General features: G+C 41.5%; 1 protein-coding gene and 1 pseudogene across 9 annotated transcripts; one reads left to right on the top strand and one right to left on the bottom strand.

Moving 5' to 3' along the window:
• Positions 1-53394: 53394 nt before the first annotated feature.
• Positions 53395-130928, bottom strand: LOC111170797 (uncharacterized). Of its 9 annotated transcripts, XM_089917950.1 has the most exons (7): positions 130027-130109; positions 123390-123480; positions 84018-84269; positions 83664-83838; positions 83018-83142; positions 73453-73657; positions 53395-71254 (listed from the first exon to the last, which is right to left on the bottom strand). In XM_089917950.1, exon 7 carries the CDS (start codon positions 54799-54801, stop codon positions 54352-54354), a length of 450 nt encoding a protein of 149 aa, XP_089774076.1. In that variant the 5' UTR covers positions 54802-71254; positions 73453-73657; positions 83018-83142; positions 83664-83838; positions 84018-84269; positions 123390-123480; positions 130027-130109; the 3' UTR covers positions 53395-54351. The 9 variants fall into 9 exon arrangements, with proteins under 9 accessions (XP_089774076.1, XP_089774075.1, XP_089774074.1 ...); XM_089917949.1 differs by lacking the exon at positions 130027-130109 and adding an exon at positions 130116-130927 and having other exon boundaries at positions 53395-73657; XM_089917948.1 differs by having other exon boundaries at positions 53395-73657.
• Positions 84017-90549, top strand: LOC149748478 (centrosomal protein of 78 kDa pseudogene; annotated as a pseudogene).
• Positions 130929-144179: the final 13251 nt, after the last annotated feature.

Here is a 144179-nt window from a genome sequence, read left to right as displayed (position 1 = left end):
TTTCATCAACCAAGAGGAAACCTACACCCATTTTAAGGAGTCATTCCCTATCTCCCTCTCTTCCAAACCCCTGGCAACCACTAATGTAGAATCTTTTCTGTGTGTATGGATTTGCCACTGCTGGACATTTCATATAAATGGAACCATACAATATGTAGCCTTTCATGCCTGACTTCTTTCACTTAGTTGCACCCATCATGTAGCATGTATCAGAAATCCACTCACTCTTATGGCTGAATCCTTCATACTGTTTGAATACAAAATTAAAAATACGTTGAGAGTGAAGCTCTGTTTTAATGGCACATCTATTAGGCCAATTCATTGAAAGAAGCTGAAGATGGAGATATTGTGAAATGATAATCGTTGAGAAGCCTCAGCCAATTGGATAATGAAAAGTTTGGGAAATGTTGCAAAAAATTATGTGCTTTATATTAAAAGCCTATTAAACAAGGATTCAGGAGATTGTCTTTTTCTTGCAGGTAACTTAAATGAGGCAGAAAGACATAACTGCCCTTTAAAACACATTTTGAAGGGATTCTATTTATCCTTAATAGACGAATGGGAGTACAGGAAGTTCACATCCAATATGGACTCCCTGTCCAAACACTGTTTATCGTTCTAGCCACCACTATCGAATTATATTTCTTGAGAGTAAGGCAGCTCAATTCCTGCATATTACTTTCTAAACTTCATCCATCAAATCCATTAATACAGTATAAACAAGAGTTGTTCATGTTTAAGTGCAGTTCAAATATCAGGTATAAAGAACCCCCAGTAAGAAAAAGAATCCTATATCTCTTGCCAGAATGTGGTCAGCTCTGGGGTGCTCTGCTAGCTGAAAGACACATTCATTATTAAGAGGATAGAGGCTGTTTAAGAGGGAGGAGAGCCAAAAAATTTTAACTACATATATGTGTTAAGAACAGTGCTAGGTTATCTCATGTTCTATATCAGTCAAGGCTCACCATTTTACATACGTGGAAAGCAAAGTTAAAAGTGTATTCGTAGGGCTTCCCTGTTGGCGCAGTGGTTAAGGATCCACCTGCCAGTGCAGGGGACACGCGTTTGAGCCCTGGTCCGGGAAGATCCCACATGCCACGGAGCAACTAAGACCATGTGCCACAACTACTGAGCCTGCGTGCTAGAGCCCGTGAACCACAACTACTGAAGCCCACGCACCTAGACCCCGTGCTCAGCAACAACGAGAAGCCACCACAATGAGAAGCCCGCGTACTGCAACAAAGAGTAGCCCCCGCTCACCGCAACTAGAGAAAGCCCGCGCACAGCAACGAAGAGCCTAGGCAGCCAAAGATAAATAAATAAATACGTCTATTTAAAAAAAAAAGTGTTTTAGTAACTTACTAAAAGGCACGCAATCAGTAAACGTGAGCAAGGATTCAATCCCAAATCTGTCACACTGAAGTTTAAGCTAATACTTGAAATTAATAAAAAGAGCACTAAATTAAAAGTTCAGAGATATTTTTTATTTCATACTTTCACTAATGCTCTTTGGAGATAAATCATTTCATTTATATGGGCCTTAGTTTTCACAACTATAAGAGTTGGAAGCTTGACTAGATGATCTGTATGTAGTCTTCCAATTCTAAAATGTTCCACTAATTTGGATTCCTACAATAATTGCCCTTGCAATACACGCATGCTGCCACCAAGTAGCAGTAGAGACTACTAGTTCCTTTTTTATCCCCAGTGGGGGTGCATTTTGACAGCACACTTATCCGTCAATAGTACAACCTGTTAGTATAACTATAAGATAACAAAATAATCTGGTATTCTTTCCTGTAAAAGAGAAGCTTTACATTGTGTCTGTGAATCGTACCAGAATCACCTGTAGGTTTATAAATATAGAGGAAATCCTGAACCCATTGAATGAGAATCTTCAGAGACAGGACTCGGGCATCTGGAATTTGGGGCTCCCATCATTTGTATATTTTATTTCATTTTATTTTTGCCTATGTACAATATTTGTCACATCCTTTTGAATCTTTAAAAGGTTCTTTCTGTTTTAAATTTTAGAATATCCCATAATCTTCACCTACTTTTCATAAGGTGTTATCTGTTATGTTTATTCGATCTTGTGCTTCTCCTGGTTAAGGCTTCTTTCTTTCCTTTTTTTTTTTTCGTGGCCCTGCCTCATGTCTTGCAGGATCTTAGTTCCCTGACCTGGGATTGGACCCCAGGGCCCCAGCAGTGAAAGCGCCATGTTCTAAACACTGGACCACCAGGGAAGTCCCAAGATTTCAGTTTTAAATGACTTTCTTCCCACTCTAATTCATTCCTGGGATCAGTTTCATGTTTGGACATTAAAGCAACCTTGCATTGCCAGAATAAAGCTACTTTGATTCTGATATATGATTGTTTTACATACCATGGATATAGGTTGTGCTTCTCTTTACACATTGTGCATGCATGTTCAAAGGAGAAACTGGCCTGTGATTCTATTCTTGTAATATTCTTTATAGATTTGTTTTAAGAGTCTATACTTTATATTTTATTTATTTATTTTTGGCTGCATTGGGTCTTCATTGCTGCATGCGAGCTTTCTCCAGTTTCGGCGAGCGGGGGTCTATTCTTCGTTGCGGCGAGTAGGCTTCTCATTGCAGCCTTCTGACCCCATGGGCTTCTGACCCCATTCGTCGGTGCTACTTCAGTTCCTTACCCCTTCCCTTCTGACCCTGGGCGGTGAAATCCTCTTTCTGCGGCTGGCCTGCGGCAGAAAGTCAATGAGGCAAGAGTAGGCTTGGAGTATCCAAGGAGCAGAAAGGATGTCAGCGTGTGGAAAACAGAGCGAGCAAATTGGAGAGGAGAAGGAAACAGTCAGAGAGGAAACAGAGGCCCAGATTTCTAGGTCTGTGGAGGCACTCTGAGGACTTTGCATTTTCTGTGAAGAAGCCACCGAAGAAATTTGAGTGACATGATCTGACTTATGTTTTAACAAGATCTCTCTGGATGCCACGTTGATTAGAGACTGTAGGAGAGCAAGGACAAGCCCCAGAAGACCAACAGCTGATTCAGAGAAGTGATTACTCAAACACGGTCCCCCTCCTCAGTGAAGACGCAGAGCAGGAATTGGCAAATAATGGCCACAAATCAAATCAGGCTCTCAGCCTGGATCTGTGGGACTGTGAGCTAATAATGGTTCTCACGTTCAGAAAGCTTGTTGAAGAAGAAAGAGGAGGAGAAGCTACAGAAACTGTATATGGCCCACAAAGCCTAAGATATTTAAAATCCAGAAGATGCTTTCCAACACCTGATGTAAAGCATGTGGCTGGTAGGAGGTCCTCAACAAAATTTGGAAGAGGAATACATGAGTCAGTTCGTTCCTGAAAACACTGTAAAGTGATAGGGGTCAAGAAACATTTACCCCTTCACCCTTAACCTTCACAAATGATGCCAGTTCCATTGAGCTATGGAAAAATACTTTCTGGCTTTCAAAAGAATAACCCAGAGGGCATTTTCTCACATAGGCAAGGTCATAAACAACTGTCAAGTGAAGTTGAAATAGCAACAAATCAAATAATAACAGAAAACATTTTTACAGATTTTTAAATCTTACAAAGCATTTTCATGTTCATTATCTAATTTAATCCTCAAATCAACGTCATGAGATAGTTAGTATTTCCCCATTAGAAATGACCACATATTAAATCCTTAGTGATTGCTCAAGAAAAGCTGAAATCTTGAGTATTACATCTATTAATGCCATGGTTGGGTGTTTTCCCATGGGAACACTGGATGCTAAAATCCACAGGGATTTTCAGCTCAAGATGGCAGACTAGGAAATATATTTACTTTCTGTTCCTCCTGAAACCATATCTAAATAAAACTGCAGAAATACCAAAATTAATCAACCAATAAAAGCCAAGATATTTTGCAAGTCATCAACCACAGAAAGATTTCAACACATTTCGAGAAGGCAAACAATGAAATGGAGGAGCCGTGAATAAAAGAATGAAGAAAAAAAGGCTGACCCTAAGTAAGGTCTGCACAAAGCCACTCAGCTTTTGCTGAGCTCTGGTTACAGTAAAGGCCACAGGAAAGAAGAGGGGCTGAAAACAAGGAGGCAAACGTCATTTAAGGAAAAACAGTTCATTTAATGAGCTCCACGGAACACTCAGCCTGCTGCCATACTAACTCATGAATTACAATGGATAGTTGGTAAGCAAGACAAGAAAACAGGGAAGAAACAAAAGAAACAAAAATCAAGACACTGTTTCTAACTGAACTCTTCTCAAATGAGATCGAGGAATTCTGGTTCAATGCCACAGCTGTAAATCATTTCTGCTCTTGGAGAGGTTACGAAGGGCTTATAATATTTCCCTTATTTTCAGACAGAATTTAGGTCTGAGCAAAAGCTTTTGTGTCCTCCAACCCCAAAATTTATTGGGGATGGAAGCCCAGATTTGCTGGGACATACCATAAAAAGAATCTCATGAGCAGAGGGTCAAACTGATTTTGGAATATATGAATTATGCCCAGTGTGAGTTTCAATCGGTATATATATATATATATATATATATATATATATATATACACATTTGTACTGATCTATATGATTTTGGGTTCTGAAACTTCTACATGTCACATGCGTGATACATAACAGACAATGTCAGCCCCAGGAGGGAGAAAACACTCCAATGAAGCAAGCCAAAGAAACAAGTTTTGAGCAAGGTCAAGTGATGAGTAGACCAGGATTGTTCAATTCCTACCTGTCATGCTGAAGCTTCCAGCTCCTGAATAACAACACATGCTTCCCTTGTCCTACACACCCAAGAGTACGTCTCCTCTCTTGGCCATAAGAATCTCTAGAGTTACATATGAGTAGTAAAGAGTGGACCCGGCTGGCATACTCACAATGACCAAATTGTGTTGATCCTACTTTATACCAATACATCGCTCCACGCTGAAGTTGCAATAAATGATATATTTGCTTTCTAGACATGAATGAGACGCCTTACTGGATATAATCCAGGAAGGCCAGAGAAGCTGGCTTCTAATCCATACGGAACAATTCACTGCTGAATTTCTTTCAGGATAGCCCATGATTTATCTAGAATATCATCTTTACATATCTGGATCCTTCAAACTAGGCAAAGGGAAAATACGGGCTTAAGCCTCGATTAGAAATATGGAATGGTGCCATGCTGACAACTGGTGGTCCCTGACCAGTATCTTCTGAGATTAGAACACAGTGTGGTGGATGACCAATTCATGCGTTGAACAAAAGAAGACCTCCTACAGGGCAGTGTAGCTGTTCGTTACAGGTATGGCACTTAGGGCTAAGTACCATAAGGACTACAAGGAAAAACGAAAAACAAGTAACACATGAAGCATATACGATAAGGAGGCGCCACAGTCCAGAGCACGAGCTCTGGAATCACACAGGCTTGGATCGAATCCCGGCTAAGCCACTACCGTCTATATACCCTGAAGGACAGGCCAAGGTTTGAATGTTGTTTTACCACATTTCAAAAAAGAAGTGAAGAAAGAACCTATCTGCCAGGAAGGGACATCGTGGGGTGCAGCATCCAGTCGGAACAGGGCCCTGCATCTCCTGCTCAGAAACCTTGGCCACCTGGCTCGTGGTGATGCTGGCAGCTGAGCAGCCCTGGAGAAGGCGATCCTGTCTCCAGGTCTCGCAGAGAAGCTGGGGAGGTCTCTGGACGAGGTGGCCCACACCCTGGTAAGCTCTGGCTGCCTCCTGCCCTCAGGTCTCAGCAGGCTCTGGCCTCTGGGCCCCGTGGTGGGGAAGGCCTGGCCGATACATACGCAGGGCTGAGGGGCCTGCAGAGCCAGTCCCCAGGCAGGGTGAGCTCTGGAGGAGGCTTCCACAGTCCCCAACAGTCTCCGCATGGTGGCCCATCTGGTGCCAAACACCTGCCACCCACAGCGAGAAGTCCCAGCCACTAGAAAGTCCAGAAGGGGCCCCGCCCTTTGCCTTTGGGCCGGGGTTAAGCCACCAGCTGGGCTTGCATGTGACCCCTGCCACGCCCCCTGCCCCGCCCGCCCTTTCTCTGTGACACGTACAATGGATATGTCATAAAGCCAGGCTGAGCCAGTGCTATAAATTCGGAGGAGTTAGAATCTAGGAAGAAGCTCTCCCACTTTCACTCTCTGCTCTCAGATCAGGCAGGCAGTACCTCTAATATGGAAGCTATGGACACCACACCTCCCTCCCAGGCTGTCCTCTTCCATTCTGCTCATGTTTTCCCCAGCACCCCACTGACGGCTTTGGCGGGTATCGGTGCTTCAGCAGGCAGCACGTCTCACCCCGAACCTATGGACACCACACCTCCTTCTCACGCTGCCATCTTCCATTCTGCTCCTGTTTTCCCCAGCACCCAATCTATGGCTTTGGCGGGCATTGGTGCTTCAGCAGGCAGCACCTCAGACCCCGAACCTATGGACACCACACCTCCTTCACACGCTGTCATCTTCCATTCTGCTCCTGTTTTCCCCAGCACCCCACTGACGGCTTTGGCGGGCATCGGTGCTTCAGCAGGAAGCACGTCAGACCCCGAACCTATGGACACCACACCTCCTTCACATGCTGTTATCTTCCATTCTGCTCCTGTTTTGCCCAGCACCCCATTGACGGCTTTGGCGGGCATCGGTGCTTCAGCAGGAAGCACGTCAGACCCCGAACCTATGGACACCACACCTCCTTCACACGCTGTCATCTTCCATTCTGCTCCTGTTTTCCCCAGCACCCCATTGACGGCTTTGGCGGGCATCGGTGCTTCAGCAGGAAGCACGTCAGACCCCGAACCTATGGACACCACACCTCCTTCACACGCTGTCATCTTCCATTCTGCTCCTGTTTTCCCCAGCACCCCATTGACGGCTTTGGCGGGCATCGGTGCTTCAGCAGGAAGCACGTCAGGCCCCGAACCTATGGACACCACACCTCCTTCACACGCTGTCATCTTCCATTCTGCTCCCGTTTTCCCCAACTCCAGCCTCAGAATGCGCTGAGGCCTGTAGCCTAGTTACGCCAGCTCAGAACAATGATGAGCACACCTTTTTCCAATCACCTTTCCTCATGCTCCCCATGCCTCATACTGCCCTGCTTCTTTATTCTTTATGCCACAGATACCCAAAGCCCCTTGCATTTGGGGAGGCGGATTTGAGACCTATTGTCAGGTCACGTCCTCGCTTGGCTGCCCTGTGAATAAACCTCCTCTTTGCTGCAAACCTCAGCATTTCAGTGTTTTGGCTTGCTGCGCCTCAGACAGAATGGTTGGGAGCAGTGGTACAGGTCCCTTGCCTGTGAGGGAAGCTGCTTCCTAGTGGTCACGTTGTGGATGTTTTCTCCTCTCGGGGTGGGGGCGGGGCAGACATCCTGCTCTTCAGGAAAGGGAGAAACGCAGGTGCCAAACCCTTGCCCTCAGCGTCACCGTCACCTAGGAACTTGTTAGAAGCACAGAATCCAGGCCCCACCCAGAACTACTGAATACCAGCCTGCATTTAACAAGATCCACAAGAGAGGCATACCCATATTAAAGTTGGAGAGGCACCAAGCTCTCATCGTCTTCTCCATGGCTAATGAAAACGAAGCAAAGATTCATCCCGAGCCGACTCTGCCTCAGTCACCTGGATATCACATGAGCTCATTTCATCCTCTCCAGAACCTGCAAATGAGACTGAGGGTCAGAGTGCTCTAGCACCCAAGGTTCCATAAAAGAACATGACCAAGGCTCACTGGAGCCCAGACTTCCAAAAAAGAAGGCCCCTGAGCACAGCATGGCACCACCGCAGCCCAAACCGTGGGCCTGGAGGGTAGGCCAGGCTCCCCACGCAGAGTTCACACCATTCGACAGATGCCCACAGCAGACCGCAAGGCGATATGAGAAGTAAGTTCTGATTGTGGAATCTCTGAATTTTGAGATTTAAAGAAAAGAATCTGTTTTCGGGGGATGGTTAAAACAGTTCTACCAAGGAGCAAAGAGAGGGCATCTCAAGGCCCCTTCTGGACTTAGAATTTAATGCCTACTTATTGAGAAATGCTCCGTGCATTTGCTCAGCCCTACGTCGAGATGAAGTTCTCTCTCTGTGCCGTAGAAGCTTAGGTTCTAAAAAGGCCACAGAAATGGGTGAGACCTAAAAAATGCCAGAACAATGCAACGGCCTTAATCAGACTGTCTTTGCTTTGCCTTGCTTACAAGTCACTGACTTTAAACTGAATATGGTGTCATGTCTTTATGTTTCTTGAAGCTTTTTTTACAAAAGATCATATAAAGATTTTCTTCCATGGTAAGACTTTTATATTGTATTTTTCTTAAACTGGAGTGTGGTACATTTACCCTCCATCAGATGATTGCTTATAGCTCACCTTGCTTTATTAAGGATACCGCTAGAGGCTTCTATGTCCCTACTAACAAGAATACATTTTCAGGCCCATGCAAACCAATGAAAATCCAAGATTTCAGAGCACAAGATAATGAAAATTCTCTCTATCCGCATCTTTTACTACTTTTAATCTGGTAACAGTCCCTAAGTGTGTCAGATGAAAGGTACTGTCGTGGGAATTGACGTCGTTAACAGCATTGCATACAGGTAAGTCTTGATTGTTCCAATTTCTCAAAAAGTTGGACACATTTACTGCCTCTATGACATCTCTAGGGTGTGTGGAAGAAATAAAAAAGAGGCCTGTACAATGTATTTCTCAAAATATACACACATAGAGTTTGCACATACAAACAGGGAAACCTTATAAATAATGTATGGGGAGCAAAGCATTGTCGGTAAGGGAACTAATCATTTCGAAAGCCAACACTGTCACCAAGTGTCCACGCACCAAAACTGACTGGGAATTTTCACGGGCCACCAAACCAGAGGTGGAGATTTTTAGGCACATTCTTGCCAGAAAAGAGAGCCTAGGGCATAAACCACTCAACTGGTTGGCACGAATGCCAGGGCAACCCAAGCAAGTGGATATACAAGCCTACGTAACGCTTGGAAGTAGGAAGCTTTGGGGAACTACACCTGGGCTGGTACTGGCCTCCCTCCCCAAAGGGACAAGGAGAGCAGATACCTGGATGGAGTCAAGAGAGAGAAAAAAGAAAGGCAAGGCTGGGTGTGGAGCAACGTGTGGATCCAGGAGCATGTGTCTCAGAACTGCCGGGGCTCTGCAGACCAGCTGCATCCCCATTCTCCTTGACCCTCATTGGTATAATGAACTCAGGGTGGGCGCATCCCGGCTGCCAAGTCACTTCCACCTGTCCATAGAGTTGACAGTTACTTGCTCACAGTGAACCAGCCTCTCTGGACCTAACAGCTACTGCAGGAGGCGGTAGTGGAGATCAAGCTGAAGACAACGACCAGATGCGAAGGAGGAAGGGACGTTCAGCGGACCGACTGGGTGGACTGATGGTGTGGGGTTAAGTCTGCAGAGCTAAAGGGGCCAGATGTAGAAAAGGGAAGGGGAACCATGAGGATATGGTCAAGCCCCATCGTATGGATATTTCATCCATATGTTGTATACAAATTCCATTCAATTTGCTCTGAGTGAAAAAGAGAGAACAAAATTATCCTTTCAACCATGTCAGTGACTTTATTTACCATCTCATTTGATGAGCTCATAGCCCAGGGTCAGAGGGAAATGGGAGCTGTGAGCCTGCCATCTCTCAGGAAGTCTCAGGCCTCAGAGGCCCCTCATAGCCAAACTACCTCACCTTTTGCACTTTTCAAGCAACGTTATTCCTAAGTGCGAGTCACCCTCTTCATCAGGTTCGCCAAGAAACAGCAATCTCTCCCAATGAGAGAGGAAAGATGGGCTACTTTGGCTTTCTGAGGCACAATATGTAGTTCTCCAAAATGGTACCTGCCTGGGGGATTTTTCAAGAAAATTAAGCATCAGTGGTGATCTGTTTGTCTTCACATAACCTATGACCCAGATGTGCTGAGAAATAAGAAAAGGACGAACGAATCAAGGGCAGCTGATCCAAGGAGGCAAGGGGCAACTTCCACAGCCTACGTGGAAAGCTAGAGGAAGGGAACATCTAGCTGGTGGGAGCTAAAGACAGGGGCCAGTCCTCCTTGGGCTCGGGATGCCACCCCCTCTTCCTACATCTTCACGCTCCCCTTCTCTGTTGGCCCCTCCCAGCCATATTAAAGAGTCACAAGGAAATGCTCTCCTCCACTCCATTCTCCTGTCCTCCTATCCATCCCTCCCTTCTTTCCCTTTGCCATCAATTTCTTCACTTGCGCCCCAGTTCTCCCCTCCCATCTCCACTGCGATCTGGTTTCTGCCCCACTACTCTCGGAAACTGATCTCCTCGAAGCCCCCAATGATTTCTCCGTTGACAAGTCCAGGGGACTACTTCTCAATCCTTCTCTTTGTGACCGCCAAGCCGAGTTAGATCTTAAACAACGTCTCCGTCTTGAAAATCTCTTCCCTTGACTTCTGCGCCACCTTTCCTTTTCTTTTCATGAGACTGATCACAACCAGTGCTGCAGATTCCATCGAATCAAGGAATGCTGTTGCCTACACGTGTGAATGAGCTGTGAGTAAAGTACTGAAGTAGAGGACACCAGAAGTGAAACGTCTTCATGAATGTCCACGTGGCTGAGCAGCAAGTTAACTTTCATACGTGTGCTAGAGAAGAAGAGTTGGGTTTTATTTTATTTACTTTTCCCTGGACGGTGTTGAATGACTACCATGTACAAGTTCAGGCTACCTTTTGCTGAGGAGAGCTGAGAGAAAACTGAACAATAGAGCTGTCTTTTTCTTGACCAGTTCACCTTAGTTTCCCAAACTCTAAGTCTTTCCCTAATTCTTTCTCCTTTTTATGCTAGTAAAATGAACATAACACAAAATTCACCATTTGGATCACCTTACAATTCACTGTACCATTCAGTGGAATTTACTGCTGTCAAAATGTTGTGCAACTATCGCCACTGCCTAGCTGCAAAACATTTTCATCAACCAAGAGGAAACCTACACCCATTTTAAGGAGTCATTCCCTATCTCCCTCTCTTCCAAACCCCTGGCAACCACTAATGTAGAATCTTTTCTGTGTGTATGGATTTGCCACTGCTGGACATTTCATATAAATGGAACCATACAATATGTAGCCTTTCATGCCTGACTTCTTTCACTTAGTTGCATCCATCATGTAGCATGTATCAGAAATCCACTCACTCTTATGGCTGAATCCTTCATACTGTTTGAATACAAAATTAAAAATACGTTGAGAGTGAAGCTCTGTTTTAATGGCACATCTATTAGGCCAATTCATTGAAAGAAGCTGAAGATGGAGATATTGTGAAATGATAATCGTTGAGAAGCCTCAGCCAATTGGATAATGAAAAGTTTGGGAAATGTTGCAAAAAATTATGTGCTTTATATTAAAAGCCTATTAAACAAGGATTCAGGAGATTGTCTTTTTCTTGCAGGTAACTTAAATGAGGCAGAAAGACATAACTGCCCTTTAAAACACATTTTGAAGGGATTCTATTTATCCTTAATAGACGAATGGGAGTACAGGAAGTTCACATCCAATATGGACTCCCTGTCCAAACACTGTTTATCGTTCTAGCCACCACTATCGAATTATATTTCTTGAGAGTAAGGCAGCTCAATTCCTGCATATTACTTTCTAAACTTCATCCATCAAATCCATTAATACAGTATAAACAAGAGTTGTTCATGTTTAAGTGCAGTTCAAATATCAGGTATAAAGAACCCCCAGTAAGAAAAAGAATCCTATATCTCTTGCCAGAATGTGGTCAGCTCTGGGGTGCTCTGCTAGCTGAAAGACACATTCATTATTAAGAGGATAGAGGCTGTTTAAGAGGGAGGAGAGCCAAAAAATTTTAACTACATATATGTGTTAAGAACAGTGCTAGGTTATCTCATGTTCTATATCAGTCAAGGCTCACCATTTTACATACGTGGAAAGCAAAGTTAAAAGTGTATTCGTAGGGCTTCCCTGTTGGCGCAGTGGTTAAGGATCCACCTGCCAGTGCAGGGGACACGCGTTTGAGCCCTGGTCCGGGAAGATCCCACATGCCACGGAGCAACTAAGACCATGTGCCACAACTACTGAGCCTGCGTGCTAGAGCCCGTGAACCACAACTACTGAAGCCCACGCACCTAGACCCCGTGCTCAGCAACAACGAGAAGCCACCACAATGAGAAGCCCGCGTACTGCAACAAAGAGTAGCCCCCGCTCACCGCAACTAGAGAAAGCCCGCGCACAGCAACGAAGAGCCTAGGCAGCCAAAGATAAATAAATAAATACGTCTATTTAAAAAAAAAAGTGTTTTAGTAACTTACTAAAAGGCACGCAATCAGTAAACGTGAGCAAGGATTCAATCCCAAATCTGTCACACTGAAGTTTAAGCTAATACTTGAAATTAATAAAAAGAGCACTAAATTAAAAGTTCAGAGATATTTTTTATTTCATACTTTCACTAATGCTCTTTGGAGATAAATCATTTCATTTATATGGGCCTTAGTTTTCACAACTATAAGAGTTGGAAGCTTGACTAGATGATCTGTATGTAGTCTTCCAATTCTAAAATGTTCCACTAATTTGGATTCCTACAATAATTGCCCTTGCAATACACGCATGCTGCCACCAAGTAGCAGTAGAGACTACTAGTTCCTTTTTTATCCCCAGTGGGGGTGCATTTTGACAGCAGACTTATCCGTCAATAGTACAACCTGTTAGTATAACTATAAGATAACAAAATAATCTGGTATTCTTTCCTGTAAAAGAGAAGCTTTACATTGTGTCTGTGAATCGTACCAGAATCACCTGTAGGTTTATAAATATAGAGGAAATCCTGAACCCATTGAATGAGAATCTTCAGAGACAGGACTCGGGCATCTGGAATTTGGGGCTCCCATCATTTGTATATTTTATTTCATTTTATTTTTGCCTATGTACAATATTTGTCACATCCTTTTGAATCTTTAAAAGGTTCTTTCTGTTTTAAATTTTAGAATATCCCATAATCTTCACCTACTTTTCATAAGGTGTTATCTGTTATGTTTATTCGATCTTGTGCTTCTCCTGGTTAAGGCTTCTTTCTTTCCTTTTTTTTTTTTCGTGGCCCTGCCTCATGTCTTGCAGGATCTTAGTTCCCTGACCTGGGATTGGACCCCAGGGCCCCAGCAGTGAAAGCGCCATGTTCTAAACACTGGACCACCAGGGAAGTCCCAAGATTTCAGTTTTAAATGACTTTCTTCCCACTCTAATTCATTCCTGGGATCAGTTTCATGTTTGGACATTAAAGCAACCTTGCATTGCCAGAATAAAGCTACTTTGATTCTGATATATGATTGTTTTACATACCATGGATATAGGTTGTGCTTCTCTTTACACATTGTGCATGCATGTTCAAAGGAGAAACTGGCCTGTGATTCTATTCTTGTAATATTCTTTATAGATTTGTTTTAAGAGTCTATACTTTATATTTTATTTATTTATTTTTGGCTGCATTGGGTCTTCATTGCTGCATGCGAGCTTTCTCCAGTTTCGGCGAGCGGGGGTCTATTCTTCGTTGCGGCGAGTAGGCTTCTCATTGCAGCCTTCTGACCCCATGGGCTTCTGACCCCATTCGTCGGTGCTACTTCAGTTCCTTACCCCTTCCCTTCTGACCCTGGGCGGTGAAATCCTCTTTCTGCGGCTGGCCTGCGGCAGAAAGTCAATGAGGCAAGAGTAGGCTTGGAGTATCCAAGGAGCAGAAAGGATGTCAGCGTGTGGAAAACAGAGCGAGCAAATTGGAGAGGAGAAGGAAACAGTCAGAGAGGAAACAGAGGCCCAGATTTCTAGGTCTGTGGAGGCACTCTGAGGACTTTGCATTTTCTGTGAAGAAGCCACCGAAGAAATTTGAGTGACATGATCTGACTTATGTTTTAACAAGATCTCTCTGGATGCCACGTTGATTAGAGACTGTAGGAGAGCAAGGACAAGCCCCAGAAGACCAACAGCTGATTCAGAGAAGTGATTACTCAAACACGGTCCCCCTCCTCAGTGAAGACGCAGAGCAGGAATTGGCAAATAATGGCCACAAATCAAATCAGGCTCTCAGCCTGGATCTGTGGGACTGTGAGCTAATAATGGTTCTCACGTTCAGAAAGCTTGTTGAAGAAGAAAGAGGAGGAGAAGCTACAGAAACTGTATATGGCCCACAAAGCCTAAGATATTTAAAATCCAGAAGATGCTTTCCAACACCTGATGTAAAGCATGTGGCTGGTAGGAGGTCCTCAACAAAATTTGGAAGAGGAATACATGAGTCAGTTCGTTCCTGAAAACACTGTAAAGTGATAGGGGTCAAGAAACATTTACCCCTTCACCCTTAACCTTCACAAATGATGCCAGTTCCATTGAGCTATGGAAAAATACTTTCTGGCTTTCAAAAGAATAACCCAGAGGGCATTTTCTCACATAGGCAAGGTCATAAACAACTGTCAAGTGAAGTTGAAATAGCAACAAATCAAATAATAACAGAAAACATTTTTACAGATTTTTAAATCTTACAAAGCATTTTCATGTTCATTATCTAATTTAATCCTCAAATCAACGTCATGAGATAGTTAGTATTTCCCCATTAGAAATGACCACATATTAAATCCTTAGTGATTGCTCAAGAAAAGCTGAAATCTTGAGTATTACATCTATTAATGCCATGGTTGGGTGTTTTCCCATGGGAACACTGGATGCTAAAATCCACAGGGATTTTCAGCTCAAGATGGCAGACTAGGAAATATATTTACTTTCTGTTCCTCCTGAAACCATATCTAAATAAAACTGCAGAAATACCAAAATTAATCAACCAATAAAAGCCAAGATATTTTGCAAGTCATCAACCACAGAAAGATTTCAACACATTTCGAGAAGGCAAACAATGAAATGGAGGAGCCGTGAATAAAAGAATGAAGAAAAAAAGGCTGACCCTAAGTAAGGTCTGCACAAAGCCACTCAGCTTTTGCTGAGCTCTGGTTACAGTAAAGGCCACAGGAAAGAAGAGGGGCTGAAAACAAGGAGGCAAACGTCATTTAAGGAAAAACAGTTCATTTAATGAGCTCCACGGAACACTCAGCCTGCTGCCATACTAACTCATGAATTACAATGGATAGTTGGTAAGCAAGACAAGAAAACAGGGAAGAAACAAAAGAAACAAAAATCAAGACACTGTTTCTAACTGAACTCTTCTCAAATGAGATCGAGGAATTCTGGTTCAATGCCACAGCTGTAAATCATTTCTGCTCTTGGAGAGGTTACGAAGGGCTTATAATATTTCCCTTATTTTCAGACAGAATTTAGGTCTGAGCAAAAGCTTTTGTGTCCTCCAACCCCAAAATTTATTGGGGATGGAAGCCCAGATTTGCTGGGACATACCATAAAAAGAATCTCATGAGCAGAGGGTCAAACTGATTTTGGAATATATGAATTATGCCCAGTGTGAGTTTCAATCGGTATATATATATATATATATATATATATATATATATATACACATTTGTACTGATCTATATGATTTTGGGTTCTGAAACTTCTACATGTCACATGCGTGATACATAACAGACAATGTCAGCCCCAGGAGGGAGAAAACACTCCAATGAAGCAAGCCAAAGAAACAAGTTTTGAGCAAGGTCAAGTGATGAGTAGACCAGGATTGTTCAATTCCTACCTGTCATGCTGAAGCTTCCAGCTCCTGAATAACAACACATGCTTCCCTTGTCCTACACACCCAAGAGTACGTCTCCTCTCTTGGCCATAAGAATCTCTAGAGTTACATATGAGTAGTAAAGAGTGGACCCGGCTGGCATACTCACAATGACCAAATTGTGTTGATCCTACTTTATACCAATACATCGCTCCACGCTGAAGTTGCAATAAATGATATATTTGCTTTCTAGACATGAATGAGACGCCTTACTGGATATAATCCAGGAAGGCCAGAGAAGCTGGCTTCTAATCCATACGGAACAATTCACTGCTGAATTTCTTTCAGGATAGCCCATGATTTATCTAGAATATCATCTTTACATATCTGGATCCTTCAAACTAGGCAAAGGGAAAATACGGGCTTAAGCCTCGATTAGAAATATGGAATGGTGCCATGCTGACAACTGGTGGTCCCTGACCAGTATCTTCTGAGATTAGAACACAGTGTGGTGGATGACCAATTCATGCGTTGAACAAAAGAAGACCTCCTACAGGGCAGTGTAGCTGTTCGTTACAGGTATGGCACTTAGGGCTAAGTACCATAAGGACTACAAGGAAAAACGAAAAACAAGTAACACATGAAGCATATACGATAAGGAGGCGCCACAGTCCAGAGCACGAGCTCTGGAATCACACAGGCTTGGATCGAATCCCGGCTAAGCCACTACCGTCTATATACCCTGAAGGACAGGCCAAGGTTTGAATGTTGTTTTACCACATTTCAAAAAAGAAGTGAAGAAAGAACCTATCTGCCAGGAAGGGACATCGTGGGGTGCAGCATCCAGTCGGAACAGGGCCCTGCATCTCCTGCTCAGAAACCTTGGCCACCTGGCTCGTGGTGATGCTGGCAGCTGAGCAGCCCTGGAGAAGGCGATCCTGTCTCCAGGTCTCGCAGAGAAGCTGGGGAGGTCTCCGGACGAGGTGGCCCACACCCTGGTAAGCTCTGGCTGCCTCCTGCCCTCAGGTCTCAGCAGGCTCTGGCCTCTGGGCCCCGTGGTGGGGAAGGCCTGGCCGATACATACGCAGGGCTGAGGGGCCTGCAGAGCCAGTCCCCAGGCAGGGTGAGCTCTGGAGGAGGCTTCCACAGTCCCCAACAGTCTCCGCATGGTGGCCCATCTGGTGCCAAACACCTGCCACCCACAGCGAGAAGTCCCAGCCACTAGAAAGTCCAGAAGGGGCCCCGCCCTTTGCCTTTGGGCCGGGGTTAAGCCACCAGCTGGGCTTGCATGTGACCCCTGCCACGCCCCCTGCCCCGCCCGCCCTTTCTCTGTGACACGTACAATGGATATGTCATAAAGCCAGGCTGAGCCAGTGCTATAAATTCGGAGGAGTTAGAATCTAGGAAGAAGCTCTCCCACTTTCACTCTCTGCTCTCAGATCAGGCAGGCAGTACCTCTAATATGGAAGCTATGGACACCACACCTCCCTCCCAGGCTGTCCTCTTCCATTCTGCTCATGTTTTCCCCAGCACCCCACTGACGGCTTTGGCGGGTATCGGTGCTTCAGCAGGCAGCACGTCTCACCCCGAACCTATGGACACCACACCTCCTTCTCACGCTGCCATCTTCCATTCTGCTCCTGTTTTCCCCAGCACCCAATCTATGGCTTTGGCGGGCATTGGTGCTTCAGCAGGCAGCACCTCAGACCCCGAACCTATGGACACCACACCTCCTTCACACGCTGTCATCTTCCATTCTGCTCCTGTTTTCCCCAGCACCCCACTGACGGCTTTGGCGGGCATCGGTGCTTCAGCAGGAAGCACGTCAGACCCCGAACCTATGGACACCACACCTCCTTCACATGCTGTTATCTTCCATTCTGCTCCTGTTTTCCCCAGCACCCCATTGACGGCTTTGGCGGGCATCGGTGCTTCAGCAGGAAGCACGTCAGACCCCGAACCTATGGACACCACACCTCCTTCACACGCTGTCATCTTCCATTCTGCTCCTGTTTTCCCCAGCACCCCATTGACGGCTTTGGCGGGCATCGGTGCTTCAGCAGGAAGCACGTCAGACCCCGAACCTATGGACACCACACCTCCTTCACACGCTGTCATCTTCCATTCTGCTCCTGTTTTCCCCAGCACCCCATTGACGGCTTTGGCGGGCATCGGTGCTTCAGCAGGAAGCACGTCAGGCCCCGAACCTATGGACACCACACCTCCTTCACACGCTGTCATCTTCCATTCTGCTCCCGTTTTCCCCAACTCCAGCCTCAGAATGCGCTGAGGCCTGTAGCCTAGTTACGCCAGCTCAGAACAATGATGAGCACACCTTTTTCCAATCACCTTTCCTCATGCTCCCCATGCCTCATACTGCCCTGCTTCTTTATTCTTTATGCCACAGATACCCAAAGCCCCTTGCATTTGGGGAGGCGGATTTGAGACCTATTGTCAGGTCACGTCCTCGCTTGGCTGCCCTGTGAATAAACCTCCTCTTTGCTGCAAACCTCAGCATTTCAGTGTTTTGGCTTGCTGCGCCTCAGACAGAATGGTTGGGAGCAGTGGTACAGGTCCCTTGCCTGTGAGGGAAGCTGCTTCCTAGTGGTCACGTTGTGGATGTTTTCTCCTCTCGGGGTGGGGGCGGGGCAGACATCCTGCTCTTCAGGAAAGGGAGAAACGCAGGTGCCAAACCCTTGCCCTCAGCGTCACCGTCACCTAGGAACTTGTTAGAAGCACAGAATCCAGGCCCCACCCAGAACTACTGAATACCAGCCTGCATTTAACAAGATCCACAAGAGAGGCATACCCATATTAAAGTTGGAGAGGCACCAAGCTCTCATCGTCTTCTCCATGGCTAATGAAAACGAAGCAAAGATTCATCCCGAGCCGACTCTGCCTCAGTCACCTGGATATCACATGAGCTCATTTCATCCTCTCCAGAACCTGCAAATGAGACTGAGGGTCAGAGTGCTCTAGCACCCAAGGTTCCATAAAAGAACATGACCAAGGCTCACTGGAGCCCAGACTTCCAAAAAAGAAGGCCCCTGAGCACAGCATGGCACCACCGCAGCCCAAACCGTGGGCCTGGAGGGTAGGCCAGGCTCCCCACGCAGAGTTCACACCATTCGACAGATGCCCACAGCAGACCGCAAGGCGATATGAGAAGTAAGTTCTGATTGTGGAATCTCTGAATTTTGAGATTTAAAGAAAAGAATCTGTTTTCGGGGGATGGTTAAAACAGTTCTACCAAGGAGCAAAGAGAGGGCATCTCAAGGCCCCTTCTGGACTTAGAATTTAATGCCTACTTATTGAGAAATGCTCCGTGCATTTGCTCAGCCCTACGTCGAGATGAAGTTCTCTCTCTGTGCCGTAGAAGCTTAGGTTCTAAAAAGGCCACAGAAATGGGTGAGACCTAAAAAATGCCAGAACAATGCAACGGCCTTAATCAGACTGTCTTTGCTTTGCCTTGCTTACAAGTCACTGACTTTAAACTGAATATGGTGTCATGTCTTTATGTTTCTTGAAGCTTTTTTTACAAAAGATCATATAAAGATTTTCTTCCATGGTAAGACTTTTATATTGTATTTTTCTTAAACTGGAGTGTGGTACATTTACCCTCCATCAGATGATTGCTTATAGCTCACCTTGCTTTATTAAGGATACCGCTAGAGGCTTCTATGTCCCTACTAACAAGAATACATTTTCAGGCCCATGCAAACCAATGAAAATCCAAGATTTCAGAGCACAAGATAATGAAAATTCTCTCTATCCGCATCTTTTACTACTTTTAATCTGGTAACAGTCCCTAAGTGTGTCAGATGAAAGGTACTGTCGTGGGAATTGACGTCGTTAACAGCATTGCATACAGGTAAGTCTTGATTGTTCCAATTTCTCAAAAAGTTGGACACATTTACTGCCTCTATGACATCTCTAGGGTGTGTGGAAGAAATAAAAAAGAGGCCTGTACAATGTATTTCTCAAAATATACACACATAGAGTTTGCACATACAAACAGGGAAACCTTATAAATAATGTATGGGGAGCAAAGCATTGTCGGTAAGGGAACTAATCATTTCGAAAGCCAACACTGTCACCAAGTGTCCACGCACCAAAACTGACTGGGAATTTTCACGGGCCACCAAACCAGAGGTGGAGATTTTTAGGCACATTCTTGCCAGAAAAGAGAGCCTAGGGCATAAACCACTCAACTGGTTGGCACGAATGCCAGGGCAACCCAAGCAAGTGGATATACAAGCCTACGTAACGCTTGGAAGTAGGAAGCTTTGGGGAACTACACCTGGGCTGGTACTGGCCTCCCTCCCCAAAGGGACAAGGAGAGCAGATACCTGGATGGAGTCAAGAGAGAGAAAAAAGAAAGGCAAGGCTGGGTGTGGAGCAACGTGTGGATCCAGGAGCATGTGTCTCAGAACTGCCGGGGCTCTGCAGACCAGCTGCATCCCCATTCTCCTTGACCCTCATTGGTATAATGAACTCAGGGTGGGCGCATCCCGGCTGCCAAGTCACTTCCACCTGTCCATAGAGTTGACAGTTACTTGCTCACAGTGAACCAGCCTCTCTGGACCTAACAGCTACTGCAGGAGGCGGTAGTGGAGATCAAGCTGAAGACAACGACCAGATGCGAAGGAGGAAGGGACGTTCAGCGGACCGACTGGGTGGACTGATGGTGTGGGGTTAAGTCTGCAGAGCTAAAGGGGCCAGATGTAGAAAAGGGAAGGGGAACCATGAGGATATGGTCAAGCCCCATCGTATGGATATTTCATCCATATGTTGTATACAAATTCCATTCAATTTGCTCTGAGTGAAAAAGAGAGAACAAAATTATCCTTTCAACCATGTCAGTGACTTTATTTACCATCTCATTTGATGAGCTCATAGCCCAGGGTCAGAGGGAAATGGGAGCTGTGAGCCTGCCATCTCTCAGGAAGTCTCAGGCCTCAGAGGCCCCTCATAGCCAAACTACCTCACCTTTTGCACTTTTCAAGCAACGTTATTCCTAAGTGCGAGTCACCCTCTTCATCAGGTTCGCCAAGAAACAGCAATCTCTCCCAATGAGAGAGGAAAGATGGGCTACTTTGGCTTTCTGAGGCACAATATGTAGTTCTCCAAAATGGTACCTGCCTGGGGGATTTTTCAAGAAAATTAAGCATCAGTGGTGATCTGTTTGTCTTCACATAACCTATGACCCAGATGTGCTGAGAAATAAGAAAAGGACGAACGAATCAAGGGCAGCTGATCCAAGGAGGCAAGGGGCAACTTCCACAGCCTACGTGGAAAGCTAGAGGAAGGGAACATCTAGCTGGTGGGAGCTAAAGACAGGGGCCAGTCCTCCTTGGGCTCGGGATGCCACCCCCTCTTCCTACATCTTCATGCTCCCCTTCTCTGTTGGCCCCTCCCAGCCATATTAAAGAGTCACAAGGAAATGCTCTCCTCCACTCCATTCTCCTGTCCTCCTATCCATCCCTCCCTTCTTTCCCTTTGCCATCAATTTCTTCACTTGCGCCCCAGTTCTCCCCTCCCATCTCCACTGCGATCTGGTTTCTGCCCCACTACTCTCGGAAACTGATCTCCTCGAAGCCCCCAATGATTTCTCCGTTGACAAGTCCAGGGGACTACTTCTCAATCCTTCTCTTTGTGACCGCCAAGCCGAGTTAGATCTTAAACAACGTCTCCGTCTTGAAAATCTCTTCCCTTGACTTCTGCGCCACCTTTCCTTTTCTTTTCATGAGACTGATCACAACCAGTGCTGCAGATTCCATCGAATCAAGGAATGCTGTTGCCTACACGTGTGAATGAGCTGTGAGTAAAGTACTGAAGTAGAGGACACCAGAAGTGAAACGTCTTCATGAATGTCCACGTGGCTGAGCAGCAAGTTAACTTTCATACGTGTGCTAGAGAAGAAGAGTTGGGTTTTATTTTATTTACTTTTCCCTGGACGGTGTTGAATGACTACCATGTACAAGTTCAGGCTACCTTTTGCTGAGGAGAGCTGAGAGAAAACTGAACAATAGAGCTGTCTTTTTCTTGACCAGTTCACCTTAGTTTCCCAAACTCTAAGTCTTTCCCTAATTCTTTCTCCTTTTTATGCTAGTAAAATGAACATAACACAAAATTCACCATTTGGATCACCTTACAATTCACTGTACCATTCAGTGGAATTTACTGCTGTCAAAATGTTGTGCAACTATCGCCACTGCCTAGCTGCAAAACATTTTCATCAACCAAGAGGAAACCTACAGCCATTTTAAGGAGTCATTCCCTATCTCCCTCTCTTCCAAACCCCTGGCAACCACTAATGTAGAATCTTTTCTGTGTGTATGGATTTGCCACTGCTGGACATTTCATATAAATGGAACCATACAATATGTAGCCTTTCATGCCTGACTTCTTTCACTTAGTTGCATCCATCATGTAGCATGTATCAGAAATCCACTCACTCTTATGGCTGAATCCTTCATACTGTTTGAATACAAAATTAAAAATACGTTGAGAGTGAAGCTCTGTTTTAATGGCACATCTATTAGGCCAATTCATTGAAAGAAGCTGAAGATGGAGATATTGTGAAATGATAATCGTTGAGAAGCCTCAGCCAATTGGATAATGAAAAGTTTGGGAAATGTTGCAAAAAATTATGTGCTTTATATTAAAAGCCTATTAAACAAGGATTCAGGAGATTGTCTTTTTCTTGCAGGTAACTTAAATGAGGCAGAAAGACATAACTGCCCTTTAAAACACATTTTGAAGGGATTCTATTTATCCTTAATAGACGAATGGGAGTACAGGAAGTTCACATCCAATATGGACTCCCTGTCCAAACACTGTTTATCGTTCTAGCCACCACTATCGAATTATATTTCTTGAGAGTAAGGCAGCTCAATTCCTGCATATTACTTTCTAAACTTCATCCATCAAATCCATTAATACAGTATAAACAAGAGTTGTTCATGTTTAAGTGCAGTTCAAATATCAGGTATAAAGAACCCCCAGTAAGAAAAAGAATCCTATATCTCTTGCCAGAATGTGGTCAGCTCTGGGGTGCTCTGCTAGCTGAAAGACACATTCATTATTAAGAGGATAGAGGCTGTTTAAGAGGGAGGAGAGCCAAAAAATTTTAACTACATATATGTGTTAAGAACAGTGCTAGGTTATCTCATGTTCTATATCAGTCAAGGCTCACCATTTTACATACGTGGAAAGCAAAGTTAAAAGTGTATTCGTAGGGCTTCCCTGTTGGCGCAGTGGTTAAGGATCCACCTGCCAGTGCAGGGGACACGCGTTTGAGCCCTGGTCCGGGAAGATCCCACATGCCACGGAGCAACTAAGACCATGTGCCACAACTACTGAGCCTGCGTGCTAGAGCCCGTGAACCACAACTACTGAAGCCCACGCACCTAGACCCCGTGCTCAGCAACAACGAGAAGCCACCACAATGAGAAGCCCGCGTACTGCAACAAAGAGTAGCCCCCGCTCACCGCAACTAGAGAAAGCCCGCGCACAGCAACGAAGAGCCTAGGCAGCCAAAGATAAATAAATAAATACGTCTATTTAAAAAAAAAAGTGTTTTAGTAACTTACTAAAAGGCACGCAATCAGTAAACGTGAGCAAGGATTCAATCCCAAATCTGTCACACTGAAGTTTAAGCTAATACTTGAAATTAATAAAAAGAGCACTAAATTAAAAGTTCAGAGATATTTTTTATTTCATACTTTCACTAATGCTCTTTGGAGATAAATCATTTCATTTATATGGGCCTTAGTTTGCACAACTATAAGAGTTGGAAGCTTGACTAGATGATCTGTATGTAGTCTTCCAATTCTAAAATGTTCCACTAATTTGGATTCCTACAATAATTGCCCTTGCAATACACGCATGCTGCCACCAAGTAGCAGTAGAGACTACTAGTTCCTTTTTTATCCCCAGTGGGGGTGCATTTTGACAGCAGACTTATCCGTCAATAGTACAACCTGTTAGTATAACTATAAGATAACAAAATAATCTGGTATTCTTTCCTGTAAAAGAGAAGCTTTACATTGTGTCTGTGAATCGTACCAGAATCACCTGTAGGTTTATAAATATAGAGGAAATCCTGAACCCATTGAATGAGAATCTTCAGAGACAGGACTCGGGCATCTGGAATTTGGGGCTCCCATCATTTGTATATTTTATTTCATTTTATTTTTGCCTATGTACAATATTTGTCACATCCTTTTGAATCTTTAAAAGGTTCTTTCTGTTTTAAATTTTAGAATATCCCATAATCTTCACCTACTTTTCATAAGGTGTTATCTGTTATGTTTATTCGATCTTGTGCTTCTCCTGGTTAAGGCTTCTTTCTTTCCTTTTTTTTTTTTCGTGGCCCTGCCTCATGTCTTGCAGGATCTTAGTTCCCTGACCTGGGATTGGACCCCAGGGCCCCAGCAGTGAAAGCGCCATGTTCTAAACACTGGACCACCAGGGAAGTCCCAAGATTTCAGTTTTAAATGACTTTCTTCCCACTCTAATTCATTCCTGGGATCAGTTTCATGTTTGGACATTAAAGCAACCTTGCATTGCCAGAATAAAGCTACTTTGATTCTGATATATGATTGTTTTACATACCATGGATATAGGTTGTGCTTCTCTTTACACATTGTGCATGCATGTTCAAAGGAGAAACTGGCCTGTGATTCTATTCTTGTAATATTCTTTATAGATTTGTTTTAAGAGTCTATACTTTATATTTTATTTATTTATTTTTGGCTGCATTGGGTCTTCATTGCTGCATGCGAGCTTTCTCCAGTTTCGGCGAGCGGGGGTCTATTCTTCGTTGCGGCGAGTAGGCTTCTCATTGCAGCCTTCTGACCCCATGGGCTTCTGACCCCATTCGTCGGTGCTACTTCAGTTCCTTACCCCTTCCCTTCTGACCCTGGGCGGTGAAATCCTCTTTCTGCGGCTGGCCTGCGGCAGAAAGTCAATGAGGCAAGAGTAGGCTTGGAGTATCCAAGGAGCAGAAAGGATGTCAGCGTGTGGAAAACAGAGCGAGCAAATTGGAGAGGAGAAGGAAACAGTCAGAGAGGAAACAGAGGCCCAGATTTCTAGGTCTGTGGAGGCACTCTGAGGACTTTGCATTTTCTGTGAAGAAGCCACCGAAGAAATTTGAGTGACATGATCTGACTTATGTTTTAACAAGATCTCTCTGGATGCCACGTTGATTAGAGACTGTAGGAGAGCAAGGACAAGCCCCAGAAGACCAACAGCTGATTCAGAGAAGTGATTACTCAAACACGGTCCCCCTCCTCAGTGAAGACGCAGAGCAGGAATTGGCAAATAATGGCCACAAATCAAATCAGGCTCTCAGCCTGGATCTGTGGGACTGTGAGCTAATAATGGTTCTCACGTTCAGAAAGCTTGTTGAAGAAGAAAGAGGAGGAGAAGCTACAGAAACTGTATATGGCCCACAAAGCCTAAGATATTTAAAATCCAGAAGATGCTTTCCAACACCTGATGTAAAGCATGTGGCTGGTAGGAGGTCCTCAACAAAATTTGGAAGAGGAATACATGAGTCAGTTCGTTCCTGAAAACACTGTAAAGTGATAGGGGTCAAGAAACATTTACCCCTTCACCCTTAACCTTCACAAATGATGCCAGTTCCATTGAGCTATGGAAAAATACTTTCTGGCTTTCAAAAGAATAACCCAGAGGGCATTTTCTCACATAGGCAAGGTCATAAACAACTGTCAAGTGAAGTTGAAATAGCAACAAATCAAATAATAACAGAAAACATTTTTACAGATTTTTAAATCTTACAAAGCATTTTCATGTTCATTATCTAATTTAATCCTCAAATCAACGTCATGAGATAGTTAGTATTTCCCCATTAGAAATGACCACATATTAAATCCTTAGTGATTGCTCAAGAAAAGCTGAAATCTTGAGTATTACATCTATTAATGCCATGGTTGGGTGTTTTCCCATGGGAACACTGGATGCTAAAATCCACAGGGATTTTCAGCTCAAGATGGCAGACTAGGAAATATATTTACTTTCTGTTCCTCCTGAAACCATATCTAAATAAAACTGCAGAAATACCAAAATTAATCAACCAATAAAAGCCAAGATATTTTGCAAGTCATCAACCACAGAAAGATTTCAACACATTTCGAGAAGGCAAACAATGAAATGGAGGAGCCGTGAATAAAAGAATGAAGAAAAAAAGGCTGACCCTAAGTAAGGTCTGCACAAAGCCACTCAGCTTTTGCTGAGCTCTGGTTACAGTAAAGGCCACAGGAAAGAAGAGGGGCTGAAAACAAGGAGGCAAACGTCATTTAAGGAAAAACAGTTCATTTAATGAGCTCCACGGAACACTCAGCCTGCTGCCATACTAACTCATGAATTACAATGGATAGTTGGTAAGCAAGACAAGAAAACAGGGAAGAAACAAAAGAAACAAAAATCAAGACACTGTTTCTAACTGAACTCTTCTCAAATGAGATCGAGGAATTCTGGTTCAATGCCACAGCTGTAAATCATTTCTGCTCTTGGAGAGGTTACGAAGGGCTTATAATATTTCCCTTATTTTCAGACAGAATTTAGGTCTGAGCAAAAGCTTTTGTGTCCTCCAACCCCAAAATTTATTGGGGATGGAAGCCCAGATTTGCTGGGACATACCATAAAAAGAATCTCATGAGCAGAGGGTCAAACTGATTTTGGAATATATGAATTATGCCCAGTGTGAGTTTCAATCGGTATATATATATATATATATATATATATATATATATATACACATTTGTACTGATCTATATGATTTTGGGTTCTGAAACTTCTACATGTCACATGCGTGATACATAACAGACAATGTCAGCCCCAGGAGGGAGAAAACACTCCAATGAAGCAAGCCAAAGAAACAAGTTTTGAGCAAGGTCAAGTGATGAGTAGACCAGGATTGTTCAATTCCTACCTGTCATGCTGAAGCTTCCAGCTCCTGAATAACAACACATGCTTCCCTTGTCCTACACACCCAAGAGTACGTCTCCTCTCTTGGCCATAAGAATCTCTAGAGTTACATATGAGTAGTAAAGAGTGGACCCGGCTGGCATACTCACAATGACCAAATTGTGTTGATCCTACTTTATACCAATACATCGCTCCACGCTGAAGTTGCAATAAATGATATATTTGCTTTCTAGACATGAATGAGACGCCTTACTGGATATAATCCAGGAAGGCCAGAGAAGCTGGCTTCTAATCCATACGGAACAATTCACTGCTGAATTTCTTTCAGGATAGCCCATGATTTATCTAGAATATCATCTTTACATATCTGGATCCTTCAAACTAGGCAAAGGGAAAATACGGGCTTAAGCCTCGATTAGAAATATGGAATGGTGCCATGCTGACAACTGGTGGTCCCTGACCAGTATCTTCTGAGATTAGAACACAGTGTGGTGGATGACCAATTCATGCGTTGAACAAAAGAAGACCTCCTACAGGGCAGTGTAGCTGTTCGTTACAGGTATGGCACTTAGGGCTAAGTACCATAAGGACTACAAGGAAAAACGAAAAACAAGTAACACATGAAGCATATACGATAAGGAGGCGCCACAGTCCAGAGCACGAGCTCTGGAATCACACAGGCTTGGATCGAATCCCGGCTAAGCCACTACCGTCTATATACCCTGAAGGACAGGCCAAGGTTTGAATGTTGTTTTACCACATTTCAAAAAAGAAGTGAAGAAAGAACCTATCTGCCAGGAAGGGACATCGTGGGGTGCAGCATCCAGTCGGAACAGGGCCCTGCATCTCCTGCTCAGAAACCTTGGCCACCTGGCTCGTGGTGATGCTGGCAGCTGAGCAGCCCTGGAGAAGGCGATCCTGTCTCCAGGTCTCGCAGAGAAGCTGGGGAGGTCTCCGGACGAGGTGGCCCACACCCTGGTAAGCTCTGGCTGCCTCCTGCCCTCAGGTCTCAGCAGGCTCTGGCCTCTGGGCCCCGTGGTGGGGAAGGCCTGGCCGATACATACGCAGGGCTGAGGGGCCTGCAGAGCCAGTCCCCAGGCAGGGTGAGCTCTGGAGGAGGCTTCCACAGTCCCCAACAGTCTCCGCATGGTGGCCCATCTGGTGCCAAACACCTGCCACCCACAGCGAGAAGTCCCAGCCACTAGAAAGTCCAGAAGGGGCCCCGCCCTTTGCCTTTGGGCCGGGGTTAAGCCACCAGCTGGGCTTGCATGTGACCCCTGCCACGCCCCCTGCCCCGCCCGCCCTTTCTCTGTGACACGTACAATGGATATGTCATAAAGCCAGGCTGAGCCAGTGCTATAAATTCGGAGGAGTTAGAATCTAGGAAGAAGCTCTCCCACTTTCACTCTCTGCTCTCAGATCAGGCAGGCAGTACCTCTAATATGGAAGCTATGGACACCACACCTCCCTCCCAGGCTGTCCTCTTCCATTCTGCTCATGTTTTCCCCAGCACCCCACTGACGGCTTTGGCGGGTATCGGTGCTTCAGCAGGCAGCACGTCTCACCCCGAACCTATGGACACCACACCTCCTTCTCACGCTGCCATCTTCCATTCTGCTCCTGTTTTCCCCAGCACCCAATCTATGGCTTTGGCGGGCATTGGTGCTTCAGCAGGCAGCACCTCAGACCCCGAACCTATGGACACCACACCTCCTTCACACGCTGTCATCTTCCATTCTGCTCCTGTTTTCCCCAGCACCCCACTGACGGCTTTGGCGGGCATCGGTGCTTCAGCAGGAAGCACGTCAGACCCCGAACCTATGGACACCACACCTCCTTCACATGCTGTTATCTTCCATTCTGCTCCTGTTTTGCCCAGCACCCCATTGACGGCTTTGGCGGGCATCGGTGCTTCAGCAGGAAGCACGTCAGACCCCGAACCTATGGACACCACACCTCCTTCACACGCTGTCATCTTCCATTCTGCTCCTGTTTTCCCCAGCACCCCATTGACGGCTTTGGCGGGCATCGGTGCTTCAGCAGGAAGCACGTCAGACCCCGAACCTATGGACACCACACCTCCTTCACACGCTGTCATCTTCCATTCTGCTCCTGTTTTCCCCAGCACCCCATTGACGGCTTTGGCGGGCATCGGTGCTTCAGCAGGAAGCACGTCAGGCCCCGAACCTATGGACACCACACCTCCTTCACACGCTGTCATCTTCCATTCTGCTCCCGTTTTCCCCAACTCCAGCCTCAGAATGCGCTGAGGCCTGTAGCCTAGTTACGCCAGCTCAGAACAATGATGAGCACACCTTTTTCCAATCACCTTTCCTCATGCTCCCCATGCCTCATACTGCCCTGCTTCTTTATTCTTTATGCCACAGATACCCAAAGCCCCTTGCATTTGGGGAGGCGGATTTGAGACCTATTGTCAGGTCACGTCCTCGCTTGGCTGCCCTGTGAATAAACCTCCTCTTTGCTGCAAACCTCAGCATTTCAGTGTTTTGGCTTGCTGCGCCTCAGACAGAATGGTTGGGAGCAGTGGTACAGGTCCCTTGCCTGTGAGGGAAGCTGCTTCCTAGTGGTCACGTTGTGGATGTTTTCTCCTCTCGGGGTGGGGGCGGGGCAGACATCCTGCTCTTCAGGAAAGGGAGAAACGCAGGTGCCAAACCCTTGCCCTCAGCGTCACCGTCACCTAGGAACTTGTTAGAAGCACAGAATCCAGGCCCCACCCAGAACTACTGAATACCAGCCTGCATTTAACAAGATCCACAAGAGAGGCATACCCATATTAAAGTTGGAGAGGCACCAAGCTCTCATCGTCTTCTCCATGGCTAATGAAAACGAAGCAAAGATTCATCCCGAGCCGACTCTGCCTCAGTCACCTGGATATCACATGAGCTCATTTCATCCTCTCCAGAACCTGCAAATGAGACTGAGGGTCAGAGTGCTCTAGCACCCAAGGTTCCATAAAAGAACATGACCAAGGCTCACTGGAGCCCAGACTTCCAAAAAAGAAGGCCCCTGAGCACAGCATGGCACCACCGCAGCCCAAACCGTGGGCCTGGAGGGTAGGCCAGGCTCCCCACGCAGAGTTCACACCATTCGACAGATGCCCACAGCAGACCGCAAGGCGATATGAGAAGTAAGTTCTGATTGTGGAATCTCTGAATTTTGAGATTTAAAGAAAAGAATCTGTTTTCGGGGGATGGTTAAAACAGTTCTACCAAGGAGCAAAGAGAGGGCATCTCAAGGCCCCTTCTGGACTTAGAATTTAATGCCTACTTATTGAGAAATGCTCCGTGCATTTGCTCAGCCCTACGTCGAGATGAAGTTCTCTCTCTGTGCCGTAGAAGCTTAGGTTCTAAAAAGGCCACAGAAATGGGTGAGACCTAAAAAATGCCAGAACAATGCAACGGCCTTAATCAGACTGTCTTTGCTTTGCCTTGCTTACAAGTCACTGACTTTAAACTGAATATGGTGTCATGTCTTTATGTTTCTTGAAGCTTTTTTTACAAAAGATCATATAAAGATTTTCTTCCATGGTAAGACTTTTATATTGTATTTTTCTTAAACTGGAGTGTGGTACATTTACCCTCCATCAGATGATTGCTTATAGCTCACCTTGCTTTATTAAGGATACCGCTAGAGGCTTCTATGTCCCTACTAACAAGAATACATTTTCAGGCCCATGCAAACCAATGAAAATCCAAGATTTCAGAGCACAAGATAATGAAAATTCTCTCTATCCGCATCTTTTACTACTTTTAATCTGGTAACAGTCCCTAAGTGTGTCAGATGAAAGGTACTGTCGTGGGAATTGACGTCGTTAACAGCATTGCATACAGGTAAGTCTTGATTGTTCCAATTTCTCAAAAAGTTGGACACATTTACTGCCTCTATGACATCTCTAGGGTGTGTGGAAGAAATAAAAAAGAGGCCTGTACAATGTATTTCTCAAAATATACACACATAGAGTTTGCACATACAAACAGGGAAACCTTATAAATAATGTATGGGGAGCAAAGCATTGTCGGTAAGGGAACTAATCATTTCGAAAGCCAACACTGTCACCAAGTGTCCACGCACCAAAACTGACTGGGAATTTTCACGGGCCACCAAACCAGAGGTGGAGATTTTTAGGCACATTCTTGCCAGAAAAGAGAGCCTAGGGCATAAACCACTCAACTGGTTGGCACGAATGCCAGGGCAACCCAAGCAAGTGGATATACAAGCCTACGTAACGCTTGGAAGTAGGAAGCTTTGGGGAACTACACCTGGGCTGGTACTGGCCTCCCTCCCCAAAGGGACAAGGAGAGCAGATACCTGGATGGAGTCAAGAGAGAGAAAAAAGAAAGGCAAGGCTGGGTGTGGAGCAACGTGTGGATCCAGGAGCATGTGTCTCAGAACTGCCGGGGCTCTGCAGACCAGCTGCATCCCCATTCTCCTTGACCCTCATTGGTATAATGAACTCAGGGTGGGCGCATCCCGGCTGCCAAGTCACTTCCACCTGTCCATAGAGTTGACAGTTACTTGCTCACAGTGAACCAGCCTCTCTGGACCTAACAGCTACTGCAGGAGGCGGTAGTGGAGATCAAGCTGAAGACAACGACCAGATGCGAAGGAGGAAGGGACGTTCAGCGGACCGACTGGGTGGACTGATGGTGTGGGGTTAAGTCTGCAGAGCTAAAGGGGCCAGATGTAGAAAAGGGAAGGGGAACCATGAGGATATGGTCAAGCCCCATCGTATGGATATTTCATCCATATGTTGTATACAAATTCCATTCAATTTGCTCTGAGTGAAAAAGAGAGAACAAAATTATCCTTTCAACCATGTCAGTGACTTTATTTACCATCTCATTTGATGAGCTCATAGCCCAGGGTCAGAGGGAAATGGGAGCTGTGAGCCTGCCATCTCTCAGGAAGTCTCAGGCCTCAGAGGCCCCTCATAGCCAAACTACCTCACCTTTTGCACTTTTCAAGCAACGTTATTCCTAAGTGCGAGTCACCCTCTTCATCAGGTTCGCCAAGAAACAGCAATCTCTCCCAATGAGAGAGGAAAGATGGGCTACTTTGGCTTTCTGAGGCACAATATGTAGTTCTCCAAAATGGTACCTGCCTGGGGGATTTTTCAAGAAAATTAAGCATCAGTGGTGATCTGTTTGTCTTCACATAACCTATGACCCAGATGTGCTGAGAAATAAGAAAAGGACGAACGAATCAAGGGCAGCTGATCCAAGGAGGCAAGGGGCAACTTCCACAGCCTACGTGGAAAGCTAGAGGAAGGGAACATCTAGCTGGTGGGAGCTAAAGACAGGGGCCAGTCCTCCTTGGGCTCGGGATGCCACCCCCTCTTCCTACATCTTCACGCTCCCCTTCTCTGTTGGCCCCTCCCAGCCATATTAAAGAGTCACAAGGAAATGCTCTCCTCCACTCCATTCTCCTGTCCTCCTATCCATCCCTCCCTTCTTTCCCTTTGCCATCAATTTCTTCACTTGCGCCCCAGTTCTCCCCTCCCATCTCCACTGCGATCTGGTTTCTGCCCCACTACTCTCGGAAACTGATCTCCTCGAAGCCCCCAATGATTTCTCCGTTGACAAGTCCAGGGGACTACTTCTCAATCCTTCTCTTTGTGACCGCCAAGCCGAGTTAGATCTTAAACAACGTCTCCGTCTTGAAAATCTCTTCCCTTGACTTCTGCGCCACCTTTCCTTTTCTTTTCATGAGACTGATCACAACCAGTGCTGCAGATTCCATCGAATCAAGGAATGCTGTTGCCTACACGTGTGAATGAGCTGTGAGTAAAGTACTGAAGTAGAGGACACCAGAAGTGAAACGTCTTCATGAATGTCCACGTGGCTGAGCAGCAAGTTAACTTTCATACGTGTGCTAGAGAAGAAGAGTTGGGTTTTATTTTATTTACTTTTCCCTGGACGGTGTTGAATGACTACCATGTACAAGTTCAGGCTACCTTTTGCTGAGGAGAGCTGAGAGAAAACTGAACAATAGAGCTGTCTTTTTCTTGACCAGTTCACCTTAGTTTCCCAAACTCTAAGTCTTTCCCTAATTCTTTCTCCTTTTTATGCTAGTAAAATGAACATAACACAAAATTCACCATTTGGATCACCTTACAATTCACTGTACCATTCAGTGGAATTTACTGCTGTCAAAATGTTGTGCAACTATCGCCACTGCCTAGCTGCAAAACATTTTCATCAACCAAGAGGAAACCTACAGCCATTTTAAGGAGTCATTCCCTATCTCCCTCTCTTCCAAACCCCTGGCAACCACTAATGTAGAATCTTTTCTGTGTGTATGGATTTGCCACTGCTGGACATTTCATATAAATGGAACCATACAATATGTAGCCTTTCATGCCTGACTTCTTTCACTTAGTTGCATCCATCATGTAGCATGTATCAGAAATCCACTCACTCTTATGGCTGAATCCTTCATACTGTTTGAATACAAAATTAAAAATACGTTGAGAGTGAAGCTCTGTTTTAATGGCACATCTATTAGGCCAATTCATTGAAAGAAGCTGAAGATGGAGATATTGTGAAATGATAATCGTTGAGAAGCCTCAGCCAATTGGATAATGAAAAGTTTGGGAAATGTTGCAAAAAATTATGTGCTTTATATTAAAAGCCTATTAAACAAGGATTCAGGAGATTGTCTTTTTCTTGCAGGTAACTTAAATGAGGCAGAAAGACATAACTGCCCTTTAAAACACATTTTGAAGGGATTCTATTTATCCTTAATAGACGAATGGGAGTACAGGAAGTTCACATCCAATATGGACTCCCTGTCCAAACACTGTTTATCGTTCTAGCCACCACTATCGAATTATATTTCTTGAGAGTAAGGCAGCTCAATTCCTGCATATTACTTTCTAAACTTCATCCATCAAATCCATTAATACAGTATAAACAAGAGTTGTTCATGTTTAAGTGCAGTTCAAATATCAGGTATAAAGAACCCCCAGTAAGAAAAAGAATCCTATATCTCTTGCCAGAATGTGGTCAGCTCTGGGGTGCTCTGCTAGCTGAAAGACACATTCATTATTAAGAGGATAGAGGCTGTTTAAGAGGGAGGAGAGCCAAAAAATTTTAACTACATATATGTGTTAAGAACAGTGCTAGGTTATCTCATGTTCTATATCAGTCAAGGCTCACCATTTTACATACGTGGAAAGCAAAGTTAAAAGTGTATTCGTAGGGCTTCCCTGTTGGCGCAGTGGTTAAGGATCCACCTGCCAGTGCAGGGGACACGCGTTTGAGCCCTGGTCCGGGAAGATCCCACATGCCACGGAGCAACTAAGACCATGTGCCACAACTACTGAGCCTGCGTGCTAGAGCCCGTGAACCACAACTACTGAAGCCCACGCACCTAGACCCCGTGCTCAGCAACAACGAGAAGCCACCACAATGAGAAGCCCGCGTACTGCAACAAAGAGTAGCCCCCGCTCACCGCAACTAGAGAAAGCCCGCGCACAGCAACGAAGAGCCTAGGCAGCCAAAGATAAATAAATAAATACGTCTATTTAAAAAAAAAAGTGTTTTAGTAACTTACTAAAAGGCACGCAATCAGTAAACGTGAGCAAGGATTCAATCCCAAATCTGTCACACTGAAGTTTAAGCTAATACTTGAAATTAATAAAAAGAGCACTAAATTAAAAGTTCAGAGATATTTTTTATTTCATACTTTCACTAATGCTCTTTGGAGATAAATCATTTCATTTATATGGGCCTTAGTTTGCACAACTATAAGAGTTGGAAGCTTGACTAGATGATCTGTATGTAGTCTTCCAATTCTAAAATGTTCCACTAATTTGGATTCCTACAATAATTGCCCTTGCAATACACGCATGCTGCCACCAAGTAGCAGTAGAGACTACTAGTTCCTTTTTTATCCCCAGTGGGGGTGCATTTTGACAGCAGACTTATCCGTCAATAGTACAACCTGTTAGTATAACTATAAGATAACAAAATAATCTGGTATTCTTTCCTGTAAAAGAGAAGCTTTACATTGTGTCTGTGAATCGTACCAGAATCACCTGTAGGTTTATAAATATAGAGGAAATCCTGAACCCATTGAATGAGAATCTTCAGAGACAGGACTCGGGCATCTGGAATTTGGGGCTCCCATCATTTGTATATTTTATTTCATTTTATTTTTGCCTATGTACAATATTTGTCACATCCTTTTGAATCTTTAAAAGGTTCTTTCTGTTTTAAATTTTAGAATATCCCATAATCTTCACCTACTTTTCATAAGGTGTTATCTGTTATGTTTATTCGATCTTGTGCTTCTCCTGGTTAAGGCTTCTTTCTTTCCTTTTTTTTTTTTCGTGGCCCTGCCTCATGTCTTGCAGGATCTTAGTTCCCTGACCTGGGATTGGACCCCAGGGCCCCAGCAGTGAAAGCGCCATGTTCTAAACACTGGACCACCAGGGAAGTCCCAAGATTTCAGTTTTAAATGACTTTCTTCCCACTCTAATTCATTCCTGGGATCAGTTTCATGTTTGGACATTAAAGCAACCTTGCATTGCCAGAATAAAGCTACTTTGATTCTGATATATGATTGTTTTACATACCATGGATATAGGTTGTGCTTCTCTTTACACATTGTGCATGCATGTTCAAAGGAGAAACTGGCCTGTGATTCTATTCTTGTAATATTCTTTATAGATTTGTTTTAAGAGTCTATACTTTATATTTTATTTATTTATTTTTGGCTGCATTGGGTCTTCATTGCTGCATGCGAGCTTTCTCCAGTTTCGGCGAGCGGGGGTCTATTCTTCGTTGCGGCGAGTAGGCTTCTCATTGCAGCCTTCTGACCCCATGGGCTTCTGACCCCATTCGTCGGTGCTACTTCAGTTCCTTACCCCTTCCCTTCTGACCCTGGGCGGTGAAATCCTCTTTCTGCGGCTGGCCTGCGGCAGAAAGTCAATGAGGCAAGAGTAGGCTTGGAGTATCCAAGGAGCAGAAAGGATGTCAGCGTGTGGAAAACAGAGCGAGCAAATTGGAGAGGAGAAGGAAACAGTCAGAGAGGAAACAGAGGCCCAGATTTCTAGGTCTGTGGAGGCACTCTGAGGACTTTGCATTTTCTGTGAAGAAGCCACCGAAGAAATTTGAGTGACATGATCTGACTTATGTTTTAACAAGATCTCTCTGGATGCCACGTTGATTAGAGACTGTAGGAGAGCAAGGACAAGCCCCAGAAGACCAACAGCTGATTCAGAGAAGTGATTACTCAAACACGGTCCCCCTCCTCAGTGAAGACGCAGAGCAGGAATTGGCAAATAATGGCCACAAATCAAATCAGGCTCTCAGCCTGGATCTGTGGGACTGTGAGCTAATAATGGTTCTCACGTTCAGAAAGCTTGTTGAAGAAGAAAGAGGAGGAGAAGCTACAGAAACTGTATATGGCCCACAAAGCCTAAGATATTTAAAATCCAGAAGATGCTTTCCAACACCTGATGTAAAGCATGTGGCTGGTAGGAGGTCCTCAACAAAATTTGGAAGAGGAATACATGAGTCAGTTCGTTCCTGAAAACACTGTAAAGTGATAGGGGTCAAGAAACATTTACCCCTTCACCCTTAACCTTCACAAATGATGCCAGTTCCATTGAGCTATGGAAAAATACTTTCTGGCTTTCAAAAGAATAACCCAGAGGGCATTTTCTCACATAGGCAAGGTCATAAACAACTGTCAAGTGAAGTTGAAATAGCAACAAATCAAATAATAACAGAAAACATTTTTACAGATTTTTAAATCTTACAAAGCATTTTCATGTTCATTATCTAATTTAATCCTCAAATCAACGTCATGAGATAGTTAGTATTTCCCCATTAGAAATGACCACATATTAAATCCTTAGTGATTGCTCAAGAAAAGCTGAAATCTTGAGTATTACATCTATTAATGCCATGGTTGGGTGTTTTCCCATGGGAACACTGGATGCTAAAATCCACAGGGATTTTCAGCTCAAGATGGCAGACTAGGAAATATATTTACTTTCTGTTCCTCCTGAAACCATATCTAAATAAAACTGCAGAAATACCAAAATTAATCAACCAATAAAAGCCAAGATATTTTGCAAGTCATCAACCACAGAAAGATTTCAACACATTTCGAGAAGGCAAACAATGAAATGGAGGAGCCGTGAATAAAAGAATGAAGAAAAAAAGGCTGACCCTAAGTAAGGTCTGCACAAAGCCACTCAGCTTTTGCTGAGCTCTGGTTACAGTAAAGGCCACAGGAAAGAAGAGGGGCTGAAAACAAGGAGGCAAACGTCATTTAAGGAAAAACAGTTCATTTAATGAGCTCCACGGAACACTCAGCCTGCTGCCATACTAACTCATGAATTACAATGGATAGTTGGTAAGCAAGACAAGAAAACAGGGAAGAAACAAAAGAAACAAAAATCAAGACACTGTTTCTAACTGAACTCTTCTCAAATGAGATCGAGGAATTCTGGTTCAATGCCACAGCTGTAAATCATTTCTGCTCTTGGAGAGGTTACGAAGGGCTTATAATATTTCCCTTATTTTCAGACAGAATTTAGGTCTGAGCAAAAGCTTTTGTGTCCTCCAACCCCAAAATTTATTGGGGATGGAAGCCCAGATTTGCTGGGACATACCATAAAAAGAATCTCATGAGCAGAGGGTCAAACTGATTTTGGAATATATGAATTATGCCCAGTGTGAGTTTCAATCGGTATATATATATATATATATATATATATATATATATATACACATTTGTACTGATCTATATGATTTTGGGTTCTGAAACTTCTACATGTCACATGCGTGATACATAACAGACAATGTCAGCCCCAGGAGGGAGAAAACACTCCAATGAAGCAAGCCAAAGAAACAAGTTTTGAGCAAGGTCAAGTGATGAGTAGACCAGGATTGTTCAATTCCTACCTGTCATGCTGAAGCTTCCAGCTCCTGAATAACAACACATGCTTCCCTTGTCCTACACACCCAAGAGTACGTCTCCTCTCTTGGCCATAAGAATCTCTAGAGTTACATATGAGTAGTAAAGAGTGGACCCGGCTGGCATACTCACAATGACCAAATTGTGTTGATCCTACTTTATACCAATACATCGCTCCACGCTGAAGTTGCAATAAATGATATATTTGCTTTCTAGACATGAATGAGACGCCTTACTGGATATAATCCAGGAAGGCCAGAGAAGCTGGCTTCTAATCCATACGGAACAATTCACTGCTGAATTTCTTTCAGGATAGCCCATGATTTATCTAGAATATCATCTTTACATATCTGGATCCTTCAAACTAGGCAAAGGGAAAATACGGGCTTAAGCCTCGATTAGAAATATGGAATGGTGCCATGCTGACAACTGGTGGTCCCTGACCAGTATCTTCTGAGATTAGAACACAGTGTGGTGGATGACCAATTCATGCGTTGAACAAAAGAAGACCTCCTACAGGGCAGTGTAGCTGTTCGTTACAGGTATGGCACTTAGGGCTAAGTACCATAAGGACTACAAGGAAAAACGAAAAACAAGTAACACATGAAGCATATACGATAAGGAGGCGCCACAGTCCAGAGCACGAGCTCTGGAATCACACAGGCTTGGATCGAATCCCGGCTAAGCCACTACCGTCTATATACCCTGAAGGACAGGCCAAGGTTTGAATGTTGTTTTACCACATTTCAAAAAAGAAGTGAAGAAAGAACCTATCTGCCAGGAAGGGACATCGTGGGGTGCAGCATCCAGTCGGAACAGGGCCCTGCATCTCCTGCTCAGAAACCTTGGCCACCTGGCTCGTGGTGATGCTGGCAGCTGAGCAGCCCTGGAGAAGGCGATCCTGTCTCCAGGTCTCGCAGAGAAGCTGGGGAGGTCTCCGGACGAGGTGGCCCACACCCTGGTAAGCTCTGGCTGCCTCCTGCCCTCAGGTCTCAGCAGGCTCTGGCCTCTGGGCCCCGTGGTGGGGAAGGCCTGGCCGATACATACGCAGGGCTGAGGGGCCTGCAGAGCCAGTCCCCAGGCAGGGTGAGCTCTGGAGGAGGCTTCCACAGTCCCCAACAGTCTCCGCATGGTGGCCCATCTGGTGCCAAACACCTGCCACCCACAGCGAGAAGTCCCAGCCACTAGAAAGTCCAGAAGGGGCCCCGCCCTTTGCCTTTGGGCCGGGGTTAAGCCACCAGCTGGGCTTGCATGTGACCCCTGCCACGCCCCCTGCCCCGCCCGCCCTTTCTCTGTGACACGTACAATGGATATGTCATAAAGCCAGGCTGAGCCAGTGCTATAAATTCGGAGGAGTTAGAATCTAGGAAGAAGCTCTCCCACTTTCACTCTCTGCTCTCAGATCAGGCAGGCAGTACCTCTAATATGGAAGCTATGGACACCACACCTCCCTCCCAGGCTGTCCTCTTCCATTCTGCTCATGTTTTCCCCAGCACCCCACTGACGGCTTTGGCGGGTATCGGTGCTTCAGCAGGCAGCACGTCTCACCCCGAACCTATGGACACCACACCTCCTTCTCACGCTGCCATCTTCCATTCTGCTCCTGTTTTCCCCAGCACCCAATCTATGGCTTTGGCGGGCATTGGTGCTTCAGCAGGCAGCACCTCAGACCCCGAACCTATGGACACCACACCTCCTTCACACGCTGTCATCTTCCATTCTGCTCCTGTTTTCCCCAGCACCCCACTGACGGCTTTGGCGGGCATCGGTGCTTCAGCAGGAAGCACGTCAGACCCCGAACCTATGGACACCACACCTCCTTCACATGCTGTTATCTTCCATTCTGCTCCTGTTTTGCCCAGCACCCCATTGACGGCTTTGGCGGGCATCGGTGCTTCAGCAGGAAGCACGTCAGACCCCGAACCTATGGACACCACACCTCCTTCACACGCTGTCATCTTCCATTCTGCTCCTGTTTTCCCCAGCACCCCATTGACGGCTTTGGCGGGCATCGGTGCTTCAGCAGGAAGCACGTCAGACCCCGAACCTATGGACACCACACCTCCTTCACACGCTGTCATCTTCCATTCTGCTCCTGTTTTCCCCAGCACCCCATTGACGGCTTTGGCGGGCATCGGTGCTTCAGCAGGAAGCACGTCAGGCCCCGAACCTATGGACACCACACCTCCTTCACACGCTGTCATCTTCCATTCTGCTCCCGTTTTCCCCAACTCCAGCCTCAGAATGCGCTGAGGCCTGTAGCCTAGTTACGCCAGCTCAGAACAATGATGAGCACACCTTTTTCCAATCACCTTTCCTCATGCTCCCCATGCCTCATACTGCCCTGCTTCTTTATTCTTTATGCCACAGATACCCAAAGCCCCTTGCATTTGGGGAGGCGGATTTGAGACCTATTGTCAGGTCACGTCCTCGCTTGGCTGCCCTGTGAATAAACCTCCTCTTTGCTGCAAACCTCAGCATTTCAGTGTTTTGGCTTGCTGCGCCTCAGACAGAATGGTTGGGAGCAGTGGTACAGGTCCCTTGCCTGTGAGGGAAGCTGCTTCCTAGTGGTCACGTTGTGGATGTTTTCTCCTCTCGGGGTGGGGGCGGGGCAGACATCCTGCTCTTCAGGAAAGGGAGAAACGCAGGTGCCAAACCCTTGCCCTCAGCGTCACCGTCACCTAGGAACTTGTTAGAAGCACAGAATCCAGGCCCCACCCAGAACTACTGAATACCAGCCTGCATTTAACAAGATCCACAAGAGAGGCATACCCATATTAAAGTTGGAGAGGCACCAAGCTCTCATCGTCTTCTCCATGGCTAATGAAAACGAAGCAAAGATTCATCCCGAGCCGACTCTGCCTCAGTCACCTGGATATCACATGAGCTCATTTCATCCTCTCCAGAACCTGCAAATGAGACTGAGGGTCAGAGTGCTCTAGCACCCAAGGTTCCATAAAAGAACATGACCAAGGCTCACTGGAGCCCAGACTTCCAAAAAAGAAGGCCCCTGAGCACAGCATGGCACCACCGCAGCCCAAACCGTGGGCCTGGAGGGTAGGCCAGGCTCCCCACGCAGAGTTCACACCATTCGACAGATGCCCACAGCAGACCGCAAGGCGATATGAGAAGTAAGTTCTGATTGTGGAATCTCTGAATTTTGAGATTTAAAGAAAAGAATCTGTTTTCGGGAGATGGTTAAAACAGTTCTACCAAGGAGCAAAGAGAGGGCATCTCAAGGCCCCTTCTGGACTTAGAATTTAATGCCTACTTATTGAGAAATGCTCCGTGCATTTGCTCAGCCCTACGTCGAGATGAAGTTCTCTCTCTGTGCCGTAGAAGCTTAGGTTCTAAAAAGGCCACAGAAATGGGTGAGACCTAAAAAATGCCAGAACAATGCAACGGCCTTAATCAGACTGTCTTTGCTTTGCCTTGCTTACAAGTCACTGACTTTAAACTGAATATGGTGTCATGTCTTTATGTTTCGTGAAGCTTTTTTTACAAAAGATCATATAAAGATTTTCTTCCATGGTAAGACTTTTATATTGTATTTTTCTTAAACTGGAGTGTGGTACATTTACCCTCCATCAGATGATTGCTTATAGCTCACCTTGCTTTATTAAGGATACCGCTAGAGGCTTCTATGTCCCTACTAACAAGAATACATTTTCAGGCCCATGCAAACCAATGAAAATCCAAGATTTCAGAGCACAAGATAATGAAAATTCTCTCTATCCGCATCTTTTACTACTTTTAATCTGGTAACAGTCCCTAAGTGTGTCAGATGAAAGGTACTGTCGTGGGAATTGACGTCGTTAACAGCATTGCATACAGGTAAGTCTTGATTGTTCCAATTTCTCAAAAAGTTGGACACATTTACTGCCTCTATGACATCTCTAGGGTGTGTGGAAGAAATAAAAAAGAGGCCTGTACAATGTATTTCTCAAAATATACACACATAGAGTTTGCACATACAAACAGGGAAACCTTATAAATAATGTATGGGGAGCAAAGCATTGTCGGTAAGGGAACTAATCATTTCGAAAGCCAACACTGTCACCAAGTGTCCACGCACCAAAACTGACTGGGAATTTTCACGGGCCACCAAACCAGAGGTGGAGATTTTTAGGCACATTCTTGCCAGAAAAGAGAGCCTAGGGCATAAACCACTCAACTGGTTGGCACGAATGCCAGGGCAACCCAAGCAAGTGGATATACAAGCCTACGTAACGCTTGGAAGTAGGAAGCTTTGGGGAACTACACCTGGGCTGGTACTGGCCTCCCTCCCCAAAGGGACAAGGAGAGCAGATACCTGGATGGAGTCAAGAGAGAGAAAAAAGAAAGGCAAGGCTGGGTGTGGAGCAACGTGTGGATCCAGGAGCATGTGTCTCAGAACTGCCGGGGCTCTGCAGACCAGCTGCATCCCCATTCTCCTTGACCCTCATTGGTATAATGAACTCAGGGTGGGCGCATCCCGGCTGCCAAGTCACTTCCACCTGTCCATAGAGTTGACAGTTACTTGCTCACAGTGAACCAGCCTCTCTGGACCTAACAGCTACTGCAGGAGGCGGTAGTGGAGATCAAGCTGAAGACAACGACCAGATGCGAAGGAGGAAGGGACGTTCAGCGGACCGACTGGGTGGACTGATGGTGTGGGGTTAAGTCTGCAGAGCTAAAGGGGCCAGATGTAGAAAAGGGAAGGGGAACCATGAGGATATGGTCAAGCCCCATCGTATGGATATTTCATCCATATGTTGTATACAAATTCCATTCAATTTGCTCTGAGTGAAAAAGAGAGAACAAAATTATCCTTTCAACCATGTCAGTGACTTTATTTACCATCTCATTTGATGAGCTCATAGCCCAGGGTCAGAGGGAAATGGGAGCTGTGAGCCTGCCATCTCTCAGGAAGTCTCAGGCCTCAGAGGCCCCTCATAGCCAAACTACCTCACCTTTTGCACTTTTCAAGCAACGTTATTCCTAAGTGCGAGTCACCCTCTTCATCAGGTTCGCCAAGAAACAGCAATCTCTCCCAATGAGAGAGGAAAGATGGGCTACTTTGGCTTTCTGAGGCACAATATGTAGTTCTCCAAAATGGTACCTGCCTGGGGGATTTTTCAAGAAAATTAAGCATCAGTGGTGATCTGTTTGTCTTCACATAACCTATGACCCAGATGTGCTGAGAAATAAGAAAAGGACGAACGAATCAAGGGCAGCTGATCCAAGGAGGCAAGGGGCAACTTCCACAGCCTACGTGGAAAGCTAGAGGAAGGGAACATCTAGCTGGTGGGAGCTAAAGACAGGGGCCAGTCCTCCTTGGGCTCGGGATGCCACCCCCTCTTCCTACATCTTCACGCTCCCCTTCTCTGTTGGCCCCTCCCAGCCATATTAAAGAGTCACAAGGAAATGCTCTCCTCCACTCCATTCTCCTGTCCTCCTATCCATCCCTCCCTTCTTTCCCTTTGCCATCAATTTCTTCACTTGCGCCCCAGTTCTCCCCTCCCATCTCCACTGCGATCTGGTTTCTGCCCCACTACTCTCGGAAACTGATCTCCTCGAAGCCCCCAATGATTTCTCCGTTGACAAGTCCAGGGGACTACTTCTCAATCCTTCTCTTTGTGACCGCCAAGCCGAGTTAGATCTTAAACAACGTCTCCGTCTTGAAAATCTCTTCCCTTGACTTCTGCGCCACCTTTCCTTTTCTTTTCATGAGACTGATCACAACCAGTGCTGCAGATTCCATCGAATCAAGGAATGCTGTTGCCTACACGTGTGAATGAGCTGTGAGTAAAGTACTGAAGTAGAGGACACCAGAAGTGAAACGTCTTCATGAATGTCCACGTGGCTGAGCAGCAAGTTAACTTTCATACGTGTGCTAGAGAAGAAGAGTTGGGTTTTATTTTATTTACTTTTCCCTGGACGGTGTTGAATGACTACCATGTACAAGTTCAGGCTACCTTTTGCTGAGGAGAGCTGAGAGAAAACTGAACAATAGAGCTGTCTTTTTCTTGACCAGTTCACCTTAGTTTCCCAAACTCTAAGTCTTTCCCTAATTCTTTCTCCTTTTTATGCTAGTAAAATGAACATAACACAAAATTCACCATTTGGATCACCTTACAATTCACTGTACCATTCAGTGGAATTTACTGCTGTCAAAATGTTGTGCAACTATCGCCACTGCCTAGCTGCAAAACATTTTCATCAACCAAGAGGAAACCTACAGCCATTTTAAGGAGTCATTCCCTATCTCCCTCTCTTCCAAACCCCTGGCAACCACTAATGTAGAATCTTTTCTGTGTGTATGGATTTGCCACTGCTGGACATTTCATATAAATGGAACCATACAATATGTAGCCTTTCATGCCTGACTTCTTTCACTTAGTTGCATCCATCATGTAGCATGTATCAGAAATCCACTCACTCTTATGGCTGAATCCTTCATACTGTTTGAATACAAAATTAAAAATACGTTGAGAGTGAAGCTCTGTTTTAATGGCACATCTATTAGGCCAATTCATTGAAAGAAGCTGAAGATGGAGATATTGTGAAATGATAATCGTTGAGAAGCCTCAGCCAATTGGATAATGAAAAGTTTGGGAAATGTTGCAAAAAATTATGTGCTTTATATTAAAAGCCTATTAAACAAGGATTCAGGAGATTGTCTTTTTCTTGCAGGTAACTTAAATGAGGCAGAAAGACATAACTGCCCTTTAAAACACATTTTGAAGGGATTCTATTTATCCTTAATAGACGAATGGGAGTACAGGAAGTTCACATCCAATATGGACTCCCTGTCCAAACACTGTTTATCGTTCTAGCCACCACTATCGAATTATATTTCTTGAGAGTAAGGCAGCTCAATTCCTGCATATTACTTTCTAAACTTCATCCATCAAATCCATTAATACAGTATAAACAAGAGTTGTTCATGTTTAAGTGCAGTTCAAATATCAGGTATAAAGAACCCCCAGTAAGAAAAAGAATCCTATATCTCTTGCCAGAATGTGGTCAGCTCTGGGGTGCTCTGCTAGCTGAAAGACACATTCATTATTAAGAGGATAGAGGCTGTTTAAGAGGGAGGAGAGCCAAAAAATTTTAACTACATATATGTGTTAAGAACAGTGCTAGGTTATCTCATGTTCTATATCAGTCAAGGCTCACCATTTTACATACGTGGAAAGCAAAGTTAAAAGTGTATTCGTAGGGCTTCCCTGTTGGCGCAGTGGTTAAGGATCCACCTGCCAGTGCAGGGGACACGCGTTTGAGCCCTGGTCCGGGAAGATCCCACATGCCACGGAGCAACTAAGACCATGTGCCACAACTACTGAGCCTGCGTGCTAGAGCCCGTGAACCACAACTACTGAAGCCCACGCACCTAGACCCCGTGCTCAGCAACAACGAGAAGCCACCACAATGAGAAGCCCGCGTACTGCAACAAAGAGTAGCCCCCGCTCACCGCAACTAGAGAAAGCCCGCGCACAGCAACGAAGAGCCTAGGCAGCCAAAGATAAATAAATAAATACGTCTATTTAAAAAAAAAAGTGTTTTAGTAACTTACTAAAAGGCACGCAATCAGTAAACGTGAGCAAGGATTCAATCCCAAATCTGTCACACTGAAGTTTAAGCTAATACTTGAAATTAATAAAAAGAGCACTAAATTAAAAGTTCAGAGATATTTTTTATTTCATACTTTCACTAATGCTCTTTGGAGATAAATCATTTCATTTATATGGGCCTTAGTTTGCACAACTATAAGAGTTGGAAGCTTGACTAGATGATCTGTATGTAGTCTTCCAATTCTAAAATGTTCCACTAATTTGGATTCCTACAATAATTGCCCTTGCAATACACGCATGCTGCCACCAAGTAGCAGTAGAGACTACTAGTTCCTTTTTTATCCCCAGTGGGGGTGCATTTTGACAGCAGACTTATCCGTCAATAGTACAACCTGTTAGTATAACTATAAGATAACAAAATAATCTGGTATTCTTTCCTGTAAAAGAGAAGCTTTACATTGTGTCTGTGAATCGTACCAGAATCACCTGTAGGTTTATAAATATAGAGGAAATCCTGAACCCATTGAATGAGAATCTTCAGAGACAGGACTCGGGCATCTGGAATTTGGGGCTCCCATCATTTGTATATTTTATTTCATTTTATTTTTGCCTATGTACAATATTTGTCACATCCTTTTGAATCTTTAAAAGGTTCTTTCTGTTTTAAATTTTAGAATATCCCATAATCTTCACCTACTTTTCATAAGGTGTTATCTGTTATGTTTATTCGATCTTGTGCTTCTCCTGGTTAAGGCTTCTTTCTTTCCTTTTTTTTTTTTCGTGGCCCTGCCTCATGTCTTGCAGGATCTTAGTTCCCTGACCTGGGATTGGACCCCAGGGCCCCAGCAGTGAAAGCGCCATGTTCTAAACACTGGACCACCAGGGAAGTCCCAAGATTTCAGTTTTAAATGACTTTCTTCCCACTCTAATTCATTCCTGGGATCAGTTTCATGTTTGGACATTAAAGCAACCTTGCATTGCCAGAATAAAGCTACTTTGATTCTGATATATGATTGTTTTACATACCATGGATATAGGTTGTGCTTCTCTTTACACATTGTGCATGCATGTTCAAAGGAGAAACTGGCCTGTGATTCTATTCTTGTAATATTCTTTATAGATTTGTTTTAAGAGTCTATACTTTATATTTTATTTATTTATTTTTGGCTGCATTGGGTCTTCATTGCTGCATGCGAGCTTTCTCCAGTTTCGGCGAGCGGGGGTCTATTCTTCGTTGCGGCGAGTAGGCTTCTCATTGCAGCCTTCTGACCCCATGGGCTTCTGACCCCATTCGTCGGTGCTACTTCAGTTCCTTACCCCTTCCCTTCTGACCCTGGGCGGTGAAATCCTCTTTCTGCGGCTGGCCTGCGGCAGAAAGTCAATGAGGCAAGAGTAGGCTTGGAGTATCCAAGGAGCAGAAAGGATGTCAGCGTGTGGAAAACAGAGCGAGCAAATTGGAGAGGAGAAGGAAACAGTCAGAGAGGAAACAGAGGCCCAGATTTCTAGGTCTGTGGAGGCACTCTGAGGACTTTGCATTTTCTGTGAAGAAGCCACCGAAGAAATTTGAGTGACATGATCTGACTTATGTTTTAACAAGATCTCTCTGGATGCCACGTTGATTAGAGACTGTAGGAGAGCAAGGACAAGCCCCAGAAGACCAACAGTTGATTCAAAGAAGTGATTACTCAAACACGGTCCCCCTCCTCAGTGAAGACGCAGAGCAGGAATTGGCAAATAATGGCCACAAATCAAATCAGGCTCTCAGCCTGGATCTGTGGGACTGTGAGCTAATAATGGTTCTCACGTTCAGAAAGCTTGTTGAAGAAGAAAGAGGAGGAGAAGCTACAGAAACTGTATATGGCCCACAAAGCCTAAGATATTTAAAATCCAGAAGATGCTTTCCAACACCTGATGTAAAGCATGTGGCTGGTAGGAGGTCCTCAACAAAATTTGGAAGAGGAATACATGAGTCAGTTCGTTCCTGAAAACACTGTAAAGTGATAGGGGTCAAGAAACATTTACCCCTTCACCCTTAACCTTCACAAATGATGCCAGTTCCATTGAGCTATGGAAAAATACTTTCTGGCTTTCAAAAGAATAACCCAGAGGGCATTTTCTCACATAGGCAAGGTCATAAACAACTGTCAAGTGAAGTTGAAATAGCAACAAATCAAATAATAACAGAAAACATTTTTACAGATTTTTAAATCTTACAAAGCATTTTCATGTTCATTATCTAATTTAATCCTCAAATCAACGTCATGAGATAGTTAGTATTTCCCCATTAGAAATGACCACATATTAAATCCTTAGTGATTGCTCAAGAAAAGCTGAAATCTTGAGTATTACATCTATTAATGCCATGGTTGGGTGTTTTCCCATGGGAACACTGGATGCTAAAATCCACAGGGATTTTCAGCTCAAGATGGCAGACTAGGAAATATATTTACTTTCTGTTCCTCCTGAAACCATATCTAAATAAAACTGCAGAAATACCAAAATTAATCAACCAATAAAAGCCAAGATATTTTGCAAGTCATCAACCACAGAAAGATTTCAACACATTTCGAGAAGGCAAACAATGAAATGGAGGAGCCGTGAATAAAAGAATGAAGAAAAAAAGGCTGACCCTAAGTAAGGTCTGCACAAAGCCACTCAGCTTTTGCTGAGCTCTGGTTACAGTAAAGGCCACAGGAAAGAAGAGGGGCTGAAAACAAGGAGGCAAACGTCATTTAAGGAAAAACAGTTCATTTAATGAGCTCCACGGAACACTCAGCCTGCTGCCATACTAACTCATGAATTACAATGGATAGTTGGTAAGCAAGACAAGAAAACAGGGAAGAAACAAAAGAAACAAAAATCAAGACACTGTTTCTAACTGAACTCTTCTCAAATGAGATCGAGGAATTCTGGTTCAATGCCACAGCTGTAAATCATTTCTGCTCTTGGAGAGGTTACGAAGGGCTTATAATATTTCCCTTATTTTCAGACAGAATTTAGGTCTGAGCAAAAGCTTTTGTGTCCTCCAACCCCAAAATTTATTGGGGATGGAAGCCCAGATTTGCTGGGACATACCATAAAAAGAATCTCATGAGCAGAGGGTCAAACTGATTTTGGAATATATGAATTATGCCCAGTGTGAGTTTCAATCGGTATATATATATATATATATATATATATATATATATATATACACATTTGTACTGATCTATATGATTTTGGGTTCTGAAACTCCTACATGTCACATGCGTGATACATAACAGACAATGTCAGCCCCAGGAGGGAGAAAACACTCCAATGAAGCAAGCCAAAGAAACAAGTTTTGAGCAAGGTCAAGTGATGAGTAGACCAGGATTGTTCAATTCCTACCTGTCATGCTGAAGCTTCCAGCTCCTGAATAACAACACATGCTTCCCTTGTCCTACACACCCAAGAGTACGTCTCCTCTCTTGGCCATAAGAATCTCTAGAGTTACATATGTGTAGTAAAGAGTGGACCCGGCTGGCATACTCACAATGACCAAATTGTGTTGATCCTACTTTATACCAATACATCGCTCCACGCTGAAGTTGCAATAAATGATATATTTGCTTTCTAGACATGAATGAGACGCCTTACTGGATATAATCCAGGAAGGCCAGAGAAGCTGGCTTCTAATCCATACGGAACAATTCACTGCTGAATTTCTTTCAGGATAGCCCATGATTTATCTAGAATATCATCTTTACATATCTGGATCCTTCAAACTAGACAAAGGGAAAATACGGGCTTAAGCCTCGATTAGAAATATGGAATGGTGCCATGCTGACAACTGGTGGCCCCTGACCAGTATCTTCTGAGATTAGAACACAGTGTGGTGGATGACCAATTCATGCGTTGAACAAAAGAAGACCTCCTACAGGGCAGTGTAGCTGTTCGTTACAGGTATGGCACTTAGGGCTAAGTACCATAAGGACTACAAGGAAAAACGAAAAACAAGTAACACATGAAGCATATACGATAAGGAGGCGCCACAGTCCAGAGCACGAGCTCTGGAATCACACAGGCTTGGATCGAATCCCGGCTAAGCCACTACCGTCTATATACCCTGAAGGACAGGCCAAGGTTTAAATGTTGTTTTACCACATTTCAAAAAAGAAGTGAAGAAAGAACCTATCTGCCAGGAAGGGACATCGTGGGGTGCAGCATCCAGTCGGATCAGGGCCCTGCATCTCCTGCTCAGAAACCTTGGCCACCTGGCTCGTGGTGATGCTGGCAGCTGAGCAGCCCTGGAGAAGGCGATCCTGTCTCCAGGTCTCGCAGAGAAGCTGGGGAGGTCTCCGGACGAGGTGGCCCACACCCTGGTAAGCTCTGGCTGCCTCCTGCCCTCAGGTCTCAGCAGGCTCTGGCCTCTGGGCCCCGTGGTGGGGAAGGCCTGGCCGATACATACGCAGGGCTGAGGGGCCTGCAGAGCCAGTCCCCAGGCAGGGTGAGCTCTGGAGGAGGCTTCCACAGTCCCCAACAGTCTCCGCATGGTGGCCCATCTGGTGCCAAACACCTGCCACCCACAGCGAGAAGTCCCAGCCACTAGAAAGTCCAGAAGGGGCCCCGCCCTTTGCCTTTGGGCCGGGGTTAAGCCACCAGCTGGGCTTGCATGTGACCCCTGCCACGCCCCCTGCCCCGCCCGCCCTTTCTCTGTGACACGTACAATGGATATGTCATAAAGCCAGGCTGAGCCAGTGCTATAAATTCGGAGGAGTTAGAATCTAGGAAGAAGCTCTCCCACTTTCACTCTCTGCTCTCAGATCAGGCAGGCAGTACCTCTAATATGGAAGCTATGGACACCACACCTCCCTCCCAGGCTGTCCTCTTCCATTCTGCTCATGTTTTCCCCAGCACCCCACTGACGGCTTTGGCGGGTATCGGTGCTTCAGCAGGCAGCACGTCTCACCCCGAACCTATGGACACCACACCTCCTTCTCACACTGCCATCTTCCATTCTGCTCCTGTTTTCCCCAGCACCCAATCTATGGCTTTGGCGGGCATTGGTGCTTCAGCAGGCAGCACCTCAGACCCCGAACCTATGGACACCACACCTCCTTCACACGCTGTCATCTTCCATTCTGCTCCTGTTTTCCCCAGCACCCCACTGACGGCTTTGGCGGGCATCGGTGCTTCAGCAGGAAGCACGTCAGTCCCCGAACCTATGGACACCACACCTCCTTCACACGCTGTTATCTTCCATTCTGCTCCTGTTTTCCCCAGCACCCCATTGACGGCTTTGGCGGGCATCGGTGCTTCAGCAGGAAGCACGTCAGACCCCGAACCTATGGACACCACACCTCCTTCACACGCTGTCATCTTCCATTCTGCTCCTGTTTTCCCCAGCACCCCATTGACGGCTTTGGCGGGCATCGGTGCTTCAGCAGGAAGCACGTCAGACCCCGAACCTATGGACACCACACCTCCTTCACACGCTGTCATCTTCCATTCTGCTCCTGTTTTCCCCAGCACCCCATTGACGGCTTTGGCGGGCATCGGTGCTTCAGCAGGAAGCACGTCAGGCCCCGAACCTATGGACACCACACCTCCTTCACACGCTGTCATCTTCCATTCTGCTCCCGTTTTCCCCAACTCCAGCCTCAGAATGCGCTGAGGCCTGTAGCCTAGTTACGCCAGCTCAGAACAATGATGAGCACACCTTTTTCCAATCACCTTTCCTCATGCTCCCCATGCCTCATACTGCCCTGCTTCTTTATTCTTTATGCCACAGATACCCAAAGCCCCTTGCATTTGGGGAGGCGGATTTGAGACCTATTGTCAGGTCACGTCCTCGCTTGGCTGCCCTGTGAATAAACCTCCTCTTTGCTGCAAACCTCAGCATTTCAGTGTTTTGGCTTGCTGCGCCTCAGACAGAATGGTTGGGAGCAGTGGTACAGGTCCCTTGCCTGTGAGGGAAGCTGCTTCCTAGTGGTCACGTTGTGGATGTTTTCTCCTCTCGGGGTGGGGGCGGGGCAGACATCCTGCTCTTCAGGAAAGGGAGAAACGCAGGTGCCAAACCCTTGCCCTCAGCATCACCGTCACCTAGGAACTTGTTAGAAGCACAGAATCCAGGCCCCACCCAGAACTACTGAATACCAGCCTGCATTTAACAAGATCCACAAGAGAGGCATACCCATATTAAAGTTGGAGAGGCACCAAGCTGTCATCGTCTTCTCCACGGCTAATGAAAACGAAGCAAAGGTTCATCCCGAGCCGACTCTGCCTCAGTCACCTGGATATCACATGAGCTCATTTCATCCTCTCCAGAACCTGCAAATGACACTGAGGGTCAGAGTGGTCTAGCACCCAAGGATCCATAAAAGAACATGACCAATGCTCACTGGAGCCCAGACTTCCAAAAAAGAAGGCCCCTGAGCACAGCATGGCACCACTGCAGCCCAAACCGTGGGCCTGGAGGGTAGGCCAGGCTCCCCACGCAGAGTTCACACCATCCAACAGATGCCCACAGCAGACCGCAAGGCGATATGAGAAGTAAGTTCTGATTGTGGAATCTCTGAATTTTGAGATTTGAAGAAAAAAATCTGTTTTCGGGGGATGGTTAAAACAGTTCTACCAAGGAGTAAAGAGAGGGCATCTCAAGGCCCCTTCTGGACTTAGAATTTAATGCCTACTTATTGAGAAATGCTCCGTGCATTTGCTCAGCCCTACGTCGAGATGAAGTTCTCTCTCTGTGCCGTAGAAGCTTAGGTTCTAAAAAGGCCACAGAAATGGGTGAGACCTAAAAAATGCCAGAACAATGCAACGGCCTTAATCAGACTGTCTTTGCTTTGCCTTGCTTACAAGTCACTGACTTTAAACTGAATATGGTGTCATGTCTTTATGTTTCTTGAAGCTTTTTTTACAAAAGATCATATAAAGATATTCTTCCATGGTAAGACTTTTATAATGTATTTTTTTCTTAAACTGGAGTGTGGTACATTTACCCTCCATCGGATGATTGATTATAGCTCACCTTGCTTTATTAAGGATACCACTAGAGGCTTCTATGTCCCTACTAAAAAAAATACATTTTCAGGCCCATTCAAACCAATGAAAATCCAAGATTTCAGAGCACAAGATAATGAAAATTCTCTCTATCCGCGTCTTTTACTACTTTTAACCTGTTAACAGTCCCTACGTGTGTCAGATGAAAGGTACTGTCGCAGGAATTGACATCGTTAACAGCATTCCATACAGGTAAGTCTTGCTTGCTCCAATTTCTCAAAAAGTTGGACACATTTACTGCCTCTATGACATCTCTAGGGTGTGTGGAAGAAATAAAAAAGAGGCCTGTGCAATGTATTTCTCAAAATATACACACAAAGAATTTGCACATACAAACAGGGAAACCTTATAAATAATGTATGGGGAGCAACGTAATGTCAGTAACGGAACTACTCATTTCGAAAGACAACACGGTCACCAAGTGTCCCCTCACCAAAACTGACTGGGAATTTTTAGGGGTCGCCAAACCAGAGGTGGAGATTTATAGGAACCTGAGATGTTTGAAAAATGGTTTTGGACGTCCTCCTCGAGGAAGGCAACAAGCGCCATCCCAAATTGCAAAAATGGCTCCATGTTGACTCCTTGTGTCCTCACTCTTTGTAGTGTAACATTCCAACTTCTCCCATCAAGAGGCAGAGTTGATTTCCCCACTCTTGAAGTTAGGTGACTTGCCACGGCCAATAGAAGGCAGCAGAAACGATGGTGTGCCAGCTCAGAGCTAGGTCCCACAATGCTTCTACTCTCCCTCTCGGAGCCCTGCCACCCCCATGAGCACAAGCCCCAGTTACTAGCTGGGGCATAAGAGGCATGTGGCCCAGTCAGTCCCCCGGCCCGGCTACAGCCAGCCCACAGCTGACCCCACAGGGGTAGCAGCAATTCCAGCCATGATAAGCAGGGTTGTGAGGAAGAATTAAGAGCATAAGCGTATGCTATTATTTATAAACCACTTGGTCAACCTATGACATTATTTTTCAAAAGCATTTTTGTTATTTTGAATCCCTGCGTGGACATATTGAAAACAGCACTCCAATGATTGCTGGAGAGCAAAGGATGCAACCTGAAATTGAGAGTAAAATATATTAGTTTATCCAGATTCACATATTTGTATAAATTACTAGAAAATCATCTGAAGAAAAACAGACCCGAATGAAAAAAATGTCCAGGGTCAGCTGGGGAGTGGCTGTGTTTGGGAAAGTGGTCACACCAGGGACTCTTCAACAGGAATGGTAATGTTTCACTTCACACAGTAGCTGGAAGACACAGGAGTGGCTGCGATGTTATAATGTGAGCACGTTGCATGTAAAAGCCATTGCTGACCTCATCTAGGGGATCTGATGCGCGGGAGCTGGTAGTGGGTGGAGGCATCCAGAAGGTGGTGGTAGAAGAGGAACGTTGTACACGTAACGCCTAAGGCCTGACCAGAGGACGACCACTGTTCTAGAAACTGGACACAAATCCAACTTCTACGGCCAATCTTAGAAGACAAACTGAGGCATATTTAAAGTTTTAACACTTTATGTGAGCAAAAATAGATTCAATTCAGGCACCACAAAGCAGAAGAGGTGAGGAGCACTCCAGCCACAGGAGCTGCAGAGATGTTTATTTTAAAAGGGCAGAAGCAAAGCAAGGAAATGACTGATTTACTATGGCTTTAACGCCTAGTTGGTCGTTTGTGACTGGTTGTCCTCAGCGGTTTTCGTCACCCTGAGGCGTTGACAGGCTTAGATTTTGGTTGGTTTACGTAGGCAGCCGCATCACTAGAGCCACTGCAGTCTAACGGCCTCCTTGCAGGGTTAATTTACTGACACCAATCGTCTGAGTCCTTCCTCTCACTCAGTCACTTCACTTCCTACGCCTCAGTTTCTCCTCTGTAAAGTGGATATTCAGTAGTAAATTCTCGGAGTTGTCAGTACAAATAAATAAAGAAAGTGATTATTAGTAACCACAATCATGTCCTGAATGCACGGAACACGTCACCGTTTGCCAACCACCGTGTCAAGTCAGCAGAAACTACAGAAATTCTCTCCGCAGAAATGAAGGGCTCTCCGCAGAAATTCACACACCCGCGCACCAGGTAACGGACCACAGGCAAACGTTCGCTCAGCCTCTCCTGTGTCCCTCGCGAAGTGCACACTCCTGGGCGGCGCGAGCACAGACACTTAGCGGGAGTTTACTTTTAAAATGCGCTGATACCATCATGTCTCACTTTTGTTTGGATCAGTCAGCAAACGCATTTTCGAAACCCCAAATTCTCCACATCTCCTACCTTTCGCGCCGTCCTAGTCTCGAAGCTTCCACCACTGCTCCTCAAGCCGGGTCCCCGTGGGAGGCGGGGCTGCGTGCTGGCGCACAGGGCGTGCACTGACGTCCTCGAGCCCCGCCCCCACGGCCCCGCCCGGAAGTTTAAACCGCCGCGCCGCGTCTCGCGGGGCTTTGAGGCCGGCGCCAACAGCCGGCGATGCGGGGGCGCGGGGTCGTGGCATGGAGGGGGCCGGCGTAGCTGGGGCCCGTGGCCCTGCGTCTTCCGCCTGCTACGCGGGTCCTGCCCACGCTGCGGCGCCGCAGCCGCCGGGCGGTGGGCGCCCGAGGGGCCGGGAGGCGAGCAGGGACCGCCAGGCGGCTGTGGGCATCGTGTCCGCAGCCAGCGTCCCCGAGGCCACGCTCTGGTCATGATCACTCGGTGAAGCTGCGCCGCGACAGCGTGGCCGACTTCTGGCGCTGTGAGGACCTGTGTGCGCTGCAGGACTCACTGCCTCTGCCCGCCGTTCGCGCTTCCCTGCGGGAGGGCTGCTGACTTCAACACCGACCGCCTCGTGGGATAGACTGGACGCCGCTCTTGAGCACCCTCTGCCCGTGATCTGTATCCAGAGTTTCTTCCAGCCACGGCTTGGCGAGACAGGTTTGTAGTTCCCGCTTCCAGGGGCCCTCATGTGGGCGCTGAGAAGCGAGGTTTTAGATGGTGCAAGGTGGAGGGTGGGCACTAGAACCGGTGCCCAGTGCCCGGGTGTGCGTGCACTAGACGGGGCGTGCGGCTTAGGACCCCTGCCAGCTCGGTGACCCCGGCCGAGTGCTTTAAGGCTTCAAGGTCTCAGTGTTCTCATCTGAAGCATGGGCTTAACAGGACCCACTCTCTGTGGGGGTTACAAGGGTGCACTCTGTTAATGCTTGTAGACTCTACAATGTAGAACACTTAGCACAGTTTGGAGCGTCGTTAATAGTTGCACAGATGTTACCTGGTGTGTTGAATGACTTTGCCTGGTACAGACCAAAGCGATTAGGAAATTGATATATCCCAGCTTCATTTCCTTTCCATTCAAACAGGGCTCAGGAAAAAGAAATTTTTTTTCAATAGTATCCTATAGTGGAAAGAGCACCAGTGTGAAGGCAGCTTAGGGTTCGAATTCCAGGCCTTATGCTCACTGTGGCCTGGGCAGGTTTCTTTTCGCTACAATCCCCACACTTGTAAAATGACATTAAAAACCACTCTTTCTGTGGGTTCTTAGAATTAATTAAGCAGGTTATGTGTGTAAAGTATCCTGGCACTTGAATGAGTTGTCAGAACCAAGGGCTGCTGGAGATGACGCTTCTGCCCTAGGTAAGCTCCCCTTCTACTGGGTGGCAAGTAAACACAAGCACAGTAGTCAGTGTTCTGGAAGAAGTGAGTTCTGGTGCTACAGAACATAGAATCTCTTTTTTCTTTAATTTAATTTTTATTTTATATTGGAGTATAGTTGATTTACAATATTGTGTTAGTTTCAGGTGTACAGCAAAGTGATTCAGTTATACATATATCCATTCCTTTTCAGATTCTTTTCCCGTACAGTTTGTTACAGGATACGGAGTAGAATTCCCTGTGCTATGCAGTAGGTCCCTGTTGACTATATATTTTATATATAGTCGTGTGTACATGTTAATCCCAAACTCCTAATGTATCCCTCCCCACCATCTTTCCCCTTTGCAGAGCACAGAATCTTGGAAGGGAAAGTTCAGGGTAGGCTCCTTGGAGGAGGTGCCATCCTTTCTAAGGATATGTAGAAGCTCCTGGGGTGGCAGGAGGGAGCAGTGTGTGTCAAAGTTTGAGAAATATAAAAAAATATGGCAAAACTCAGGCACAGGACTGGAACTCAGGGTTTGGGAAAGCAATGAGAGTTGATACTGGAAACCTAGTGGGGCCCCACAGAAAGGGGCCTTGTTTGTCATGTCAGAAGTTTGGATGTTTATCCTGAAGGCTGTGGGAAACACCAAAGAACAGTGAAATGGAATTCTGGTTTAGAGGCTCCCTGGGACTTCCATGTGGAAGGCAGTTGTTTAGGTGCAGTGTGAATTGTAATCAAAGGGTCCCACTTAAGTTATAAAAGGTGGGACTGGATTTTGCAGATCTGAGAGAGAATGGGTGAGGCCTGGTGACCAGTTAGAAAAGGGAGGGCAGCAAGTGTGGGTGACAGTTTACAGCTGCATCTTTTTGTGAGATACAGAGCATAGTAGAGGGGGATTGGGGGTGGCGAGAGGACCTTACTTGATCTTCAGTGCTTTAGAGGGACCTGGTAGAGGGGCCAGGTCTGGGCCCAAGATACAGATCTGGGCTTTCTGGAAGGACAGGTGTTTGAAGGCATGGGAGAGACTTAGGTTATCCACAAGAATATCCAAAGAATTATAGGTCTGAGAGTTTTTTAAGTGGGTATATTTGAGGATGTTTATAAGCTGAGAGAAAGTAGCCAGCAGAGGAAGGGTGTGAAGATCTAGGAAAGGAAATGATTGTTCGTTTGTTTTCGAAAAGCTGAATACTTATCGTGTGCCTGGCCCTTTACTAGGATCTGGGGTTCACACCATCTGTTATCTCTCCTGCAAGGACAGTTCAATTCATCCCCTGGTGAACAGAAGTCAGATTATTCTTTGCATCCCATTCAGGTGTAAGAACTGTTCTGTACCTCTGAAGGGACTTTACTTAAGCAGAGTAATAAGTTAGAAATCAAAAGAAATTAGAGCTGGAAGGGACCTTAAAGGCCACTGTACTTAATTTTGCCACATATTTTACATTGAATGTAACAAAAATTTATTGTTGAGCCCATTCTCTTCAGAGTTCCTTCACTGAACTTCCTTTATGTCTTGCATCCAGTGGGGCTAGCTTGTAGATTTTGGCCTCCTCTTAAATTTGCTTCTTCATCCATATTACATTTTGCCCAGACTATGGCAGAAACTCCTGGGTGGTTTCGCAGCTCCTGGGCTCAGCTCCTCTAAGTTCATCTGCCTACTCGGGTTGAGTGATCTTGTAACATAAAAAGCTATGCTTAAAATAATGCTGCTAATGGCTTGCCCACACAGAGTTAGTGCATACTAGCCACCCAGCATTTGCCCTGCCTAGAGAGGCGTGTAGTCTGAACTGTGCTGGGCCAAGCCTCATGGGGCTCTTTTTTTTTTTTTTTTTTTTTTTTTGCGGTACGCGGGCCTCTCACTGTTGTGGCCTCTCCCGTTGCAGAGCATAGGCTCCGCACGCGCAGGCTCAGCAGCCATGGCTCACGGACCTAGCCGCTCCGTGGCATGTGGGATCTTCCCGGACCGGGGCATGAACCCGTGTCCCCTGCATCGGCAGGCGGACTCTCAACCACTGCGCCACCAGGGAAGCCCCGTCATGGGGCTCTTTGGCCCTGAGGAAGGGGAACTTTTGGGGATCACTCCCTTTATCTAATTGGTCCTTCAGCAGCGGGGCACCTTTTTCTAATCAGCGGAGGCACCCTTACTCAGCCAGTGGTAGTCCCAGGCCTCATCACCTGTGGGATAAAAGCCATGCTCGCTCCCAGGCTTGCTTCTGCCAGCATCTCTATTTTCCTTTGTGTCTCTTCTCACACTTGGACCCCTGGCCTTTAGTCGTCCCCACCTGAAGTATTTACAGTGCCCAGCAGGAGTCAGGCTTGAGTGTCTTTTCACAGATGTTCCCTCTGCAGTTAATGCACCTCCTACTCCAACTCTGCATAGCCTCATCTTTCTAGATTCTACTTCAGGGTTCTCATGAAGCTGTCACTTAGATATAACTTTTTGCCTCCATAGGCACCTCTATGCATAAAGGTTATGTTTATTTATCTCATGTGATTGAAATTTTGAGTTTATACATCTTCCTCCTTAACGAAGGCTTTAAGGGCAGGAGTCGTTTCTAATCCTTAGCACAGAGCAGATGCTTTTTTTCTTTTTATTTAGGTGCTTTTTAATGATGATAAAATGTATGGTTTAAACCACTCATTTTACAATATTTTTGCTTTAGGTTGTGACAGAAATGAAGTTTACATAAGTCGTGCTCCTGAGATAAGAAATAAAGATGTGACCTTCCAGTTGTGTAAAGCTTATGAAGGCTATAAGTGCATCGGGTGCGCTAAGGAACCTGGAGCTAAGTGGGCTAGTTCTGAGAGAGAGAGACTTAACTATGTTAACAAAGGTAAGCCTTCATTGTGTCCTGCCAACCTTTGATAGTTGCTTTTGGGGCAAACTAAAGCAATAAAATTTTAAACTGTTCCTCCCTATTAAAGGGATTGAATATTTGGCCACTTTGTTGCACCTGTGTCTTGCGAATTGTCCAGTTGGAGACGGAGGTTTCGAAAGTGAGTTTCAGTCTTGTTTAAGTCTCTTCCCATCGGACTGGTCTCGTGATTTCCTACACACCATGTCTGTCTACCTTTTCCTGTCTACCTTTTCTTGGTGTTGTGCATGCGTGGATTGTCTCCTGTACCTGCTCAAACCTTGGTCCATTTTCATTTGTATCATGGAAGGTTGTCATGCTGGATACTGTCAGAATTAATCTTACTTAAGTTTGTGTTAAGCCACAAACCACACGTTTTGTATATTTCCTGTTTTTTGTGTTTGTCTATATTTTTATGGTTTCTCTTCAAGAAATATTATGGGAAGGGAAATAGCAAGATGTAAAGAGCAAAAAAGTCATCATTCTCTTTAAATTGTTAGAACATCTATCTGCAATCATAATTGTAATGCACTGTGGTATGTGTTCAAATAGGAAATATATGTAACGTCCCATAGGAGCAGCAAACTCAGTGGTGTTGGTGAGGGTGTATGATGGACCTAATCACAAAGCAGGTGATTCTTGATTGGGGTCCTGAAACATTAGTGTACGTTCCCTGTGTCCATTAGTGGTCTGAAGGGGTAAGGAAGCCTGCCTTTCAATTTGAGGGAACAGAGGGTTTGAGGTCCTCCCTCTTCTATTGCTCTAGCAGCTAATAAAATACTGGGTTTATAGTTGACATTTAAATCGCTGATTGATCATCAAGATTGGCATGTATCATTGGAACTGAAAATCGGAAGAGTCTTAGGCTCTTTAGGTTTTTCTTTTTTTTTCCTTTGTCTCAAAAGTATGTAGTACTTTACTGAGTGGTTGGGAAGAAAGTTTGCAGTATCCAGTGTATTCAGTTTTAGTACTAAATAGAATTAAACTGTTGCTGTAAACTGGAATAACTTTGTTACTGACAAGCTTTAGAATGCATCAGTTCATCAGTTACCTGTTTGGGAAGATTGTAGTTAATGATTTTAAGAATGTGGCTGTAAACCTCCAATTGACTCAAGAAAAGCAAATAAGTCAAGATTGACAAATGTATAGGCTCTTCATCTTACTGTGTGTGTGGGTTGTTTTTTTTTCCTTTTAGTTATTTGGCAAGGTGTAAAGAACTCTATCACTCTTAAGACAGTAAACTTCACGGGGTATAATCTGACATGGCAGGGAGCAGATTACATGGCCAAGATCTTAAAGGTGATTTTATGTTTAAACTTTCATGAAAACATATGTGATTGAAGCACATTAATACATTGACACAGATGGCAGTTAATTTTTGTCTTTTGATACCTGTGAGTGCATCTTTCATTTTGTTGAAAGAATAAGACCAGTTTTCAGTTTGGGATTCTACCACTTAGTAAAGATAGTCCACTTAATTTTAGAAATAGGAGATTTAATATATAATACATAATAATACTTCTATGTATTTTTAGTTACTGAAAACATTGATTGTGATGCTGTGAAGAAACTATGCCATTATAGTCTTCAAGATTTTAATGAATCAAGTGTCTATTAGCTGCTGTAGTTTATAAACTAATAAACATCACTACATCGGCAACTTGTAAATACAGTTTTTAAACTAATGCCTTAACAACTTTACAGTGGTTATAATTACTGTATTTAGACCTAAATTATTTAATAATTTGACATGAAGTCTTTTTAATAGTTTGATGGTGCAGATCAGGGATAGGTAAACTATGGCTGGTGGGCAGATCCAGCCCGTCGCCTGATTTTGTAAAGAAAGTTTTTTGGAACATAGTGGAACCCATTGTTTACATGGTAGCTATGGCTACTTTCAGCCTACGCCAGGGGGGTTGAGTAGTTGCAACAGAAACTGTATAGCCCACAAAGCTGGAAATGTTTAAATTTAGATTTTAGAAATTGAAAAATTCTTTGAGCCTATACAGGGCAAGTCCATTGACCCCTCGGGTAGAGAACAGTCAAGAACCTGGGTGCCGAAGCCAAATGGCCTAGGTTCAAATTCCCTTTCTCCCTTTTCATAGCTAGTGACCATGGACAAATCACTTAACGTCTATGCCTCATTGTGAGGTTTAAATGAACTCATTTGTATAAATAGTGCTTGGCACATACTAAGCACTGTGTAAGTGATTGCTGTTATTTCTGCTTGGAGCTTTTATAAGCCATTGTTAATAGGAAAATGACACTAATGATTTTGCTTTTAGAGTGTCAAAGGCACTTTGAGTCTTTTATGTTTTCAAGAATGTAACAAGACTTTTTTGATTTAAAGTCAGTGTTCCCTGTTACCAAAATTGATTTTATGAATATAAAGAATTGAATGTCTTTAAGACAAGACTTGTGGTTAAATGTCAAACCATTATCTTCCCAAGGCACATCAAACTGCTGTGCATAGTCCAGGCCTCTGAAGTTTGTGTCCACATGCTAGGTAGCATGTAAGATCCATTTTGTAAATATAGTTTTAAAAATAATGCCTGGGACTTCCCTAGCGGTCCAGCAGTTAACACTCTGCCCTCCCAATGCAGGGGGCCTGTGTTCGATCCCTGCTCAAGGAACTAGATCCCACATGCAATAAGTAAAAGATCTGGCAGGCTTCAACTAAAGACCCGGCACAGCCAAACAAAGAAACAAATAAATAAATAAATACTTTTTAAAAATAAATAAAATTCAATAATGCCTTAGGAGTTAGGAAAAGAAAATATTAGAACCTATTTAGCTTTGTATCATTTAAAAAATATCTGTGTAGTTTATAATGTACCTAAATTATATGTATAGAACTTTGTGTATATAATTTGTTAAAAAATAAGATGCATATTAAAAAGTTTTCTTATGGGTTGCCCAGTCAGGTGTTTGGAGACCATTGGAGGACAGAATGATGAAATTTAGAGCCTCAGCAATGATAGAATTTAGAATCAATTCCCTGACTTAGATGATAAGGAAAATAATTCTTAGACTGTAATTGAGTTATACAACTTTACATAACTGTTCAAAAACAGGTCATCCAGTGGCTGGAATCTAATCACTGACCGACTAGAATGTGGGTCACTGGACTCGTAAAGCAGAACTGTTTAATTTCTCAGCTTGATTCTTCTGGCATATATGCGTGATATGTGTGTGTGTAAATCTCTGACATAATAAGCCATACTCAGTAGGCACATCCTGTTTCCTTATTGAAACATCTTAATTTTGTCCCATTAAATCTTTGAAGTATCAGACTATCAGAAGGCATGAAGAAACCTGGGCTGAGAGTCTTCGTTACAGGAGACCTGATCTTGACTGTATGCCTGGTTTGAGGCGCATCGCTCTGAACTGCAACAAGCTCATTGGTGACCTGGGTGCTCGTGCTTTTGCAGAATCTCTTAGTGAGGATTTATGGCTTGGAGGTAAATTCTTAAATTGAAAATACTGAATTTTTAATATAATATATGCTTAGCTTTTGGCATGATACTGTTGTGATAGGACTTTTTTTAAGGCCTCATTTTTCTGATAGCTTTTATGTTGCTTTTAAACTTTCTCTAAGAGTTACATATATTCTTTACAGAAAATACAGAGTAACAAGAGAACAATTACCTATAAATTTAATACCCAGACATAATCACTGTTCATTTTGGTGTATATATTCTCAGTCTTTTTATTGTTTTCTATAAATATATTTGTACACTTAGGGATTACAAAAATAGAATTGTAGTATACTTGCTATTTCATATTCCTGCTTTTTTCACTTAATGAGGTATCATGTAGTGTTCCATCATATTGATGTCCCATAGTTTAATCAATTCTTTGCAATTAGATTGAGACAGTTTGCTTTTCCCTGTCAGAAACAACGTGAATACGTTGTATATACATCTCTGTGTCCATCGGGCTTACTTCTGTAGAATAAGGTACTACAAGTGGAATGACTAAGTGTGACATATTTTTAAGACTTTTCATACACATTGCCAAATTACCACCCAGAAAGGCTATGCCAATTTGTAGTCCACCCCAAGAGTGGATGTGAATGAAGCCTGCCTCTCACAAACACTGGCTGGTAGCACTTTTAAAAAACCGTAAGACTACAAAAATGAGTACCTCTCCCTTTTTTATGCAAGTGGGATTACTCCAAATTTTATAACTTTTTTCAGTTAATTCAGTATGACCATCTTAGCAAGTCAGTAAATTTGCATCTTTTTTTTTTTTTTTTTTTTTTGCGGTACGCGAGCCTCTCACTGTTGTGGCCTCTCCCGTTGCGGAGCACAGGCTCAGCGGGAATGGCTCACGGGCCCAGCCGCTCCGCAGCATGTGGGATCTTCCTGGACCAGGGCATGAACCCGTGTCCCCTGCATCGGCAGGCGGACTCTCAACCAGTGCGCCACCAGGGAAGCCTTACTGCATCATTTTTTTTGTGACCCTTCAGTGTTCCATTATATGAATATGCCACAGTGCACATAGCTTATCCGATCTTGTATAAAAGGTATGTCCAGTTTTTCAGTTACAGATAGTACTCTGATATATATCCTTACCTATATCTCTGACTATTTCTTTTGGATCAAAAGGGTATAGACATTTTAAAGACTTCTCTTACAGAATCTTGGCTTAATCTGATAGGAGAATAACCACATTTTGTTTTATTTTGTATTCATTTGATTTACTGGTGAGGTTTACTGGCTGTTTGTATTCATTTGGCTAGTTGGTTAATTACACCAGGTGTCCATTCTTCTGTAGTGAGAGTTTGTAAGGGTTGTATCATATGCTGTTAGTTCCATATGTCTGACTTGCTATTTCTGTATGTCATGGGGTATTGAAAGACTCCAGTTATTTTAATGTGATGGTCCACTCAACACTTAAATGACTCATGATAGTTTCTTTCATGTAATATTTTTTAATACCTGTGCTTTTGCGATGATCCCTTTTGATTAAATGAGTAGGTTGTTCAGCCCCAGAACGACTAGAATTCATGATCATTTGTTCTGGTTTTTGTCTGACCTTTTACCGTGACAGTTCTTGACCATCATACTTTCATGATAGGTTTTTAGTGTGTATTCTCTATACACACATTGTTTGAATTTGTTAATTGTTTGTATCCTAGAAAACAGTACTTTTCTAATGTTGTACTTCCCTTATGGTTTGAGCAGATAATTTACTGATTAAAGTGATTTATACTTGTAAATTGTTCTTATCTCTACTCTGAATAGAGGTGAACCTAGATACTAAGCCTGCTTCCACCAAGAGCATTATTTGCTTCTTGTGCAACCTCTGAATTCTTGCAAGGAGTACTTTATTCATTTGTCAGTTTCACAAGTAATTTTTTTAATACCTTCTGTGTGCCAGATACGGGTTTAGGCACTACGGATAAAGCAGTGAACCAGACAGACAAAAGTCTTGCCCTCATGGAGCTTACATTCTAGTGAAGGAGTTCAGATAGAAATTAGTAAAGAGATAAGTAATATCATTTTAGAGAGTAGGAAGTGCAAAAATATGTTAATGTAAGAAGAGTGAGGGGGGGCAGGTAGGACTCCATTGGACAGGTTTGTTAGGGGCCAGCTTCACTGGAGAAGTGGCATTTGAACGGAGACCTGAATGAAGAGAGGAGCAAGCCATGGAAGATCTGGGGTAAGCACATTCCAGGACAAGGGGGCAATGAATATGCAGGCATGTAGGTGGGTGGAGTATTTAAGGAAAAGCAAGAAGGCCAATCTGGGCAGAGTACTGAGTGAAGAAGAATGTGGTATGACATGAGGTCAAGGAGCTAGCCAGGGGTCTGCTCTTGTAAAGTCTTGAAGGCCAGAGTAAAGATGTGGATTATTCTAAATGAGTAGAGGGTTTCAAACTGGAAGAAGGCATGATCCAAATAGTATCTGAATAAGGTGACCTGGTATAGAGAATGGACTTGGGAGGATAAAGAAGAGAAACAGGGAGACCAGTTAGGAGACTATCACAGTGGTCCAGATAAGAGATGTTTATGGCCTAGGTTAGGTTGGAAGTTTGCAGCAAGTGAAAAGTGGTTGAATTCAGGTTGTGTTTTCAGGGTGTAGCTAACAAGACCTGCAGATAGATTAGTTGTGAGGTATGAAGGGAATAGTAACAAGGAGACAAGTCGTTGATGATTATGTGTGCAACTGGGTGGTATTACTTAGAAAAAGGGGGCTGATGGGAGGAGCAGCTTTTGAGGGAATATCAGGACTTTGATTTGTTATCTTAGATGCCCTTTAGGTATCTAAGTGTCTGGACAGTGCTCAGACTGTACTTTCTATCCAAAGGTATCCAAAGCCACTTTAGATGCAAAATGTTTGAAGTTGACCTTTGCTGCTGCCAAAATAGTAGCCACTGGGGGCAGTCTGCAAGATGGCATCTTAGGTTTCTGAGGAAGAAATTAGAATACACAAAGGGGTATTAAGTATATAATTACATAATGTAGATTTCATATTTAAATTTATGGGAAAAGCAATAATTAGTTGGCTTTTGGTTTTAAATGGAAATAGACACTCATTGGGAAATAATTACTCTAACTTCAGTTCATTTTACTTTAGATCATTCTGTGATGAAAGCAATTATCAAAAAAGTTCTCCAGATGGAAGGAGTGCCAAGTCAGACATACATAACATGTTTCAGTTCGCTCAGAAGAATTTCTCTTTAATGGCTTGTTTTTCTTTCTTTCTTAAAAGAATATTATCAAGGTACTTTCTGCCATCTTAAAACTAAGTTTTTAGTCAAATCAAATGGCTTTTCTGTTTTTGAAAATGTTGTGTGATGCTTTAATTTAGGTTCCCAGAAATGCAGATTGAAAACCTTTTAACTTTTTATTTTCTGGAACATATTATCGTTAGTCACAAATAGTCTTTTCTTTTTTTGGTGATAAGAATGAACAGCAGGAGCAGCATTTGTGAAACCAAATCTAATATGAAACTGACTCTTTCTTGTGAGTAAATTTGAATTTTGAAACAGCAAAACAATAAGGTTTGATATAAAGCAAAATAAATATTTTATGTTTATGATCTGCCAATTTCCCAGAAAGAGTTTTGTGGTGACTTTAGTTATATACCAGATACATTAAAATCACCAATGGACAACACATCTTTTATTCAGGTTCCCTCTGAAAGTTTTAAAAATGTGTTGACTTAATATCACTGAACGGTTCGCTTTAAAATGGTTAAAATGATAAACTTTCTGTTTTGTGTAGTTTACCACAATTTTTTTAAAATGTGTTGTTTGAAGATTTTTGGGTTTTATAAAGGTATTGTATTAGCATAAAAATGAAAAATTTAAAAGACCACCTCTAATTGCGTTATCCTATCTAGCAATATTTACTTTTTTATTTTCTCTTCCTGCTGTCTATAAACATAATTCCACATAACTTCAATATAATTTGCCATCCTTATCTTTTCATACTAAATTTAAATTCTGTGATTCATAGTTATACTTTTTAACATTGTATTCACAAGGTTTCATTGAGTTGGTCAGTTTTTTAAATTGGTGAACAATTGGAAATAACCTAAAATAAACTATTGGAAACATCTTCATAAATACAGCTTTTTTTTTTTTCTACTTAAAGATGTATGTTTTTGATTCTCTGTTAATCAACTTGCTTGGACAATAGTGTATTAAATAAGTTGTTAAGAGTGTTTATGAAGTCAAAAAAAAGCTTATGATTGTCTGCCAATTGTTATTTCAAGAGAGTGATATTTTAATAATCAAATAGTACATACAAAGAAGTTAAGATTTGTGGTATCACAGTAATTAGATATTATTATTAAAAATTTATATCATGTGTACAGTATTCTTAAAATAGCTAAGTTGACTTTCGCTATGATATTAGAAATGGAAATATATATATTAATAAAGCATGTATATTAGGAATTCTGTAAAATTAGTACCTGGTGGTATATAATAGGGCATCATGGAATGAGAAGAAAACAGTTAAACGTTTTTTTTTTATTTAGCATGATGAAACAAAGTGGAAATATAACTGAAATATACAAACTCATTGAGCTATTTTAAGAGTAATTTTATTTCTTGGGCTTTTTTTTTCTATTTGCCTCAGTTATTTGGAGACATAGAGGTAAGCCAGTCAGTATCTGGGTATATACCTAGATCCTGGTGAGTATAGGGTGAAATAATGGTGTGAATTGTGTCACATTTATATTGTCATTTTGTATGCCTAAAAAAAGATGGGAACTTTTATTAGAAATTTTTTTATCTCCTAACAAGAAAAGTATAATTTAAAAAACTTTTAATACAAATGTATTTGCATTCGTTTCTGAAAGTAAAGGAAGGGTATACACATACAAACCACATGCATACAAACATTTTTTTGACTGTAATTAAGTTAAAAAACACAATAAAATAGCACAAAATGAACTGAGCTCCTATATATTTTTAAGAGGCATGTAAATCACACAGGATCGTGTGGTGATTATCAATAAGCTACACTCTATGAAATATTTGTCCTATATTACCACATACACTCCATTTTACCCTGCATCCTAATGTTGCTAAACTATAGTAGAAAGCAACAGCATAGCACAGGGAGATCAGCTCGGTGCTTTGCGATGACCTAGAGGGGTGGGATAGGGAGGGTGGGAGGGAGGCTCAAGAGGGAGGGGATATGGGGACATGTGTATGCATATGGCTGATTCGCTTTGTTGTGTAACAGAAACTAACACAGAATTGTGAAGCAATTATACTCCAATAAAGATCTATTAAAATAAATAAATAAAATAACACAAAATATAGTAGCTTTGAAGGATAAATATAACCATTTTAACCTATGATGTTTGTTTTCAGTAAATTCAAATTAAATATTTAAATGTGAATTTTAATATGTGGCTTGTTGTAAATAAAATATTAACACGTAGGTCTAGTTTTTGCAACCAAATATTTCATATAAAGATACTTGCCTCTTTACTACTGAAATATAGGATAAGTCTCCACATTTCACTCTTTTATCCAGTGGGTTTCATTTGTGTTTTTGTGTGTTTTCTGTATGAAATCAAAGGAGCAGTGAAGGTTGACAGGCTTATAGGAGAGTAACATTGACTCACCTACCACCCAGCAACTTGCAGCCTTATAACTTTTATTGTTTTCACATAGAAAAATTCATCTTAAATTGAAATTTTGGTCTAATTCTGAAGATTCTGTTTGGCAGAAGTCATGGGTGTATCTGTGTTTCTGTGTCCTTGAGATTCAGAAATGCCAAAGGTGTTCTAAGATTCAGTAAACTTGAGTGTTTCTGCATGATACATAAAATGTATCATACTTCGGGAGTATTTTAAAAATTTATTTTTGCATTTCTGCACATCTCAATACTTTTGTTTTAGTTAAAATAACTTGTTACTGTAGAGAACTTATATTTTTTAAAAATGCTGGCTTATGTAAAACCTTTGTACAAAACAATCCTCTTTTTAATGGCCTTGGCATCATTGTCAAGTCCCTGTTTGATTCCTTTCAAAGTGTACACATGTGACAGTTGCTCTGTAGACCTTTGGTGCATCTTGATTCCTTCGTTTCATGCTTTGTCAAACATAGGCTTGGCCGCAAAGCAACCTGTAAGTAATGGAAGGAAACACTCTGCTGGTAAAGAATGTTATGGTCCTGAACCTCTACCACCTGGTGTGTCTGGTTTCTGGCCGTGGCGTACTGCAGAACGTGCAAAAAGCAACAGGTAACGTGTTTGCATTCCCTGTCTTTTTCAATCATTCAGAGTCCTTTATTTTGGAACTTCTGTTATGTGAGCGGTCTCTGGTGCTTTCTATAGAGGAAAAAAGATAACTCACACATGGCTTCTGCCTAATGAGCCCTCTAAGGAAGAAAAACAAAAAGTAATTGGGAGTTTCAAGTTGTTTCTCAAGTGTCACAACAGAGCTAACCCCGTGGGAGTCTTGAGGAGACTAAAATTATCACCAATTGTGCATGTGAGAAAAGTTTCATTAAAGGCAGGTGTAGTTGCGTGAAGCCCTACAGCACAGAAGTAGGAATTTGGATATGTACGAATGGGCAAAAAGACATTTTAGACATGGGAAATAGTTTAATACAGAATGGATGAAAATTATGCATTAGACCTTTTCTAAAACAACTGGCTTATTAACTCAGTAAATCAGATTTAGTGAGTCAAACTAGCTTTACCTGATTCCTTATCCAGGGGATAGCTGTTGAGAGTAATTTTTGTCACAGAACAGTAAATAAAATGGTTGAACTATAGCTTTAGGCTTGCTAAGTGAAATAGATTGCTCTAGATGATTTTCAAGTGACTGACTTGGTAGTATTCACGAAATTGGGGATTAACAATTGCTTAAGAAAACAAAGAGAATTGATTTTAAATAGTACTTGAAGTAGTTACTGTGTAAAATATCTGTTCAGTTGCTCATGTTAAATGGATGTTTATAATCCCCATTCGACAACCGACTACTTTTTTGCAAATGGTAATGTGAATTGCTGTGGCATAAACTATAGTGTTGAATCCCCAGTCTTTGCACTTGAGTTTAACAACTTTGTGGTTTCCTATCTTCTTCCTGAGACACTTAATCTCAGGTCCATCCTCCTCACACAGGGTGGTAAATTAGAGAATGATTAATATCACCATTTAAAGAAGTGAGACTGAAATCTCAAGCATCCTGAACATAGGAACTGAAGGGGTCTCTCAGCAGTTCAGAGAGTTATTACCGAGCCAGTCAGCTGAATTCTGGTCAGTTTTCTCCATAGCAGAGCCCTCCAGGTCCTTGTTTTGAGCTTATTTATTTTTATACACAATTCTGTGTGGATACTGTACATAATAATAAATAGTTGTATTAACTGGGTTTAACTGGTGATGTATTTACATGAAGATCTAACTTCGTTTTGTTGATATCTTTTTAGGGGCTTTCCATTCATCAAAGCTCGTGATGTATGTAATCCGTTGCTGGTGTTTAGCTATCATATTTATGATATATAGGGCTTGAATTGGGAAAGGTGGATGGTCATTCTCCTTGCTTTTTAAACTGACAGAGCCTTACAAGAAGCATTTCCCTCTCTGAAATAAATCCATGTAAAACATGTTTGGTCACTCTCCCAATGCAACTGTGTAGTTGTGTGGATTTGGCACACAACTGGCAGCCTTGTGGTTATGCCTGTAAACAAGGAAGCCTGTTTTCCAGTCCGCAAATCAGCTGTTACCCAGTGAAACGAACTTGAGTGCCATTTCTGACCCCTCACATGGAGCTCTCATACTGAAGAATGTTCACATGTTTTCAAGAAACGTTGTTTGCGGGCTATATGTACAAATTCCTGATCTGAAAGCCAATATAAAGCAACATCTCCCAAACCTCTGCTCTCTCACCAAGGCCACACACATTCCCTCGCTTATGGCCTCATGGCAAGCTAATACTGTCAGTATCAGATTCTCCTTCCCAGTGGTTCTGGGAGACTGCATAGTTGCTCTGTGAAAGGCACCACTGCTGAGGTTGAGAGAAGAGCATCTTGGGTGTCAGTCCTGCCCTTGCATGCCCAGAGAGAGAGGTGTGCACCTCGTTCTCCTGTTACGGTTTTCCTGTGCTGCAGGGTTTGCTGCTTGTTGTCAAAATGATGTCCTAGCGACTTGTCTTCTGCGTGGTTATATAATCCCAGCACACTTCTTTATGATCTGTAGACTTTTATGGGGTTGTGGCCAGGTCAGGTTTTAAATGTTTGGAACTGTCCTATTAAACAACATTGCAGTGGCAGTGAGTCTTGATGGGAGAATTGTATTACTGTTACCCTAGTTTTGGCTTAAGTGTGGTGAGAAGATGAAATTTTTGATGGGTTAGTTTTAGTTGTGTATGTGTATGTGATTTCTTTTTTAAAGTTCTAATGTCTGTTATTCCCAGCTTAGATATGTTGACTTTCTGATTATTCATCAGTCCCTTTACTGATGTATTTTCCTCTGAAAAACTACATTTTCTTCCAGACTGTTTGTGTCTGATGGTGAAGAATAAATTTTTCATTTGCAGTATAAAGTTGATCTGAGAAAAAATGTTTACCTTGGCTCTTCACTTGGCTTCTGTGAAAGAAACTTAATAAAATAATATGGGCAGTTCCCATTACTAATCCTAACCATGTACAACAGAGGTCTGTACAGTAACATAGCAAAAATAAGTTCCTGTAATTTTACTTAGTCATTGCCTGTTTTAGACTAAGGAGCAGTGAGAGACATTTATAAATAATGATACCTCAGATCACTTTTGTTAAATGTCCTCTAATATTTGGATATTTGGATCTGGCTTGTGTTATCTTTTTTTACAATCTTGTCTTCTTTCTTTGCACTTTAGTGTAACAACTCTGTGATTTCCTGTCTTCTTCTTCAGACACTCAGGTCCATCAGAATTTCCTGTGACTGTGACAGTAGAGAGTCCTTCCTCCTCAGAAGTCGAAGAGGCCGATGATTCCTCAGAAAGTGTTCAGGAAGAGCCAGAGAAAATCCGTTTGAAACAAGAAGCACTGCAGGTACAAAGTTATCACTTTAAAGCTATAGAGAAGATTATTTTTCAAATGGAAGCCTGATTGCAACACGGCACAGCTTGTGTGAGGGTTCTGTTTTCCCCTCCCATCTGCATTGTATCCCCTTGAATGGTTCCTTAAGCTTAGACCAAGGTGAATGGTGGACATTTGAACTCTAAGAAATAAAAATCAAAACATGTCGTTAGTAATATACTTTCCTTTCCTCAGAACCTTAGTATATTAGATTTAGGTGATGTATGTAATCAGTTGCTGGTGTTTAGCTGTCGTATTTATGATACAAATGATAGCTAAACACCTATCACTAAGGTGATAGTGACCATACGATAAAGAAATTGAGTTCTGAATGAATATAGTCAGCTGATTCAGTGTTCTTGTTTTACAGATGAGAAAATTGACAGTTCTAGTTGAACTCTGTTTTTATAAGAGGAAAATATGGCCTCATTTTAAATAAAAGTAAAAAAAAAGTTTTGATGTTGATATCCTCCTTTCCTAAAATAAAAAATATCAAGAAGCTACATTCTATTACCAACTAAACCTGACCTCTAATGTCATTCCATACTTTTGTTTGTATGGACAGAAAAGAAAAATTGATTTTCATAAGAAATTTTTGTACCTCAAAAATAATATGTTTCTTTTTTTTTCACCTTTAATGCAGAGCTGAACATTTCTAGTAAATAAAGGAACAACATTTTGGGGGACCTTGTCTTTGTGCTACAAAGTTCATGTTTAATTTTTTTAAATTATTTAATGTGATTTTCTTTTCATATGAAACATGAAACTTGACAGGTTTCAGAACTAATTATCCCATTATTGTAGGACTATGGGAATTACTCTTTGGTTTTCAAAAGAGAGTTAGATTTTTATTTTTTTAATTAAAATTAATGATAATATAGAGAAATTTTAAGAAAAGAACTTAGAAAATCATGAAATGTTAGAGTAGGAGAAATCTATAGTTCGTGTAGGGTTACCCCCTTTCGTTTTATAAATGAGCACCTACAATTTGTAGCACGTAGTGGTTTATTAGTAAATGGCAGAGTACGACAAGACCCTAGAGCATCTAACCCGCCTTCCTTGTCATTTTAGATGTGATGTATTCATTTCCTTCACGAATAGACCAGGAGATTGTATTTCTAAAAGCAATGATAGACACTGGGGAAGACCAAGAAGTTTAAACACTGGACCACAGAATAGCAGATTCAGAAGGCACTGAGAACCCTTTTAGCTCTTCTCCGTTTTCACAAGACACTACAATGATGGTATCGAAGTGTTTAAGTATATAAGCCCACAAGAATCAAGAGATTTCAACATAGTTTTGAAAGACGGAAGACAAGTGGAAGAGTGTGAAACTGAAGCAGTAGAACAGAGGAAAAGCATCACCTAGAATATGCACAGTGAACACCTGCAACTGAGGAGGATTCTGACCCCACCTGCAGAAGTAGGCCCATGCTCAGATGCGCATGTAGGAGAGAGGGTGGAGTTAGTTAAAAGTGTGACTGAAATAGGGGAGCTCATTGAAGGGTTGTGTTTGGAGGAGTGGACTCCCAGCCCCGCCCTCACACTCCTGAAATGAGATGATTTCATTTTGAAACCAGTGAAACTGGCGAGAACTAGGGCAGCTAGTGTGAGTTTTTACACCCTAGAAAATTGTGTTTGGGAGAGATCCTATTACAGTTACTCCCCGCTTTTTCCTGCATAAGAAACCAATCAATCGTTGACTTCAGGGAGCTTTCTGCACTCATTCTTAAATAGAAAGTAACTGTCATTTGCCTGATAGTTGAGTAAAGCTTCCAACATGAGAGGGGGAAAAAGAGTGAAAACGTATCCTAGTAGGACCAGGGACAATTTAGGGAACAAAATAATTTAAGAAAAAACCCTAATTAGTATCCTGAGAGAGGTTTAAAAAGAGCTAGCAACTATAATATAAGATTAGGGTGTTAATTAAAAAGAGAATGGTCAGAAAGCAAGAGAGGTCTCTTGGAAATGAAAATATGGTTGCTGAAATAAATTCAGTAGGAATTTAAAACATTTCTCAGTATATAAAAAAGAAAGACATAATGGAAAATGTGATAGAAATATGTTAGAGAGGCTGCATCTGGGAGATCCAACATGTTACTATTAGATACTCCAGACCCAGAAAAAAAATGGAAGGAAGCTGTCAAAGGGCAACAAAATTCCCCACAGCTGAAAGTAGACATCAGGCCTCAGACTGAAAATAGTTACACAAAATGAGCAAGAATAGACTCATACCTAGGCACCCTTCATTGTGAAACATTAAAATGCTGAAAAAATAAATTAAAATAGAATAAAATACTGAGAGGATACATCCATACCCGAGAGAAAAATACCGCCCACCTAAAAAAAAGAGTTAAGGGCTTCCCTGGTGGCGCAGTGGTTGAGAGTCCGCCTGCCGGTGCAGGGGACACGGGTTCGTGCCCCGGTCGGGGAAGATCCCACATGCTGCGGAGAAGCTAGGCCTGTGAGCCATGGCCGCTGAGCCTGCACGTCCGCAGCCTGTGCTCCGCAGCGGGAGAGGCCACAACAGTGAGAGGCCCACGTACTGCAAAAAAAAAAAAAAAAAAAAGAGTTAAAATCTGACCTTATCATACTTGTCATCAGCACCATGGATCCTGGAAGGCATTAGAAAGATACCTCCAAAGTTTTTCAGGCACATAATTTTCACCCTAGGGGTTTGTATCCAGCCAAACTATCAGTCATAAGTGGAGGCTGAAGAAGATATTTTGTACACAAAGAAATTTGAAAAATTGACCTCCTGTGCTACACCTTAAGCTATTTATAGAAATAATCCAGCACAATGAGGCAATAAACCAAGAAGGAAGGTAATAGGGGATTCGGTGCAGATTGCAGCTAGCCTAGAGTGGAGAGGCTTCTATTGATTGTGTGATTGAGAGCTTAGAAACACCTTGAGGCATATTGTACTTACTTGGTATTAGGCACTGTTGGAAGGGAGGAGGGAGAGGAAGAGGAGAAGGAACTTGAACTCCAGAGGAGAAAAGGCTATATGGGCATAAACATGAAGCAAACTAAACCATCATTGATTTTTAACGTACTATTGGTGAGGAAGACAAAAATCCACTTAAACTTGACACTATAGATGTCCCCCTCTTCAGTGACACACAGGGGTAATGACCACCTATCTAATTTGTTGTCCAAACCAGAACTTGTCCAAACTCCTTACACTTCAATAGTGTAAGGAGGCGCTCTAATGCTGTAACATCAGGACAACAGGTATAAACTGGAACAGCCCAAGGCGGCTTGGGGTATGTGGTCACCCTGCACAAGGGCAGTGACACTGGCACAGTATGGAACAAGGTGTAGTCTGTACACAGAGACACAGTACATCTGCAGTGGGCAATATTAATTTAATTGTAATAATGGCAATACTGTCTTGGTTTGCAGCTTTTATCGTCAACTTGCATGTAATCACTAATAACTAAAGTAAACTATACTTAGTATGTATTAGTATTAAGTTGGTATGTACTGAAATGTATTGTGTACTAGTATGTACTTAGTATATATTGGGCTCTAAGTGTTTTTGCATATATTAACTCATTTAATCCTCTGAATAGCCTTATGAGGTTGGTGCTAATATCATTCCCACTTTTTTTTTTTTTTTGCGGTACACGGGCCTCTCACTGTTATGGCTTCTCCCATTGTGGAGCACAGGCTCTGGACGCGCAGGCCCAGCGGCCATGGCTCACGGGCTCAGCCGCTCCACGGCATGTGGGATCCTCCCAGACCGGGGCACGAACCCGTGTCCCCTGCATCGGCAGGCAGACTCCGAACCACTGTGCCACCAGGGATGCCCCATTCCCACTTTTGAGAACAGGTAACTAAGACAGGGAAGGAACTTGCCCAGGCTGTACCTATTTTAAGGTTGGATCGAGGCTTTGAGTTTAGGCTCTCTGCCTGTTCTCTTAAACCTTACTCCTTACTGACTCTCGAATAACAGAAGACTTAACTGCACATAGAACAGAATATAAATTTCAACTTTGACAACGTAAAAGCTAGGTTTGGAAGGTAGACAGGAGGTAGAAAAAAGGGAAGATGGTATGAATGTCCTCATTTTACAAAGCGTGACGTTGAGAGAGTTTATAGTTGATCAACAATGTAGGTTTTTAAGTATATCACTACAAGTCAAAGAGATCATGAGCAGTGGAATAACTCATGATGACATAACTTTACAGAGCAGTGTGGACATAGGAAAGAGTGTAAAGGAACTAAACCCTTATTAGTAAGTTAGAAAGTGAACAGATAATGCCTCCAGTTTAGTGAGAAAATAGTCATGTAAGAGTATTACTTGGAAATGGAGAAGAATTCAAAATAACAATAGTTGGACCTCCCTGGTGGCGCAGTGGTTAAGAATCTGCCTGCCAAGGCAGGGGACACGGGTTCGAGCCCTGGTCCGGGAAGATCCCACATGCTGCGGAGCAGCGAAGCCCGTGCACCACAACTACGGAGCCTACGCTCTAGAGCCTGCGAACCACAACTACTGAGCCCACGTGTCACAACTACTGAAGCCCGCGTGCCTAGATCCTGTGCTCCATAACAAGAGAAGCCACCGCAATGAAGAGTAGCCCCCGCTCACCGCAACTAGAGAAAGACTGCACGCAGCAACGAAGACCCAACACAGCCAAAAATAAATAAATAGTAATAAAAAAATAAATAAAAAATAACAATATTGACGTAAACCTCATGAAAAAGGAAATCCAGACAGCCAGTAAACACAGAAAAGTGTATGACTTCATTAAGTAATAAGAGAAAAGTGAGTCAAAACCAAGGAAACTACATGGCAATCAGATTGACAAATACATAAATAAAGTCTGGTAGTATCAGGTATTGTAGACCTGAAGTACTATGAGAATCTTCTACCCTGTTTATACTGAAGTATAAATCAACACAACTACTTTGGAAAGCATTTAGCACTCTCCGTCAACTGAAGGTATATAAATAGCCTGTGAGCCAGCAGCCCTCACCCCCGCCCTGTGTAAATACACCAGAATAACCGGTACAGCAGGATTCCTGTCCATGATTTGCATTAGCACAAACTGAAAACAAACCAAATGTCCATTAAGAGTCAAAAATTAAATAAATTTTGTGTATTCGTACAGTGGGAAAACTATCCAGCAATAAAATTGAATGAACTAGAGCTACAGGCAGCAATGTGGATGAATTTTTTAAAGCAACGTTGAGAGAAAGAAATAAGATAGAAAAGACTTCATATACTATGATCCTCTACATAAAGTTAGATGTTGACAAAGCTAAACTCTTTTGTTAGGGATGCATGCAGGTTAAAGGAAATGATTGTCAAGAAGTGAGGATGGTGTTTAACCTGGAAGAGGGAAGGAGCTTGTGATGAGAAAAGGATATGGGGCGGGGTTTGAGATGCTGACGAGTATCAATACTTTCAGATTCGAGTAGTGTTTATGTAAGTATTCTCTTTTTATTTGTCACATTGACAGTTTTGTTCTGTGCACTTCTCAGTACACATATCGTATTTTACAATTAAAAACCTGCGTAAAGAATCGGTCACTTCTTGAGTGCTGGATGTGGGAGTGGGATGAGACCATTTCATTTTAAGCCCTTCACTACTGTTTGCATTCGCATGTTCATTCATTCAGCATTAATTGAACATATTCTATGTACCAAGCACTCTTCTAATTTTATATGTGTTTTAACTCATGTAATCCTCACAAGAGCTCTGTGATATGGGAGCTTATCTCCATTTTATAGATGAGGAAGTTGAGGCCTAGAGTTATAGAACTTGTCCAAGGTTATATAGCTAATGGGTAGTGCCAGGCCCATTTGCCTCAGAGAATCTGAATTTTTACAATATAACCTAAAAGAGAAATTTAATTACTAATTATAAGCAAAAATATTGCACATTAAAGAAGATGACAAGTTTTCATCTATCCAGTTAGAGAAAAACACAGTCTGTCTTTCACACACATACATCTTGTATTGGCAGGGATTTTCCTTATTAAGCAGTTATTTATTGACCGTCTACGTTGTGCTAGGCACAGGTGCTGGGGATAAACACTTAATAAAATACACCCCCTATCTTCAAATAACTTGCACTCTAAGTGAGGAAGTAAGCCAACAGTTATAGTAGAGGTTATATACCAAGTGATACATCACTGATGGCAGTGTAAAATCTCAGAAATCTTTTGGAAAGAAGTTTGGAGACAGGTACCTCAGAGCCTTAAAAATGTTCATTTGCTTTGATCTCAAACTCATTTTTATGGATTTATTGTAAGAACGTTATTCTCAATATGGAAAAAAGCTTTCATGCATAAAAACGGTTATTGTCTGATAATATTGAAAAGTTGGAAAGAATTTAAATGTGTAAAATTGTTAACCAGTAAACCCACTCAGTGGAATATTTTGTAGCCCACAAAAAAAAATCAAGGTTATGAATCCCCTGATTATATGAGAAATGATTGATTTCAATGTTAAATGGAGAAAAGTTGAACATAAAATTTGATATCCAATATGATGGAAGCTTTGTCCCAGAAAAATCACCCTAGCCGGTGTACAGAAGGGAGGAAGGAGAGCAGATGACAGGAAGGAAAATTATTCCAAAGCCTTATCAATAGTCTTACTTAAGTAATAGAATATCAAGCAAATTTACTTTCTAACTTTTTTGGTTCCATATTTCCATGTAAGGGACATGAATTATGAATACTTTGTTGGAGGAGGATACACTTTTTCACAAAAATTTAACACTTCTAACACAATTAGAAGATTGATTAAACCATCATATTAAAAGTAGAGGAATTTTGCATTTTTTTTCCTTTTTCCCCATTGAAAACTTGACTGGCTTTAGTAATGAAACATTAAAGAATTTGAAGTTCTTAGACTCTCAATTTTTTAAACATGTTCTGAATATAAAAATATATGTTCATTGAGCAAATGTTTGTAAACAATGAACAGCTTCTTGAAGGAAATAGAAGCCACCTCTGCGTGTACACACACCTAATCTGCTCTTCTGTCTTAAAAAAGTATCAAAAATATCTTGCCATGTCACTAAATACTCTTCTACATCAGAGAATTTGATTAAGCTTATGCATCATCTCCCAGGAAAAACGCACAGATATATTATGAATGTAGAACTCCTGAAGCCCATTCATTAACTCTGGTTGAGACCTCTTGTCATTCTTTTCTTAGTGGCTTCATAGCGCATTCCTTCAGACGGTGAGCTGTTTTTCTTTAAACCAGTCCCCATTTGGAGGCTCTTAGCTTTCTTCTAGGGTTTGGTTGTAAACAGTCTTATGACATCATGTTGGTAGATAAATCTTTGCCCACATCTTTGATTTCCTTAGGGTAAACTCCTGATGTAGGATTATTGTTAGGTACCAAGAGTTACTCTCCAGAAAGTGATACCAGTTCCTCTCCCAATGATGGCATATAATAGAGTTCCTCATTCTTTAAGTGATTGTTCAAAGCAGTTAAAAGGTATAAATATACCGTACTGTTTTCATAAGTATAGGAATTCTGATTGTTTATCGCTGCATAAGAAACCACCCCGAAACAGTGGCCTAAAACAATGACAGTCATTTATTTTGTTCACGAACCTGGAGGTTGAGTAGGATATTGATTCTTTTACTACACTCTCACTGACTGAAAACAATACCTATTTGACTAGCTCACAGTTCTGCAGGTCAGAAGTCCAGGCACAGCGTGACTGGGTTTCCTGCTCAGATACACACGGGAACATGTGAGTTCCCTCCTGAGAGTGTTGAAGCACGTGAAATTTAAGTGTAAGACATTGAGCCCCAAACGCTGGATGTTCACCATAGTTTGTGTGGGTCACAGAGCTGAAATCAAGATGTCAGTCTGGCTGTGTTAGCATCCAGAGGCTCTGGGAAAGAATGGCTCCAAGATTCTTCGGCTTGTTGGCATAATTCACATTCTGCAGTTGCAGGACAGAGGTCCCCATTTCCTTGCTGGCTGTCATTCGGGGGACAGTCTCAGCTCCTAGAGGCCTCTCACTTGCCTTCCCTGCAACAGCATTGGACTTATTCAGAGCCAGCAATGGAGAGTCTCCCTCTTGTCCCTTTTGTACTTCCATTCAGGAAGAGTTCAGGTCCTTTTCATGGGGTGCCTGAGTAGGTCACATCCACCTAGAATAATCTCCCTATCTTAAAAAAATCAACTGATTTTGAACCTTAATTCCGTCTGCAAAATCCCTTCACTGCAGCACCTAGATTTAGAGTTTGATTGGATAAGTGGAAGGTTTGTGTACTTCAGTAAGTAGGAGTCTTAGGGGCTCTGTTAGAATTCTGCCTATTGCAAGCAGTGTCCCCACTTCACGGACCGAAGTGTCTTATTTCCTGAAACTCCTAAGGGAGTTTATCAGTGTTCATTTTATTTCAGTGACCTTGGTGAATGGGAAGACTACCACCTCCGTGAGCAGGAATGGCACCCAGCTTCCTGAGTCCACAGTGTGGCTCTGCTACTTAGTGGTGTGACCTTGGCTGTGCTGCTCTACTTACTCTACTTCTCTGCCTCTGTTTCCCTCATCTGTAAAATAACATGGAGTTAGTGATTGTTCTTTCCTCGTACGGTTTGTTTTTTAAATAAATTTATTTTATTTATCTGTTTTTGGCTGCGCTGGGTGTTTGATACTGCTCTCGGACTTTCTCTACTTGTGTCGAGCGGGGGCTACTCTTCGTAGTGGTGTGCGGGCTTCTCATTGCGGTGGTTTCTCTTGTTGCGGAGCATGGGCTCTAGGCGCGCAGGCTTCAGTAGTTGTGGCACGCGGGCTCAGTAGTTGTGACTCGGGGGCTCTAGAGCGTAGGTTCAGTAGTCGCGGCGCACGGGCTTAGTTGCTCCGAGGCGCGTGGGTTCTCTCCAGACCAGGGCTCGAACCCGTGTCCCCTGCACTGGCAGGCAGATTCTTAACCACTGCGCCATCAGGGAAGCCCCCTCTTAGGGTTTTGATGATTAGATTTAATGCCCAGGGAACTCCAGGAACAGTGCTTGACTGTAAATTGCTTTAAAAGTGATTACTTTTGGAGCTTCCCTCCCTGGTGGTGCAGTGGTTGAGAGTCCGCCTGCCTGCCGATGCAGGGGACACGGGTTCGTGCCCGATCCGGGGAAGATCTCACTTGCCGCGGAGTGGCTGGGCCCGTCAGCCATGGCCGCTGAGCCTGCGCGTCTGGAGCCTGTGCTCCGCAATGGGAGAGGCCACAACAGTGAGAGGCCCGTGTACCGCAATAAAAAAAAATAAAGTGATTACTTTAAAAAAAAATGCTTTTGAATCTGCAGTTATGCAATTCAGGTGTGTTAAGCATGTTCATTAATAGGAGTTCCTACTATAAAGAGACCCACAAATAAAAATAGAACTTTTCTTTCTTGTTCTTAACTATTTATTTCTGACTTGCTATGTTATACGCATATGCCTTTTATGGTGGGCTGCCACAAATTTATGTTGGAAAAAGTGGAATTTAAATAAATCTTTACTATGCTAATTTGATAGATTTTGATAATTCATTTCACTAGCATGGTATGATATTACCAGTAGCAGACTAAAATCTGAGTTCACTTCTGGCTCTGCCCCTAAATCCTGATGAGTCCTATAGCTGGAAAGGCTTTTGGATATTATACTACGAATTAGTTATAACATTTACTCTGTTTGTTTAGGAAAAACTGGAGGAGTGCCTAAAGCAGTTAAAGGAGGAAAGAGTAATAAGACTTAAGGCTGATAAATGAGTCAATGAAGTAAACAATTTCTTATACTTTTGGGAGTGTTTTGGTTTTATTTCGATTTGATTTTAATCCATATACACATAGTTTGTAAACTTTAAAACTGTAATATGTTGCAAATTGGTTGTATCATACGGACTTTTGCATTTACTGGTATTTAGTGATCATATGATCTATATTCCAGAAAGCATGTTTTTAAAAATATGAAAATCTCGTTGTGTGTGTGTGTGTGTGTGTGTGTGTGTGCGCGCACGCGTGCACGTGCTTTATGACATTAGCTTATGATCTGTTCATGATTCTTTGATTCAAGAAAGCACTTTTTGTGCATATACTATATATACAGTAGCATAAAAGACATGATGAGACTCTCCTGGCAATGAATTAGGAAAGTGAATCATTTAAATAAATTTAAGATATTGGAAAACTTCTAAGAATGCAATGAAAGATAAAAATATATACTATAAGAATTACATTAGGTAATGTGCATGAAAGCAGGGCATAATCTAAAAAGTTCTAAATATACTTTATCAGAGGTTGAGCATAGGGAGGAATTTTTCAAAGTGCATATCCACTGGATTGGCGGACACTCATTCAACAAATGGTGAGCACCTGCTTATATAAGGCAAAAGGGGCATCATGAACATAACAGCCTTTCTGAGAAATACTGGAGTTGAGCTTATAGGGGGTTTTAAGTGCATAGGTGATGAGCGGAAGGGGAAGAGTGCACGGGAGTGAATATTTTGAAGGAGCCAAAGAAAACATTGGTGATCGTACATTTAAGGGTTGGGTATGATTTAGGACTTTTAAACGTAAGCATTAGATATTTTGTTCACTAAAGTTAATTCTTAACATTCAGCAGAGTTGTAATGTTTTGTTCAGATCAGATTCTATAATTCACTAATTTAAGGGAAACTTAAAGCAGGTAATTTTCTGATGTGGAATGAGGCTCCATTATGAATTGAACCAGTTAGAAATGTGATCTTTTGTGAAAGATCATTAATAAAACGATAACTTTGGTTTATTTATATACCACCTAAGCGTTATATAGGAAACTTTGTTGGGTGCCTGGGGGTTTTGGTTATTATGTGATAATGGTCTCTGTCTTTACTGGTGGAGAGTTAGGTTAATTACAGATTAATTACATTTTGAGTGTTTCAGTTTTGTTCCTTGAAACTAGGCAAGACTACTTTTGATGACAATGAGAAAAAAATCATGTCAGACATTTTCCGTCTTCTTTTATAGCTGGAACATGAAAATGCCCAGTTAAGAAATGTAAATTTCTCTTTGTCTGAAGCCCTTCATGTCCACAAGCATGATCCTGGATGATGAAGGTGTTTTGGGCAGCATTGAGAATTCTTTTCAGAAGTTCCATGCTTTCTTGGATCTCCTTAAAGATGCTGGGTTAGTTCATTTCTCTTCATGGCGTTCTTCTCTTTGCGACTATAATGGTAGTTTGCTGAGGAACTGGAGCAATTTTCATCACTTACGTGGCCGTATTTAGCCAAATTTAGTGTAATTATAGGTAATATAGTTGACGTTTTAAAAGGAGGAATTAAATTTTTTAAGAAATGCAAATAGGGGAGCCTGCTTTGGTAGAGTGGGGAGCCCATTATAAAAGAGTAACCTGTAGACAGAGTAATTAGTAGGTACAGTTTTTTGTAAAGACTAAATTGAAAGCAGTTTTCATTGAAAATATTCGGGAATGGATAAGAATTTTCCTATCTTCCATTTACTTTGCTTGTTTGATAAGTTTGAATTAAAGTTATTTTTGTCTTAGACATAAAAATTATTATTAATCTGCAGGGAAGATATAGGTCAGTGGTTCTCAACCGTGAGCAATTTTGCTGAAAGAGGGAAGTGGAGATTGATAGTTGATGGAGTGGTGTTTTGTCAGTGAATGAGTTGGTGTTGGGAAGGAAGGAACAAACACATTCTTGGAAACTGGAGGAAAGGTGGTGAAGAAGTGTGGGAATGGAGGTGTGACTGGCAGTGGACGGGGTGCATGGTACATGTTGAAGCTGCTAGTGAGACAGTGGGATGTCTCCTAGAGGATGAATCTGGAAAGGGCTGAGAATTTGGGGGAGAGAGAGGCTTGTAGTATGGAGTAGGATGTTGGCTTTTAAGATTTTAGAAGTATTTCATGATTGTAGGTCTGGGGAAATCTAAACTGCTCTTCTGTGATTGTAATAACCTTTGTCTTTTCTCCTTTCCTCCTCTGGTCCAGGCTTGGGCAGCTGGCCACAATGGCTGGTATAGATCAGTCAGATTTTCATTGACTAGGTCGTCCCCAGATGAATTCTACTGTTAGTAGTCCACCTAAAGAAGAAAAGAAGGCACTTGAAGAAGAAAAATCAGAATCAAAGCAGAGTGCCCCAGGACCAACGCAAAATCTCCAAGTAAGTGGAGAGGACAGCACTTAAGGATTCTAAGAGTGATTAGCAAAAAGGAAATGACCAAGTCAGAGAGAAAATAATGTCAGTCTCTAATAGTTCACATGCTCGGGAGCTAGAAGACTCTGGAGTCCTCTCCAAATCTGAGATTAGTGAATGTGGGCCTGTTTCATGATACTGTATTGTTGTACATAAGAAAACTGGAAGTTCTTTAGAAAATGTATGAGTTAAAGCAAACTCTCCTTAATGAAGAAAGAAAACATTACAGAAAATATTCCAAATTTAAAATTGTATAAATGTCTGTTCTATTCATATTTTATCTAGGTTTCTATTTGTATGCAGTCAGCTTAACAATGAAGGAACACTAATGGAGGTACACGTACTGATATAATTTTTAAAATAAGTAATCTTGACATAGCTGATACGTAAGATATTACAGTGACTCACCTGGTCATGGGAACGGGAGGGGAAACCTGTCAGCTTTTCCTCCAGCCTCACTTGGAGCCCCCTTCGCCCAGCTCAGCCAATCTCAGACTGGTCTTGGGAACTGACTGGTCTTGGGAACTGGTCTTGGGAACTGACAGTCTGGTCACAAACTATATTATATACTGTTTACATGTGCCTGGAGGATAGCAAAGAAATTAATTTTGTAGCAGACATAGCCTTGGATATAGCTAGGTTAAGCTGAGAATCACTTGGCAGGATATAATTAGAGAAAAACTGGCCCTGAAATCTTCTGAATAATCAATTGACTGTGTTAACAATAAGATCACAGAGTAACACTGAAGTTTTGAACTCTACTTTTGAATGGTTGGCTTTGTTCATCACTGAATTTTTGTCTTGTCTTTTGTCTTTCCCTCCAGTTTCAGAAAATTACAGGTGATGCTGGGATTCCTTTGCCTGTCGACACCTTCCATGTCCCAGTCTCTACTCAGGAGGCCTTAGAGACTTCCAAAGACAACCTGGGGGTCGCAGTCACAGAGCAGCGGCAGGAGTCTTTTGAAGATTTCATTGCTAGAACATGTTCTCCTTCAGCAGACGTCATTTCTGGAACTGGAAGTCAAAGAAAAGAAGAGGAATTACCTAGAAATACCAGGTCTTCCTCAGAGAAAATGACCAGAGCATAATATACCAAAAACTACTCTGCTAAGAAACAACCTGGGAAGGACCTGCATTCCTGCTCTGACTCACCTGTAAAGCAGAAAAGCAAAGGAATTGGGCAAAATAATTCTTTGCTTAATGAACCAATTAGAAGTGAGTCTTCGAAAAAACACATTTCTGTTAAGAAAGAGAGTACAATAGTGACTGTTTCTTCAAAGACAAATAAAAGTAAACTCAGTCTACTAGAACATTCTGAAAGTGATACTCTTGGATCTGATTGTGAATTTCCAGAAAGCATCCATATTCCATCACGCCTAACATAGGTCTAAATCTTTTAAAATCTCTTAAAATTATGTTTTTGCCTTCAAATTTTAATAAATTACTTACGTTTTTATTATAGCATATGGTGTTTTAAAATACTTGACTGGAAGCCATTAGAGAAAGATTTGTCTATACTTTTTTATTTATAATGAAAGTTTTGGTGTATTTTTCCTTGTGACAGTTTGCACCATTCATTCAGCTAGTGTTTACTGAGGGCTTCATATGTACAGTACTTTTCTGGGTGCTATTGCTTTCAGCAGTGAACAAAATAAAGCTTTTACTCTCCTGGAACTGACACTCTGTGGTGGGAGAAAACATAAACAACAAAACAGGGTAAGGGGTAAAAAGAGATGGGAATAATAAATGGAATAGTTTTACCATTTGGTTAACTGTCAAACTATTATAAATCGTATGGCCAGAAGCCATTGACATATTTTAATTCACAATAACCAAAGAGCATCAAACAATTTACCAAGGCACTTAACCGTGTTTATGGATTACAGCAACACTATGAGGTAGGGAACTATTACCATCCCCATTTATAGATGAGGAGTCTGAGGAGACATTATGTGAGTTGCCCAGAATTACACAGCTGTAAGTAAGTGGGAAGCTGGGATGTGACCAGAACCCATGCTCTTTTTTTTTAATGTATGGACTTTATTATGTTTCATTTCTTTCTGATTTATGTGATTTTTTTAAAGATTTTTTTGATGTCAACTATTTTTAAAGTCTTTATGGAATTTGTTACAGTATTGCTTCTGTTTTATGTTTTGGTTTTTTGGTCGCAAGGCACGTGGGATCTTAGCTCCCCAACCAGGGATCGAACCCTCACCCGCTCCATTGGAAGGCGAAGTCTTAACCACCGGACCACTAGGGAAGTCCCCTTCTGTGGTGATTTTTATGGCAGTTTTTTTAAATTTTATTTTTTATTGACATATAGTAGAATTACAGTGTTGTGTTAATTACTGCTGCACAGAAAAGTGACTCATTTATACATTTATATACATTCTTTTTCATATTCTTTTCCATTACGGTTTATCACAGGATATTGAATATAGTTCCCTGTGCTATACAGTAGGACCTTTTGGGGTTTTTTTAAATACATCCACTTTTTAAAAAATAAATGTATTTATTTTATTTTTGGCTGTGTTGGGTCTTCATTGCTACACACGGGCTTTCTGTAGTTACGGTGAGTGGGGGCTACTCTTCTATGCGGTGTGCAGGCTTCTCATTTTGGTGGCTTCTCTTGTTGCAAAGCATGGGCTCTAGGTGCATGGAGTTCAGTAGTTGTGGCACACAGGCTTCAGTAGTTGTGACTCGCAGGCTCTAGAGCGCAGGCTCAGTAGTTGTGGCAAAATAGTCAATAATTTAATAATGAATGGAGAATTAAGGACTCTAGAGCTAACCTTTGGAGAAAAGTAAGAACAGAAAAGATAAGATTTGGAACACTCATTATCCCTGTTTTCATATAACAGGGTTTCTTGTCATCCAACTATTCGTTATCTACATCCTAATTTTAAGGTGTCTATAGATTCCAGCCCTTCTAAGTCAGCAAACTGATCATCCTGTTTCAGCAAATTACTCACTGATGGATTCATAACATAAACATAATACCGTATAATAGAAATAAAATTCAACTTTAAAGTGAAATTCTGAATTTTAAAGATATACTATCATGAAGCCATTGTAAATAATACCAGAGATCTGCTGGGTTAAACATACAAAGCCATTGATAAATGAGGATGTGTAGTTAACAATTTAAAAAAGAGATACAATAGAATAGAAGTAAAAGAAAAAACAATTGAGTATCAAATAACTAAGAGAAGGCCTTGGAAAACTGTTGAATTTTTACCAGAATTAGCCTGTTTGAGCTGCTAACATTGAACATGCAGTGAAGGACAGTTTACTGTCCCATAAACCAGTTTTGCTGAAATAATCACTCAAAACAAAATGTAATTCTTTTTTTTTAATTGTGGCACTTGTGCTTAATTAAAATTTAACCTAAATTTTACTGGCTATAAGAGAAAATATACTGGATTCGTTTATATAATATTTTGACATAAGTTTCAAATGAAAATTATTTTCAAATGTATTTTCAATTACTCTTCAGTCACTACAGATGATTTTAAGTATATGGATTTTTTTTTTCATGTACAAATCATCCTTGAAAAATAAGGATTCTTTTACTTGAGTAGGACTTATCTTAATCCAGAGATCAGATCTAGGTCCAATAGACAAAATTTTAAAACTTAAAATTTTCTAATAGTAAAAGGCACTTAAAAGGTTAAAACCTCCTAACAGACCAGCATTCTGACTATAGAATCAGCTGATTTATGGGTAATGAGCATTTTGTTATCAAAATACTCATCCACAGCTGAGTGAGCCTATAGCATGGATACATGGCAGATTTCTGTACCAGAAATTGGATGAGCTTGTGTGTGGATCTCCTTCCAAATGCTAAGATTTCAAGGGCTTAACTGAGACCAGAACAGCATTTTCCAAAGTTGCTAGAAACAGAGTCCTTTAAAATGTTCCACTGACAAAGGGTTGTAGAGCCAAATAAAGTTTAAAAACACTTCAGACCAAACTCTACTTAACAGTGAAATTCACAGAGCACATTATAGCTCATTCCACATCTCAAAAGTCCTGCAGTCACGACACATGTTTAAATTTACTGAACCCAGGATTTCTCAAGTTTATTTTACTACAAAATCCTTTTTCTTACTTTTTTTCCCTTTTTTGTTGACTTCATTCACTAATGTCCCATGGGAGCATAGGTGATATTCAAAATATTTAACAAACTTCAAGTGAAGGCGCTAAACAATCAGGAAGCTGTCTGACTAATTAGACTGACCCTAAAACTAGTGTTCTTTGGATCACTATTTAGAGGAAAAATCTGGTTTAAAACTGAGATCTTAATTGATAATCTAATGCCATCAATCTGCAAAGTTGCCTTAATTAGTAGGGTTTTTTCTTTCTTTTTTTTTGGTTACAGTTGCTGGACTTAAAGTGTAGCTGATATAATGTAAATCATTTCAAAAAGGTCAAATGTATGATGTCACATGTTCTCTAGCATCAAATCCATTTCACTAAGTCTAAAATAATCTCTTTGAAGAGACGCAATATTTTTTTAACCCTGGAAGGTTCGGTTCTAACCTTAAAATAACTTAAAGACACTTTTCAAAACTAAACTAAAAATTGGAAAAATAAATAATAAGTAGAAAAGGGCAAGAGCTAAAGTAAGAGACATTTTCACTGGCCATTAAAAAAATTCTCTTCTTAAATCTGATTTTTAAAAATTAATAGAAAAGACTGGCAATTAACTTATTTTCCCTGGTGACTACTGCCTGTTTGGGGTGATACAAACATTTACCTAGATAACTGTGCTTTAGGAGTAATAAGAATTATATTTTTGGTCTCTGTCCCAGTTTCTGCCACAGTTTCTAAAACCCTTGGGATTTCCTAAGTGATGAGATGATAATGGTGTCTTTTGTTATGTTAACAAGGTGATCTTTGGAAAGCACCTAAGGATGGGAGCGGGCAGCCTGTGGAGCCAACCTTGTGATTAGAGGTTGGAACTTTCAGTCCCACCCCCTTGCCCTCAGGGCAGGGAAGAGCCACTCAAGACTGAGCTCAATCGCCCATGGCCAATGAGTTATTCAGTCACGCCTGTGTCCTGAAGCCTCCATAAACCCCCAAGGACAGGGTTCAGGGAGCTTCCCAGGTGGTGAGCACATGGAGATTTGGGGAGAGTGGGCTCCATGCTTTCTCCTCATACCTCGTCCTATACAAGTTTTCTATCTGGCTGTTGCTGAGTTTTATCATTTTATAATACACCGGTTAATCTAGTTAATAGAATATTTCTGTGAGTTCTATGAGTCACTTGGGCAAATTAATTAAAGCTAAGAAGGGGGTCGTTGGAACCTCTGATCTGTGGTACAAGGGTCAGAAGCACAGGTGACAACATATACTTGGTGACTGGCACCTGAAGTGTGTGTGTGCATTCCTGCTGGACTGAGCCCTTAACACGTGAGATCTGATGCTGTCTACAGGTAGATAGTGCCAGAATTGAGTTGAATTATAGGACACCCAGCCGTTTGAGCACTGCTATGCTCTCTCATTGGAAATGGGGTGCTCAGGACCACTTAATGCTTTCCAGGCTCTGGCTTCTGTGAATTCATGACAACAGTAACCTCTGAAACATACACATGTACCTTTGCCACAAAAAACTTCTGATAGACACATAAGAAATTAATAAAAGTTGCTAAGAAAGGGGGTAAGGGACCTAACATTGGTTGGACGAGGGGGAAAAATATTCCAGAAGGAATTACTACTACTATCTATCTTTTGATAGTATGTGATGTTTAAATATGTGATCTCATTAGATTTTCCAAATACAAATAAACAATTATCATTTTTTTTAAAAAAAGGCTGAAGAAAATGTAGTTTTATATACTTCAGGAAAAAGAAAATTGAGGGAGGATTTAATTATAGTGTTCAGTAGGCCAAGAAATGTGAATAAAGAAAGAATTACTATAAAGGGGCCATAAAAATGATTTAGGAGACAAGACTTTAGGAGACACTTTCTGATAAGCAGAGCAGTAACTCTTGCCCATTTCCTTTGTTTTTGGCCACGAATGGTTAAAGGCTCCTCTGAGAGGGCTACAAGGGGACTAGTGTCCACATCAAGTGGATAGCTTAGATCCTGATACCAACTACTGGAAATTATCCAGGGCCCAGGAAAGAAGTGCTGGTAAGCTGCAGTTGCCAGCACAGTGCTTGGTAGATGTAAATATTTGTGTCTGCTAAATTAATGGTAAGACTATAATTCATAATATCTTGCACACAAACTAGATTGGTAAGTTTTCAGTGGATGACTTTATTACCATTCAGAACTCAGTTAGATGGAACAGTACTCCTCAATGACTGAGAAATCAATCTTCCTCAATCTTCATGTATCACCATCTGCAAACATTGCTCTCTGTCACAGATTACCTGCCTTCAGCTATGGATGAGACAGTGAGACGCATTTCATTCTCCTCTTCCTGGACACACAGAACAATGACCTTTTCTAACCTCCCTTGAAGCCAGGCAGAGGTCAAGTTTTTGCATTCTTGTTGAAAGGGTATGTCAGGCCTGGCCAGGAGGTATTATGCATGATTGCCCATGTTCCCTTCTGCTGTAGTTTAGGTAGTCATGCATTTAAGACAACACCTCAAGGTGGAGGGGGCATGGGTTCCTGATTCACTACTTGAAAGCAATCTGCTAAGAATGAACCACCTAATTCACACGGGTCTCTGACAAGAGAAATAAACATTTATTAAGTTAAGACACTTGGCTTTCAGGAGTGTTTGTCATACTACCTAGCATCAATTACCTTGAGTAATTCATTGCTAAACCTGTACACTGGTAATAACCACGGACTAGTGATGAGTCTACTTAATTCCAACCCTCTCCGTTTCTCATTGCTGATTTACTCTATACTCACCAGAAATTATTTTTCACAGGACTTCTTGATGACCATGTCAGTCTAGAATTATCCATAGTACCTCTATGTCTATCTCTTCCTCCAATTCAACTTCCCAGTAGGGGACTGGCATTACCCCTCTGCGTAGATACAACCATGGAGGATCAGGTCCTAACGAGATCATATCTAGAAGGGCCCTGTTCTGCAAGGTTAATGGTTTATTTTGCTATACCTTGGATTCATATGTTGATTTAAAATAAAAAGTGACATGATGTTTGAAGGTTGAAGCTGAGTGGCTGAACCAAATTTCTATAATCAAGTTAACACATATTTTCCCCCTGACTCTGTACTAGGTCATTCCTTAAAAATTATTTTTTCTATCCTATGAATCTATATGTTTACATGAGCATTAGTTATTATTCCCAACGTCTATGTTATGGACGGAAAATAGGATTCTTCTCATGTCCCAACTCAAATCAAACAGTAAAGCATTGTTTACATTATACAAGGTTTACATTGCACAGGACTGTTTATATTCTACAAGGATCCTGAGGTCATGTCTAGACCCAATGGGGAAAAATGTCATAATAGATTAGTAAGGACTGTAATGAAGATGGAAGGGGAAAGTGGTGGCATATGTGCTAGGCATTTATTTCCCCAACTGAGGTCATTTCCTTGTCATGTATCACAATGCTAATGTAGTTGCTCATGTACTGCAATCCACTGCCCACCCATCCACTCATCTAACATTTTTGAGGACTTAATCTGTGCCAAGGACCCTACTCTGTGCCTGAAAGGCAAGTGAAAAGTACAACCCAGGTCTTTCCTGAAGGAGCACATAAAGGAAGACTGATCTCTGAATAGTAAGTGACACAAGATAATGGCTGAATGGGTGGTTGCTTTTATCATGTACTTGCAGGATAGAAAGCAGAGAGAAAAATAGCTCCAAAGAGTTGGACAGTTACATTATCATTGATTTTCGAGTGACCACCAATTAAAGGGCATGCTTAGCAGCTAGAAATGAGGACCTCATTAGATGACTACAAGAGCCAGACACTTTCAAAACTTTCCCCTAAACTCTCAGTTCCATTTTCATTTCATGAAGAGACAGCTTGGGAAGTCAGAGGTCACACTCTTGTATGTCCACAACAGGGATGATTTAAGGCACTGGTAAGCTCCTGCTGAGCTGCCACCTAAGGTCATACGACTGTGAATCATGGCAGGATATAATGACTTGGGCAACATTCTTTCCTGCAAATACGTACAAGATGGATGATGAATAGTATTGAAGTATAATATATGGCGCCGATCATGAATTTAAATTCCCTCAGAAATGGAGGAGAAACAATTAGCAAAGGGCATTCTTGACTTCGTTGAGCAGCAATGCCTCTCTGACTCCTGAGACACTCATTTTCAGCAGTCAGGCCACAAGATGTGTCTTCAATTTCTGCAAAATCTAGTTCTAGCTAGATTTTGGGAACTAATGGGAACATGATCTTAATGGATGTCTCATGTTTCTCATGCAGTGTGGCTGTGGAATTTTACGGGATGGAGTCAACAAAAAAGACAGGTCCTTTTTTACAGCATTCTTTATATCTGTTCAATCTTGTCACTACCATAGTGTCCTACTAAAAGGACGTTTCAGGGACTGTGTGAGGCCTGGTACAGTGCGTTTTTATAGTCAGAGTGGGTCAGCGGATGGAGAATCACATGAGAGAAAACAAGAGGATGAGGTGCTATTCCTGGCTCCAGCTTCACCTCAGAGAATGAACTTGGCAGAAGCACTTAACCTCACTTTGAATCTTTGAACCTCAGTTTTCTCATCTGTGAAATGAGGAAAGAACATCTGCCCCTTTGCTCCCTCTCAGGATTGTTGGAGGATTAAACAGATCAGGGCTATAACCTGAAGTACAGTGAACTCATGAGGAAAAAAATTAGACATCACTTAACTGTATAATATTCTTTTTAATCATTACTAATTTCCAAAGGTGAAGAAAACCTTGTTGAAAAAAAATATGTAAGCTGATTGTTTTTCTGGAAACAAAATAAAGGCTCAACTAGCAACCCTGCATTATAAAAGAGAACCTGAAATGCACATTCCAAATCTACTTCGAGACAGAAAGACCCCCAAATTCCTTCCAGTTTCCTAAGATTTTTCCACTATAATTTTTTTTCGTTATTGTCTTCTTCATAAAATGTTAGTTATATTTTGGGGTTTTGCTATTGCATAGTTTAGCATATATAAGGAAATCGTCTTTCCAATTCACTAATAAAAAGGGAGTACAGGAGAGAAGGAAGAGAGGGAAGAAGGAAGGAATAAATAGAGAACAAACCCACGTGGCTAGAAGAAACTGACCTGAGAAGACAAAACAATTCATAATTTAAAATACTATATAATACAAATGAAGTTAAAGATGTGTTTGCCCAGAAGAGGACTGACTTGAAGTAAACTGATACGATTTTCTGGATAACACCCTGTATTTCCCTGCTTTAGTGAAACAGTCACTCATAGAAGAGCTCTATCTACAGGGAAATTATGAAAGAAATAATCTTCATTTCTCCATGATTCTTTAAAACCAAATTGGACTTTATTCCTTCTTATTTCTCTCTCAAACTCCACTCTTTGACATAGAAAATAGCATTCTGGAATGACTTAGAATTAGAGATCAGTCAATATTTCATGATTTTAAGGTTCTTCACTATGAACAATGTGAATTTGGACCCAATAATCCTAATCCTAGCTTTTTCTTTAGCTCTATAGTTCTATTAGGCCATGTTGTTAGAGCACTGTTTACACTTATTGCCAATAGTCTCTGGATTGGAGGTCAAACTGTTACTTACCTTCTTCAGCATACCCTTCAATGATTAAATGCCCCCAAGGACTTTTGAGAATCATTTTCATCTTGTAAATATTTTTAAATTGACATCTTAACTTTATAGTTGCTTCCCCTGTGAGGGAAAGAGACTAGGGTGATGGAGGGTTTTTGCTTCTTACTTTGTATTTTTTCAAGTACTTATTACTTTTTAAATTAAAATCAAGGAACCAGCACAAGAATGCTAGTAAGGTGTGAGTGAGATGTAATGCTTGGTGTGCATAAGGGTTCAATAGTCCACTGTGAGAGTGCAGCCTTTTGAACAACCTCAGTGATAAGTGGGAACCACTTGTCCAAGACTATTTTATTTAAGATGCAATACTCATTTCTATCCCCTTCAATACATTTTAAGTACCCCAAGCTAGAATAATGGGGCTAGAGGTGCAAGAAGAATATTATACCAAACAGGGGCAATATAAAAAAACATTACAATCAAATTTTCCTTATTAAAAATATGTCAAAAACCTAAATACACTATTATTCCACGGAGTTTTAAGATATATTAAAAACATTGTGATAGGATGTTTCAAAAATTATGGTACAATCCCCTTCTGACACCCTCATTCCTGAGTCACCACTTCAGCAGGACTGCGCTTTGGCATACGCAGCCCACATGATGAGACAATAGCAAAAGAGCTTGATGGTTCAGTTGCCGAGGACTAGCCCACTAGGTTCTGAAGACAAGTGGACCAGGTGCTCCCACTGTCCATGCCAACCACCAAACCTGTGAGTGAGGCTGTCTCAGACCAGCTCTCACTCAGCTGATCCATCAGTTGACTAAAACTGCATGAAGGAGCCCAGATAAAACCAAAAGTAAACACTACCCAGATGAATCCAGTCCCAAATTGCCAAGTAACTGCTATTTTAAGCCACTAAGTTTTTTGTTGTTGTTGTTTTGTTTTTTATATCTTTACTGGAGTATAATTTCTTTACAACGGTGTGTTAGTTTCTGCTTTATAACAAAGTGAATCAGTTATACATATACATATGTTCCCATATCTCTTCCCTCTTGTGTCTCCCTCCCTCCCACCCTCCCTATCCCACCCCTCTAGGTGGTCACAAAGCACCGAGCTGATCTCCCTAAGCCACTAAGTTGTGAGGTGGTTTGTAATACAGCAAAAGCTAATCTATACTCTAATACGATTTGGTCAAGTGGGTTTATCCTTGAGAATGCAAGGTTGGTTCAGTATTGGCCAATCAATTCATGTGATTCACTGTATTCGTTAAAAAAAAGGAGAAAATCATATCATTCTTTTTAGATAGAGGAGATAAAAAGCATCCCATGAGGTTCAAAATCTATTGGGTAGGGTAAATTTTATAAAACTAGATCCAAATAATAACTATCTTTCCTTGATAAAGGCTATACACCAAAAATACATGGCACATGTCTATACTAACAAAAATTATTATACTACTAATTTTTTTAAAAACTTAGCATTTCCTTTAAGGAGAGAATTGAGATAAAGATTTCTAACATTACTGGTCTATTGGAACTGACCTTTTTGGAGCTGTGTATTGAGAGAAATAGAAAGAGAGAGAAGGTTTAGAAGAATATAGATAAAAATGTCATATTTATAGATTGTTTTGATTATGTATTTCATTGGAAACAAAGGGAAACCAATAAGCTATTAAATCTAAGAAAAGAGCTCAACATAGGGGCTGGAAAAAAATTAATACACCAAAATCAATTGTGTTCCTCCATAGCATCAATATCTAGATACAACACAAGATGAATTTACCATAGTAACAAAATCTATAGAGAGTATGGGGTTTCACCTAATAAATTATGCAGAAAATCTTCATAATGAAAACTTTATTAGAGGACACATGAGTAAAAGAAATATATATCACAGGTATGGATGAGATGACTTGCTATAAAAATATAAATGTCCTTATATTAATCTATAAAATTAAATGCAACTGTAATAAAAGGCCAAGCTTTTTTTTTTTTTTTTTGAGGGACAGCATAAAAAAGTGATTCTAAAACGTATCCGGGGGACTTCCCTGGTGGCGCAGTGGTTGAGAATCTGCCTGCCAATGGAGGGAACATGGGTTCAATCCCTGGTCCAGGAAGATCCCACATGCCACGGAGCAACTAAGCTGGTGCACCACAACTGCTGAGCCTGCACTCTAGAGCCCACGAACCACAACTACTGAAGCCCACGAGCCTGAAGCCTGTGCTCCGCAACAAGGGAAGCCACTGCAATGAGAAGCCTGTGCACCACAACAAAGAGTAGCCTCCTGCCCCATCCCTCGCTGCAACTAGACAAAGCTCACACGCAGCAATGAAGACCTAATGCAGCCAAAAGAAAAAAAAAGAGCAGATTGCTCTATCTCCTATACAAAATTAAAATAAAATAAAATAAAATAAAATGTATCTGGAAGAATAAAGTTCTCCATATAGCTAAGGTAGTTTTGAAAAATAAGCTCAAAATGGAGAATGTGCCCTATACATTAAGATGTATTGGGAAGTCATGATGGATAAGAACTGTGTGATGCCCTTGGAAGAAATGGCAAACAAGAAAACAAATCAAACAGGTGGCCTAGAAATAGAGCTATATACAGATAGGAAGTTGGCACATGAAAGAGATGGAATCATAGTCCAATGGAGGAAGCTGAATTACAGCTTTTGGGGAAACAGTCTCATTTTGAAAAGAGATATGAGACTGGATCTTAACCTAGTGATATCACTTATGTTGTACCCAGTCCTATATAGCTCACCTAATCTTCACAAAAAAATCCACAAGGCATAAACTATTATCCTCATTTTACAGGTGGAAAAACCGAGGTATGAGAGATAAAATGACTAGCCTAAGAAGTACATGGTGGAGCTGGAACTTAAACCCCACAGAAATCATTCTATTAACCATTATGTTATATAATTCCACCTAATGTACAAAACTAAAATACAATAGTTTTAATATCTAAATGTGAAAAATAAAATCTAGAGAGAATAAAAGAAATTGCTAGGTAGTATATTTGTGATTTCAGGGTAAGAGATGAAATAGATCTTTGAAAAATAAAGAAGCATACATTGTATGAAGCAAAAGTGATGAATTTAACTATATTAAAATTATAAATTTATTAATATAAAAAATCTGATTTAAAAAAATGGGCAGAAGAGCTGAATAGACATTTTTCCAAAGAAAACATACAGATGGCCAACAGGCACATGAAAAGATGCTCAACATCACTAGCCATCAGGGAAATGCAAATCAAAACCACAATGAGAGATCACCTCACACATGTCAGAATGGCTATCATAAAAAAGAACAAAACTAACAAGCCTTGGCGAGGATGTGGAGAAAAGGGAACCCTGGTACACTGTTGGTGGGAATGTTAACTGATGTAGCCACTAGAGGGGTGGGATAGGGAGGGTGGTTACACAAGAGGAAGAAGATATGGGGACATATGTATATGTATAGCTGACTCACTTTGTTATAAAGCAGAAACTAACACACCATTGTAAAGCAACTATACTCCAATAAAGATGTTAATAAAAACAAAAACAAAACAGAACAACCATATAATCCAGTAATTCCACTCCTGGGTATATATCTGAAGAAAACAGAAACACTGATTTGAAAAGATGCATGCACCCACATCCAGTGTTTATAACAGCGTTGTTTACAATAGCCAAGATATGGAAGCAACCTAAGTGTCCATCAACAGATGAATGAATAAAGAATACGTGCCATATATACACAATGGAACACTGCTCAGCCATAAAAAATGATTAAATTGTGCCATTTGCAACAACATAGATGGACCTGGAGGGTATTATGCTTAGTGAAATAAGTCAGACAAAGACAAATACTGTAATGATATCACTTATAAGTAGAATCTAAAAAATAAGACAAATGAATGAATACAACAAAACAAACAGATTCACAGATATAGAAAACAATCTAGTGGTTACCAGTGGGGAGAGGGAAGCGAGAGGGGCAAGATACAGACTGGGAATTAGGAAGTGCAGACAACTATGTATAAAATAAATGAGATAAAAGGATATATTGTAGGGCATGGGGAATATAGCCAATATTTTATAATAACTTTCAATGGAGCATAATCTATAAAAATATTGAAACACCATGTTGTACACCTGAAATTAACATAATACTGTAAATCAATTATACTTTAATAAAAAATTAGAATTTTATGTACAATAAAGGATACCAAAGTCAGACTGAAAAACAGTTGATGGGTAGAAGACATATACATTATCTAAAACCCAATAAAGGACTCAAAATCTGAATACAAAAACTTTTACATCTCGAAAGACACAGAATACTCAATAGAAAAATGAGTGAAGGTCATGATAGGCAATTCATAGAATGGAAAACATGAATAGCAAGAAAGTATATGAAGACCTAACTTTTCTAGAATCAGAGCAATGCAGAATTAAAACATCTTACTTCATATGAATCCATACATGCCAAATTTCCAGAAGTTAAAATGCAAATTATGCTGTGGAGCAACTACGCCTGCGCACCACAACTACTGAGCCTGCGCTCTAGAGCCTGGGAGCCACAACTACTGAGCCCACGCGCCTAGAGCCTGTGCTCTGCAACAAGAGAAGCTACTGCAATGAGAAGCCTGCGCACCGCAACGAAGAGTAGACCCCTCTCGCTGCAACTAGAGAGAGCCTGAGTGTAGCAACGAAGACCCAATGCAGCCAAAAATAAATAAATTGATTACTTTTAAAAAATGCAGATTAACAGCATGTGGTGACAAAGGATATGGCAAGAGAGAAATTCCAAGTATTGCTGGTGAGGGGAAAATGGTACAGCTATTCTGGGGAGGAATCTGTGAAATAAGGCATGTATATGACTTCTACCTCAGCCATTCCACGGCTGCACTGTTACTCTGCACTGTTACTCAAGGGGACATGTGGAAAGAGTGTATTAATGCTTTATGGTGGACATAAAGTGTTGAAAATAGCCTAAGTATGTATCACCAGGGTAATGGATAAGCAGAACATGGTATTAACATATGGTGGAATATTAGACAGTGGCCAGAAGCAATCATTTCTATGAAGCAACATAGACAAATTTTAAAACAATAATTTTGTGTAGAAAAAATAAAAGAATAGGATGTGATTTTTAGTCGATACTAGTTTTGCAAAAATTAGAAAATACAAGACAATTCGGTATTTCAAATATATACATATGTTTAAAATAACTATGAAAGGTGAGTTGGGAAATTACATATTAAATGGCCCAAATGGTGCTATATAGGGGAAAATAAAGGAAATAAATCTGGCGGAGGAACCTCAGGGCCAAAACCAATCTTAAAAGTATTAGAAAATTGAGTGACCATACACACTGATGATAGAGTGACATGAACTGAGGCATATGGTCCCTTTTGAGTAAATGCCTTAAATACAAACTAAAAAAATAATGTCATAAGATTTACAAGCACTATAAAAATATTTAGCATTATTGCAGTAGATAGTAGAAATATATAACCTTTCAACTTAAATAAAAACAAGACTGATGAAATATCATCTTTGTTCCCATGTCATCCATGCTAAGGAAGAAATAATAAATCAGCTTTTAAGATAGAATTTTTTACAATGAGAGATTAAAAAAACAAAGAAAAAGAAACCCTGTTTATCCCATGAAGGGAGAAAAAAACAATTTGAAAAGTCAGAGTAGAACTCTCTGAGGACAATATTTAACATCAATTTTTGTAAAACAGAATTTTAAGAAGCTGGTTTTGAATTGTTTATAAAGTTTCTAATTAGCATGCTGAGGAAATACAGGGTCCATCTTAATCCAGAAGCAAATAAAAAGTTCTGACTCTTAAAATTCTAGGCTCTAGAGTAGGTGCGTGCTGGTGTGCTGTTGTGTATGTATGTGTGTGTGCACATTTGCTGTGTGTTTTCAATAAACTCAAGAGTACATAACGGTGTATGTTATTACATTGTAACAATTCTTGAGCAAGTCTAACTGAAGGTCAGTAGCAAACAAGTAGATGCCGCTTAGGTGGCCCCCCAAACTCTCAGGTAATGCGCAGATCTGGCTTGGCAATCATGTTCTGCTTTTAGACATAATGCATTTTCATGTTCTTGTTAGCACTGAAAGACTAACTTGAATATTCTGCAACTGATGAAATGGACAACAGAGCAGTAACCTAGAGTTTACAAGTATTTGGGGCAGTAAAACTTTAGTTCTAGATTTAACTTGGATTTTAGTCCTAATTTAACTTGGATTTTCTACAACGCATTTTTTTTTCTATAAACTGGAGGTATATACCACCATAATCCTAAAAAACCTGTGACTTTGGGCTTCAGGGCTCTAAGCCTTCTCTCTAAGTGACTGAAAGGTACAACTGGATATTAGACCCGTCTAAAAATTGTCCTTTTCTGTCCTCACATACAAGGGTTCAGCTTGATTTCTGGATAGCTGTCATTAAAAAAAAAAAATGTGCAAAGAGCTAATGCCTTTTGCTACAAGACAAAACAATTTCTCCTGGACATGCAGTAATAGGAGGCAATGCCATGTGTTGGAAGCATGCACATATTTTATGATAGATATTAATCTGGAGGTTAACAGCTAGGTGCTCTGGTTGAAGTAGTTTATTTCAAACATACATATAATGTTAACCCACTTTGTAACAAAGCCTTCAACATTTCATATGCAAATTCGTTTTTCTTTCTAGTTTAAGCCCAAGGAAATCCCTATAAATCTTGTCTCCAAAGAGAAAATATAAAGAATTCATAAGATTAAAGAGTTCTTATCAATTGTATAAAAAACTAGAAATGTACTAACTAGACAAAAATGTAGACGTCTAAGAGAACGTCCAACAAATAGAAAAGTAGAGCACTGCACTGAGATTGCAATCCTGAGAAAAATACATTATTTCTAAATGAAGAAGTAAAAGGAGATAGTATAAATTGAAGCCAGAAGAAAAATTTAAAACCTACAAAAATACGAGTCAATACAAAGTTAAAAACCCATTAATTTTACTATATACCCAAAGGCTTCACAAAAGATCTCATGAATATCACAAATCAAAATAAAACAAACAAAAGCCAGAAATCTTGTTTTCCCCAAATTGTACTACTACCTGCTTACTGCTTCAGTGGTAAGAAGAAAAATTACCTTCAAACAGTTAAATTGTATACCTACTTATATTTTAACTCTTAGGTGGATTTGTTATATAATATATATGATCTTTAAAGAAAACTTGTTGATTGTTTATTTTGGCATCTGTTAGGAAATTCCTATTTAATTAGATAAATCTCCTTAGATAACTCTTAAATAAAAATAGATGCAAATATAGTATGTTTCATATCATTCATTTTAGACCTCTAAGAGTTGGAAAAGCTCAACCTGGAGAAGAAACTAGTTTTATTGAGGGAAGAAACTACTTTCCAGTTTAGAAGAGGAGGGATTATCCCATTTCTGTAGAGGAAGCAATCAGAAAGATACAAAAAGAATGATCCTTGCCTACTGCTAAGGCCAGAACTACTGTGAATATTGTACCAGATCTTGTAAAAACAGCCACTGTGCTGGCACTCACAGGCCTGGGTCATGGTGTGTTCAACAATAAAACTTTCTTCCAAAGGATGGAACTCCTTTGGGCCAAAAAGCTTTCACCTGCATTATTCCATTAACCTCACTGTTTTGTTATGGGAAATGTGTTTATTTTTTGAAATGACATTGAAATATATCCTTAAAAGAACACTTTAGGTCTCAACAAGATTCTCTTCTCTTTCAGCCAACACATTACCTTTTAGAAATCAACAGTCTACTTCTTTCTTTAAATCATCACATTTCAAAGCTGTAGCAGCTAATAAATGTTAATGTGATTTTTCCAAAACTGCAATCTCCCTAAATTTCTATGCTGTCTTCTTTATCCTGTCTTTTCAAGGTAAAGGTATCTTTCCAGTTTTCTTAGCATTATCAGGATTATGGATTTTGTTCATTGTTAAAGTTCGTTATTTATGGACATAAGTTAATGTAAATGCAAAAATATCTCGTATTATTCACAAGCTGGCTGACTTAAATCACTCTCTCTTAAAACAACTTTACTGCTCTCCAATCTGTTCAAATGCACGGAAATATAAATTCAGGATGATATGGCTTTTCTGCAATGCTTTCTTTTCAGGCTGCAGTCTACATGACAGCGTTATATCTTATCCTTGCTGCTGTTGTTGTTCAATCTATAAAATCTCTCTTGAAGACCCCCAAAACAGCTTGTAATTTAAACTTTTACAAGTTTGGTGACTTTTACTTTGGTGACTCACTGTTTTACTTTTACTTTTACTTTGGTGACTCACTGTTTTCAAATTGCCATCTCTGACCATATCCCCCTTCCAGCGGAATTTATGCAGACTCTTAACCCATAATTGCTTTACTCTTTACCTCTATTTCTGGGTTCTTAAATTAACTGTTACATCAGTGTGCTTCATTACTCAAATTATTTTTTCTTAGGAACTTTTCCTGGAAGTAAGTTCATGCTATTTTTGACAAGCAAACATTTGACTTCTGAAAGAATTCTTATGGAAATGGGTTTATATCCCAAATGCACCACCAAAAATCTTTGTGACCTTGCATAAACGTCCCTTACCATTTCAGGTGCTATCTTTACTTGACTCCAAAGTGAACTGATTAAAACTATGAGCATCTAGCTGTTATGCACTTTTGTCTCAGTTTGGTCAGTGAAACTCTCAAAAATCCATCAGATTTTCATTATTTTTATCATTAGCCTGTTTGTATAAAATAAGTTACCATTTATGGAGCCAGTGTTCTCCTTTATTCCGGCATCCAATCATTGTAAATATTTCTCATGGACACATTGTTAGAAGGCCTATGAATAACCTGGCCTCTTACTGATTCTCCCTTTTGGAGTCTTACTAGCCAGACTTCCCCAATAACTTTCAGAGAGAGTTTTCCCCCTTTCCGGGTCTTCTTTTTGACTTCTATACGCCATAGAACTTTCAAAAGTCATCACACCAATACTAATATTACCACATACCCTCCAAAAAGCTCCAAGCTGTTTATGCCTATTCATTAAGTTAATACTTTATCAAAACTTGTCCAATTAAGTAGTTTTAGCACAGATATTTTACACATTTTAGCACAGACATGCTCTGTTTAAGGCTGACAGATCCATTAGGAATTAACTTTCTGGTACATTTTCCCTCTGACATTTTCCTCACAACTGGGTTTCCTCATAACCGAGCCATCAGTTATCTCTTGCCTATAGAAAGGCACATAAGAGAAAAGAAAGCTAAGTGAGAAAAGATATGTAAATAGACTAGCACAATATTGGACACATAATAAGTATTCAATAAATGATAGCAAGTATTCTTACCCTTATCCTCACATTAGTTTATATGTATTAAAAACTGATTACTGGACTCAACTCTTACTTCCATTGCTCATTAGATCCTCACAGAAACCTTGGAGGAAGCAAGGTTTTATCCCCATTTTACAGGTTGGGAGACTGCAGCCTAGAGGGCTTAAGTACCTTAACTGAAGTCATATAGTCAAGAAATAAACCTATATTTGTCACAATCAGTTGCCCATGCTTTGACGTGACACCATCACCCATCATTTACCCAGCTTCACCAAGGTACTACTAAATTTTTTACTCTTATTCTCTTCTCTTTGCTTCATACTGCCATTGTCACCAGCCCACTCAAATTCACTTTTAATTTTCCAATGTTAATGAAGGGAGTAGAAGGTGGAAATTGAGGTTAAAGGAGGAAACTTTAATGTTATTCAAGGATGACTTCATCTTAACTTTCAGCCTTCGTCTACCCATTCTCTGCTCCAGTCACACGCAGAGTATTTGCTATCTCTTCCATAAGTCTTGACTTTTCTTGTCTTTATGCCACTTTTCTTTTCTCCATTTGCAATGAATCTCCCTTTCCCTTGGTTCTTCACAATTTCTTATTCCATACTCTCCATTAAAATTCAAATCTACCTTTAAAGCCCAACTCATATACCAGTTCTGTCCTACAGTCTCCTGGATCTGCCAAGTCAGAACTAACCACTTACTCCTCCATGCTCCTGCAATGGCAATGATGTTAGAAGGGCGAGTGATTTTACAGCTCGCTCACCACCTGTGGGAAATATGTCCTATTTGCCCTTCCACATCCTTTCTCCACCCAACTCTATATGGATGGCTTGCATGGCCTATCTTAGTAAGTGTCCTTGCTCTGGCTTCTGTTTGGCTCACCAATGAAGAGTACCAATAGAAGATTGTAGGGAATGAAGGAGGGGAGTGAAGTTAGGGTATTAATTCTTGCCAAATTGCTGGGAGTTGGCCACATCCCCCAACTAACGTATAGTGCTTCTCTGTGGGGCGTCACAGCATCTTTGGGGAGGACTCTCTCTCCAGCAAGGCTTCCTTTCTCTTTCATCTCCTATAAAGTAGCCACACTTTTACTGAACCCAGGGCACTACACTATCTCTTGATTCTCTACATTGGGCTCAATTTATCCTTATTGATGTACCCCTGATTTCCTGCTGAGACCCTGTCTGATGAACTTCATAATATGCTCTTCTAAGCTGTTAATTTTACAAACCACATTATTACACTTATTAGAAGAATGTCTTCAGGACATGTCAGTAAGCTCTGATTGATGATAATGGTAAACAGCTAGAACTTATGGAACATAAAGTATGCTTTGGTTACTCTCTTGAGTACACCGTGTGCATTATTCTAATTAATTAAAATCACTATTAGCTAAGCAAGGCACACAGATGCTAAGAGGTTCCCAGAAGTAACTTGCTCGTGGTCACTCCAGTGTCTCAGTAGTGTTTAGGACTCAGATCTGTCCAAAGCCTAAACCTTAAGTTCTAGGTCTAAGCAGTGGGTCTCCAACTTGAGTATGCATCAGCATCACCAAGAGAGCTTGCTGAAACAGGTAGTGGGCCCCAACCCCAGAGGGTCCAAGTCTGTAGGCCTGGAGCAGGGCCCAAGACTTTCATTTCTAAAAATTCCTACGTGCAGCTGATGTGCTGCTCTGGGTACCAGACTTTGAGAACCACTAGTCCAGGCATTTTAGGTCCAGAATTTCAGGTGTTAGAATAATTTTCTGGTGATAAATGTCCAAAAAAAAAAAAAAAGCACTGCATTTTTCTGTTTGTAAGGAGGTAATACATTCAATCTTAAAGAGTCAATAATGGGGCTAAGTATTTAAGAAAGAAGAGTTATTCTCCGGGAAGATGGGAGGAGATGGACATTCTAAGGACAGGAATGCCCTTTCAGGAAACTTGCAAAGGGAACAGAAAAATAACATAGTAAGATTCTGCTATCCAGTGTTCACAGAACATGAGTGGGATACTCTTGACTGTAAAATGGGAAGCCAACTTTTGCTCACCATATACATACCTTATTCAGTACAAATGTTTATTAAGAATCTCCAAAAGCTAGACACTAGGCATCAGGGCTACACTGATAGAGCAGATAAAGTGCCTGGCCTCAGGGAGCTTGTGCTTCAGATGATGTACATCAGCTAGACAGACTGAATGATGGATACTATATTGGGTTCACACTTCGTCTCAAGAAAAAAGTATATCCATAGACGTGATCCAGGAGTCAAATGGCAAAAGACCTAGCCTCAAAGTGTTAATTTCATTAAATGGTAGGTAAAAATTATTTTATATGCCGAGATAGGCTCTGCTTAAAAGACACACTATTCCTCCAAACATATTATACAAGCCAGTTTATGAACCTGTGACTTTTTCTAGGAGAAATGTTGCCTTCTTTCCCAAGAAGGGAGCGGTAGGGGTCGGGGTGGAAATAGTTTCATCATCAGAGGCACAGTCTCACTACTACTGCTCAGCTCCAATTCGCAACCTTCTGAATGGTTTCCAGACTAAGTCATTTAGCAAAGTGATGAAGAAAAAATGGCCCATTAATCTTATGATGCGTGTTATAACTTAACTCTGGGTTTAGCATAGGAAAAATATTATTTGCATTGATTAGAAATATGCTTTATGGCTGCATATATCATTCACTCTGAACATTCTAAAATTATTAGCTGGGTTGACATGATGAACTGCACAGGAGTACTTCTAGATGGCATCTCAATGTCATCTGTTACTCACATCATATAGGTCTAGGAATCAATATGTATTTTACTCAATATGAGATCTTATTCCAAACACCAAAAATATGCCTGTTTTTATTCGATGGTTATCATCATGAAACTACCAGCTAAACATCATTTAGAAAATTCAAAGTAAGTAAATTACTGTATTAACTGTCCAACTATGATTATGACTTTCCTCCACTTATAGCTGAACCTAATATAATGATCTGGTCAGTCTGACTAGGAGGATTTATTCATTAATTTACTCAAATGTTCTGAGGTATATTTTGAAGGACTTAAATTATGGTCTGGTTTGTGGGATCCAACAGTAAGGGTGCAGGTTTATCTCCTACAAGCTCTGTGACCTTGCCCAAGTGACTTAGCATCTCTGAGCCTCACTTTCCTAATCTGTAAAATGGAAACAATAATAGAACCCAAGTTGTAAAGCTGAAGGAAAAAAAGTAATATGGTAATGTATTTTGGCACGAAAGAGCAGTTACGCTGATGGTCATTATTTGTGAATACTGTTGCTAAGATTACTGAAAACCTGTTGTGTGTTAGGTGCTGTTCAAGGACTAGAATTTTAAGACTGTTCTTCACCTTTATCCCAGTTTTACCTGCAAAGTTCTGCCATGCACTGGAAAAACATACTGGTATTTCTAGGGAAGGGGACCACTCAGGTGACATTTTTGTTTCACCAGGTATATAAAGTATACAAAGGTTATAGTGTACCTTTTAAGTCCTTTGGACGTCTAGTTACCTTTCACTAGAATGATTCTAGTAGATCCTGATAGATACCTGAGACAAGGTCAGGTCAGTGATGTTGGTACCTTTTCTGGCTTAAGAGCATAGGGCAGAAACACAGGAAGAGAGGTCTTCCTTTTCCACTCCTGTTACTAAGAACCCTCTCGAATAATGACAATCTGAAACAGATCACTACATTGTTGCATGTTGTAGAATCAAAGCAGTGTACAAAGCAAAGAGCACTGGCCTCCATTATACTTGCATTTCACTTGAGATTCACTTTTCTAGACCGTGGAGAAAGCAGATGTTTCAACACTTTCCAGGTACTGGAATATTACAATCTGGCAATCTCCACCACTGCATGTTTGATCACACTATTCCCTGCAAATGGAATGCTGTTCCATCAAGGTCAGATTGACCAGTGCAAATACCTGATTTTATCATACGGTCAGAACCAAATTAACTTACTGAAATTCTGCCCAGCTCAGGGTCTACCTTCTCTGTGAAACCTCCTGTGAGATCCCAAGTTACAAACAACTCTATCTTCTTCAGAAGACACTGTATACTATGTAAATAGTAATTTACATATAAATATATGTATATGTGTGTGTATTTCTTTGTTACATTAAGTTATAACTCCTGTGGTTTCTCTTCTTAACTAAACTGGACCCCCTTATCATCACAGTGGCCATGTACATCATTGTATCCTCCAAAACATCCAGATAATAATATCATGGATTCAGTATATAGTTGTTTAATAGAAAACAACTAACCACTGCAGAATACTAGTGTCTCTCAAGGTGTGTTCAGTGGATCATAAATCCTATGAGACAGTCCACGAAGGAAAAGATTTCAAGTAAATTTGGGATCTGTTATCCACTACATCTCCTTATCAGAGACTCATAATTCACAAGACTCGTAAAAAGCTCTGTAGCCAAAGAAACTGTTGACTTAGTTTGACCCAGTATTTCTCTTACAAGAGTGTCAGTTCTGGAGGTCAAGGACATTTTCCACCTCTAATACAACATCTCTACTGCCTAGTAGAGTGCCTGGCACTTAGTAGACACCTAATAAATATTTGAATAAGTTTCAACATACATTCCCCTTTTAAGCTATAGAAGAAAAACATAGTACATAGTAGATTTTGATTGGGGAGAATAATAATATGAATAAATCTACACAAATCATTTTAAAGTATATATATTTGATAATACTTTTTTCCATAAATCTACACAATTGCACATTTAGTGGTGATAGTAAACGAACTACATTTGCTTCTGAAAACTTGCTAAGAAGCATGGCTACTAAAAACTACAACTTGAACCCCAAACAATTGATTTAGTTCATTGGTCCCCACTCCTTAGAAGTTTTAATATAGAAGAAAATAGACGCATATAGTTCTTTTCTGCCATAATATGACATCATATAAGGAATGCTATTTTATTAGCGAGAAATAAGATTTGCTTTTGTTATTTTAGTACATTTGATCACATAAGAATAATTCTAGATTTTTTCCCCTCCTGTGACTCTCATAGCATCCCCATCTAAAATAGACTTTGGAGATTTAGATCAAATGTCATATCAATTGTCCTAGACTGCTTACTGAGTGCTTTCACTATAGATTTTAATGTCAATAGAGAAAGGAGAAGGAAAAGTCAGAAGGAAATGAAACAGGTGTATGCAACACCTCTCTCTACTACAGACATTTCTCAGAATTCTGGGGGAAGTTGCATCTATAAGTGGAAAGTTTTTCACCATGGAACTCACGGTGGTTGAACTTCTCATGAAGAATTTTTTTTTCACTACTGAAGAAAAATATGTTTGATTTTACCATAACTGAAAAGTTCTCCTGTTTCTACTTCTGAGGTTTGCCCTCAAGACTACTGTTTACCTAATGGAAGTGACTCCTATGCATGGAGGAAAAAGTGCACCATTTGAAGGAAAAGCTAAAGGAGTGATATTCAGGTAGCTCCTCATTCCACCAATGAAAACATACACATAGATTTTCCACTTTACACCTCATTTTCCACCTTATTTTCATGATTTTGAAATGAATATGTAGGGTCTGATGAGTTTGTCGATAGTCTATAATTATTAGTGTTATTAAAATAGAATACAAATGATAAGCCATATGTAAAAATGCTGTGTGAATAAACTGCTATACCCCAAATAATACAAATGAGTGAATGGCAGTAAATGCTAAGAGGGATTAACAACATAAAGGATATTAAAAAAATGATGACCGTATTTCATATTTATGTGTCTTTTTCTCTCTCACTCTTTTTTTTTTTTCTTTTTTTGCGGTACGCGGGCCTCTCACTGTTGTGGCCTCTCCCGTTGTGGAGCACAGGCTCCGAACGCGCAGGCTCAGCGGCCATGGCTCACGGGCCCAGCCGCTCCGCGGCATGTGGGATCTTCCCAGACCGGGACACGAACCCGCGTCCCCTGCATCGGCACGCAGAACACTCAACCACTGCGCCACCAGGGAAGCCCTTCTCTCTCACTCTTACTCAACTCCTAAATAACTAAGAGAATATGCTCACAAATGGTAAGCACGTTTTGGATGTTCGATGTGTGTTTGTGGGAAAGAACAAAAAAAAAAACTGCCTCAATTAGGTCAAATATCATACAAGAGATGAATGAGATTAGAGATGGGATTGGGATTTGTGTTAGTTACTCAATAGCTAACCAATCACAGATATGACAGTGTAGTGCAATATGCAAATATACTTTTAAACAACTTCTCTTAAGTTATCTACTGTCTGTAAAGACAATCACACTCAACTGCTCTGCACTTAACCCCAGAGCTTCTGAGTTAGAATCTGTTAGAAATAGGTACACGTTTCATTGCTTTGGCAACATTTACATGGCTCTGCATCAGGCGATACAACTGCTAAGATCACACTCTGGGAATTCAGGAAAGGCTAGTGTCCAGTTCTGGTCGTTCTACCACCCAACTCTGATCTAGGATAAATTCCTGATTTAAAAAAAAAAAAAACAAAGAAAAACCCTGAAGATGCTGAAACAGTATTTCGTACTTCACAGGGTCGTCATGGGGATAAAAGGTCATTAGGATAAAGTGCCTCTCACCCAGGAAACACTGATAAATGCTACTGATGCTACCATCATCATCATCGTGACCGATCAAGAACATATTGCCACATGGAAATTCAACATTCCCTGGGCCATTCACAACTTTCCTTTAAAGGACTCATATTCTATGTGGGGTCTTAACACCTTCAAATAACAGAAAATACAAGTCTTTAGCCTTTTTTTCTGTAGCTAATTTTGGCATCTTTCACCTCTGTCCACTTAAGTGTTGGTTTAGCATATTCTTGTCACACAAAGAAGCTACTTCCCAAAGAGAGGAACAATGTGTCAAGTGACAAAGACATTGAGTGAAGTCTTTCACATCCTAGATTGTCCACGGTACAGCTCAGCTGGTCTCTGGGTTGGAAGGCCTGGGTCTACTTTGCTCGTCTGTTACAGGGGAAGGGACATGGTCCTTAGCATGTGGTCTGTGAAACAGAGGCAGCTGCGGGTAGAATTATAACACAAGCAGAACTGGCTTCAATTCTTCCTTCTTAGGTCTTTTCCTTCTTGTTCAGCTGTTCAAGGAGCTTGCCTGCCCTCTGTCCCTGCCAGGACGATGTTACATCTGCCTGGATAAGTAGGTCACCATTGTATATCAGGAAAGGTCTTATTTGTAATCATCAGGAACCATATACAGCTAATTTGAGCAGAAAAGGAAACTTTTGGTAGTTTATGGTTAGGTCTCAGTAACTAGAAGCAGACTAAACAACTGAAAGCCAAGGCTATGCTATTGCAATTATAGGATCAGGCCAAAGTGATGTTATAAGTCCTAGCTGGCCTTGCTACCAAGCAGGAACAGGAAACAGGAGGTTGACCCAGTGCTGCTGGCCTTGCTTCTTTACATCATTTATTCGTAATTCAAAATCCAAGAGAGGAGTGCAGTTGGCCAACCCGAGGTCGCCCGACTGTTTTCCATCTGTAAGGGGGACTGAGCATGTGAGTAAACAGTGTATCTGACATGTTCAGCTTGTATAACGAGAGGAAGGCTCTGTTTCTCATCAAGACCCACAAAGTGGAAAATTTCCCAAAGAGAAAGGAATTTCAGATCAGATGCTTGAAAAGTTAAAAACAACAACAAACAAATGCAGATGTGGAATTAAAGACATGGAGTAATTAAGAACCTATATGTGGAGTGATTCAGACCTGAGTTCATACCTGGAGCAAGCTACTCAATCTTGCTGAGCTTCAATTTTCTTTAAAGGAAACAACATGAAAGATGATATCCACATGTAACTTGTGGTATACATGAAGGAGGGTAGTACAGTATATGATGCCTGGCACATCCTATGCATTTTCTAAAACTACTAGTAGTACTATTATTATTGTTACTTATTATACAATTTATTGTAGAAATTAACAGGGAGAGTATTAATAAATGTTAATACAGTGCTAAGTGTCACCTTTATGATCTCAACTAATTATTTGTTGATTCAACAAACATTCCACATATCAGAAAATAACCTGTTAGTGTGTGTGTGTATATATATATATATATATATATATATATATATATATATATATTTTTTTTTTACAGAAGAAAAGAAACCCTGAGGCTTAGAAAGTGTAAACAATGTACCAAAAGTCACTCATTTAAGAGGTAATGGAATATTATTCAGCCTTAAAAAAATGAAGGAGATCCTTTCATTTGTGACAATATAGATGAAACAGGAGTGCATTATGCTGATGAAATAAGCCAGACAAGATAAATACGAATGATATCATTTATATATGGAATCTAAAAAGAAAAAAGCCACACTCATAGAAAGAGAGAGTAGAAAACTGGTTGCCAGGGGCTGGGGTGTGGGTGGGGAAAAGAGGGGAAGATTGGTAAAAGGGTACAAACTTTCAGCTGCAGGATGAATAAGGTCTGAGGATCCACTGTATAACATAGTTACTACAGTCAATAATACTGTATTGTATAACTAACATTTTCTGAGAGAATAGAACTTAAGTGTTCTCACCACAAAAAGGAAAAAAGGAAAAAGGTGTCATGAGCTGTTAGATGTATTAATTAACGTGATGGGAAGGATCCTTTTGCAACGCATATGTATATCAAATCATCATGATCTACTCTTTGACTATCTTACAATTTTGTCAATTATACCTCAATAAAACAAAAAAAAGAGGTAATAAAGACGAGATTCCAATCCAGGATTATCTAGCTCAAAAAACTACACTCTTAACCATTACAATATAGTATCCATCCATATGTTGTAACTGTAAAATGCTTAACACAAAGGAAACGTTAAATAAATGGTATTTATTCTAACTCTAATGCTTACTAGATATTAGTTATGTGGTATGCTTTACTTCTAATTACAAGGGTATAAGGTGCAAATTCTTGCTACAGAACATAAAAGCCCCTGTGGTACCCTGTAGGATAAACACAGTACCTGTAAATCTCTCAACCCAGAGTCTCCTCAAGTTGGAGGTCTTTACCCCCTTTATAATGTGGGAATAATGCCTTTCCCACATTTGCACTGGGCCTGAAAATCCATACTTCCAGTTGTATACTGAACCTCCACTTAGCTCCTCGTCACCTTAGAATCACCAGACCAAAGATCATTTATTCCATTAATATAAATGATCTAGGGATAGAAGTACAGAATATACAGAGAGTGTGGGAGGAATCCAAACAACAAGTCCTCCACTCTCAAAACAAATTTTAGAGTTCCAAAAGTAAAGAGCAATGTTTGGAAATAAAACTATAAATGAAACTAACATCTACAATTAGCCAAGTATTTATTATGGGCCAGGCTACTTACTAGGCACTTGATAAACATTACAGCTCATCTTCCTGCAGTCCTTCAAAGCATATAATATTGTTTCTATTTCATAGAGAAGAAAATTGTATCTAAGCAGGTTAGTGATTAGCCCCAGACCACAGGGCTAGGCTGTAAGAAAAGAAGGCCAAGTTTCAGTGGTCAAGATGGTGATGGATGTTATAACTAGAAGATTATGGCTAATCAAATAAAAATATTCAAAACGGTCCTAATGTATTATTAGGATTTCTTTAGAATAACTTGGGTGCCTTAGTGAATACAGTAGTGGTAGGCACTATAGTCTCTTTAATTTGCTAATCATACAAATCTACTTTAATATTCTTGGTGACAAGGAGCTAACTACTGATAAGACAGCTTCTTCAGTTTTGGGGCTACTCCAGGGTGAAATGCCGGAACGTCTTACTGTCTGCAATGTTATCTAGTTCTACCAGGGGGAATAAAGCAGAACAAGTAGCCACTGTTCTTGACAAATGGATACAGTTTCAGTTTTTCAAAATATGAGTGTCACATTCATTCACTGTATCAGATAGATCTGTCAAATGGCTTTGCCCATTTACTAATGGATGGCACACTGCAGACACACGTTGGGTCAAAGGACTCAACGTCACCTCATTGATACTGTCATCAATATAATTTGTATTGGCATTTTGTCTCACCCTGACTTTAAGGACTATGTGAGGAGGTCCAAGTCTCCAGACCATGGACTGATCACCTCTGCTTGACACAGTATTCTCTGCTCATTTCCAGAGGGGACCAAGGATGAGCTCTTGTACTTCTGAGTCTATTCACCCTACCTGGCAACACATACTAGCTGGGCTGATTGGATCAAGCAGGAGCCCCAGAGTTTAAATTTCCAGCTGCATTGAAGGAAACACAGGCTATGCCCCAATCCCATAACCCCTCACTTCTTACTGCTAGCCTATCCTAGGCTGTTCTTGCTGATAGGAGTATTTCATGCTAAAAATTAATTTTGCTTACCTGATGGCAGTCACACAACCTTAAATGCCATTTTTATAAATAAGGCAACCACCAATGGAGTGTGATTTAGGGTTTTTTCTTCTGTAGACCCTGCCTACCCTATAAAATCTGCCATTACTGCATCATGGAGGCTATAATCCCTTTCCGAGGGAATAGATTCTTTCCAACCATAAGATGAAATAAGAACTTACATTTCCATACTGCCCAAAAGGAAATAAATTGATTACAAAATGCAGGAGAATGACTGATTTTCCACATTTGTTGTGTTCATTAAAGGGTTTTTGAATAGATTTGACAGTATTAAAGAAGTTCAACACACACAAAATAAAAATTAATAAATGAAGAGAAAAAATTGCATTTACAACAAACAAAATAAACACATTGATATATAAAAGGTTGTTATACATCGATGAAAAATGGATGTCATAAAGTCACAAACTAAAAAGTATTAACAGCCAATAAAGATATGAAAATATGTTCAACCTTGCTATTATTAATCAAAGAAATACAAATAAAATAATTCAGGTGTCATATTTTACTGACTAGAATGACAAAGTTTTAAAAAACTTGATAATACTGGTATTGATATTGATAATACTGGTACTGATGAGTGTGTGTAAGAAACCACACTGGATGTTAAATTCTTGGTGGAAATAAAAAGCACGGTAACCTTTCTGGAAGACAATATGTCAGTATGTACCAGAAGTGACAACCAGCCATTCAAGTTCTAGAAGTCCATTCTAAGGAAATAAACAAATGCTCAAAGACATATGAACAAGGATGCTTGTCTCATTGTTTAGCAAAGCAAAACAGGAATAATCTAAATGTTGAACAGTAGGGACTGGTTAAATAAATAATAGAATGCTGTTCAACCATTAAAAATGATGCTGCAGATTTTTATTAGGTGATGAGTAATCATACTTATATTACTAAATAAAAAACTTATAGAACTGTTTTGTAGTTTGATATAATAATTAAAGGTATTTTATACTTGCATTGTATTTATATGCACCCCGTCACAAAAAAGTTTCAAAAGATACCCTCAAAAATGTTACAGAGATGATTTATCAGAAATGGGATTTTGAGTTATTTTTCCTTTTTTCTTTAAATCCTTTCAATTTTGGAGTTTCTGCAATGAGCCTGTATTATTTTTACAATTAAAAATATTTAAATTTACAACAAAAGGATCTAAATTCCTCCAATTTTCTATTTATTTTCCACCCTGGCTCAGGGTATTTGTGTAAAAAAAAAAAATCAGCTTATTTTCTCTTTTGTATCAATCTAAATTTACTTTTCATAAGTTAACTATTTTAGTCTGGCAAAAGTTTCACACAGGAAAATTGTTAAGGTCTGAGTATTCTATTACCTTTAAAAGCACTGGAAACTTTGAAATTATTTCTTTCAGAATTTTCATATAATACTGAAAGGCGGGGGGGAGGTAGCAAAATGAAGGGAAATAGATAGTAGTAGTCAACTTCAATTAAGAAAAAGCAACAAGAGGCATTTTGTACTCTTTTGATACGGCAGAAGCCCCATGTGTCAACTCTTGCTAAAAAATGTATATATACACACACATAGGTTTGTGTGTATTATATGTATATGTGACACACACACATAATTAATCCACAGTCTTAGGCTAATCACTCATTGTGGCAGAAACAACGAGCTGTTGACTACACTTTAATTAGCTCCTCCAGCCTGTAGAGGCATCACTAGGACCAAGATAGGAACAACATTCTCCATCTCCGCTTGCATCTGGGTATGGTTCTATTCCAAAGAATGTGACCAGAGGTGACCTGAAGAGTTTATGTCTGAAGGATAACGAGTTGATAATTGTAGCTTGCAGCTTCCTCTCTCCTTTCCTTTTTAGGACAAACGTAGAGCCACTTGATGAAGGTGGTGGGTCCCTGAATAACTGAGCAGAAAACTGACCCTCAGACCACCAAAGTCCATACTACACTCCTGAGTGAGTGAGAAATGAACCGTCCATGTGTTGCTCCACTGAGGTTTAAGGTTTATTATTTAGTGTTTAACTAACGCATTTTTTCTTTAAACCTCAGTTGCCTTCTCTGTAAAATAACGTATTTGAAAAGGATCAACTGTAAGTTTTTTCCATTGCTTACGTTTTTATCTTAGTTTTTAATTCTCAGAAACACTGCGCGCATTTTAAGTTAGTAAGTCTACTTTTTTTCCCACAAAGACGGGTTCTTCAAGTTATGGAGAAGTCATAGCAGACTGTTGCTTCAGTTTAAGATACACATTCACATATGAGATGAGAAGGGTGAGGACCCAGAGAAACGCCTTTGACAGAGGGGAGTGAGAGCATACTGAAGAATGTTTAGTAATAAAGAATTCAGATGGGAGAAACGGATGGGTTACATCTAACAGATTTGCTCAAAGGAATTCTGGAAAGGCAAATATGTGAAAATGTATAGCAAAGACATGAAATGCCTTTTGGTCCCTAAATGGATTTCATTTCAAAGACGTGCATATTGCAAATACATGTACCATAACACTTCTCTGTCCACTTCTAGAATTTTCTAAAGCCTGACAGAACATCTGCAGAGAGGGGATGTCATTCCAAGATAATCGACTGCAAGTTACTAAATTAAGATAAAAATGTCCTTAACCTTGAACAGTTTTTAAAGAGATTTTAGAAGAAAGGAGCCCTCCAGGGCGTTGTATAACTATATAATTGTACCCTTTCTAAAAGGCTATTTACAGATACATAATGTTTCCCCTCCATTCTTTAAAGTAAAATATAGGATAAAAAAATAGTTTAGGGATAATATTTGTTTGGGACAGCAGGCACTGCTAATCAGTACCACTCTCCCCTTATTCCTTACTATCAGAGCCCTGGTTTAGGAGACCCCATTATCCTTAAGGCTAAGGTGGCCAGTTTAAAATCTGAGCTGATGAGATCTAAGTGCAAGTCTGCTGACCATCTGTGGTAAAAAATTTGCTCTCTGATTTACACACTGCCTTTTTTTTCTTACTTAATTTCTTTTTTTTTTTTTCCTTTTCTTTCTTCCTGCCCAAATTGCTGGAACACTATTGGAGATTCTGGGGTCACTTTGAAGCTATGTGGACGTGCTAGAGATGTGGAAGCTGGAAGAGCTAAGCAACCCAGTCCCCTGGTGATGCCCTTCAGCTGCTGGACTAACGATAGAGGGACTAACTCCAAACTTCCTGCTACCCGTGGAAAGTAAGGTAAATCACTCATTCACTTTCTGTTACCTACTAGCTGATCCAGAACTCTAACCTAAGGGTTCTAGAACCCTTCTCAGTATCCCATAGTCATATTCATGTTCCGGACTCCTGATCATCAGACTTGCTTATAGCAGATGTATGGGGAGGGTGGGCTCTTCTGGAAGCCCTGATACTTCCTCCCCTACCCCCACCACACACAAATAATGATCTTTATGTCCACTCATCCTTCTATCTACACTCAGAGGCCAGGGCCCCCAGGAAGGCTTCACTGACAACCCTTTACTCCTCTCTACATGCAGAAAGGGTAGAGGTGTGGGCTCTGGAATCAGACTTCCTAGACTTGAATTCTTAATCTGTTACTTACCAGTTTAGGACATGGGCAAAGTAGTTACCTTCTCTGGACACCACTGTAAAAGAGGAACACTATGTAGCACCTATGTACCTTACTGAAAGGATTAAATGAGCAAATGCAGGTAAAGTTCTTATACTTTTTTCTTGGGTCAATCAATTCAAGCTGCTATTGTTACCTTTGGCTAATTTAGGGCAGAGTCCCTTTGCCCTCCTTTGGTTCTCTGGGCCCGTCTCATTCACAACACACACAATCGCATACTGCAGAGTTTTGAAAGGTGGTTCTCAAAATGTGGTCCCTGGGCCAGCAATATCAGCCACACCTGGGAACTGGTTAGAACTCTGGCACTGGAGCCCAGCAATCTGTGTTTCAACAATATTCTCAGGCAAATCTGATGCACACTAAAGGTTGACGACAACTGAGAACATCTGTCTCAGACTCTCCTGGAGGCATTCACCAAAAATAGAGTTACAGGACCTTACACCTGACCAGCTGGAGAAGGGGTCTAGTAATTGCCCTGGTTATCATGCTTGTCATGATTTTTCAGCACATAAATGTTTGAGAATCACTGACATTTTGAATGTGTGTTTCACTTGTCTGTTTTTCCAGTGGACTTTACTTCCTTGCAGGGAAGGTTTGTGAAGATTTGTTGTTGTTGTTTGCATTATTAGTTTTATTATGCTAATTCTAGAATCTCTGGTGCATAGTGCAATCTCAGGCAGGAAGTAGTGGCTCATTAAAACAGGTATCCCAAACGTCTTAGTAGAACTTCAAGATTAATTCCTTCAGGAAGAGGTAAAATTGTCATTATATGCAGATGATATGATACTATATATAGAAAACCCTAAAGACTCTACATGAAAACTACTACAACTGATAAACGAATTCAGCAAGGTAGCAGAATACAAGATTAACATACAGAAATTGGTTGCATTTCTTTATACCAACAATGAAATATCGGAAAGGGAATGTAAAAAAACAATGCCTTTTGAAATCACAACCCCAAAAATAAAATGCTTAGGAATAAACCTCACCAAGAAGGCAAAAGACTTATATGCTGAGAACTGTAAAACATTAATAAAAGAAAGTGAAGATGATTCAAAGAAATGGAAAGACATCTCATGTTCTTGGGTTGGAGGAATTAATATTGTTAAAATGCTCATACTACCCAAAGCAATCTACAGATTTAATGCGATCCCTATCAAATTACCCATGACATTTTTCAAACAATTAGAACAAATAATCCTAAAATTCATACAGAACCATAAAAGACCCAGAATTGCCAAAGCAATCCTGAAGAAAAAGAACAACGTTGGAGGCATAGCCACCCCAGCCTCAGACAGTACTCCAAAGTCACAGTAATCAAAACAGCGTGGTATTGGCACAAAAACAGACATATGGATCAATGGAACAGAATACAGAGCCCAGAAATAAACCCACACACCTCAGTTAATCTTTGACAATTAATCTTTGGCAAAGGAGGCAATAATATATAATGGGAAAGAGACAGTCTCTTCCGCAAGTGGTGTTGGTAAAGTTGGACAGCCTTATATAAACCAGTGAAGTTAGAACACATCCTTTCACCATACACGAAAATAAACTCAAAATGTCTTAAAGACTTAAACATAAGACATGACACCATAAAACTTCTAGAAGAGAACACAGGCAAAATATTCTCTGACATAAATCATACCAATGTTTTCTTAGGTCAGTCTCCCAAGACAATAGAAAGAAAAATGAAAATAAACAAAGGCGACCGAATCAAACTTACAAGCTTTTACACAGCAAAGGAAACCATAAACAAAATGAAAAGACAACCTACAGAATGGGAGAAAATATTTGCAAATGATGCAACCAGCAAGGGCTTAATTTCCAAAATATACAAACAGCTCATACAACTTGATGACAATAAAAGCAAACAACCCAATCAAAAAAATAGGCAGAAGACTTAAAGAGACATTTCTCCAAAGAAGAAATACACATGGCCAATAGGCACATGAAAAGATGCTCAACACTGCCAATTATTAAAGAAATGCAAATCAAAACTACCATGAGGTACCACCTCACACCAGTCAGAATGGCCATCATTAAAAAGTCTACAAATAACATATGCTGGAGAGGGTGTGGAGAAAAGGGAACCCTCCTACAACACTGTTGGTGGGAATGTACGTTGGTGCAGCCACTGTGGAAAACAGTATGGAGGTTCCTCAGAAAACTAAAAATAGACCTACCATATGATCCAGCAATCCCACTCCTGGGCGTATATCCAGACCAAACTATAATTCAAAAAGACACATTCACCCTGATCTTCACAGCAGCAATATTCACAATAGCCAAGACATGGAAACAACCTAAATGTCCATCAACAGATGAATGGATAAAGATGATGTGGTACATATATACAATGAAATACTACTCAGCCATAAAAAAAAAGAATGAAATAATGCCATTTGCAGCAGCAACATGGATACAACTAGAGATTATCATACTAAGCAAAGTAAGTCAGAAAGAGAAAGACAAATACCATGATACCACTTATATGTGGAATCTAAAATATGACACAAGTGAACCTATCTATGAAACAGAAACAGAATCAGAGACATAGAGAATAGACTGGTGGCTGCCAAGGGGGAAGCAGGTGGGAGAGGGATGAACTGGGAGTTTGGGATTAGCAGATGCAAACTGGTATATATAGATTGGCTAAACAACAAGGTCCTACTATATAGCACAGGGAACTATATTCAATATCCTGTGATAAACCATAATGGAAAAGAATATGAAAAAGAATGTATATACCTATGTATAACAGAGTCACTGTGCTGTACAGCAGTAATTAACACAACGCTGTAAACCAAGTATACGTCAATAAAAAATAAGTTAATTAAATTTTAAAAAAGATTAATTCCTTCAGAAGAACAAGTACTACACATTCACAAAAAAAGCACCCTTTGAAAGTTTAAATTTTTGAATTTCTTTGCCACTTCCTTAGTTTTGATCATCTTGGACAATATATTTTTAATATTGACTTTTAAAAAGAATTGTGTTTCAGTGTTTGCTATCCTTAGAGAGACAGAAACAGATAAGTACAACTAAATACTTACTTTTGAAAAGTCTCAAAAGTATAAGGGAAATGAAAGTAATTATATCTTCAAATGATTTTGGGGTATGTTTCTAATTTAATACCTCTGATGCGATTCAAGATTAAAACTGTATTAAGACATTTGAGACATGCTGCATTGGTATTAAATGAATTTAATTTTGTGAAAAGTGGTAGAAATATTTTCTTCAGCAAACATACCTGCAGATATAAAATCACAACCATAAATCTACAAAAAAGCAAGCTATTGAATGAAATCTGATTGGTTATTTCCCTGCAGTATGGATCTGCTAATAATTTAATTTACTACTTGCTAACAGAAGCCAAAATTTAAATATACATATATATATGTGTGTGTATATTTATATATATTTATATACATATGTGTGTATATTTATATATATTTATATACAAATGTATGTACATATATATATATCTTCAATTTTAAATCATTCATATATATGAACAAATATACATACACATATATAACAATTGTTCATATATATATATATATATATATATATATATATATATAAGCAATTTAAATTAAAGAAAGTACATCTGGTGGCCTATTTTTTCCCCCCGATTTCTAAAGAACACCATATTCTATTCTAGGCAGTGGAATGTCAATCCACCTTAAGGGTTGTTCAATGAGCATATCTGAGAAACCACTGGTTTAGCCAATGATGCACTTATTGAGGAAGGCCCTAGTGCCACTGTCAAGAGCTTATCCACAGGAGAGGTAAGAAGGTACTTGTTTGGTTTGTGAAAAGGAGTAGTGAGGAATGGCAGGTAGCTGCAGTCTGGTGACACGTGATGTCCATATATATGTAGAACCAACATGCCCATAATTGCACCCATTTTCCATACCCAAATCCAAAGCCTTTATATCATTAATCCCAGGCAAAAATGGTAAGATTCATGTGTGTTACTATCCCACGGCTTCAAGATGCCTATAAACTAATATGAGTATGTCTTAGTTTTATCAGTGGAGGACAAACCAGGCTTCTATCACCAAGCCCCATTCCATAACAGGCAAACCAGTCCAAGACTTCTCTGAGTGCTGCAGGAGAGTCTATGGAAGGGGCACTCACTCCACTGTGATGCCTAAAATGCCTTTGCACAGAGCAAACATTCAATACATGCTGAGTGAATGAATGAGTGAACTGGTGTCATAAAACAGGCTTATTTCAGGGAAATTCCATTCAACAGGCTGGCATTCCTTCCTACCCATCTTAATTGTTAAGCTTGCAATCAGACAAAAATTTAATTATAAAACGTTAGAGCTAAGGAAATTTTAGAAACTATCTACTCTCCAGAGGTATACAACTTTAATTTAGTGGTAAAAATCACTAGGAGTGATTTAGTTGTCTATCAGACCTGAGTCCAAATTCCACATCTACCATATTTTCATGAGCAAATAACTACTTCTGAGGCTCTGTTCCATGTATGCATTATGGGATATCATAATAATACATACATTAATTGTATGACTATCAGGGGACGAAATGACACAATCCATTTGCCATGGTCGGCTAAGTAATTTGCACCAAGTAAGCACTCAAGACATTAGCCAATATTAATAGCGGAGAGATGAAAAAAAACTCTGGGACTGATGCCTACCCTAGTGGCGCCAGTGGTCATAATGACTTTCTTCCATTCAGCCTGCTCTGTTCTCACTAAGACTAAGGAAGAGAAGATGAACAAATTAGGAATAACAATATGAAAATGGTTTTATACTCCCTGAATGAATGGAATTATAATAAAATGATTCATGAGTTCTGCAGAAATATGATAAGACTTTAGATCTTTATGTAAGTTCTCTACAAAACCAATTTATGGCCCTAAGATGTACCTTCCCACCCAGCCCCATCCTTACCAGGATCAGATATCATTGTAAATGGAAAAGTCAACAACACATAATCAACAAGCTAAGTTACAAGCCAGTGAAGTCTCGGAGCTTTGATAGAGAAAATTCAGATTTATCATTATATGTAAAAATAAGATGATATGAAGAACTCAATCTAAAAAATATTACCTGGAGATCTATAATCTCTATAATAGTGCTATAAAAAGTAAACAGCTAGAAATCTATTTAGATGGTTTTCCTTATAAGAAAGCACTTTCTGTATAACTTTTAATGTACTATTGACGAGAACAATTCAACAAAATTCAAATAAATATCTGCAGCTGTCCTACGAGAAGAAAAGAACAGAGTTAGATGCGACAGGGGATAACTGGACTTCAGGATGAGTAAGACCCTATACTTGGCCTCAATAAACATGAAATACAGTGGATGAGTCATGTACAGAATGTCAGAATTCTAAAACGCCAAGCTAAGTACCAAAAGGAACATGTGGGGACTCTTAAGAAGGAAGTAAAATATTGGTTAGTTGATTACGAAAAGGCAGAAGGGAGTAGGTTCCCTTTGGCTGCTCTTTGAAGAGATCACTTCCTTTCCCCCCTAGTCCTGAGGCTAGGATGGCATGGGCAATAGAGGAATGTGGCGATTGAGAATCATTTCTACTCTCACCAGAGTGGCTGGAAGCAGATTTTCTTACCAGGATGTAGTAGTAGGCTAATATTTAAGGGTTCTTGAGGTCAGAGAGAAGGGTTTGAATACTCCGGCTCCATCTCTTGCTGTGGGTCAAGTTTCTTACCTTTCCAACACCTCAGTGTCTTTATCCGAAAATTGGGGATGATGATAATGTCTCCCACCTGAGTGTGAGAACTACATGATATAGTGCATACGCAGGGCTAAATTTGGTGCCTGGCACACAGAAAGTGCTCAGTACGGCAGGCGAGTGTAGTGACAATAAAGGCAAAGGACGGGGGTAGTGCTGGTGTTGCTTCTGCCCCCAGAACAGACTCTGACTGGGAGAGAGTTAAAGCACCTTTGGGTTCATGGGGGTTTATATATAAGCAACGGTTGATCAATGTGAGCTGGTTGTCCAAACGATTATGTGCAATCTAAGAACAAAATGGGCCTCAGATTTGCTCAGCTACTTAATAATATTAGCAGCGGTAGTAGTCAAAGAAGCTAAATTTTATTAAGTGTTTATATGCCAAACAACGTGCTGAACGCTTTAAAAGGATTTACTCACTTATTACAACGAGGCTATATGCTAGGTCCTGATAATGTTATTCGTCTCTTTCAGATGTTGACTGAGCCTCAGAGGGGTTACAAAAGCACCTAAGATCCCGTTGTCAGTACATGACAGAAACGAGTTCAAATCCAGCCTGTCTGACTTGTTCTTAATCACTAAGGTATGAAATTGAGCATGTTGCCCTTTGCCTGATTCTCCTTCTAAGGCCTGAATATTTCACTTAGCTCTCTGAGTGCAGAAGACAGAAAATTCTCTCTCCTTGACTGAACTTGGCATCAATATCCAACTCCCCTTCTCAAAATGGGTTGCTTCAACGAGCAGCAATGAATGCCGGGTCGTGGACCAGTCACCTTGATGACTAAGAGTCAGACACTAGGGAAAGAAAATGCTCTGTGACAAACCTACCCTTGTACAGAAACAAGACAGAAATGGGGGGACAGGGCAGAAGATAATGGAATAAGGCATAGGAAAAATAGCACCTGGTATCGTGATAGTAATAATAATAATAGTAGTAGTAGTAGTAATAGTAATAATAATAGACTTTACTATGCTCTAGGCATTGTATTAAGTGCTTGGTGTAAGTGACTTCATTTTAACATTGAAAACAAGTCTATGAGGATGAAATATTATTAACATCATTTTATAGGCAGGAGTATTGAGGTTCAGGTAATCAGGTAAATTGCCCAAGCTCATATGGTTAGCAAGTGGAAAGCAGAGATTTGAACCAGCACCTACACTCCTAACCATTATGCTATAACCATTACGCTGAAGACATAAGAATTCCAATGGTCTTTCCCCATAACCCACTCCTGCACTACAGACTTAAATAGTCCAAGATCAAGAGAGAGCAAGCTTGGAGTTGCCACTCTTCAGTGAGTTTCAATCATTTCAAAACAGTGTATTTGCTAACAAGATGCAGTTCCTGTGATAATCTTCTCAACCAGGTATCAAGAAACAGGAAGCAAAGATTCAAGTAACAGTATGCTCCTACTTACGAGGAAGGTGGGACAGCATAGTTGACACTGGGCTTAACTGTTCTGGAAAACGTGGTCCCAGTAGGCATACACGCTGGTACATTTTCCCCACCTACCAAATATAAAAGCAGTATTTCATTTCCATGTTGCTCTTCAAAGTTCCACCTCATTCGTGCCTGTCATTCATTCTCTGGCCTCTTCCTGTCTCCATTTCTGTACAGAAAGGTGCTGAGTCTCTGCTCTCGGATACGAAAAGGGTGTGTTAGGAGAGGGAGCCATGGTACCTCAATGTTTTTTTTTTTCATCTTAATTCTATTACGCCAACTCCACTGAACTTAATTAGAGTGAATACAGAATTACACAATTACCCTCTGTTCTATTCTTCAGATGTTGTATTTTGATAAAATTTACTACATGCTGCTCTCCCCTTGAACACCAGATGAACACTAGAAATGGATGTGTGTTGACATAAAATCTGTTATAATTACAATTAAAGTATAGCTTACATAGTGTTAACATAAAATTACAGATGTGTAGAGACAACGTGGTCATGCATTTCTTAGTATAAGTACATGCTTAGACCAATATCTGTTAGCGGAATGAAGATGGGAGAGAATTTTGGTTAAGCCACAAAGGCTGTTTAAGGACTTGCAGATGGCTAAGGGGAACTCAAAGACCAGTAAGATAATATTTCCCCTGCCATGTTTTCAATTGCAAAGTGAAGGGAAGATGTGAAAGTAAGTACCCCTATGGAAATTACAAGACAAGTACATTTTTTTCCTTGAATACCTGGGTAAATGCTTAAATTCTAATGTATATCAGTGATGCAAATTTTCAACTGAGTTTGATAAATCATAAAATAATAATTATACATATATGTATATAAAACTGCATGGAACTAGACAGTTCAGAATTACTTCTAATTAAAGAGGTACCCTATGACAACTAACTTAAACCTTACAAAATATGGTTCCAAGTACCCTATCAGAGTGAAAAGTAGGAGACTGAAAGGTTTATTGTAAATGTTTGTAGTCACGGTGTCTTAACTAAAACTACTGTGTCACAAATACTATTAAAATAATTGTGACATTTTATTCACTTTTACTGCAAACAACAAAACAAACTATAGGTATTTTTTCATTTCAGGTAATTATTTTAGCTAACAGTTATTAAATGTTTTGAGAAAGCAGAGTGCTAACTGCATGACTTCATTTTATCTTTAAAATAGCGCTTCCATGTCATTATTCTTAATATCTCCATTGTATTAAAGTGTATCTCTAGTTTAGACCTTTCTTCAGAACTGCAGACTTGTGTATCCAACTGTGTACTCAGCATCTCTGCTTGGACGTCACGAAAACATCTCAAATCTTACACCTCCAAAACTGGTCTTTAATCCCCCAAACATGCTCTACCCCAAACTTTTTCCATCTTGGGTGACAGTAACCACACCTTTCCAGTTCCCCAGGCCCTAAATCTCGAATTCACCCTTGACCCCCTCTTCCTTTCCATTCTTGCATTCAATCTACCACGAAATGCTGTCACAACCTTCCCAATGTGCCACTTCTGAGAATTACCAGCCGCTAGCAGCCTGGTGCAGGCCACCAACATAGACCTCGAGGATCCTGTAGTCACCTCCCAAGATTCTCCCTGACTCCACTCTCTCCCCACATCCTCAAGACCACAGATAGAGTTATGCTTTTCAAACAAGAGACAGTTCATGCCACACCTCGGCTAAAATCCTGCCCCTGGCTGCCTACATTTACAGTAAAAGACACAATGCATGTGATGGCCTCCCAGGACTTACCCAATCCATCCCATCACATATCTGACCTACAGCCCTCCTGCTGTCTCTTCCTCCCCACTGACTAAGTCAGCCAGGGTGGCCTCCTTGATATTCCTCCAAGCTGCCCGGCATATTTCTGCCTTAGAGTTTGGGGACTGGTTATTCTTGCTCCCAGGGAGTGGTCTCCCCCTCATACATTCTGACAACTCCCTCACTTCAAGTCTTTGCTCAAATGTCAACTTATAAAATCCACCCTGACTACCCTATTTAAAATCAGAACCTACCTGTACACTCCTCCAGCACTCCCAACCCAAGCCTTTTCAGTGAGCTTCACATCCTTTTCCTTATCCCGTAGCGCCCATCAACTTGTGACAAAGCACAGAATTTATTTATAACATCCGTTTCCACACGAGAGTGTAAGGAGGGAGAAAGCATGCAAGAAGGAGCACGCAGGCAAAGGTTCTTGTCTAATTTATTCATTGATACGTCCAAGCATAGAGAACAGGAAGATGCTTGATAAATAGTCCTGAAAAAGATACAGATGAGGAAACTAGTAGTAAAGCTCAGAAAGTTTAAGTAACTTCCTCAAGGTTCTAGAGCTAGAAGAGGGTCACAGTAGAATTCACACTTGGGGATGTCTAACTTCAAACCTCTTAGCCTCTCTGCTATCTTTTTTTTTTTTTTTCTTTGCGGTACGTGGGCCTCTCACTGTTGCAGCCTCTCCCGTAGCGGAGCACAGCCTCCAGACACGCAGGCTCAGCAGCCATGGCTCACAGGCCCAGCCGCTCCGTAGCATGTGGGATCTTCCCGGATCGGGTCATGAACCCGTGTCCTCTGCATCGGCAGGCGGACTCTCAACCACTGCGCCACCAGGGAAGCCCCTCTCTGCTATCTTAAGTCCATGCAATTCAGGATTTGTTTTAATCAGTGCCATGGAAATTCTCACTCCACTGAATAGGATCACTAAAGTGTTCTCTGTCTAGATTTATATATATATTTTCCACTTAAACAAAGGAAACAGAAGAGGGGAATTCATCATGGGTTATTGCGGTAATTTTACAGCAATTTTAGCAATAGTGACATTTAAGTAATAGTGATATTTAATGATAGCATAATAATAATAAAATAATAGCTCTTTAATGTATTGAAGACGAATCGCATGCTAAACTCGGTGCTAAAATATTTCCATGTGTATTTTGTGCAAAATCCTTATGAATATTCTATCAGATGAGCTTTATGTGTAACTCCACCAGGCATACTTCTCTTATTCCGCTTTCAAAGATAAGGAAATTGATGAGAAGTGTGGTAACCGTTTGATCAAGATGAGACTGGTAATAAGTTGTGAGTATGAATTTAAATTCAGGTCTAACTCCAGATTTTGATTCTCAATCCATACATGAAAATTCTGATAATTCCTTTGATAAGAGTATGTTTTCTCCTGGAAAACATCCCCCATTATGTCTGCCTGTGCTCATACCTTCAGAACACAGTCAAGTTTAAAACATGATAAAAATGTTTAAACAGTGTGCTTTAATAAATGGAAATATCTTCATCTAAACAATAACACAAAAAGGCAGGCTGAGCCTGGTTTTTTTGCTATCTTCCATCCAGAACAAGAGAAGGAATCAACAGCTGCAGAGTAAAGAAAGCATGAAACCCAGAGATGGAGGATTCTGTAAATGACCAATTACAAGACTATTAAGCCGCACTTTCATAGCAAGAGGCAAAAGATTCCATTAAACTGAAAATTCTTCTATCCCTCACTCCAAGGCCCACACAAACATTAATGTTGCATTTATTAGGATGTATTTCCTGTGCTCTATCAACTTGACTTTCAGCAACTGTATTAATACAGTCCTTTCGCTTTGCACATATATCTGAATGATGGATTCCATTACTGGAGTTTTGTAGAAAGAGTGGAGTGAATGAAGTAAAGTTTGGGAAGAGCCGTCATAATCCATAATGATGGGCACTGAATCAGGACAAGAAGAAACCTCTCTTCTCATTTATTTGAATGAAAATTCTACTATATATTTATTGCCTCTGTACAGGGCCATCTGTTGAATAATGGAAAACAAGCATCTTTCATTTGGAGGTAGGATTTGTGTGCTCAAGTTTCTATGGGCCTGCAGAATTAATCTTGTTTTAGCAATGAAATAAAATGTAATTTCTTACTGTAAGTAGATGTGGTTAAGCAACTGACAACTTTGATGTCTTTAAATCACTGCAGTTTCAGGGTAGGCAAATCTATAATTATTTCAAGCACTTCTTTATTGGTGCAACAATTGAGCAGTGTACATAGTGGTCAACAACCTGGGCATTGTCAGACGACTCTAAGTTTGAATCTAGACTTTGCCACTCACCAGCTATGTGACTTTCAGCTATGAGAATCACTTTCTTCAGCTTTACAGTGTGGATTATTATATGCCCTTTGCAGAACTACTGTAAGAACTAAATGCATATGGGCACAGTGGCTCATAGTAAGGGCTCAAATTAGTACTGTGGTCACTACTAGTAGTATTGAAAAGAAATTAGAACTTCTAGTCTCACAAAGTGGGATATGTGTCCCTTTATCATTGTAATTTCATATCATTTTACTTTTGACCTTATAATTTAATAGCTTGATCCAAGAAACATTTAGCAGTAAATATAATTGAAAGAAGATTACTTGTCAAACATAAAATACTGTAGTATCAAGTGTGCTGGCACAATACTCTTCTCAGATAATTAACCTGTAAAAATATGTTATTGTTTTCTTTTTAATTAAGCACATTGAACATATATATTTACTGTGCCAATTGGCAAAAGGTCCATTAATTAATCTAACTATATGTTGCATAAACGTCTTCTAAACATAATCGTATATGTATTTTATTTGTTGGGAAAATGTGTTTGAGATTGTTCTTTTCTGCCTATTTAAAGTAAAAGAGGGTGAGAAGTAGAGTTAGGCTTAATGTACTTTGTACTCCATTATGCCATGAGAATGCTTCTGTGCCCTGGAGACAACAACAAAAGATTTGCTTTAATGACAAGAATCAAGTATGTTCTAAAGCTTCCAGGTAGGAGGCGTACAGGTTGCAGTTTATATCAGAAGTATTTGCTCTTTCTCTCAACTGCGTCTAGATGGGAAAGATGTGGTCACAAATGCTTCAAGGTGATATAGTAAATGTTGGAAAGAGGGGGGTAAGAGGCAGAGTTTTGAATATCTCAAACCTGAGCTAGAAGGATTTTATTTAAAGAAAATAGCGGGTATTATTTTTCACTTAAGGAATGCCAGTCAGCAAACCTGACATTAATGTAGGAAATTAGCTCTTTTAGCTATGATGCTTTCAAATGCACATGGCTGAAAACAAATTCAAAATAGTCAAAGGAAATTTAAAAACAAAAACCAAACAACAACAACAACCTCAACAAACAAGTACTAGAAATTCAGGGATGCAGCCATATTCAGATACAGTTGGATCTGGAAGTTCCAGAGTAGCAGCAGGGTTCCAGCTCTCTCTCCATCGCTCAGCCCTGCTTACCTCTGCAAGACTTTATTTTACAGAAAGTCTCTTCTTGTGCTGGATGGTCACTGGGAGTCCCAGAGTCATATCTCCCCAGCTTAGAAATTCCAGAGAGAAAAGACAATTCTTCCATTTTTCTCTGAGAGAAAAGTCCTGGGGAGGAGTCTGATAGACTTAGTCGAGGTCAGGTGCCTACCCATGAGCCAATCACCTGCTTTACTGGAGTTCAGTCCCTGGGCAACTCATCCCCGGGGCCAGTGAGGAGGCAGGATGGCATTATCTGGCAGTTCTCCAAGAAAAGCTTGCTGTTTTTGTAAGATGAAAGGGGAGAGGACATGGATAATGAAACCTGTATCTGCTTCTGTAAAATCCACAGAATCTTACTCCCTGCCCTGTGTCGATGACCATGCAGTAAGCTGACACAGGAGGTCATTTTTCCCACAACAGTCTTTATATATATGACTAAGGAACACACTGGTAAAAGAATATGGGAGAAAGTCTCAGTATGACAAGTCAGCTAGACTGATATTAACTAAAAAAGCTGTGTGAAAATATCCTTAAAAAGTTGCCCCCAACTCACTCAAACTCCAAAGTTGGAGCTGGAAATACAATGTCATGGAGTTTGGATAAGAACAGGTTTTCTCCAAGCTGAACTATGACACAGAGATTAGAGACTTCTAGAAACTATACTTTTTCAAAGAAAAAACATCACATGAGAAAAATGAGGCCTAGAAAAATTAAATGACTTAAGCTAATTAATGGCAGGACTGAGACTAGAGTATACTTTGTGTAATTGACTATGGTCTTTTTTTTTTTTTGTTATCACTTCAGAACGAGACAAACTTAAAGAAAGGAAACACAACCAAAACTCAGTGGTTGGAAAAGAGATGGATGTGAACGCCCACTTGTTTCTTACGTATAAAGTTACCCCTCGCAGTGTTTTGGAGGAGAAAACGCTGGCTCTTCCCAACGTTGTTTACATACACAAAGATTCCAAAGACAAGACAAGTGCTTTGCAAACAAAGTAACTAGAACCAGCTCAGGCTTCCCCGCGCCGGGTCCTACGTTCCACGGTCAGAACCACCAACTGTATCCCCCCGGGTAACAAGGTGATTCAGAAAACCTGGCGCCTTCAGAGAAGGGAGAAAACTTAGCCGGGAAGAGAGTCAGGAGGAAACTTGCTCAGCTTCTTGCTGGGGTCTGAAACGATCCCAGTAGAGTCCTTAAACCCCTCAGGTTTCCACAATCAAGCACCCTCGCCTCCAACCTGGGCCACCCCAGATCTGACTATCAGACGACAGAAGTCTGCGGACGCACGGAGAGCTGACCACCCCACGAGAGGGACCTACGCGCGGCCGCGCCCACTCACCCGCCGCTCCCCGGGAGACGGGAGACCAGCCCGGGGTCAAGTCCTGGGCGTGGCCGACTCGCCCCTCTCCGGGCCCGGCTCCAGCTCACCTCGGCGCGGCCCACCTGGGCGCCGCCATCTTGACCACAAAGGGGGCCTCGCGCCGGAGGCCCCTGAGCGGGCGCCCGGAGCGGAGCCGGAGCGCCGGGGAGCCTCAGGTCGGCGCCCTACGTCCCCAGCGCGCTCGCGCCCCGTCCACGCGCGACGAGAGTCCCGCACGCAGCGCCCGACCCAGGCTTCCGCGGAACCGGCGCCCCGCGCAGCCCGCACCGCGGCTCAGGCGGCGCCGAGGGCGGCCCGGGCGGAAGAGCGGGCGCGGGGCACGCGCTCGGTAACCTGGCAACGCGGAGCAACCCGGCGTCTCCGGCGAACCCCAGCCCTCCACCGCGAGGAAGCACGGACCCCCGCACCCGCCGCCCAGCCCGCGCTCCCCCTCGGTCGCTCCGCCCGCCGCTGCCCGCTGGCTATGGTCTTTTAAGTCCATGATACAACGTCTATATGTAACAAATCTGTTAAACCCTAAATGTTTACGATATTCAAGTAATCCATTATCTGAATTATTCTTGAAGATAAAACATCCAAAGACTTCTTAATTGTATGGGTATACATACATAAAATACACGTGGAGGTAACTTCAAATATAGACTGTGCCTGTCTCTATTCCTTCCCTCTCCGCTCTTTTAAAAAATGCCGCTTTAAAAATTGCCCACTCACCATCTGTTAGGCAAATTTGCTGAAACACAGTAAATGTGAAGACAGAAATTGTTATAGAGACTATTCCAAATGGCACTGACACCTGTATTTATGAAATTTTTAAAAGAGTAAGTTAGAGTTGTTTTTTTTAAAAAAAAAAATCCCACTATAGTAACACCACATCATCCTAGGTGCCCAGTTCTATCCAATTACATAAGATGGAGAAAGAGAGAGAGAGAGAGAGAAACAGAGAGAGAGAGAGAGGAGAAAGAAGAAAGGAAGAAAACCAAGTACTTATGTATAAAATGTTGCTCCCAAAGTTTGAGATTATACTCAAGCATCAGTGAACAGAAGGAAAACACTTACAAATTTACAAATGTATTTCATTTATGGTACGAGGGACACAGGTTTAGATTTGCAACACGCTCCCACAAGGGTCAAATTGACCACTTTTTTCTATCTAGTTGCTCTTGAGAGAACAAAACAATTGAAACAGATGCCATTCAATTCCAAGTCTATAGCTTAGACCATGTCACTGCACATGAAATATTGTTCATTCAGAGTCAGCACATAGCAAGAGTAATTTATACTCTCAGAGTGTTTGCTCTCAAGTCAATAGCAGAGAAGCCTTGAATAAAAACGTTCCCATTACTTTCCATTGTAATATATCTTACTTATAGCCCATGAAACAGTAGTCAGAGGAGATTTATTCTTTGGACACCATATTATATAATCTCTCCACTTTAAGCCATCCCCCACTCGGCGATTATTTTTTAAATATGTTACTCGTAGTCAATATTAATTTACATTTAATCTTTCTTAGCATTAGGAGAGTATTATTTTGTACAGGCTCAGAAACGAATCTCCCGAAATTCCTCCCTGATGCTCCCTTCAGGCTGAAAATGCATTGCAGGGTGGCTGCAGTGACTTAATTCTAGTTGGCAGAGCCCTGGCCACACACTAATTTCATTAGCCTCAAACTCCTGGATTTGAAAGATCCACTGAATATGATTCCTGTCCTCTGACATGTCACTTACTAACCAATTCAGTGTGCATACAGAGGAGAGAAAGGACTTGCTCAGCTCTGGCCCACCGGCAGGCAGATGAGAATTCCCAGTCAGAGACACTGTTTACATCTGAGTGGTCATTCTTGCCTGGGTCCTCATTTTCAGGAAGGAACTTCATTCAATCCAGGCTTTGCTGGCTGCTGCAGCATTTGTTACATCCATTACTAACTCCTTGTTCCTTCCTGCCCCCCAGTGCTTAGCATCCCCCATTTCAGTCACTAAGTCTTCCTTCCCCCAGCCTAGAAGCTTACCTCACCATAAATTTTTATCTCAAATGATAGGTTTGGCACATTCCCCACAGCAACCCACAGGGACTGGGGAAAAGAAAACTCAAATCTCTGGAGAGCTAAGAATTCAACCATTTAGAGGAGTTTCTTTTATACAGGACAGTCTTCATTGAGCTGAACCCTGCAATCCCAGAGAAGATTCACCTACACGTTCTTTTCCTCTTTCCCTAAAGCGACTGTGTCTTTGAACAATGGGTCTGTGTTCCACTATTCTCTCTATTCATTTTGCAGGTTTACAGAGGCTGGGAAACTGGGGACTGGACTTACATGCCAGGAGCTTCTAAGATCACATGCAAAAATAAGTCTACTGGAAGAGATTGTTGGAATCTATCTCTGTATATTTGAACATGGGCAGTGGTTAACCAGGATGCTCACACCAAGCTTATATCCAGCTTGCAGCACAAGCTACAAGTTGGTGCATCCCTCCTACTACCAGCCTCTTCTCAATAAATGCATGTGAAAACTGGGGGCTCTTTTCCCTCAGCTGTTCAATCCAACATGAATAGCTGCAATTTGCAAATTAGAGGAAAATGACAGTGTTTTGTCTGAATGGTTTTGGTCCCAACGCACACTGCTAATGCTGGCATTCAGTTCCTTTCCTTCCCAGCCCAGGGAACGGGGAACTAAGCATAAGGCAAGCGTTCTCTTTTCTTGCAAGTGCCTCAGATCCACACACCAGAGAAGGAATCAGCTCCCCCTGGAATCTTTTTCAGCAAACAATCCTTCAGCCTAGTCTGCAAGCTCTCTCTTGACTTTAAGATTTCACTCTTTTTTCAACAGGCAGGCCCATCTGCAGTACTGCCCAAGCTCCAAGTGAAGGCACCAAAATAATTTTTAAAATGTCAAATAGCAAATGTGCCTTCAACCCCCAGAGCTCCAGTAAAAATACTGTGAGTTGCCCCTGTGGTTCTCAGGTGACCTCTGTCCTCATCCTCCCTGCAGCGCTGCCTCCTCAGGCTCTCTAGTTTAAGCTCAGAGGTAAAGGAAGTGCTTCTGGGTTTTGCTTACAACAACCCAGGCTCTTCCTGAAAGCATTACCTCAAAGTGAAGGCTGCCCAGAAGCACTTTTGGCCTTGCAAACATCTAGAGGTGGCATACTCAACAGGTGCTAGGGATGCTCAGAGGCTCAGAGGGGCCATACCAGGCTGCAGCTTTAGACAGGCACCCCTCCTTCTGGCACAAACACAAACGTCATACCCCTGGGTGCTGATGTAGTGACAGCTTGAATCTCACAAGGAGTCCCCTCCAGAAACCCAACATGCTTCAGGAAAGGCACTTGAGAGGGAGCCAACTTTTTAGCTACGGGGAGCATAAGGGTCAGCCAGAACATCTGGAGAAGGGACTAACTGAGCTTGGGTCCTACCAGGCAGGGAGAGAGCTGTGCATTAGGAAAGGATCACTTCAAGACAGAGATGAACAAAAAACTTGGAGATAGGGGTAGAGAAGGAAAAGAGAGGCAGAAATTGAAAGGGAGAACATAAAAACAGAGAGACAAAAAAAAAAAAAGCAGGGAGAAAGAGACACAAGGTGAGAGACACCCAGGAAGAAAGACAGAGAAACAAGAGAACCCATAGTCACGCAGACCCTGAAACTCAATTTCTTCATCCAGAAGCCATCCATCTATACCCAGGGCGGCACAGGAGCCGTGGGGCGGAGGCTGTGGGAGCAGGCGGTGAGAGAGCACTGCAGCACCGCCCACCGCTCAGCGGGCCCGATCCGCCGTCCTCGCATCTTCCGCCGTTGCCCGCCTGCACCCGGAGCTAGAGGACCGCCCGGCCTTGCTCAGCACACCCTACTGCCTCCCTCCAGGCGCCTTCTTGTCTGGCTCTGAGAATCGTCCTCAAAACCCAGGACTGGGGTTGGGGGCTGCGTTAGGGAGGTCGTGGGAAAGGATGGACACCGGGTGGGTGCAGAAAAAGCGACTGTGTTTCGCAGTTAGCATGAGCTCACCTCCGGGCTCGGGCTCTGAGCTGGCAGGAGTAGAAAGCAGATCGCCCGGCTCCTGCCAGTGGCCGGTCGCAAAGGCAGTTTAGACGGTGCAAACAACTGCCCAGAGCAAATCACCTGGGGGCACGTCTGCGGGTGGCTTCTCCCCGCTTGAGGACAGTCCCCACGCCTTCCGCCCCATGCCCTCGCAGAGACAGGTTACAGGTCGGGAAATCCAACCCGAGCGAAATGGGCAATTCACGTCCAAATGTAGGTGAAGACCTAGCCTTCGGTTTAAGAACTGCCTCCCTAAGCTCTTCTCGAAATTTTCCAAGGGAGTTGCAGCTTGTCGGGCGGCTTGGGGCAGGGAAGCTGGGGAGTTGAGAAATGCCTAGTTTCTAGGCGTCTTCTCATCTTTCATATTCCTTACGCCTAAGTGGCTCTCACAGGAGCCCGGCACTTTTACAAGCTTGTTTTGGAACCATATTTCACTCTAATGCAAACCCATTTAAATCATCGTCTTGTTTTTCGGAGACTGTTTCTTGTCAATGGGGCCATAAATCCAGAATGTCAAGCCGGATGGAGTGGAGCGCGGACAGGGGAGAGATGGAAGGGAAATGAATCAAGCACGGAAAGTACCTCCTCGGGTGAGGTGGGAGGGATTCGGCAGGATCTCCAGGGTGGAAATGAGCGAAGGCTGACCAGACCCCGCACCCCTGGAGTCCAAGCCAGCCTTCAGGATAAAGAGCGCGGGGAGCTACGGCGCGCTCTGCTCCGGAGGGAGCGCCCCCCTACCTGGAAAAGCCTCAGGATGTTGGCTACCATGATGGAGACCGAACTCCCCGAAGCCCCAATCACTCCAACTACTTTCTCGGGCTTGACGAAAACCGGAGGCTCGCCGTTGGTGCAGCGCACTTCGGAGGTGTCCTTCTGGATGAGCGCCCGGACGAAAGTGAGCGACTGTTCGAGCGCATAAGTGTCCCTGGAACAAGTGTCCAGGATCCGCGCTCCCAGCGTCACGTTGGGCAGCAGGTTGGGATCGCTGTTGATCTGGTCCAGGGCGTAGAGCATCGCTTCCAGCCTGTGGATCCCGTTCTCCCTCTTGATGTCGCCGCAGGGCACTCCGCTGGGACCCTTCGTGTGCACCGGGAACAGCGCCCCGAGGGTGACGTCCCCCTCGATCCTAATGGAGTGCGGGGCGTACATCTCCTGGCCGCGCGCCGCCGCCGCCAGCGTGCACAGAAGCACCTCCAGCACGCAGCAGGGAAACTTCATCAAAGTCAGGGCGCGGAACAGCTTCCCCAGCTGGATCATGCTGCTCCCGCGGCTGCGGTGGTGGCGACGGCACTCGAGGGGACGGTGGCGGGCTCGCCGGAGTCCTGGCCCCTTGGGGTGAGCTCCTCCGGGGAAGCCCAGGGTCTCCTGCGGGCGAGGAGGGTAGGGGCGCCCGGGGAAGGGCAGCCGGCGAGGGCGGGGGTTCCCGCGGCGCCTGCCAGCTTGGGGCGCCGTGCGCTCTCGGGTTCCCCGGCCAGCGCGCCGCGCTCGAGCTCGCGCTCGGTGGCTAGCAGCTCGAGCTCTCCAACAGCACAGCACTGGGGAGAGAGTGAGGATGGCTATCGCTTTAAATGCGCGTTCGGCTCCCTCTCCTCCTCCTCCCACTCCCTCCCACCCTCGCTCACTCTCAGGCTCTTCCCACCCTTCCCAGCGCCCACCCTCCCCACGGTTTTGTATCATCACGCAGGGAGGGGCTGCGTGCTGAGGTAAGCGGGGAGGGAATCAGTGGGCGGCTGTGGGGGGGGGGATTACCTCCGATTGGGAGTTTCGAGGTCCCCAGGGAATCTGGGGATTGCAGGTCGCAGGCGAAGGCTGAGCTCCTGCTTCGGTCTCACTGTAGAAGCCGCTCGCTCGCCCGCCTGCACCCACATGCACATTCTAGGCACAGGGTGGCATCAGCCCCGGACAGGGCGGTTCTAGCTGGGGCTGACTGCTTCCAACCCTGAGGTCCGGAGCCGGGGCTGTCAGCGCCCGGAGAATACGAGGTAGTCGAAGGTGATGCCGCCAAGCATGAAGGGTAGTAGGGAGACCCCAGTCTCTACTGCTAATTCGTCTGTGCCGGTTTTCCCTAAGAAAAACACACATACACACAGGAGCCTGATTTATGACCTAAAGAACCTTTACGCAGAGACTTCTCCGGGGCCAGGCACTGGGCTAGCCTGTAGGGAAAGACGCCAACAAGAAATGCTGGAAATGGAAATGCATCTTTGGTCTTCAGGGGTTACTGTGGCCGGAGCCGGATGAAGTAACCCTGGTCTCCAGTAAATCTGTGGCGGATTCGCTCCTTTTCTTCCTCTCATCGCGAGAGATGGAACAACTGAGAACTCTGCAGAGCGCACTTTCTTCTCTGGCGCTGACAGACTCCCTCCTACCCATTTCCAGAGATGCTTTTGGGCTGATGTCAGGTTTCCTCGGGCAGGAAATAGCAAGAAAGAGGTGACAGTAGGAGGAGCAGACAGAAATCTCCCCATCGATCCAGTGATCCAGTGATCCATTCTTTTTTTTTTTTTTTTCTGGCTGAAGATTTGGGGGGGTTGGGGAGTGGAATCAGGATGTCAGAGCAGGTTGTAGTGCAGTTAGGAAGCTGTTTTTCAAAGGTGTCCCCTCCTGCAGGTCCAGCCCAAACTTGGCCCATTAAAGCGACAAGTGGCCCTAGTTCCTACACAAGGAAGGGCAATGTATCTGCCCTTGGTGCCCACGTGTACTGCTTATGGTGGTCTCTACTCTTGCTGAGCCTTTCTGTTGGAGTGCAGCGAAACTGTCTTATACAGAATTGAGGGCGCAGAGAAAACCAAAACAAGACTATACTTTCTGTTGTAATGTTAGTGTACTAAAGAAAAATGTCCTTGTGCATAAACAAAACAACACACACACACACCTAAAAAGTCAGAAGTTGGGAAGTTGGTTGTCTCTTCCACCAACCACCTGTATGCCCTTGGCACTTCTGTTCCTGTGCCTGAGTTTTACTTTGCCCATCTGTAAAATGATGAAATTGAATTGAATGTTTTACAGGTTAACTTTTAACTTTCAAATCCTCTGTTGAAATAGGCCACGCACCTTTGGCCATGGTGTTCTTTTTAGACCAATATCCTTTGTTGCTTTATGTGTAGGGCACCCGTTTTTTGATACCCAAACAACACTTCAAACATTTCCTGGTACAGAGGATTTTTTTTTTCTTTTTGACCACCCATTTATCTTCCTTCTAGGGAGAGTCCAGTCCATCATTTTCTTTTCAGACATGCCCCTCCTCCAGGTTTCAATACTTAAGGTTTGAGGAGGAAAAAAACCTTCTGGCTACAGTGTTCAAGGAAGGGAAGAGAGGCTAACAAGAGTTATGCAGGGCTAATCCCTGGACTTCTGCTGGAGTAACGAGGTTGATGACATAGGGTTACCACTGTCCAATAGACAATCCGTGCCGGAGTTAAAAGAAAAAGGAGCCTCCTTCCTCTAAATGCTTTATGTATATCTTTTGGACAATGTTACACTATTTGATTTTGTAAAAACATACCATTTTACTGCCATCTTCAAGAAAAGTGATGTAAAAACTATGCGAAGCTATCCCTGTATACAATGTGATCATCAATCACTCATAGATGTGATGCCCTGCTATATAAGTGCACACCTTGTGCAACCTTATGCTGTGATGCGCCCGCCCCTTCCAGCCAGCCCTGGACCTGCGAGCGCATAAGCCCGCAGCTGTGCCAAAGCTCCCACATAAACAGGGAAATATTTGAATCCCATAATGAGAGATACCAGAGAGGAGAAAAGGCAGAGAGAAGAAGGGGTGGGGAAGAGAGAAAGGGACCTGGTTAAAACATGTGAACTCCTGGATCCAAATGTGCCTGAAAGATTGTCTCCTTTTTTTCAATTATAAAGTATTTTATTTCTGTTGTTTGAAGTCAAAATATCCTCTTGTAACTCACCTATTCTGCTATTCAATACATTGGATCAAAAAGGCTGGAACAAGTGAAATAGATATCCTGTTAAGGCAGCATTAGCTAATTTGGAAAGGGGGAAAGAAGCAAAGCAATAGAAAGGCATCCTTGGGAACACAAATACTGTGATCCTAGTATTTAGGCATCAGTACCTCAGGCTATATTTGATAGAGACTGTATCCTTATTTAGTTTTTAATTTAAGACTATTTAGTAGGCACTTGGTGCCAAAAAATATATTTGAAGAGCTGTGTTACAAGTAATAACACTTGATTTTTCACCTGCCCATGTGAAGATCTATGTTCTCCTCTTCCATTTCCAGGTCACAGCTTGCAATTGCTCAACAAATAGTTCTTGGCTGACTGTTGAATGTTGCCTTATTCTGTGTTCTCTCTTTGCTCTACTCATTCTCCCCAAACATCTGGCAGCAATCATTATCTTCTTTTTGTTGCAGTCATCTGTGTGCATGTTTTATTTCCCTTGCTAAGCTGGAAGATCCTTGAGGGTAAGGGGCTAGGTATTATAAGGGGCTAGGTATTATTTATCTTTTTACCTCGGACAATGTTCAGAATGGTGTTTTGTACCTAAGAAGCACTCATGTGTTGAATGAATCAGAATTGGTTTGCCATTCCCCACTGCCTTTATCTCACAATAACAGAAACTTAAAGTGGGCAGAGCAGAAACGACAGCAAATAAATTGTCCTCTTAGTCACAGAATGCAGTTTCTAGAACTTAAAGAATAATTAGTAGATTTTGAAATAATTTTGTTTTACAAAAATTTCATAAGATTGAAATACTCTAACCTTAAAGCTCTTGATCAACTCTAAAGGAGGGCTTTAATTGGCTCTTCCTGAGTCAAGTGTTTATTCCTGGGCCGATAACTGGGGCCATTGTCATAATAGAAAGTGTGATTTGTTACCAGAGAAAGAGGAAAGTGACGCTGGGCTTGCAAGATATTTATATCTTCAGCCAGAGTGCATAGGATCTGGAACTTAATTGATGACGCAGTATTTGTTTGAGATTATATGAATGAAAAATCTTTGTGTAAGAGTGATTAATCTAAAACTTGGTCAGTCATTGTCCTAGTGTCATATTAAATTGCAGGAGAATCTAGTTTTAGGCACAAAGATTATAAATATAAAATGTGTTCCCAGGCTTGGTTCTGTGTAGTCAGTAATCTACACTCACCCAGTCATTAATGAAAATGAAAGTTAAGGACTCAGTCCTAACTTATATGCTTAGCATTGTATTTTGTTAACAATCTCAGTTTTATTTTCTTTGTTCTCCCCTGTCCATCATCTTCTGCAGAATATAATGTCTCCACTTTCAATTCCCTGTCTATTTAAATCCAATTTGTAATTTATCAAGTTTTCCTCCTTAAGGGCTGTTCCTTCTGCCAGAATAATGTACTCGGGCCATTATTATACTCTTCCATCTTTCATGTAGGTCTCCATCCATAGGTTTTGTTTTCATAGCTTTTTTTTTTTTTGGTGGTACACAGGCCTCTCACTGTTGTGGCCTCTCCCGACGCAGAGCACAGGCTCTGGATGCACAGGCTCAGCGGCCATGGCTCACAGGCCCAGTCGCTCCGCGGCATGTGGCATCTTCCTGGACCGGGGCACGAACCCGTTTCCCCTGCATCGGCAGGCGGACTCTCAACCACTGTGCCACCAGGGAAGCCTGAAGAAATCAAAATCTTTACAGACAAGCAAAAGCTACAAGAATTCAGCACCAGCAAACCAGCTTTATAACAAATGCTAAAGGAACTTCTCTAAGTGAGAGACACAAGAGAAGAAAAACACCCACAAAAACAAACCCAAATTAATTAAGAAAATCGTAATAGTAACATACATATCAATAACCACCTTGAATGTAAATGGATTAAATGCCACAAACAAAAGACACACACTGGCTGAATGGATACAAAAACAAGATACTTATATATGCTATCTACAAGAAACCCATATCGGACGTAGGGACACATACAGACTGAAAGTGAGGGGATGGAAAAGGATATTCCATGCAAATGAAAATCACAAGAAAGATGGAATAGCAATACTCATATCAGAAAAAACAGACTTTGAAATAAAGACTGTTACAAGACATAAGGAAGGACACTATATAATGATGACGGGACCAATCCAAAAAGAAAACACAACAATTATAAATACTTATGTACCCAACATAGGAGCACCTCAATACATAAGACAAATGCTGACAGCCAAAAAATGGGGAAAATACAGTAACACAATAATAGTGGGGGACTTTAACACCCCACTTACACCAACAGACAGATCATACAGACAGAAAATAAATAAGGAAACACAAGCTTTTAAATAACACAATAGACCAGAGAGACTTAACTGATATTTTTAGGACATTCCACCTGAAAGTAGAAGAATATACTTTCTTCTTGATTGCACATGGACTGTTCTCCAGAATAGATCACACCTTGGGTCACAAGTCAAGTCTTGGAAAATTCAGGAAAACTGAAATCATATCAAGCATATTTTCCAATCACAACGCTATGAGATTAGAAATCAATTACAGGAAAAAAAAACAACAGTAAAAAACACAAATATATGGAAGCTAAACAGTGCGCTGCTAAATAACGAACAGATCACTAAAGAAATCAAAGAGCAATTTAAAAAAATACCTTAAAACAAATGACAATGAAAACACGATGGTCCAAAACCTATAGGACAGAAAAAGCAGCTCTAAGAGGGATATTCATAGCAATTCAAGCTCACCTCAAGAAACAAGAAAAATCTCAAATAAACAATCTAACCTTGAACCTAAAGCAACTAGAAAAAGAAGAACAAAGAAAACCCAAAGTTAGTAGAAGGAAAGAAATCATAAAGATGAGAGCAGAGATAAATGAAATACAAATGACAAAAACAATAGCAAAGATAAATAAAATTAAAAGTTGTTTTTTTGAGGAGATAAAAAAAAATTGATAATCCTTTAGCCAGACTCATCAAGAAAAAAAGGGAGAGGACTCAAATCAATAAAACTAGAAATGAAAAAGGAGAGATAACAACTGACACCGCAGAAATACAAAAGATCAAAAGAGACTACTACAAGCAACTATATGCCTATAAAATGGACAACCTGGAAGAAATGGACAAATTCTTGAAAAATTACAACCTTCCAAGATTGAACCGGGAAAAATTAGAAAATATAAACAGACCAATCATAGGTAATGAAATTGAAACTATAATTAAAAACCTTCCAACAAACAAAAGTCCAGGACCAGACGGCTTCACAGGCAAATTCTAACAAACATTTAGAGAAGAGTTAAAACCTATCCTTCTCAAACTCTTCCAAAAAATTGTGGATGGAGGAATAATACCAAACTCATTCCACAAGACCAGCATTACCCTGATACCAAAACCAGATAAAGATATCACACAAAAAAGGAAATTATAGATCAATATGACCAATGAAAATAGATGCAAAAATCCTCAACAAAAAATTCTAGCAAACAGAATCCAAAAACACATTAAAAGGCTCATACACCATGATCAAGTGGGACTTATCCCAGGGATGCAAGGATTCTTCAATATATGCAAAAGAATCAATGTGATACACCATATCAACAAATTAAAGAATAAAAACCATATGATCATCTCAAAAGATGCAGAAAAAATCTTCTGACAAAATTCAACACCTATTCATGATAAAAGTGCTCCAGAAAGTGGGCATAGAAGGAACCTACCTCAACATAACAAAAGCCATATATGACAAACCCACAGCAAACATCTTTCTCAGTGGTGAGAAACTGAAAGCATTTCCTCTAAGATCAGGAAGAAGACAAGGATGTCCTCTGTCGCCACTATTATTCAACATAGTATTGGAAGTCCTAGGCACAGCAATCAGAGAAGAGAAAGAAATAAAAGTAATACAAATTGGAAAGGGGAAGTAAAACTGTCACTGTTTGCTGATGACATGATACTATACATAGTATCATGCAGATGATGGAGCAAGGTAAAAACACAGCAGATGATGCAGCAAGGTAAAAACCCACCAGACCTAACAAATGAAGAGGAAACAGGCAGTCTACCTGAAAAAGAATTCAGAGTAATGATAGTAAAGATGAGCCAAAATCTTGGAAATAGAATGGAGAAAATACAAGAAACATTTAACAAGGACCTAGAAGAACTAAAGAGCAAACAAACAATGATGAACAACACAGTAAATGAAAATAAAATACTCTAGAAGGAATCAGTAGCAGAATAACTGAGGAAGAAGAACAGATAATTGACCTGGAAGATAAAATGGTGGAAATAACTATTGGAGAGCAAAATAAAGAAAAAAACAAATGAAAAGAACTGAGCACAGTCTCAGAGACCTCTGGGACAACATGAAAACACCAACATTTGAATTATAGCAGTCCCAGAAGAAGAAGAGAAAAAGAAAGGGACAGAGAAAATATTCGAAGATATTATAGTTGAAAACTTCCCTAATATGGGAAAGGAAATAGTTAATCAAGTCCAGGAAGCACAGAAAGCCCCATACAGGATAAATCCAAGGAGAAACATGCCAAGACACATATTAATCAAACTATCAAAAATTAAATACAAGGAAAAAATATTAAAAGCTGCAAGGGATAAACAACAAATAACACAGAAGGGAATCCCCATAAGGTTAACAGATGATCTTTCAGAAGAAACTCTGTAAGCCAGAAGGGAGTGGCAGGACATATTTAAAGTGATGAAGGAGAAAAACCTACAACCAAGATTACTCTACCCAGCAAGGATCTCATTCAGATTTGACAGAGAAATTAAAACCTTTACAGACAAGCAAAAGCTAAGAGAATTTAGCACCACCAAACCAGCTTTACAACAAAATATAAAGGAACTTCTCTAGGCAGGAAACACAAGAGAAGGAAAAGACCTACAATCATAAACCCAAAACAATTAAGAAAATGGGAATAGGAACATACATATCAATAATTACCATAAAGGTAAATGGATTAAATGCTCCAACCAAAAGACACAGACTGGCTGAATGGATACAAAAACAAGACCCATATTTATGCTGTCTACAAGAGATCCACTTCAGACCTAGGGACACATACAGACTGAAAGTGAGGGAATGGAAAAAGATATTCCATGCAAATGGAAATCAAAAGAAAGCTGGAGTAGCAATTCTCATATCAGACAAAAGAGACTTTAAAACAAAGACAAGAGACAAAGAAGGACACTACATAATGATCAAGGGATCAACCCAAGTAAAATATATAACAATTGTAAATATTTATGCACCCAACAAAGGAGCACCTCAATACATAAAGCAAATACTAACAGCCATAAAAGGGGAAATCGACAGTAACACAATCATAGTAGGGGACTTTAACACTCCACTTTCACCAATGGACAGATCATCCAAAATGAAAATAAATACAGAAACACAAGCTTTAAATGATACATTAAACAAGATGGACTTAATTGATATTTATAGGACATTCCATTCAAAAACAAGAGAATAAACATTATTCTCAAGTGCTCATGGAACATTCTCCAGGATAGATCATATCTTGGGTCACAAATCGAGCCTTGGTAAATTTAAGAACATTCAAATTGTATCAAGTATCTTTTCCAACCACAACGCTATGAGACTAAATATCAATTGCAGGAAAAAGTGTGCAAAAAATACAGACACATGGACGCTAAACAGTACACTGCTAAATAACCAAGATATCACTGAAGAAATCAAAGAGGAAATTTAAAAATACCTAGAAACAAATGACAATGAAAACATGATGACACAAAAACCTATGGGATGCAGCAAAATCAGTTCTAAGAGGGAAGTTTCTGTCAATACAATCCTACCTTAAGAAAGAAGAAACATCTCAAATAAACAACCTACATGTAAATGAATGAAATTAGAACACTCCCTAAAACCATATACAAAAATAAACTCAAAATGGATTAAAGACCTAAATGTAAGGCCAGACACCATCAAACTCTTAGAGGAAAACATAGGCAGAATACTCTATGACATAAATCACAGCAAGATCCCTTTTGACCCACCTCCTAGAGAAATGGAAATAAAAACAAAAATAAACCAATGGGACCTAATGAAACTTCAAAGCTTTTGCACAGCAAAGGAAAACATAAACAAGACGAAAAGACAACCCTCAGAATGGGAG

The sequence above is a fragment of the Delphinapterus leucas genome, chromosome 9 (assembly GCF_059928025.1).
Source record: "Delphinapterus leucas isolate spDelLeu-1000000601 "Yukka" chromosome 9, BTC_Dleu_Yukka2, whole genome shotgun sequence".
NCBI lineage: Eukaryota > Metazoa > Chordata > Mammalia > Artiodactyla > Monodontidae > Delphinapterus > Delphinapterus leucas.
This window is presented reverse-complemented; position numbering and strand designations above follow the sequence as displayed.

Coding starts and splice junctions, on each gene's coding strand:
- LOC111170797 (XM_089917953.1), bottom strand. CDS start 54,801: ATGACCAGAGCGTGGCCTCGGGGACGCTGGCTGCGGACACGATGCCCA.